Source organism: Myotis nattereri, assembly GCF_964212035.1.
Source record: "Myotis nattereri genome assembly, chromosome: 8".
Classification (NCBI taxonomy): Eukaryota; Metazoa; Chordata; class Mammalia; order Chiroptera; family Vespertilionidae; genus Myotis; species Myotis nattereri.
The window spans coordinates 70,800,381-70,941,356 of NC_138083.1; the positions used below are offsets into that span (position 1 = coordinate 70,800,381).

Below are 140,976 nucleotides of genomic sequence, written 5' to 3' on the forward strand. Positions count from 1 at the left end.
CTTGGAAACAGACATTGAACTATTTCCCAAAGGGTAGGGGTCAGAGAGTTTAGTAAAGAAGCTCTTCCAAACTTCCAAAGAACCTTTCTAGGCTCTGTAAGCCGAGCAGAAAACAGGCAAAGACAGAATGCGTTCCGATTCCTTTTCACATCTACCAGGGCCGTGACACATAAACCTGACAAGCAACCCAAACGGCTCTCAGTCTGGTTCCTCAGCAAGGTCCCCCGGTCCATTTGGAGAAGTGCTGCACAGCACAGCGCCGAAGGTTTTCAAAATACGGTCCTCAATCAAGGGGCCAGCAGGGGCCCAAACGGGCGGAGACCGGGCAGCCTGAAGAAGCAGCGGCCCATGGAGGGCAGCGTGGGGACGCCCAGGGTCAGACTCAGGTGCTCGGAGCGGCCAGGCTGTCCACACTGCCTGCTGCACAAGCAAGGACAGACAAGGAGCCAGAAAGGGAGTGGACAGCCCACCCGCGCCATGTGCACGCTGCGTGAGCTCGGTGAGCCCGGGATAGATGTTCCCAGGGCCGAGGGCACAGAGGCGACTGTACCTGCTGAATGCTGAGAGGCAGGCCGGCTCAGTTCAGTGTAAGAACCTAACAGTGGACCTCCTGCGAGGTAGGGGGCGCCCTGTCACAGGACATGCTCTAGGGCTGCTCTGGAGGGGCAGCAGCACTGGCCTTGATGTGAGAGGTCTCTCCAAGCTTGAAGGATTCAGACTCATGGTGACTCTCATCCTCCTATGGCTCCTCCCTAATGCTAACTGCTGGCTGGGCTGGCCAGGACAGTCATGTCCGGAAAGCATGTCTCTGAACACTGTGACCTTCTCCCGTCCATGCCTGCACCGCCACCTGTCGCAGCATCCCTCAGGATGATCGGTGTGGGAGGGGAGTGAGCGGAAGGGGGACCGGACCTCGCTTGCATTATTGGTCATGTATGTGCAGACAGGTTTGTCTGCATCCCTCTCTCCCTTGGTTGCCATGGCGAGCGACCTGTCAGGTCCCAGGCTCGAGCAGACCCGGGAGAAGGCTGCAGGCTTGAGGTCCATTCGAGATGCCCATTAGAAGCATTAACAAGCCGGGCCTTTCCCCTCTCCCTAATGGACTGCATGTGGGCCTGTCGCACTAATGGGTGCTCAGCCGCAAAGAAACAGACAACCGCTAATGCCCTGCTCCTTCCTATGTGGATTTTAAGGACAGATGAAGTGCTTTCATTATCTCCATTCGCAGACTTACAAATGCCTGGATTACTGAGCCTGGCCAGCCTTGGTCATGAGCATGAGAAAGGGTATGGGACTGGCATCCAAAAGCATCATCCCTGTCGTCAACAAGCAGCGTGCTGGGCTCTGGGGTATGTCAGAGCAGATGCTGCACCACCTGTTAACTCCCGGGGGGGCGAGGGTCACCGTGCCTCCAATACTGGACCACAGGCCTGGAGAAAAGAGGCTCTGTCACATAAATGGTGCGGAAGTTAGTTTACCAAGTATAGCAGGAGACAGCCCTGGGGTAGGGCTACAGAGAGCATGATTCCGTGTGCCTCTCATTCCTCACGGGAGACAGTGTGGTTGGAGACACTAGAGTTCCCACCAGTCCAGAGTGAGGTCCTGCCAGAGCCCAAGAAGTCCCCAGCGACCAAGCCATTATCCCCCACTCTAAGCTAAGCTCTCACTCGGGTCTCCTCCCTCAGGAGGGAGTGCATTGTACTGTGGGAGAAAGGGAAATGACGACTGGTGACTTGGGATGGTGACGTGGGACGTTCTTAGGACTCTCGACCAAGTTCTTATCCCCCTCCTTCGGCACACGTGACAGGACTGTACTTCTGGACCCTTGAAGTTAGATGTGGCCAAGAGACTTTCTTTGGACACTGAAATGTCAATGAAAGTTACATCTATTATTTCAGGGGAAATTAGACAATAAGGTAAGAAGGAATATTTGAAGAGACAATAGCTGAGTATTTTCCAAAACTAATGGAAGACACAAAGCCACAGGATTCAAGAGGTCTAACAAATAAACAAAAAGGAAGAATAAAAAGAAATCCTCTGTTCAACATCAGAGTGACACGGTAGGAAAACCAAAGGTGAAGAAAAATTATTTAAAACAGATGTATGAAAAGAAATAGCTTGGTTACCTTCAAAGGAAGTTAGGTATCAGTGGAATTTTGGATTCTCAGCCACAGAGTGGAAGTTAGAAGAAAGTGAACTTGGCTTCAATAAGAAAAAAGTACACAACTATATGAAGCACAAATATCTCTTACGAATGAGGGAGGAATAAAGACATTGTCAGACAAACAAAACCAAAATACAAGGTAAACTTCTAGCAGAAACAACATTCTCCTGCATGCCCCCTCGTGGGAGGTCTGAGACACAAGCAGAGGGGCGTAAACATGAGAACACGTAGAAACAAACTTTGCCGATGTACTATGACAAGAGGAAGAGTCTTGTCAAGTTTTTTAACTTAGGCTTAAAATACGGACTTACAGTTGTGAGGACGTGACAGAACTTATTCTTGTATTACTCCCTCTGTCCCATAATAATAGTAGCAAGTGAATATTTAAACAGGAATTATTGGCGAATACAGCTGTAAGTTATGTTGTAGCACAAAATTGCGAAGCCTTCAATCAAAATCAATGTTTCATGACATCTGTCATTTGTTTTGACACATCTTTCAATTTTTAGGTTAATCTAATTATTACGAATTATAACTATTTTTCTAATTTCATCCGCTGATCGAAATCAATTGTTTTATTTCAGTTGAATATCAACCCATTGTAAAAGTAAGATGAAAAAAAGAGAGTTTTCAAGCAAAGATCGAGTTGCGATTGTCCAGTTCTTGATGCATCAAAAGAAAAAGGAAAAGTTGCAGAAAGGTGCAATTACATTAGCTGCAAAACAATTTAAGTGCAACAGAATGGCCATATCAAGAATTTGGAAACGTATTTCCGAAAATAATTGTCAAGGAGAATCTTATGCTAATGTTGATTCTTTGAAAAAACAAAACTGTGGACGTAAATGCAAAGATTATGGAGGAAAACTTAGACATATTCCTCTTAGCAGAAGAGGCACCATATTAGCCTTTGATAATATTTCTCCCGAAATACTGGATAATACGTTTCTGTCACTTCAACAAGTTATGCTGGAAGCAATGAAGAACGATGGCTCCAATCATTTTAAGCTCACGCATGTAGGGAAAGCAAAGCTTCGCAGCCAAGGGATCCTACCTACAAGTTTAAAATGCAGTAATGAAATTATTGAGAAATCCAGAAACTATCTGAACACTCAAAATAAAAATTAGGAGTACTATTTTTAATTTGTTTACTTTAATCTAGTTCTTTGATAATAAATGTTGCGTTCTATATTTATTTTCTTTTGCTACTATTATTATGGGACAAATTACATTCATCAACTGCTACTATTATTATGGGACAGAGGGAGTATGATTTACCATATGAACTGTAAACCTACTTTTGCCAACCCCTGTACAAGGAACAGTAACGTCAGGAGGAGAGTTAATGAAGAAAAGGCTCTTTGTATCAATAATCATATAAATGTAAAAGGATTTAGCACCTATTTAAAAACATTCATTTACCTCAAATAAAATACATGTCCATTCTGATCAATACTAACCAATACTTTTAAGCCAGAGATAGTAGTGAATATGTGAAACACATCACTACGACCCATTCTGTGCTCATAACAGACATAACTAATCAATCACAGCACTCTTTCCTGAGCCAGTATCCTCAGAATCCTCCTCAACACAATGCTCCAGGCTGTCACTACATATGGGAAGCCCGCACAGTCTTGGCAGAGCCCCCTAGAGGCAGGTTCCCCACTTGGCCTACTGTCCCAAGGCCTGATTCGAGGTGTTTCAGGAAGAGTAAGGAAATGCAGGGGCTCAGGAGAAACTCCTGCCTGGAGATGGGGGCAGAGGGGAAAGGGGAGACCACAAGAGAGGAATGTCTGTTCCACATCCCTGAGCTGGATCTCAGCCACCTGTTCCCTCCTCAGTCCTCATTCCTAGCCTCTACTGGGCCTGACTCCAGAAAACATCTGCCGGTGGACACACTCTTACAGAGACCATCATAGAAACACTTGTTAACAGGGACAGTGACCACAGCAAGCGAGTGCTGGGCTGGGTGCCAGAGACTGAATGACAAAGGAGAGCTGGCAAGTGGACTGGGTGAAGGCAGCCCCACCAGCCGTGGGCGGCAGGCAAGCTTTCCAAGTTTACCCAGGGTTCCTGGCAGAGGGAGCCTAGCAGAAAAGCCGTGTCCTAGGACAGCGGGACTCTGGCATGGCAGAGGGAGGAGAGGGGAGCTACACTGGGGCCAGGTAACCTTGCAGATAATATTTTTAGATGTCCTGGCCACAACACGAAGGGGCAAGTTTTTATTGCCAATATTCAGATGTGAAGCAACCCTTGCTCTGAGAGGTGGCTGTTACAGTTGGATCGCCGATACACCAAAAGGCTGAGGGTTCGATTCCCAGTCAGAGCACATACCAAGGTTATGGGTTCAATCCTGGGTCAGGGAACACACAAGAATCAGCCAATGAAGGCACCAATAAGTAGAAACAACAAATCAATGTTTTTCATACCAATAAAAATTTAAAACACAAACAGGCAAAACCAATCTGTGGTGTTGGAAGTTGGGATCATGGCTAACCTGGACAGGGTGTAGAAGGGCCCTCTGGGGGGCTGGTCACATTCTATTTCTTGGTCTGGGTTCTGGTAACATGTGTCCACTTTGTGGGCATTCATCCAGCTGTTGTTCACTTGGGATGTTATACTTTCATGGAAAGCCGTTAGAAACTGACCCTACACCTGAAGCTTATTCTACGGCACTGCACTGCTTCCCTGGCTGGAAACTACCAAACAGATGATTCCAGTGCGGCCTTCAAGTCCAGGGCTGGGTTCAAGTCCTGACTTGGTCACTTAATAACTTCCACTCAGAGCTCCCAGCGGAAGCATTGACACTAATCCTTTGTAGGGTTTACTGTGTATAAGGAACGAGAAAGCTTTTGTGATAACATCCAAAGGGTCCTTATTTTCTGAGCCCCAAGTATGTTCTCACCAATCCCTTCAACAACTCTGAAAGGTTAATGATTCTCCCCATTTCACAGCCGAGGACTCCCAGGCTCACAGCAGGAGAGACACACTAGAGGTGACCAAGCAGGTTCACAGCTGTGTGATCCAAAGGCAGAGCTGTATCCACAGCTGCCAGGAGAGCCAGAGAGAGTTGCCAGGTGTCCTGGGGAACAATCCAGACAGAGGCATAGTCACAATGCCTCTGGATTCCAGAATCTTTCATCCCACTTATCCCAGCAATGGAGCTGGCTGCTGAGAAAGGGTCACTTCTCCCATCCCAGGAGGTATTCAAAGGTCAGACAACTGCTTAACGAGGATGCTGAAGAGGGAGCCTAAAATCAGATAAAAGCACCTTCCAAGGCCTTTAAGAAGTAGCTATGGCCCACTTTACCTACGGCTGCAAACACACCAACGACCACAAGGTGGTGAAAGAGTAGCACCATGATTGCAAGGGAAAAGGCAATTTTATTCTTTCAAGAACACACACCAACAGGGTGAGAAGAAACACACAAGCTATGCCTGGTCCTAAGCAGGGGTCTGAGATGAGGCCAGGCCTAACCAGAGCATGGGGCTCCCTGCGGCCCTGGGAAGAGGACTTCGTTCTGTTAGCACCAGATACTGCTGCAGGCATAGCTGCACGCAGACAGGACAGTGGCGGCCCTGCGTCTCCACCTGAGGGATCTGGGGCGGGGCTGGCAGCAGAAGGCTCCCTGCAGGTGGTCACCTGAGTGTGGTTCTCAAAGTCACAGACCAGCCTGACCCACAGCCCCCTGTAAACATGAGAGTGGGCTCGTGACTGCCAAGCCCCTCAGGACAAGATGAGGGTCCGAGACGTGTGGCTGGGCTTCAAGCGGCCCAGGAGCTGCCGGGCTTTCTCCTGCATGAAGAGCTGGTCCCTGGTCCCCCCGCAGGCCACCATCTTCCAGGCACTGGTCATCTGGGAGGAGGCAAGAAGGTTACCATCCAGGCAGGGGCAGCGCACTCCCAGGGAATCCTAGTGGAAGTGAGCCTGGTGGGAGGGGTAGGCAGGTGGGGAGGAGGGATTCACACGTGCAGATGTTTACACACGGGAGCAACCAGGGCAGCCTCTGTCCTCAAGGACAGCCAGGTGCTAAGCAACTAAATACAGACAAGTGAGACCCCTGCTGTGAAAAAGGGACTTGTGTATGTGTATGTGTGTGTGTAGGGGGCGGGGGGTTGCCAGCATGAGGGCTCTCTGAGGGAGTGGCATCGGGACTGAGAGTTGAACCCTAAGTTGATCAGGAATCCAGGCAGAAGCAACAGCCTGTGCAAAGGCCCTGTGGTGAGAGGGCAGCAGAGCAAGCCCCCCAGGGTGGTGCCACACTTGCGAACAGCACTCACAGGAGCAGGAGCAGGGGCAGAAGCAGGTGCTGGTGCTGGCAGGTGGCTTCTGGGCTTCTGGGCCGCCGCCAGCTTCTCAGGCTTAGCCTGCAGGAAGCCCTGGTTGAGCAGGCTGTTGTCTCCTCTGATGCCTGGCAGAATAAGGCTGGAGGAGCCTGATGGCACATGTGCCGGCTGAAATCAAAACCAAGTGAAAGACACTATTTTGCCACATGTTCAAAAAATACCCACGGTCACATCCCCCAGTGCCCCATCCTCCGGGCTGTGGCGACCTGAGGCGCGACGTCAGCCTCTGAGCCTGTTTTCTCTCCCAGGTGGGAGGCCACGTAAAGGTTAAGGCGCTATTTGGAAAGTGCCTGTTTTGGAGCCCAGCACCCAGGGCATGCTCAATAATGCTGGGTCCTTTTCCAGGAAGCTGGCTCCTCCCCGCCAGCATCAGGTGGAGAGGGGGGTGCTCTGGTCTCTCCCGGGTCCCTGGCCAGTCGGAGCGATGCCAAGTCTACCAGCACCCACGAGGAGCTGCACCAAGCACCCAGGTCTGTCCCATCTCCCCACTCAGCTTGGCCTTGACCCTCCTCAGTCTGATGGGCTCAGGGTTCTTGTCACAGGCAGGGCCTGAGGATCGGGGCCTTGAGAGATCTCAGAGAGCAAGTGCTGGGCCGGAACTCAACCCGGGTCCACCGCTCCAGGTCCTGTGCTCTTAACCACTTACCAAACGGCTTTTCTTCCTGGTAATTATTTTATGTGCCCTACACGATGCCAGTTGCAGGTCTGGCTAGAGGGGACCAAGTCCACACAGAGGTTTCTCTGCAAGGACTGTGGGTACCTGCAAGATCTGCTCTGGAGATCCGTTCCATCGTGATCCCCACGCCCCTCACTGCCTCCCACTGGTGTCTGGGTAAGGCAGCTCGCCCCATCCCCAGCTTCAAGAGATCAGCACTGGGGCATAGTTTCTGAGGACCTCGTCTGTGTGTAGGCAGCAGCCCCTTCCCGAGGTCAGCCTGGGAGCTGGAGAGCACCCAGCGCAGGCTGAGCACCCACCACCTGGCTGTGCCTCAGGCCTGTCCTTGACTCTCCGGGGTCACCCCCATGAGTAGGGTCCCAGGAAGGTGCTGGGGGCCCAGACCCATGGTTTTCACAAGGATCCTAGCAAACCCCTGTAAATAATAAAACTTTCTGCTGAGTGGCACACAGAAGTCACTTCCAAGAACCCCCAGACCACTCCACCTGCAGGGTCCGCCCACCGCTTCAGGGTCCCAGAGGCAGAGGCCTCCAGGGAGAGCCATCCTCCCGGCTCCCAAGTGAGGACAGCGTCTCTCGGCCCCTCACCAAGGACAGAGTCTTGGGCAGCGAGGACATCATCAGCTTCCCGTCCTCGTCCACGATGTCAAGAGCCAGGGACTTGCGGACTTTCTTGATGGGGCTCCGCCGCAGCTGGGGGGGAGGGGGGGAAGGAGGCAGTCAGGGCTGGGCTGGGTCTCCCGGGGGGGGGACACACAACAGTGGCCCCACTGAAGACTCCACGCCCAGGGCAGACTTTCCTGCCAGATGCTACAATGGGAGCCAGGACACAAACACCAACCGCCACCCAGACACCCACTCCTCACCCCTGAATGAACCCAGCACAGACTCCCCGTCTCTAACAGTCCCACCCCCACCCCAAACAGGCCCCAAAAAATAATCATCCAAGTTCCACTAAAACCACCATCCACGGGCAGTAGCAAGGAGACATAAACCCACTGTTGGCCCTCTCCAACACCTGTGACAGGGATGCCACAGCCCCACCCTTGTACCTCCCATCAAGTCGGGGGTCGGGGTTGGGGGGGCGGTGAGGCTCTAATACCAGAGAGAGGCCCTGGGACTAACAGCACCCCAACCCCGCAGTGTGCCCCAAGCAGGTGCAGTCCTGGCTCAGAACCACCATGCAACACGGAGGAGAGGCCCAGGAAGGCCTGGGGTGAAGTTCTCTCTACCTACAATACCCCGTGGCCCCAGCCAGGGGGTCCCCCCAGCCTGCCTGCCCACCTTCCCCCACTCGCTCCCATAACCTCCACCTGCCACCCTGACAGGTTCCCATCTTCCTGCCTCTCCTCAGAGGGGAGCCTCCAGGGGAAAGGACCACAATGACCCCCCGCTATCAGGAAACCACAGGAAGGGCAGCCGGGGAGAGGCTGGCCTGGGAGAACGCCTGCCCTGGCCTCTGCTTCCAGGAGTCCCTGACCAGGGTGGCTGCCAGCTCTCCGCCTCCCCTGAACTGACCCTGCTGTGGCCCAGGCGCTGCCGGCTCCATCTGAAGGGTTTCCCTTGGAAAACTCCCTCTATGTCCCTCTCTGCCGTGTGTACCAAGTCACCAGTGTGTCTGCCCACTGAACTCCAAGAGGGAGCAACCACGCCCGGGTCTGCACTGCTCTACCCACTGCACGCAGCCTGGACCCACTGCACGCAGCCTGGACCCACTGCACGCAGCCTGGACCCACTGCACAAGGGACACGGTGCTGAACAGCTAAGCGACAGCTCAAAGAGGAAGAGGAGGCCTCCCCTTGGCCAGTCTCAGAGATAACCGTTTGGGGAGCGAGGTCTGGGGCAGCTCCACTTCCCGACGTCTCACGTTCACCAATGGTCCCGCCGTGCTCCCAGCCACCTTCCATCTCCCTCGGCTGCGGCCACGCTGCCCGCCTCGCCGACTCACCCCAGCCGTCCTCTTCTGCTTCTCCGGCCGCACCTGGTCCTCGACGGTGAGCTCGATGCCGGCCTCGGAGCGCAGCACCTCCTTCAAGTCCTCCTCCAGGTGCGGGGTCTGGGGCTGGGCAGAGGGGCCACGTGAGGCTCCCAGGCTGTCGGGCCCGGGGCAGAGCCACGCTCCGGCTGTCCAGGGCAGGGCAGGGCAGAGGTCCAAGTGCTGGGGCACTGGCCTCACGCACACACCATTCACTGCCCTGCCCTGGACAAGCAGACACTGACCTCAACGTACTGAGGGCCACCGTGGGCCAGGAACGCCCCCAGCCGAGTCACCACAGCAGCCCTCACCCAGCTGTCATCTCCCACAGGGTAGAAATGGAGGCTCAGAGAGCGAGCCTGGCCCAGGGTCACACTGCTATGGAATCAGAACCTGGACACACTCAAAGCCCAAACTCCCTGACCCCTGTGTTCCACACGAATGCGGATGCTAGTTTCCACTCCCCTTTCTCAAGCCTGGGGGCTCCAGGCAACCTCTCCAGCCTCAGGCAGCAGAGACCAGAGAAAGGAGAGCCGCCAGGCAGAGGGAGGGGAGGGTGCACTGACACTTCAGAAGTCACCCGGAGCCCCTGCACTGTCCTCCTATTGCCCAGGTCAGATTGGCAGATTGGCCCTCCCAAGCCCGTCTGGAGAGCACACAGATACAGGAGCCAAATCCCCTGGGACAGAAGAGGGCAGAGCTCACTGTGCCTGGCCTGGGCCCGTTTAACTCCAATCAGCTGCACACAAGACGGGCCACCACAGGCCCCACGGCCAGGCCTTCACGAGGACCCTGCGCATGAGGGGAGAGGAAGCCAGGGGGCTGCTGCAGACTGTTCACAGGCCAGTGCTTCTCTCCAACCAGCCTCTCACCGTCCACTGAAACACTGCCTGCCTCAGAGCCCAAGGTGCCAGCTGTCTCGTCATTGGAAAAGCATGGCCATGTGATGACTGGGAGGGGCAGGAGGAGCTGGCAGTGGGTCCTCACTGGCCACCTCCAGCCCACCCAGGAGCAGCTTTCCCAGGTTTTGTAAAGAACCAGCAGTTAGGCAAAAGGCTTTGGTTAGACGAGGAATAATTTGCCTCTTCCGCAAATTAGTCCTAACATCTGAGCAAGCCCTCTGTCCCAGCACCTTCCCATTTCCTTCCAGCCCGTACAATGTGCTGGAAGTATTTAGTTATTTATGAATTCATGTGTTCAGTGTCCTCCCCACACCATCCCACACTCAGCCTCACCAGGAAAGGTCTGAGGAACTGATGAGTAACCCAGCCTCAGTTTCCCCGATTGTAAAATTAGGATAGCTGCAACTTCCCAGGGCTGCTGGAAGAACCCAATGAGACCTGAGAGGGCTCTGTGAACTGCAAATGGCTGGACGAACCCAGGAGACCACACGCCCAGACCTGCCCACGCCACATACCAGGGGCTTTAGTGGTCCGTACTTCTCCAGAGCGTTCTTGAACGGGGTCGGTGTGTGGGGAGCGTTGTCCATGGAGTACTTCTGATCTGGGGTTACAAACCTGCCAGGGCCAGGACGGAGGCTTAGTGACAGGTTGGGGACAGTCACCAGACGCTCTCCCAGCCCCCCTCCACCTGGACCTCTGGCCTTGGCAACAGGGAGGAAACCCGCACACAGGCTCTTGTCCTCTGGCACTGGCCCACCCCCTCCCAACCCGAGAGGGTCTTAATCAGGGACTGAGAGCAAGGAGCCATCCCCGGGGACAGGAAAGAGGCTAAGAGGGTCCCGGAGACCCAGGGGGTAAAAGACTGGCTGAGGATGCTGCCTGGTCATCCGTCTACAACGAGGACTTCCCATAAAACACAGAGGCCGTGGCCAGCAAGGGAGGGGCGGGGAAGGAGGGAACCGGGAGGCCGTGTGCCTCCCCCGCCTCTCGGAGATCCAGCGGCAACAGCACCGTTAGGGCAAGGCCGGGCAGACACCAGGCGTGAGATGGTGAGGCCAACGCACATGCTGAACTGACCGTCTTCCCCAGTCTCCTCAGAATGACCACAGTGGGGACAGACACGTGGAGGGAAAGCTTTAGCAGAGAGAAACCTAGGCAGGGTCGGTCCGCAGGCAGAAACACTAGGACGCTTCTAGCAATGTGTGATTTCTGCCTGCGATGGAGAAGCCTGCTGGGGAAGGGACAGAAGAGGTGCCCACGGCCAGGCCGCCGGTTGTGGGCAAACCTCGGCGGACAGCACGTGCCAGGCTCCACCTGCAGGAGGCCTGTGCGACCTCAGTCAACAGGAGGCATCACCACAGCCGACTCCCACAGCCTCCCTGGGGCAGGTCCAAGGATGTGAGAAACACCCCAGATTGTGGAGAACTCGGGGGCAGTGGCCAATCCGAGACACGGTGCCTAGGGCTGCCGCTCCAGCCACTTCCCTGGGCCTGCCAGCCATTCCACAGGGAGGTAAAAGCTAGAAGAATACAAACCATTCTTTTCTTCCTTCCTTGGGACTGCGAGATTGGACAGGGATCACCCAGTCAATCGGTTCCCATATCCTTGTTACATCCCACCCCAGAGACGCACAGAGCCCTCTGTAAGGATGCGCGGGCAGATCAGCGCTGGTCAAAAGGAAAGACCTCACGGTTCAGAGGCATGAATGAATCTGAGACATGGCCCAACATCTATGTGAGACACGGAACTTTTACAACAAACATGAGAATTCTAGAACCTCCTGAAGTCACCGTGTCAGCAAGAACTGACAGGAGAAGCTGTTAGAGCACGGAGGGAGGCTGACGGAAAAGGAAGCACATAAGATGGCTTAGAAACGGAAGAAACGCAATTCTGGAAGCCAGAAGACGCAGCCGGCGGGAAAGAGCAGAAAACGGGGGGGGGGGGGGGGGGGGGGGGCTGTCACCCAGAATTCTATACCCGGCAAAAACAGCTTCCAAAAACTAAGGCAACTTTTCAGCTACACACAAGCTGAAGAATTCATCACCAGCAGGCTCCCTCTACAGAACACTCAAGGACGGCCTCCAGACAGAAGGAAGCTACCACCAGGTGGAACTAAGGACCTAAGAGGAATGAAAAGCACAGGCGATCTTCGTGTTGAGGAAAGTAGCAAAGTTGGAGCAGCAGAAGGAACACAGATGAGAAGGAAAAGGAGAAAGACAAGTGTCACTTCCTTCTGAGGCTGCAGCGTACCTGCTGAAGGGCTCAGATTTAACAAGATTAAAATTAAATTTGGTTGATGATGGTTCTGAACAAGTACAGCTCTTTTATAGGAGTGTGACCATTGTGAACACTGGGACCCTGGAGTTTTATCAATGATAAGGAAAATCTCAGTGCCCTGCCAGTGTGGTTTAGTGGTTGAGCACCAGACCATGAACCAAGAGGTCACCAGATTGCAGGCTTGCTCTCCGGTTGGGGGCGTGCAGGTTGCCATCGATAATGTTCCTCTCTCATCCCTGTTTCTGTTCCTCTCTCATCCCTGTTTCTGTCCCTCTCTCCTTCCTCTCTCTAAAAATCAAAAACATTAAAAAAGAGAGAGAGAAAATCTTTGCAAAAGTTTGTATTTTATGTAGCAAAAAAGCGAATCTTGGGACTGAGTTGCTAATAGATATTGGTGGAAGCATTTACACCAGGCAGCTTGAAGAGTCTCCAATGGACCCTGCCAGCGAGAAATTTCCACTATGAAAAGTAGAGGAAAATGGTTTACCACAAGAATGGTGTGACACTATACCACCAAGACAGTGTTATTTAACATGGATTTCATGAAATGAATGAAGACAACAGCTTTCTGATCTAACACGAATGGACAGCAGGTTTGACTTTCCAAAAACTTTTTGTTAAGTTAAAGTAATTCCATTTTTGACATTTGCAATGAAAGACCAAATGTTACCAGAGATGAGTTTGAATTCACCGTGTCATATTGAATTTCCTTCTGTTTGATTTGTAGGAATATGACCTTGTGGAATGTTAACTGTAATACAATTTCTAACACTTAAAAAAAAAAGAATCATGAATACACAAGGAGGCCTACAACCTGTCCGGGCGTGGCAGGTGGATGCAGCCTTCGCTTCTGACTGAGCGAGACAGAACTGGGGGCACTTTCGTCCTCCGCGTAAGGCTACTCAACAGTGGATTTGTGCTTGAAACGCATAAAGATAGAGAGATTAAGTTTCTCATAGCAATTTGGACCCTCTCCGTTTTCGAGATTAGAAAACCACGAGATTAAAATATAAGAAGAATCAGAACAATGACAACGCACGACTATCCCGACAAAGACGAAGAGACGAAGAGACGAAGAGGCGTGGTGGCCAGGAGGCTGCCTTCCGATAACCGATTCTCAGGTGTTTCTCCAAGGATGCCCTTTCCTGACCAGTGATCCTGGCCCCGGCCCTGCTGGGGGAGGGACCGGTCCTACACTCGTGGGCCAGCGGGGGGGGGGGGGGGGGGTGGCGGGGGGCACAGCACTCACGCAGTGTGTTTCTGGTGCAGGGGCGTCTTGTCCCGGTGCAGGGGCGTGGTGACCACCACCTTCTGGCTGCACACGGGGGTGGATGTCAGCGAGGGGCTCTCCAGCTCCAGTGTGTCCTGCTTGTTCCAGAAGTTCAGAAACTGCCAGGGAAGACAAAGGAAACAAGACAAAGGGGTGACCTGCAGGTGGGGTGAGACCCTCTCTTCCTCCCACCACGTCTGCTCTGACAGAGGTCCCTCCTGATATGGGAGACTCCCCTCCTGCCAGGCACCAGAGAAAAAGGCCGAGACAGATCAGCAGGCGCCCACCCAGTGGGCTCATGTATCACTGGGCTGGTCATGGCCCGTCCCCTTTGGCCAGGCTGCTGACGGTGCACTTAGGACAAAGAACACGGACGGTGTGGGAACAGCTCTTACAGGACCTGTAATGGACAGGGGACGACCACGGCGGGCGGCAGTGGCTGATGGCGGCATTAAAGAGCACCTTCTCCCGCCAAAGCTACACACTTTACACCAAGAACGTCGTGTTCTCAGACCCTCTGGGGTGTAGGTACTGTTGTGAACGCCTTTTTAAATAAGAAAAATGAGGTTTGGAGGGAATTAGATTCTTGTGACTTCTCCAGGCAGGACTCAAATCCAGACCGGAGGCAAGTCTGAAGCATTCCCTTCTCCCTGTCTCTGCCCTTGGTAGTTAGGTCCATCTGCAGGCCTCAGGTCCACTGCCCTGTGTGGGGTCCCCGAAGCAAGGCGGCCACCTCATCCCGTCATCCTGGGCTGCGGCCTGGGCAGCTCAAGGCTCTGCTGTCTTCCTCCTCCAGCCTGTAGTTCTCACTTGGGGTCCAATATGGGCTAAATTGTGCTCTCCCCAAATTTATACGTTGAAGTCACATACTGTGACTGTATTTGGAGGCACAGCCTTTAAAGAGATAATTAAGGTAACGTGAGGCCATGTGGGTGGGCCCTAATCCAATAAGACTGGTGCCCTTGGACGATTATAAGAAGTAAGAGATTATGAGAAGATAGAGATTATGATCCACACCTACACAGAGGGAAGACCATGTGAAGACACAGGGAGAAGTCAGCTATCTGCAAGCCAAAGTGAGAGGCCTCAGAAGGAACCAACCCTGCCCATTCCTTCCAGAACTGAGAAAATAAGCTTCTGCTAAGCAACCGTGTGTGGTACTTTGTTACGGCAGCTCTAGCAGAGGAACACCAGCCTCTCTTGGGAAAACAAGCATCCCCAACAATGGGCCTGGCCTCCGCCCCTCTACTGCAGATGATGGTGCAGCCTCTGGAAACAGGCCACCTCTGGCCTTGCTCTCTCACATCCTCACGGGAGGGAGGGAGCCTCCATTCACCCTGCTCCTGTCCAGGACATGGGAGCTCTAAGACCTGCGCCTCTCCCCCACCCCTCCGGTGCACCCTCGCAAAGCCCTGCTGCCCCATCCCCGCAGTCCCCAGGGCAGTACATACCCTTAGTTACACCCAAGGCCCTCCAAGGCTCCTGCCCCCATGCTACCCCCCACCAATCCCTCCTGGCTCTGACTTCACTCACTCGCCCTCCCCATCTCTGCACCTTCGTTCAGGCACCATTCTCCAGAAAGCCTGCCCCCGTGCGTCCCTCAACCTCTAGGAAAGACAGGGCCCTCGGGAGCAGTACTCAGATCACAGTAAACTCTCAACTGCTATCGTCAGAGCTCTTCCCACACTACATTCTGCACCAGCTCATTCCTCACAAGCCTGTCCCCAATACTAGTGAGGGGCTGGCCTTCCCACCTGTGCTCCCCAGTGACAAAGAAGCCGATGTGAAATAGTTGCTCAATAAACTGATTCTTTTACCAAATACTGAGCCCCTTCCCTTCTCTGCGCAGTTATCACCCACTATCCTCAGCGCAGTTATCACCCACTATCCTCAGCTCAAGCAATTCCTCCTCATGGAAGCCTTCCTAGATGACCTCCCCCCCAGCCCCCAGACGAGATGCAGCAAAAGCCTTTTCCGTTATTCCATTTACCATGTTTACTTGGGCCTTTTTTATTATTATTAATTGGTCCTCCTGCCAGAATGTAAGCTTCATGAGGGAAAGCCAGGCCTGTGTCTGCTCACCCTTCATCGCCAGCCCTCCCACACGGCAGACAACCCATGAGTACATGTGCCTGCGTGCAAGGCCCTGCACTGGGAACTGGGAGTCTGTAAACAAAACCCAGTGAGCAGTTGGGGTGGGGTCCACACACCTGGGAGGGCGAGAAGGGCAAGGTCTTGACGGGAGTGCTCTTGGGGGTGAGGCTGTTACAGGAGTCCAGGAAGGACAGACTGGCGCTGTTTTCTGTGACAGGAGACAGGGCGACACGCCTCTTCTTCTGCCGCTTGAGCATGGAAGGCGGGGTGCCAATGCCCAAGCCCCCCACTTCAGTGCTGGGGGAAATGGGGATCAGCTCGCCCCGGCTGCCCCGGCTCAAGTCTGAGATGGTATGGCCGTCCAGGCGGTACTCGGTCACGCTGGGCCCCGGGGCAACAGACTGGCGAGGCGAAGGGGCCGGCCACTGCGACAGCTGTGGCTGCTCTGGGCTGCTGTGGACGCTGCCCTCTGGGGACGGCTCTTCGGGGAGGTCAAACTTACTCAGGTCACACCAACCGTCGGGGTCCTGCCCAGAGAGGAGAGGTTAGTAATCACTGCAATTTGCCTGCTTTTCTTCCAGCAGATACGAGGACTTACTCACTGAAGGAAAATACACGCGTGCCAAGTATGATCCCACAGCCCAGGAACAATCATCATTAACAATTTCTCCCATTTCCCCGAAGAAATATAAATCTTCTACACCTGCATATCTATGTTTGTGAATAATACTGAAGGTATGTTGTGCATAGGCTGCTGGCTGTTATTTAAAAAATGTTCCAGGCACTATTTAAAATATAAAAAACACAAAGAAAAATACAAAGAAACCCAAATATCCATCAATAAGCTAAAGAAATAAAACCTTATCACTGAGACCCCATGTTCACCTGCCCACTCAACATCCTCTGCCTTCAGGTGGGAAACCACTACTGGAATTTAGAATTTACTGTTATCATGCATTTCTAGTATTTTGCATGTTTTTAACGTTAGTATAAATCACTTCTATATCCTGCTTTTTGTTCCATTTAAAATGTCTGTAAAGCAGAAATAATCATGCCTGATTCTATTACCTATGAGTTAAATGTTTACTATGAATAAATGGTGAAAAATTTCCAACTTTTATAATGACTTTTATGACTGCAAAATACTCCATCATATGACTACATCAGTTATTTAACTGTTTTATGAACATCTTGTTATAAATCTCCCCCCGCATGTTTAGGTTTTCCGTCAATATAGATCACTACGTGGGTAAGTCATGGGCGCGAGGCTGTGGCCACATTCCTGGGGGGGAGGCAGCTCCTGTGCTCCTCACGGTGCTCCCTCGCCCCTTCACAGAGGCTGTTTCCAATCCCACACTGAGGAGCCCAGGCCAAAAAGGATGCACCTGCCCACCAGTGTCTAAGAGCAATCAATCCCGAGAGGCACACCCAGATCTTGTCCAGACTAACGACTTGGACAGAAGCTTCCACTTTGGTCCTGGAGGGTCTGCCTTGCGTGAAGCTGGACACCAGTGATGACTTCTGGTCCCCGAGACTCGCGGGAAGGTGGGCAGTTCATTCCTAGTGCTGGAGGCCAGCGCAGGGCAGTCTGACTCTGGCCCACCTTCAGCACAAGCCCCACAGCTGGGGAGGCCCTAGAGTTGATGGCATCTAATAGAAGCACATCCTGCAAGGACTTCCTGCAGGGGAGCAAGTGAGGGCCGTTTTCCTACAAATGTAGCTCCTTCCTCGGCTGCTGGGCCTGAACTCCGAGCCCTGGCACTCACCTGCTGTGTGATGCCAGACAAGCCTCCTGACCTCTGACTTGGGATTCCCTTGCTGGTGATGAGCCCACCACCCACTTCCAGGGCTGTTAGAGGACGAACAGAGAACAGGTATGCAGGTAGCCAGTAACAAGGCTGGCACATAGTAGGCATTCAAATATTGGATATGGTAATTACTAAGCATTGCTCCTCCCATACACTGGGTGCTCCCCTCCCTCCTTCTCTGTGCCCAGTAACTGGAGGAAGATGCAGAACAGGCTGAGGATGGAGATGGCAACACAACGAAGTGCCAACAGTGCCGGGCACAACTCTCATCTCAACAGTCCCCTTAGGGCCCAGAAGGACGGGGCCTCACGTGGCAGCCTCGGAGCTGTGTGCTGCAGATTGAAGAACACTCAGGCCTGCTTCTCAAGATACTGTGAGAATTCCTTGGAGTGGAAGGGACACAACAGACAGACCCTGTAGCCGGGTGCAGTCCCAGCCACTGGGGCTAAAAGATGAGACTCCGAGTCAGAGGGTTTTAGAGATGGCTCCCTAGGGACGTGCCACCCAACCACCATTAAGCAAGACACAGCACAATGGTCAAGATCACCCAGCTGACTTGCTGTGTGACCCTGGGTACACAACTTGACCTCTCTGAGCCGCAGCCTCATCTACAAAACAGAGAAAGGACACACCTCACCGAATACTGGGTGGACTTCACATCAAGCTCAGAGGCTGGCATTTAACAGATGTTCAACAAATGTCACTATTTTTACCAAGGAGGGGAAAGGCCAAGTAGGAAGGTAAATATACCAAACTCCACTGCCCCTGGAGTTCAGTATCAGTGTTAAATTCCTGAGTTAGCTGTAACTGTACTGTGGTGATATAAGTGAATGCCTGTGCTCTTAGGAAACACATACTGAAATATTAATGGATAAAGAGGCACAAGGTATGTAACTGGCCAGGCCTCTTGCCCATCACCTCCTGAAACCATTCCACAACACAGGCCTGGCTGATGCAGGTGGGAGCTGGGGATGTCACACCAAGAGGTGCATCTCCCACTGCAGAGCTCTCTCCCAAGGAGCACAGTCCACAGCCAGCTCGGCCTTACGGCTGCAACACCTGAGTAATCAGAACCCACTCACTGCTCCCGCCCCACCAGTTCCCAGGTCCCTCTCCAGGGACTCCCAACCACCTGTGGTGCTGCAAACACCATGCTCAACTGTACTCTGTTATCGGCCCAAGCACCCTCCCCGTCATCATCCCTCAGAACTCAGAGCGCAGCCTCCCCTGGGGAACCCTCCCACCCCACCCTGTGCTGTACATCATGAGTCAGGAGACTCCTGAGGGCAGGGACCATATGGCAGCTCAACGTCCAGGCCCTGGCTGCAGGCTGGGCATTTAGCATCTGCCCAGTAAATGCTGTTGGGATAATGAGTGAACACAAGGATGCCCGCCCACGAGAGGACTCCCTGCTGGAAATGCTGTGACCAACATTACCGACTCGATCAAGTCCAGGGCTTCCGAGAAGCTGGACCCCTCGGCTGGAATCAGGAGGTTGGCAGCCTCCACCACCCACTTATACGGCAGGCTGATTTCTGGCGAGGAGCCCTCCTGGTCTTCACGCTTGGGGGTGTCGTCTAAGGGCTCTGGTGTGCACACTCGGTCCAGCTCTGCAGGGACAGCTTCCTGCTCCTCAGTCGGGGCTGCTGCTGAGGTCTCCTCCTCACTGCTGTCCTCCTCCTTCATGGCAGGGAGCGCTGGGGACCAGCTGGTCCCAAGACTTCCCTGTTGGACACAGGACACACCGTTAGTGGAGCTTCTGTTATGAGATAAAGATCATGCCATATTCCAGCTAAAAATCGCACAATCTGAATCGAATAAGGAACCCAAATTGAGAGTCTCTAAAATAAAATATCAACATCATGAAAGACTGCAGTTAAAAGTGGGCAAAAAGAGATAGGACAACTAAATGCAATGTCTAATCCTGGATCAGGAACAGGAAAAAATGGAATATGGACTATAGATTAGATCGAAGTAAAAAAAAAAAAAAAAAAAAGTCCTGAATCAGTGTTAAATTTCCTGAATTAGACGTTAACTGTGCTATGGTTATATAAGTGAATGCTTGGGTTCTGAGGAAACACACACTGAAATCTTAATGGATAGAGAGGCACAATGTATGTAACTGACCTTCAAATGTCTCAGATAAAAAATAAAAATGTGTGTAAGAAAGAACTGGCCAGTGTTAAAAAACTAAAAATGAACCCAGTACAGGTCATGTGAGAGTTCTTTGTACTATTCTTGCAACTTTTCTGTACGCTTAATATTATTTCAAAATGAAAGTTTGAAAAATTCGTGTAGAGAGCATTTGAGATCTTGCTACTTGGAAGATGTCATCAATTTGACTGAAATAAACTCATTAAAAAATGAAAAATGAGTGTATACTAATTTTGTGACAGGGAAAATAAAAATACAGGAAGATCCTTCATGGGAATAGCTCTTCTGGCAGAACCTTAGAAAGCTTCACACGTGACCCTGGCAGACAGACCCCAGTGCAGGAGTCTATGGGTAAGAGGCCACATTGAGAGCAATGAGCAAGGTCCCATGTTAAGGGGGCACAATGGAGTCAAGGAGAGAACGCAAGCTCCAGAGTCACAGAACTGTGCCACTTCCTAGCTGCTCTTGAGCAAAGTGGAAAGAGAAACCTGTAAGACAGTGAGATATCACATAGCCTCATTTTTAACTTATTACCTTTAATAATAAGGGAGAAATTTGTAATTGCGAACACTGACTAGTGGGGAAAACAGGAGGTGCTCCCATCTACACATTAACAGGAAAAACTATTCTGGTAAGTAATCTAGCAAAATGTATTAAGAGGTTTTTTTAAGTGCTTGCTTTTGGAGCACATATGCTAAAATTGGAATGATACAGAGCATGACCCCTATGCAGGGAAGACATGGAAATTCATGAAGCATTCCATATCTTATAAAGAAAAAAAAAATGTTTTTTTAAGAATATGACTATCCAGTTCTAAGACTTTCTCAAGAAACAACTGAGCAAACAAGCAGTGATTTAGCTACAAGACTGACCCTTAAAAGTTTTGTTTCTAATATCAAAAACATTAGATTTCACACAAAAGAAAAAACACACAAAAAAGCAGAACAATTTTTTTAAGTAAAATTTTTAAAACTGGATTTAACCTTAAATAACACACAGCCATTAAAACCATTCAAGTTTTGTTTCTAATGACAATAAACTGAATATAACCTTAATTTAATGAAATAACCAGCACAATAGAACCATTAAAATGCTAGATGGCTGAACCAACTCATTGACTAAGGCCCTGGGCTCATCAGGAGTTTCAGAGTCTGAGGGGAGGTCTGTCTACTCTGCTCTATCCTGAAAGACAACTTTGTTGTTTGCTAGTTGACGATGACAGGAAGACCAGAAAGCAGTGAAGTGTGTTACCAACACCCAGGGCTGTCAAATCTTCACACTTTGACGTTTGCTTGAAATCTTCATTTTTTAAGATTCGTGAGATCTATTTTTAAAATATCAACTAGGGGCCCGGTGCACGAAATTCGTGCACTGGGTGTGGGGCGGGGGGGGGTGGGGGGGGGAGTGTCCCTCAGCCCAGCCTGCCCCATCTCACATACTAGGAGCCCTCAGGCGTTGACCCCCATCACCCTCCGATCGCCTGATCGGTCCCTTGCCCAGGCCTGATGCCTCGGCCAGAGGTGTCAGGCTTGGACAGGGGACGCCCATCTCCCCCCGATCACTGGCTCTGGCCCCCGCCCAGGCCTGAGGCCTCTGGCCCAGGAATCATGCCTGGGCAGGGGACTCCCATCTCCCTCTGATCGCTTGCTCCACCCCCCGCCCAAGCCTGACACCTCTGACCCAGGCTTCAGGCCTGGGCAAGGGGACCATCATATCCCCCCAATCCCCGGCTCTGCCCCCCGCCCAGGCCTGATGCCTCGGCCAGAGGAGTTGACCCTCATCACCCTCCAGTCACCAATCACCGGATCGGCCCCTTGACCAGGCCTGAGGCCTCCGGCAGAGGTGTCAGGCCTGGGCAGGGGACCCCCAGCTCCCCGCGGTTGCAGGCTCCGCCCCTGCCCAGGCCTAACGCCTCTGGCCTAGGCGTCCGGCCCAGGCAGCAGGGACCTGCAGTGGCAGCGGGGGGCGCCGCGATCGTGGGCTTCGCTTTAGGCCCAGGCAAGGGACCCCTAGCTCCTGGGACTGCCAGCTTCGACAGTGCCCAGCTCCCATCGCTGGCTCCACCCCTACTTCCTGCTATCACTGGCCAGGGCGGCAAAGGCGCCTGATTCTCCGATCATGGCTGGGGGGCAGGGCAAAGGCGGCCCCAGGGCCGCCTTTGCCCTGCCCCCCAGCTCTTAGCTCCCCCCTGGGTTTCCAATCACTGTCAGTGGCAGGGGGCTTCTTCCTGCTTTCCCTTTCGTCTCCCTGCATTGTGCCTACATATGCAAATTAGCCGCCATCTTGTTGGCAGTTAACTGCCAATCTTAGTTGGCAGTTAACTGCCAATCTTAGTTGGCAGTTAATTTGCATATAGCCCTGATTAGCCAATGAAAAAGGTATCGCCGTATGCCAATTACCATTTTCCTCTTTTATTAGTGTAGATAAGAAGTTCGCTCTGGGGTGTGGGGTTTCACTTTTACAATTGCAATGTAATACTAAACGACTCCATTTATATGCCTTTCTAGGAAACCATATAAAATTAAAATTACAGAGACAGAAACAGATGAAGGGTGCCAGGAGCTAAGGTTGGAGAAGGGCTGAAGGGGCCCCAAGGAGCCTAGGGGCGATGGAAAGGTGCTGTGCCCTGACTGTGGTGGTGGATGACTGTATGTTTTTGTCATGACTCAGAACTGTATCCCTCAACACAAAGAATGTTTGCTACATGTGAATTATACTTCAATAAACCGGAATTTTTAAAATTGCAAACATGCTTTTAGTATGAAAAAGCCAGAAAGAGAAACAGGCAGGAAGGGAGGTGTTGATAAGGACAGAGAACTCAATTTTATGTCAGCATGCTCTGTCATGCTTCATCTGTGGGCAGACAAGTGCCAGGTATGTGCAGACGTGTGTGTGACAAGGAGAGGCACGCAGCCACACCGAGACCCTCAGCAGGAACTAATGAACGGCCCTGGGCAAGATGAAGAGGGCAGAGCAGGTGTTAAGTGACACGGTGATGGGTAACCCTGCAATCAATCCTACCAACCAACCTGGAGCCAGGCCCGTGGCTGGGCAGCCCCAGGCAGCTGTCTCACCTGGCCTTCCGAGGGGTGGCCACTCTGGGGGCTCTCCTTGTCCTCAAGCTCCAGCAGCAGGTACACGGGGGGCTTGCAGTCTTTGGACTCGCTCAGGAAGCCTCCTATGTCCACCTTCCTTTTGATGGTGGAATTCCAGTGATTCTTCACAGCATTGTCTGTCCTGCGGGGGCAAACGAGGGACCTTTGAACCCTGGGGCCTGTGTGCCACCAATCACATCACTGACCTCCCTGAGCTGAGCTCCCACTTCTGTACATGAGGGTTCAACCTGAGGAACTCGAAGGTGTCTTTTAGCTCTTAGATGAAGTCTCACATGTTTCTAGCACTTAACGATTCCCAGAGCATCTCCACTCACTCTGCTAAATCCTAGTACCCAGGAGTAGAGAAGTGATCACACACAGTAGGCACTTCTTTCTGAGGCTCCAAGCAGAGTGCTTTGCCCTTGGATTGTGAACAGAGAACAACAGCTTGGCTGAGCAACCAGGCTAAGAGGAGGGTCTCTACCTCTGGTCACTCCCGCTGCAGACCATCAGGAAACACACACACACAGCATGTACCACGTCAAGGCCAGACTTTGAGTCCCCATCTTGCTGGGCCCCTGCCCTATTCTTCTCCACCCCTCCTCTCACAGGCAAGAGCCCTTCCCTCCATAAACCCCCTGGACCTTTAACCTCTGCATCTCAGGTTCCTTCTAGGAAACCTGACCCAAACACCTCCCGGCCCTCCTGCCCACAATGATCAGATCTGGGTGCTCCAAGCTACCATGCTCGTCATTCTTTTGCTCCCATATATTTGTGGAGTGCCCATTACGTGGCAAACACTGCTCTCCAGGCACTGGGGACACACTGGCAAGGAAGACGGGCGGCTACATTCAGAGTCCACTCTAGTAGGAGAGACGGGCATCATGGTCTCATTACAACTGGGGTACAAGCTGCTCAAAAGACAGGTGGGAGCACTGTGGCCAGGTCATCAGGGAAGGACCACAGGCTGGAAGGACAGAAAGCGTCTCTGAGGAAATGACACTCCCACTGAAAACTGAAGGATGAGAACACACTGGGCCTAAGGCAGGGGGCACAGGGGCAGCCCAGAGAAGAGCTCGCTGTGTATAACAGAGAGGGACCAAGGCAGGGCTGGTGGCGTGAGCCGGGCCAACAGGCCACAGAGGCAAAGAGGTCGAGTGTTCGACCCCAGTGCGAGGAGAAGCTCCGAAAGGACAGCACGCTCGGGTTTGAGTTTGAAAACAGACCCATTTATACTTCAAGGGAAATACACCAGCTGGCATTCTATCCCCTCTACCTTTCAGGACCCCAGTGTCATGAGAAAAGAAGAATTAAAAATAAAGCAAAATAAGGTAAAAATGCACAAGGACAAAGAGAACAGGGTAGAAGACAATAGTGAACATCAGTTTTATGTTTCCAGAAACCGGAGAACACGTAGGGGAGCAATACGCCACTTAGGAGACTGGGAATTGATCTGGAGGAAGATTCTGGCAAGAATGGAGCCGAGTCTTCCCGATGCTCCTGGCGAACCCAAGAGGCTCCGGCTTGGAGGGACCAGGCCCGGGGAGGAGCAGGAGGAAACAGAGCAGTGGTTTGGACGTCCAGATGCCGGCCTTGACCCCACAGGAGGAGGGAGTTTATTCTCTAGAAAAAGGCCCGTCTGAAGGACTCCTGCGTCTCTGGGCAAAGTGAACAACTCCAGAGAAGACTGGAGGGATATCCACCCACACGGCTCTCCCCGACCTGGGAGCCTCACCCCGCCTGTCTCCACCATCCCCAAACCCCGACGTCGCTCACCTTCCCGGCAGCATCTTGGCGATCTCGGCCCAGCGGTTGCCCAGCACCTTGTGGGCCTCACAGATGATGCGGTCCTCCTCCTCGGTCCAGCAGGACTTCTTCACCTCGGGGTTGAGGTGGTTGTGCCAGCGCTCACGACACTGCTTTCCCAACCGGCCCTTCAGGTGCTTGGCAATCAGCGTCCACTGCTTCGTGCCGTACTTCTTCACCAGCTCGATGACCTTGGAAATAAGCCTGGTGAGGGCAGCAAACCTGCCCCCACTTCACACCAGCACCTTCTCTCCACGTGGGCCTCACCGCAGCCATGAGAGGTGCGAAAACTGACCAGGGGAGGACACACACCCAGCCTGTAGCCAGACGCAAGGGCAGCCTCGCACGCAGTCTCTTGACTCCCCGGGGTAAGTGAAGGCCCACTGTGTACAAGACACTGTCCCACTAGTTACCGTCTCGTCTTCCTCTTTGGTCCACGGCCCCTTGACAAGATCTGGATTCAAGACCCTCAGCCACCGGTACTGGCATTGCTGGTCAGTGCGATTCTGGGAGGACAGGAATCATGAGAATTGGGGAGGCAGCCCTGCATCATGCTTGATCACTGGGCTCGGGGGACTATAGTCTGGCCAGGCGGCTCAGATGGGTTTTGTCTTGTTCCTGGAACCACCATACGCATGGCCACATGGCAGAATACCCATGGTTTCTCTTTGCTGCAAAGGACCGGGATGGAACTGGGCAAACTAAGTACCCTATGGGAAGCCAGCGTGCTTGCCTCTGGGGCAGCGTTATTTCCCTGATCATGCTGTTTTAATCAGAGGGAGACGAGGAATGGGGCAGAGGAGGTCTGGTGACTTGGTCCCTGAGTGACCCAAGAAATAAGCCAGGCAGCAGCTCCAGCCATACACCTCTCCAAAGCAGACACCTGCAGTCCTGGGAGGGGGGTCTGGAGGACACCCCTTAAGGGAGCTCTCCCCACAAAGCCTGCTGGAAGTACCATTTCCCCTCAGCTTCAGTCTCGCTATTGAGAAGCTGAGCACCAACACCGGAAGAAATGCAAATATGCCACTGATTACGTGCCACCGGTCAGGGCCTAAAGACTACAGGCATGCTGAGGCTGCTGCGTGGTGATGCTGAATCAGGGTGCCTGGAATTCCAGTTTGGGAAGCAAGGGCCTGGGGGTGGGGTGGGGTTTGGGGAGGAGCTCCCTTTTCTTCTGCTCGGCAGCACCAGCACGTCTGTCCCAGGAACGCTGTCTGGTCACTCAGAACCTGGCCCTGGGGCAGGAGACCACAGAAGGGCTGCACTCACAGGAAAGTGGCTGGCCAGGAACTTCCAGTCTTGCTGTCCAAACTGCCTCACCAGGGTCCTCAACTGCTCATCCTGCCAACACCAGAGAGAGAGCTCAGCTCACATGGGTGCAGGAACAGCCTCATTCAGCCATTCAGCACGACCTGCTCTGAGCCAGGTGCTACAACTCACCTTGAGGGACTTACGGCCCAGAGGGAGACAGATGCCAATCCGTCACCCACAGACAAAAGTAAAGCCACGATGCTGGGGGCATGGAGAGGTGTGTGGCAACTGCCTATTCAGGGAGGAAAAAGGAAAGGCCCATTCCAAGAAGTCTAGTGTAGCTGGAATGCAGGGAACACAAGAGAGAGCGATGCAAGGGGGACGGCCCTTGGAGGGGACGGCCGGGCCCAGACCACGGGATTGATTCGGGGCTCTGCGTTGTTACGCAAAGCCCCTGACGCATTTGAGCACTGGGTGGGCCCAGTCCAACATGCTTGTTGTGAGGGTCACTTGGGTAGCTGCAGGGAAAGGGACTGCGAGAGGACAGGAAGGACAAAAGGAGGCCATTCCAGGCACTCAGGCCAGAGATGATAGTGACACAGCTCTGAAGATGGGGAGACATGGGCAGAACACACAGCAGTCAGAAGGCAAAACAGTGTCTGTCACAAATATTCTCCTGAAAATGAACTACTGATTCACACAACACAGAATCTCAATATCATCATGACAACGAAGCAAGACATAGCCCTGGCTGGGGTGCCCAGTGGTTTGGAGCATCCTCCGGTACACCAAAAGGTTGTGGGTTTGGATTCCCAGTCAGGCCACATACCTGGGTTTCAGGTTCGATCCCCTGTCAGGGTGAGTATGGAAGGCAATCAATGAATGTTTCTCTCTCTCTCTCTCTCTCTCACTCATCAATGTTTCTGTTTCTCTCCCTCTCCCTTCCTCTCTCTCTAAAATCAGTAAGTGTAGATTCAAGTTAGGATTAAAAAAAGGGAAAAAAAATAAAGCCAGCCATAAGAATAAGCACTGTATGGCTCCATGCATATGAAATTCTAGAAACTATAAACTAAACCTCAGGAACAAAAAGGCAGTCAGTGGCTGTCCGAGGTCAGGGGTGGAGGGAGGCAGGATGGGCAGCCAAGGGCTTGAGCATGGAACTCTTGGGAGTAATGAAAATGTCCTATAAGGTGAAGGTGATGAAAGATGCACGTAATACTTCGGTAGAAACTCATCGAATTATTCTCTAAGTCACTGTAGTGGGTTGTACATAAAGTATTCCTCAAATTGATTTTTTTTAAAAATAATGTAGTAAGGCCTTTCCATTCTTTTTTTTAAAATATGTTTTTATTGATTTCAGAGAGAGGAAGGGAGAGGGAGAGAGAAACATCAATAATGAGAGAGAATCATCATCGGCTGCCTCCTGCACATCCCCCACTGGAGACGGAGCCCGCAACCAAGGCATGTGCCCTGACCAGGCATCCAATTGGTGACCTCTTGGTTCATGGGCCGACGTTCAACCACTGAGCCACACAGGCTGGGCTCAAATTGATTTTTAAGTTTAATATTTATATATAAAGTAAACGATTCAGTGGGTGGAGCCAGGGCTCCTTTCAACCCCAATCCCCTTTTCTGTGAATTCTTTTTTTTTTTTTATTGACTTTTGCACTACTTCTTTATTTTTTTATTTTACAGAAAGAGAGAGAGAGGGGGAGAGGGAGCACTCCATTTGTGGACCTATAAATTCTGAGTGGTAATTCCACTTTTAAGCCAGAGGAGTGTTTGCTAAGACATTTAGAGTCTAGAGTCGGTAACTTCCGAATGGAACATGCTGGCTCCGCACCCTCCTGCTCAGTGCTGCCGTGGCCGAGTGGGGCCACCGGGGGCAGGGAGATGAACACCCCTCGCTGGAATGCACACGGACCCATTTTAGCACGAACAAACAAGAAGTGTGAAGAGCTTGAGAAAGTTGGTGGTAGGTATTTAAAGCTGCTTCCAAAATGAGAGAAATCGACTTTACTTGAAGAAAACAAGCAAACAAAAACTACATATATAGTGCCATATCTAGACAGTGGAATATTATTCAGCGTTGAAACAAAAGGAAGTTCGGACATATGCTGCTGCATAGATGAGCCTCAAGGACATTACGCTAAGTGAAAGAAGCCAGTCACAAAAGGGCAAATACTAAGATGCCACGCATGAGGAATCAGTGTTTAAAAGGTATAGAGATTGTTTTGCAAGATGAGAAAGTTCTAGAGATTTGTTACACATGGGAATATACTCAACACTACTGAACTGTGCACTTAAAAGTGGTAAATTTAATGTTATGTGTTCCCTTCCCCTCCCCCGCTCTCTCCTGGACAGGAAAAAAGGCCACCACAGAAATCCTGACCCTCAGCTGCAGCTTGGCCAGTCTAGCAGTGCTGGACAAAGTCCCCATAAATCCTATAGCTGAGCCAGCTCACACCCAGCCATCCCCAGACACCCCGGCTTCCTCTGCCGTCCAGCCTGGCCAGGCCCACACCTGCCTTCCTCCCATGTCCATCTCCAGCACCACCGTCCTTGCAGTAGCTGACACAAACATTTTGCCTCCAACTCCTCCAGGACCCCAGGAACCTCCTCCACCTGTTAACTCCACCCTGGACTGCCCTAGTCTCTCCACAGCATCGTCTCTTCCCTGCCCCAGGCGGTGCCCTCCTCAGCTCCCGGCACTGCTGCTGGGACCCCCAAATCTCTTATCCACCCGACGCACAGGTTAGCGCCTCTGAAGCCCAGCTATGCTCATGTCACCCCTCTGCTCTAAAAGCCTCCAATGGCTCTGCACTGCCAGCTGAATCAGCCTGTATCCCGAGCCTGGCTGGCAAGGCCCTCCAGAACTTGGCCCTAATCCAGCGGTTCTCAACCTGTGGGTCACGACCCCGTTGCAGGTCGAATGACCCTTTCACAAGGGTCGCCTAAGACCATTGGAAAACACATACATAATTACATATTGTTTTTGTGATTAATCACTATGCTTTAATTATGTTCAATTTGTAACAATGAAAATACATCCTGCATATCGATATTTACATTACGATTCCTAACAGTAGCAACGAAAATAATTTTATGGTTGGGTCACAACATGAGGAACTGTTTTAAAGGGCCAGACACTGCCCTAATCCCTCTTTTCCAACCACTCTTCGTCCCCCCCCTTCAAGGATGCCTCCCTCCAGCCACACCGGGGCTCCTCTACTGGCTTTTGTCCACCTACCACACATTTCCTATTCCGACTTGCCCACGGTTTCACACAGGTCCCTGACTGCTGGATTTCCAAATCCTCCTCCATGACACTTCCCCTAACCTCTTAAGACAACAGTAGCCTCTCCTTCTAAAGGTATTTCAACAATTACCCCCCTGACTGCTGAATTTCCAAACCTTATCCATCCAACTTCCCCTTATCTCTTCAGACAACATTAACTCTCCCCCTAAAGTATTTCAACAATTACTAGTGCCTCCAACGTGCTAGGAGCCTTAGTGCAATCCTCCTGGCGCCATGGAAGACCAGAGTGCATCCAGGGGCCTGTGCAGTCTTTTCTCTCCATCCCAAGCAGAGAGCTGCTCTGGGGAAGGGACCCCATCTTGTTGATTCTTCAAAGTCCACAAAAGCTGAGTACTTCCCGGTCCACAATAGGATGGACAGAAAGGCTGGCTTAGCACTCCTCTGCAGAAGCATCTATCTACACTAATAAAAGAGAAAAATGGTAATTGGCGTATGACGATACCCTTTTCATTGGCTAATCAGGGCTATATGCAAATTAACTGCCAACTAAGATTGGCAGTTAACTGCCAACAAGATGGCGGCTAATTTGCATATGTAGGCACAATGCAGGGAGACGAAAGGGAAAGCAGGAAGAAGCCCCCTGCCACTGACAGTGATTGGAAACCCAGGGGGGAGCTAAGAGCTGGGGGGCAGGGCAAAGGCGGCCCTGGGGCCGCCTTTGCCCTGCCCCCCAGCCATGATCGGAGAATCAGGCGCCTTTGCCGCCCTGGCCAGTGATAGCAGGAAGTAGGGGTGGAGCCAGCGATGGGAGCTGGGCACTGTCGAAGCTGGCAGTCCCAGGAGCTAGGGGTCCCTTGCCTGGGCCTAAAGCGGAGCCCACGATCACGGGGCCGCTGCAGCTGCAGGTCCCCGCTGCCCGGGCCGGACGCCTAGGCCAGAGGCGTTAGGCCTGGGCAGGGGCGGAGCCTGCAATCACGGGGAGCTGGGGGTCCCCTGCCCAGGCCTGACACCTCTGCCAGAGGCCTCAGGCCTGGTCAAGGGGCCGATCCGGTGATTGCTGATCGGAGGGTGATGAGGGTCAACTCCTCTGGCCGAGGCATCTGGCCTGGGCGGGGGGCAGAGCCGGGGATTGGGGGGATATGATGGTCCCCTTGCCCAGGCCTGAAGCCTGGGTCAGAGGTGTCAGGCTTGGGCGGGGGGTGGAGCAAGTGATCAGCGGGAGATGGGGGTCCCCTGCCCAGGCATGATTCCTGGGCCAGAGGCCTCAGGCCTGGGCGGGGGCCAGAGCCAGTGATCAGGGGGAGATGGGGGTCCCCTGTCCAAGCCTGACACCTCTGGCGGAGGCGTCAGGCCTGGGCAAGGGGCCGATCCTGCGATTGGAGGGTGATGGGGGTCAACGCCTGAGGGCTCCCAGTATGTGAGAGGGGCAGGCTGGGCTGAGGGACACTCCCCCACACACACACACCCAGTGCACGAATTTCGTGCACCGGGCCCCTAGTATATATATAAAAGCCTAAGCGACCGGAACGACTGGTGGCTATGACACACACTGACCACCAGGGGACAGACACTCAACGCAGGAGCTGCCCCCTGGTGGTCAGTGCGCTCCCACAGCCAGCCTCCCTGAGCTGGCCGACCTCCCGCCCTCCCCCTACCCGTTCCCAGGCCAGCCAACCTCCCATGGTCCCTCCCCGTCCCCCCCCCCCCCCGCCCCCCCAGCCGGCCAACCTCCCATGGTCCCTCCTCATGGCCCCTTTCCCAGGGGGGCTGAGAGCCAGCTCCCTCCTAAGGGCCAGCAGCCAACCTCCCTTGCCTGATTCCTCCCTCCAGCCGGCAGGCCCCAAAAGTCCGACCTGCACAATGGCAGTGCGGCAGCAAGGGAAGGAGGAGAGGGGGAGGCAAGGAACCACATGGTGGTGAGGCGCCGGCGGCATCGGTGTCCAGCATCCGTTCCTTCCGTGCCCAGCCTGGCGACCGTCGCCTCCTCTCCGGCCCAGCCCTGATCAGCCTGGCCCCTATCGGCCCTGATTGCCAGCCAGGTCTAGGGACCCTATCTGTGCACAAATTTCATGCACTGGGCCTCTAATCTTTTATAATATATGAGGGATTTACAACTCCTACAGTAAAATAAATAAATAAATAAGGCCAGCAGGCATCTAAGATGGTACAACCAATCTAGAAAAAGGCCTGGCAGTTCCTATAAAACTAAACATACACCTGTCCCATGGCTGTACCTAAGTATCCTGCCCAGAGAGAAAACAATCCTCAAAAAGACTCATCAAGAATCCTCACAGCCGCTCTATCCACAATAGCCAACAACCAGAAAGAGCCTCAAAGCCCAACAACAAGCGAAACACGGGGCATACCCATCCAACGGAATACTATTCAGCAATAAAAACAAACAAATTCGTGACTCACACATTTTGCTGAACAAAAAAAGCCAAATAGAAAAGAGCACAACTGTACAATTTCACTGACAGGACATTCAAGAACAGGCAAAATAAATTAAGCCAAGAGACAGATTGGGGCGGCCTGGAAATGGGAAAGATGGAACACAAAGGGAATGTTTTGTTAAAACTGTTGAACTGTTCACTTTTAAAAGGTGTATTTGGTTGTATATAAATTATACTTCCATAAAGTTGACTAAAGAATAAAAAGAAAATCAATTCAGAACTTGAGGTCCAAAGTTACAACAATAATAAAGGGGGTTGCAAACGTGGCTAAACCTCGTAGCAATTAAAGGACAAGAAACATAATCATTGTTCATGATGATGCAGAATACACCAGCTTCTAAGAGACACAACAGTGATTGCTGGCCCTGAGGTCTGAGAGACACAAGTGCTCCTTCCCACAGGAGTCCTCAATATTGAGTCCCCAAGAATGCTATGCGAAGAGACAACTGGGAGAATCAAAGGCCCACCCACTTCTTTCATCAGCTTCTCCTCTTCATTGCACCTACCAGGGCATCACACACACACACACACACACACACACACACACACACACTCTGCCATCACTCCTGCTGTAATTGCCCCTCGGGGTCACTCACCTCCTCATGGGTCCACTTGACCTTGCACTTGCTGTCCCTCTGCTCTGGCACGTCCGAGTCGGTGTCCTGGTAGTGTAGCTCATCCAGCTCCTCACTGCAGGGAGAGCAAGATAAAGGTCAAGGACCTATGTCTGCACATCCTGCTACAATATGATGGATGGACAGCGCATGGGCAGCGGCCAGTGACTTCTAGGGAAAGGGAAAGTTTTGTGGGAAGCAGGTTTTTACTCTTTTTGCTTTCAAAAACATAGGTACTTCCATCCTCCTTTTAAAAATTTTTTTAACAAAATGGGGTTATGAGCTATTTTCATTTTCTTCTTTTATTTGTTTTCAGGTACACCCTAAGGATTGGAAAAGCTACAAGAAAAAAGAAGTTGCGATTTCACTAAGATTATCATATTCAATCAAAACTAGACAGCAATTTAATATTTTCTCTTCGATAACAACGGTTAAACTTGCATGGATGTTCTAAAGATTAAAGCTGATGGCCCTAGCCGGTTTGGCTCAGTGGATAGAGTGTTGGCCTGAGGACTGAAAGTTCCCCAGTTCAACTCTAGTCAAGGGCACATGCCAGGGTTGTGGGCTCGATCCCCAGTAGGGGGTGTGCAGGAGGCAGCAGATCAGTGATTCTCTATCATTGATGTTTCTCTCTCCCTCTCCCTTCCTCTCTGAAATCAATAAAACGTATGTTATAAAAATGATTAAAGCTGATGGTGTCACTCAATATGACGCAGCAAAACTTTAAGAAATATTGGTTATTTGATAAAAACATTTAAAATACATTATCTTAGTAAATATCTCCATTTTGCACATCCCTTCCCAATCCTTGCCTACACACAAGCATAGTTTATGTAGAGAAAACTCTAAGTATAAAAAGCTTTGAATTCTGATGTTTTGCTTTTCTAACTGGCAATTTTCCAAGTTGCTCCAAACTTTCATATTTGATCAGGATTAATTAAATCAGGTTAGGAAAATCGAGATCATGCTTTCCACCTCCCGGGATGTCAGGTGCTCCCAACTCCATGTGGTGGGGCCTGCATCAGGTCCCCTTCGTGGAGTGCATTCCTCATGGAAAGAGCCTCCTCATCTCCAAACAAGGCAAGTGCAGACCGTGTGTGAAAGGGACTTCCTTTCGTGTCCATCTTCCTTCTGCCTCCTCCAGAACTCAGCGTCTTTCCTAAAGACAACCTCTTCCTGTGCTCCTAGGACACCTTGGAAATTCTATTTCAGAATGCAGGCCCAGCAAGGGCTCCCCCATGTCCCCACCCCCCATCCTGGGAACAGCCTGCACCTTTCCCTTCCTCCTCTTCTTCCCTGACAGTAACTCTAAGGAACCCCCAGGAGACTTGTAATCAGGGGGGCCATGGACAGCAGCAGCTCATCCCAAGCTAAACCCCTGAATCTGTCTCCAAGGCCCCCTTTTTGACTTCTCAGTGAGCCAAAGCAGCCCTGCCTAGGCTCTCCCCAGTTGCTTCTTCACTCTCAAAATCATTAAAAAAAAAAAAAAGAATGTAGACCCTTAGGCTTCCTGTCTCCTTGCCCACATAGACAGAGGTCAGCTCCACCTCCACACCTGCGGGGTCGTAGGGGGTTGGCACCAAAAGGCCCTAAATGTTTACTCAAGAGAATGACCAGAGTCAGGAATGAATGCACATACAATGCTGCCGACTAGTAGATAAGAAATGCCAATTAATGTGAATTTTTTGGAAGGAGGAAAAGGACAGATTGTCTAAACCCAGCAATACATTAGTCACAGAAGGACCGGGAATTCAGCCATGCCCCATCATTCCTGACCCAATTCATGAGGTCCTCCCCCACCTCAAAGTAAAGGACAAACATTCTGTAAGCTACTCATAATGACAAAATGAAGCCGGCTTTATCATCAGCTGCCCCCCAGCCTGTTTCTGATGGAAACCACCTTTAGTTCTCCAACACCCCTTTTCTAAAAGAAGTTCAGCAAATGTTCCTTCCAAGATGAAAAGTGTCTGTATGAACACTGTAATCTTTTACTTGATGGAGACAGCAACTCAGCTGGGAGAATTCTGTGAGATGATAAATTTCAATCACCAACATAGCGCTGACCACCCCCTTCACATGCATTCTCACTGTCCCCATTTAATAGATGTGGAAACTGAGGCTCCCAGGGGTTATGCTACTTGCCAAGTCCAGAGCCAGGTGCGAAACCTACACCCTCAAGTGCTCTCCTCAGCTTAAGCAGCAGAGGCCACGTCAGTGGTGGCAGCCACATGTAGGTCCCACACACCCTTTCTATGCCCTTCCAGGTGCTGGGCTCCGCTCCAGGTGGAGTGAGTCAGAAGCTGAGTAGGAAGTGGGGCGCTGCAGAGGGGAAAGTTCCAGTGAGGGGCCAAGAATGGAGATGATGACTGTGGGGTGCCAGGGTGCAGAAACCATCCCTCACAGGGCACGCCTCCCCGAGTCCCCGGGGAGAAGCAGGAGAGGACCTGGGGTTGTTGTGATTCCCGGTATAACACTTCCTGAAGCAAAGATCAGGAGGGACCTGACAAGGGCCTGACCAGAAACCTCCCGAGCACTGGAGCTGACCTGGGAACTCGTGGCCTGAAGAAGGGAGACCCTGTGCCAGGCCCCCTTCCAGCGCCCAGGGATCGGGTGCTTCTCTGCCAGGAACTCTGGGGGAGCCGGCAGCCAGTGCTTTCCAAGTCCACAGCCTCTGCCGGGGAAGGCAGACACCACCCAGAGGAGGGTGCGAGGTTACGGGGCGGCGTACTGCAGGCAGGGAACGGGGGAGGACCCCTTTGTCCTCCCGGACACCCAGCCCGGCGTGAAGCCCAGAGCTCAGACCCCGGGCGCACAGGTACAAGAAAGGGACCCCGCGCACGGAGCCCGGGTTTCAGGCTCAACTCTGCCACTTATTCTCTAGGGGAAGAAGCAAAATGCAGACCGCAGTTCCGGCCCTGGCCCCAGGGGCTCCTGGAACAGAAGTCTCGACACACATGTAGGTCTTCCCCTCACCTTCCACCCCAGCTGCCCCAAAGGCGGATCTCCGGAACGCAACCCAGCTGGGACCCGCAACCCAGGTGGTGGGAGAGCCAAGAGGCCTTCCCCACCCCTCCACCCCGGCACCCTTCTCAGGCCAGAGAGAGGGCTGAGGGTGCTCTCCGCTTCCCGGAATTGGGGGATGGGGGGGTAGGGGTTGTGGGAGGGGGAATGCCACCGGCAAATCTGAGCGCCAACAGGCTCGAACGGCAAGCGTCCTCCCCAAATGTCCTCCCCGCTTCGGCCTCCCGCGCGCGCTCTGTGACTTGGAAAACCACTCCCTCTCCGGGGGTCGCCAGCCGCCCCAGAATGGCTCTTCCAGCGGACACCGCTGTCCCACCCCCACCTCGCAATTAGGCGGGAGACGAAGTGACATCATACAGGGCTTGGCCAACATCCAGGAGACCCCCCCCCCCGCCCCGGCGCCCCGACAGGCCCGGAGAGCCGCGCGAGAAGCCCCAAGAGACCCCCGGCTTCGTGCGCCCCCTGCCTCGGGCGGCCCTGGACGCAGGAGTGCCCCCGGGCTCCCCTCCCGCCGGCCCCGCTCCGAGGGGCTAAGGCGAGGGTGGGGTGGGGGGGATGGGTCCCCGGGAGGAGGAAGGGCCCTCTGCCGCCCGCCCGCCCGCCCGCTCACCCGCGCGTCCGCCGAGACATCCCCCCGGCCCGGGCCGCGCCGCGCTCGCTGCCCGCCGGCGGAGCCCGGAGCGGGAGCCGGGCCGGGGTCCGAGCGCGGGCTGCTCCGGCCGCTCCGGGCCCTGGGCCGCGCTGGGAGGCGTCGGCGCAGCCGCCGGTCCGCTCGCAGGAACTGCAGCCGCCGCCGGCGCGCAGAAGCACTTTCCTATCTCCCGCCAAGCGCGTCGGCACCGCCCGGCCTGGCGCGCAGGCGGACGGGCGGGCTCGGGGCGGGGCTTCGCGGGGCGGGGGCGGGGCGGCCGGCGGGCGGGCGGCGCACGGCTCCGAGCTCCGAAGCCCCAGGGCAGGGAGGACCGGGCAGGTGCGGCTCTGGGCCGGCTGCCACGGACTCGGAACGGGCTCGGCCAGGTGGGGATGGGGTGGCCCGGGAGTCGCCCACACAGCAAAGGCTGCGGGAGGGGCGGGAGCCGCCAGGATAGAGGGGAGACCAGGGCCCGCCCGAGCCGCCCCTCCGGCCTGCGCCCCGCAGCGCTCCCCATCCCGCCTGGACCAGGGCTGCGCCTTCCCACCTGCTTCCCCTTCACCTCCAATTCAGCGGCTCTGGCAGCCCGAGGGAGCCCCCTAAAATGTAAACCTGATCCAGCTTCTCCAGAACTTACAACTCTGCCCTCTCTCCCTCTGGGTAAAATACTCCATCATTAGGTTCACAGCCTTCTGCCCGATCACCACCCCCACCCAAAAGAAACTTGCCCGCCTTTGCGGGGGGCCAGGAACGCTTCCGGCCCCTCCCACCTAGTGGATCTTGGGGTTCACTGCCCTTAATAGGCTTGTTGACTTGAGCGTTTCTCCTTGGGCGGCGGCGGCGGTGGTGGTGATGATGAGGGGGAGTGGGGGTGGGAAGGGGCGATATTCTAAACCGGACAAGCGCAGGAGGCCTGCAGGGCGGCCTGACAAACTCAGAAACGGAAAGTAACCGCATAGGATGGTCTGAAATGGAAACTTTCCAACTACAAAAGTTCATAGGAGTAGTCATGTCCTAGGGCAGTGTTTGTTTCTCCCTAACAAAGGTCAGTCGGCAACTGAACTGGCGGTTGTCTTCTTGCATCTACAATAGCATACCTTCAGAATGTCAAGTTAATTCCCTTTTTTCCCCCTGAGCTTCCCCCCACAGTGCACAACCACCCACTAAAGCAGAGACCATAGATCCCCTCATTGTTATTTTATCATATTAATTGTTGACTGTTGACTATCCTATACCCACGAATGTAAAAGTGTCTATTCCTTTTACTTTTTATCCAATCAGTCCCAGAGATTTCCCTGCTTTGCTCTCTCCCTCCTCCTTAATCTATCACCAGTGAATTCCATCTAACTCCTGTATATCTTCCCCTTTGATTATGATGCATAAATAAGTGGTAAAACGGCCCTGGCCGGGTGGCTCAGTTGGTTGGAGCATCATCCTGTGCAAAGGTTTCACGTTTGATTCCCAGTTAGGTCCCTGGTCAGGGCATGTACAGGACGGCAACCTATGGATGTTTTTCTCTCCCTCTTTCTCTAAAAATCAGTAAATAATATGTCTTCGGGTGAGAAATAAATAAATGGCAAAACTGAAGAATCACAGTTTTGAGCATTTTCTCAATCCTTTGAGATTTTGCTTTTCTGCAATTGTTAGTTTGGTTCAAATAAAGTCATAAAAATTCTCTACAGGTTTGAATGTTTCTTACATTGACAAAACTCTGGGCATGCTGAGGTCCAAGTGGTCCTTAAATTCGGGCAGTATCTCCAAGGCCCAGAATTCAACAGTTGAGTCCAATTCTGTTTACCATGTGCTTAAATTCCTAGAGGCTTAGCAAGGATTTCCATTTTAAGTTGTAATTTCGATACTGTCCACACCCAGGTCCCTGGGAGGCATGCTGAAAGGAGAGTAAATTAGCAGGCGCTTGAGAAGACCTGGCGGAAGCTCAGCCTCCGGTCCCTGCTTATGCCTCAGACTCCTCTTCCAGAAACTGCAGACACTGGGGACAGTCCAGCCAGCATGAGCCTTATTTCCTACGGCAGAAGAAACAGACATCTTCTTCTATGCCCCAACTGGGAATAGAACCCACCACCTTCTGGTGTACTGGACGATAGACCACTGGGCCACACAGGCCAGGGGGAAACACTGACATCCTTTGTGCCAGACGCTTCCACACCCATTAATTCGGGCCTCGGGAACCCACTTCCCCCGTAAAGTAATTCATACGGACTTCCCCTCTTCATCACGAGGGCGTAGTATTATGAGTGCAGGCTCTGAAGCGGACTTCCTGAGGTCTGAGTCCCCGCTCCATCACTCAGCTGTGTGGTCTCAGGCAAATTACTTGACTCCTCTGTGCCTGTTTTCTCATCTGTAAAGGGATTTATCAAAAACTTAAGATAGCTTTTACTATATTATACGCCTACCGCTGCTCTGTATGCTTTACACATTTTAATTCATGTAATTCTCATAGCAACCTTAGGAGGTTGAATTAGAATTACCTTCTTTTGGCAGATGGGGAAACGGAGACCAGGTCAGACGGCTGGTAGCTGGGCTGCCTGGTTCTAGTGTCTGTACCCTTAACCACCGCACTGGCACCTACTTTGTAGGGTCGAACAGCATTAAATAAATATGTGTAAACGCAGTCCCTGGTACATAAGTGCTGTATTACTTTTAATTACGTTTGTGACTCTCCAGCTTATTCTTAGGGCAATTCCGCCGCCCTCGTGCCTGTCCTTGGAGGTCCAGGAATGCACAAGTGGATCTTCGGTCTCTCTCCGCCGCTCGGACCCGGGACCGTGACGCGGCCTGCCCCAGAGCGAGACCCTGGCGCGTCCGCCTGCGGGTCCCACGCCCCCGCTCACAAAGCGACCACTTCGGCCGCGCGCGCTCGGACCCGGGCGCCGCGCGAGGCATCGCGGGAGTCTCGCCGCCTGACGTCACCAGGGGGCGTCTGCGCTCGGTTCCGCTGGGAGCCTCCGGGTTCCGGCCATCTCCCCGCGGTCTGCTGCTTCCCGGGCGATCCCGCCTGCCCCGCACGCGCGGGGCCACCGTGGCTGGGCAGCCTCCCCTGCGCCCGCCGTTGGAGGTCGGGCGGAGGAAGAGAGGCCCGGGGCTGAGCGGGAGCGGGCGGGTGCACGCCGGCATCCGGCCTTGTGGCGTCGCGGGACTTCGCGGTCAGCCGTCGCCCCTGGCCTGGCCCAGAGCCGGGCGGACCCCGTGCTGCCCGGAGCCGAGCCGGGCGGACCCCGTGCTGCCCGGAGCCGAGCCGGGCGGACCCCGTGCTGCCCGGAGCCAAGCCGTCCCGGACGACTCCCGCGAGTCAGCTCCTGGGCAGGCTCCTACCCTCGCAGGTGTCCTCCGCGCTATTTGTCACCTTTTGCAATTCCTAGGGAGTTCATTTCCTTCCTGGATTAGGTTGTGGGCTGCAGGCAGCCTTGGATGAAACCTGAGTAGGCTTCCTGTTAAAGTTTGGTGTAAGCAAGAATTTTCTTACAAGTGTGTATTTATTATTGTCTCTTAAAGGCAGCGGAAGATGTTGATAACATGGGCTGGAGAAAGGGGGACGGGGATGAAATTCTTTCTCTTCATCCGTTAGTCCGTTTTCAGGTATGACCTAAATTTTTTATTTAAAAATTTTTTAAATTAAATTTCATGAAGGCATGCATACAGCCCTAGAACCTTTTACAGAACAGAGTCTAAAACTTATAATATTTGGTTTTGTAAGTAAGAAGTAACTTAGTAAGACCATAGTAAGGCTGTGAATCACAAGATACCACAAATGTTCCTCCTTGCTCATGGGGAGAGGAAAGGTTTTGTCACCGACACATATCCTTTGTGTTTCCTCCTCGTTTTGACACTAATGTTTCTCTGATCAGAGAGGTATTGGAGTTCAACAAGTAAAATCTCCAATAGTTATTGTTATGCTGTTATCTGCTAGGACTGGTGCTAACACTTTTTGTTGTTTTGGGTGGGTTTTTTTAAAGAATAAAATTGAAACACTTGTTCAAGTCAGTTAACTTTTTTATCTAAAAGTTCACACACATGCCCTAGCTGGTTTGGCTCAGTGGATAGAGCATGGGCCTGCAGACCGAAGGATCCTGCTTCAGTTCTGGTCAAAGGCACATGCTGGGGTTGCAGGCTCCATCCCCAGTAGGGGGCGTGCCGGAGGCAGCTGATCAATGATTTTCATTGCTGTTTCTATCCCTCTCCTTTCCTCTGTCTGAAATCAACAAAAACATTATTTTTAAAAATAAAGTATACTAAGGTGAAGTATTATATCTGAAATTTAATTTCAAGTATTCAGTAACAAAAATTTACACGCATAAAGCATACATAGTGGTATGTTAACTTCTAAAAATAGGTGGTGTGTACTGGTGTTTTTTGTACTATTCTTTCCACTTTTCTGGGTGTTTCAATTTTTTCATAAGAAGTTGGGGGAAAACTCCGTGCCACAAGTCACCCATAGATGAAAGAAAAACGCCAGCTGCCCCATGGCTGGACAGGCCTTGGCCCTCAAAGCATCTTCTCCAGTTAGGAGAGGTGGGTGGGAGAAGCTCCAGGTTAGTAGGCAGGCTGTAGTGCTTCTTTGCCCCTGGTCTCCCCAGGCCTCTGTCCCCTCTGGAAAGTGAAGTTTTGGATTAGATTCAAATAGATCCACAACGTTCCTTGGTACGTGTTTAGTTATCTCTTGCTGCATAACAGATTACTCCAAATGAAGAGCTTAAAACTGCCATGTTATGTCTATGGATTCTGTGGGTCAGGAATTCAGAAAGTCACAGCAGAGACAGCTTGTCTCCACTCCATGCCTGGGGCTTCAGGACAACTCCGAGACTGCGGAGACTCGATGCTGGGGCAGGGGCACTGGGAGGCCCACCGAGGTAGTCTGTCCCAAGTGGCCTCCTATTTCTTGCACGGAGGCCTGTGGCTCTAAAGAACCAGGCAGAAGCTGTACAGCCTAAGAAGATGATGTGTGTCACTTCCACCGGAGTGGAAGATTAAGAGGGAGGAAACAAGACCGCACCTCTTGATGGCAAAAGCGTCAAACCCACAGTGTTAGAGCATACGGGTTGGGAGATGATCGTTGAGTACTTTTTTTTTAATGTGTTGTAAATACTACCTTTCCACAACACTCCCCTGCTGTTCTAGAGCAGCTTGTCTCAGCTGGCTCCCAGATTGTGCCCTCTGAGCAAAGGGGCCCGCCTTCCCCAGCACTTTGTTCCTACTTGGCTACACTGAGACCTGCACTAGGGCTGGAGGGTGAGAATGGAAGTCTATGAACAGGGCTTGAACATGACTGAATTACTTGAAATTCTGGATGTGACCTGAACCTTTCTTCCCAAGGTTTTTAGATTTCCAAAAATGTTAATTCCTGGACAGACTATTCTCATAGCTTCAATTATCAACTCCATGTGAACTTGAGACTATATCTTTTCTAAGCCCCAGTTAGGAATTTCCAGCTATTTACTGGCTATATTCATTCATATTGTCATCTTAATTGGAATCTTATGTTCAAAACAGTTCACCCTTCAGAACTCCCATCTTCCAATACTTCCACCAAGCCGTAAGGATCAAAATCTTGCCAATCTGGCCCAGCCAGTGTGTCTCAGTGGTTGAGTATTGACCCATGCACCAAGGTTGCTGGTTCAATTCTCAGGGTGCATGCCCAGGTTGCTGACTTAATCCCCAGTGCATACAGGAGGCAGCCAATCAATGTTTCTCTCCCTCTCCCTTTCTCTAAAAAAAAAAAAAAAAATCAATAAAAACATTTTTTAAAAAAAGAAGAGCCAGCCGGCATGGCTCAGAGTGTCGACCTATGAACCAGGGGGTCACGGTTTGATTCCCAGTCAGGGCACATGCCCGGGTTGCAGGCTCTATCTCCAGTAGAGGGAGTGCAGGAGGCAGCCAATCAATGAATGATTCTCTCATCATTGATGTTTCTCACCCTCTCTGAAATCAATAAAAATATTTTTAAATAAAATAAAGATAAATCCAGGACTGGAGTTGAAAGAAAAGACTTCAATGCAAGACTCAATGTAAGACTATTTCATAAATTATAAAAGTACAGATTTAATCATTTGATTTAAAAAATGGAACATATCTTACCTAAGGGTTTTCTAAGTTAGAAATGTTATACCTATCTGGCACTACAGAAGATACACAACTCTTCCACAGTTCATAGAAGAGTAGATGGACAATTTTGATAAAGGACTGAGGAACAATTGAAAAACAGTTTACAAATAAGGAGGCAGAAAATGCTCCAAGAGGCACGGTCCTCAGAAATGGTCCTGGAATGCAGTTTCATTGGTATCAATGTCATGTTCCTGGATGAGGGAATAAGACATATATTTTAGTATTTCAGGGCAAAGTCTGAAATGTGATCTTTAGTGTTTTGGACTTTGATTAAAGATTCTGAAACATCTTAATTGGGACACATACCAGTAGGTTATCTCTGGCTTTAAACCCAAGAGTCAAGTTTTCACGACCAGGACAGGGCTTTTGACCACTGCCCATCGCCCACCATGATAAGTAGGGAGCAAATACCAGTGAAGGCGCTGATGCTAAGACCCATCAGAGTTGGCCTTGGGGCCGTCCCTGCCTTGCCACCAGGGTAAGTACTGTTGGGAATCTACCTGAGCTCCATCCCACATTTCAGTGCTGAGCAGCTATATCAGCAACTCACCTCTGGATGCCATTTATTTCAGAGCATTGTAAATGCCCACATATTCCATCTGCCCCACTACACAGGTCAGAGACGGCAAGGACTGCATTCATCCTGCTCTCTGCCAGCCCAACATCCAGCACTGTGCCTGGCACATATGAGGCGTGCAGTAGGAGTACCCAGCAGTGCCAGCCACTGCCACTAAAGGCTCAGACCCTGACGAGTCTTTCCACTCAGCATCTAAATTCCTAACTATATATATGGAGAAAAACAAACTCTATACTGCTTTATAGTCCTCCCCGACCCCATTTACTGGATCATGAATGTCTCCCTAAGTCCTAAAACGCTTCAAACATTTTAAATCTTATGGCTCACCCTAGGAACAACCTACTAATAATGATTTTTATTCTTGCCCACTGATTATTTTATTCTATTAAAACAGTGCTGCGCCCTGGCCAGTGTGGTTGAGCATCGTTCCATGCACCGAGAGGTTGCTGGTTCAATTCCAGTCAGGGCATATGTCTAGGTTTCGGGCTCCATTTCTGGCAGGGGGTGAGCAGGAGGCAGCCAATTAATGTTCTGCTCTCACATCGATGTTTCTCTTTCTCCCTCTCCCTTCCTCTCTCTCAAAATCAATAAAAATATATATATATTTAAATTAAGTGCTGCTGCGCTGAGAATCCAGATGTAAATCTATATATATTCAAGATTATTAAGACAAATTCTGAGGATCAGAATTGCTGGGTCAAAAGTATATACATTTTTAGGTCTTTTGAATGATACTATAAAAAATACCTCAAGAAGAGTGGGACTAATTTATTCTTCCAGCAATAGTGTCTGAATGCCCACTTAACAACAGTGGTTGGCAGTTAATGTTAGAAACCCTGTCGAGGTATAAAAATGAAGGCCAGCTATAATTTCAAAGTCTTGGTCCTTAGTCCAGAGACAGATGGTTTCCAACATAAAGTGCTGACCTCACGTCCTGCTCTATCCTTTGCTCAGTTCTCTCTAGCCACACTGGCACCACCACTGTTCCTCACACCTGCCAGGCAAAGCCCCGCCATAGGGAGTTTGCAGAGGTCTTCCCTCTGCCTGGGACTCTCACCCCCCGCTATCTGCATGGCTAAATCCTTCAACACTTTCACATCTTTGCTCCAGTATCAGCGTTGTGGTAAGACCTACCCCAGCCGCCCTATCTAATACTGCCACGTTCAGCCCACTGATCCCCTTACGCTGCTCTGCTTTTTTAATAGCCTAGCATTTATCCAGCATAATATGTGATGTACGGGGATTATGTTCACTTAGTAGTTACTTAATATTGCAGAATGAATGAATGGCATAAAACTCAGTTTATGGATGATACCGACACACGAAGGACTCCCACATTAGTGGGCCTTCTAGACTCGTACCTGGTTCAATTTCTTGAACTCCACCACTTGGAAGAAGATGTGTTCAAGGATATGTTTGGCATCTTGTTGGTCCTTTGGTAGTTTATTGGTTACTCCAAGAATGTCACCACATTTCCTGACATAGAATTCCAGGTCTTCTTCAGTACCTAAGCACAGTTGGGGCAGTTAGATTAACCCTCACCTTCTGCCCCTCCCCAAGTACAAACTTATTGTGATTTAGATACCCCTGTCAGGTTCCTACATCTCTCAAGATCACTCACCTCTTCCTTGGGTAATGTGACCACAGGACACACTGTAAAGGTCACTGATGCGCTGCTTTTATAAATTAGGACAAAAGTACGACACTCCTAACTAGAATAAAGCTGGACTGGCTCTGGCCCTCCTATCCCCAGCTCCAGCATTCCGACATTACAAAGAACAGCAACCAGCAGGAAATCAAATTACCATTCTCTGAATGAGCACGGACCATTATGAGAAGGGCACATAGGTATTTTAACTAGCATTTATTATAGCAATATTATCGAAAAGGAATTAAGTGGAAATTAAAGAGGAAAAAAAAATCACCCATAATTCCATCATCAGCATATGTCTGTGAAATCATCCCAGCAGCCTCATATTCAAGATGGAAAGCCATTACTGCCCTCCTTAGACTGTAATTTCTTTTTGTCCCCTGATACTTCTTTTTTTAAACGTTATGATTGAAATCTAATTTTTTAAATTAAAGTATTCAAACCATACAGCTCTTGTACTACCTCTATCCCCACCAATACTACCTAGGGTAATTACTGACACATTATGCCTATATATTTACATATGTGTAAAAATGGGATCAAACTATAAAGCTCTGTAAGTTGCCTTCATCACTTAACCATGTAATATGGAATTCCATGTCAAAGCTTACATCTTTCTTTTAAGAAATGTATAATATTCTATTTTTTTCGTATTTTTTTAACCGATCCCCCTACTGATGGCCCAGGAGACTATTGCCAATTTTTTGAATGCTACAATTAATATCTCTATAGCTATAGCTTTTTCGTTTTGCGATTCTACAAGGGTTTCTGTAGAATAAATTGCTAGAATTGGAAATGCTGGGTCACATCATTATTACTGGTCTATTATTACTACTGGACTAACCACTATGTCTTGCTAATTTTTGATTACCCAGTACCTACCCACAGTGCCTGGTGCAGAACAGAGATGCAGACTAATTTTCATTTTTGCATACTCCTTTCTAGTCTCTGGGGACATACAGTTGTTGTTCACATTGTTGGGATTCTACTGGACATGTGGTTTTCTATTTTGCTTTCTTAATTTAGGATACTCACTTAAATTCTATCAGTGTCACTCCCTGGCCTTTATAAATTTCTTTTATAATGATTGCATATTGTCCCATCAATTGAATGTGGCACAATTTACTACCATTCCCCTGCTAGTGAACACTACAATCATTCCCAACTGTATTTTATTTTTTAAGTATGTAATGTAGTAGTCATCTGTATACCTTCATTTATCTCCTGAGAGTCCCAGGAGTGGGGTCTCTGCCTCCAAATGGTTAAGTTGATACCTCTCGGCACATGTGTGCAGGCCCATTTCTGTCCTGGAGGCTGTGCACGTCAGGGGGAGCACTGGACTAAGAGTCAGGAGTACCACTCACCGTGCAGCTGTGTGGACTGGGGTCTCATTTCCTCACCCACATGTAAGGTGGGCATGCTCGATTCTCTCTAGGATCCCTTGGAAGGATCCAATTTGAAGTCTAATTCTTCTGGCCCTGACTGCATTTTCCTATTTAACTGCTCCTATGACTAGTATCCTAGATTTGCTATGTGGCAGCCTGGCTCAGAATTCACTCTATGGTCACTAGATAGGTCAAAACTAAGTTCCTACAGGGATTACAGTTGAGACTTTGGCTTCTGCTCAGCACCATGTTCTAATTCACTGAGCTAACGGGCCTGGAAAGAAATTTACATGAAATAAACAAAACTGTAACTTTACTCTCCTGTTCATATTTTGTTCTCCCTAAATAAATGTTAAGTGTTCTCTCACAACATCTCTTAGAAGTTCACAATTAAATAAAACTCACAAAAGAAGACAAACCAAACTTACACTTATTGGTAATCTGAGCAAGCCGTGCCTTCTCAGAGGAGAATGTCTCATCCAGGTCAAACAGCTCCAGTGGAGGAGGTGGCAATTCCCTGAAACTGGGAGGGAAAACCTAAAAGAAATAGGGTCTGTCATGAAAGAGCATATTCAAAGCCAACCTGGGAGTGATGAGGCGTAAGGGAAACGAGAGGCCAACTCAGCCTTCCCTGGGATGGAGCACCCATCACCCCTTCCCGCCCTCCCCCATCAGACCATATCAAGCAAGACGACTACCCACTGTAAACAGCCAAGCAGAGCCAGCTCTACACCACTAAACTGACCAAGCTGACGTACCAGCACCCACTGACTCCCGTAAGGACACAAAACTTAAGGCTTATTAGGCTTATATGTGGTGAACATTTTTTTCTTTTTCTTTTTTTTTTTGTGGTGAAAATTTGTACAACTTGTTTCTCATTTAATCATGAACTCTTTAGGGACAGAAACTGGGGAAGCAGATGTAAATTAGTGTAGGAAGTGCTGAACTTGGAGCCAAATTTTGTAGGTATGAACCAGTGGTGTGCTGATAAATGTTTATCAGCTCTCAAAACAAAAGGCCTGATCTACAGCATTTGTGATTTTCTGTGACGTAAATACTTCCACATGGCCATTTCAAGCTACCAAGATGAAGCCAAATGGTTCAGAATATTTCAGAATATGGTGGGACAAGTCAATTTTTGAGAACAAGCTGAGTAAATGCTGGACTGGAATGTTGGAAAATCACCGTTATGCACATGACTATGCCCTGGGCTGTCAGAACTATGCTATGAATCTGAGCGCCTGTTGCCTAGAAAGCTGCAGCACAACACTTTTCCTCCTTTTTACCTCAAAATCCTCACATATGCCCTCCAATCCAACAAGATGGAAAATGTTTAACAGCAAAAGATGTCTATGCCCTTGATTTCTCTGTTGGGAACTATACCTAATAAAAGTCTCTGCAGAATGCCAGTAGGTTTGGTTACTGTGCATGGTTAGAGCCAGAGAAATGATCCTCCATGAGGAGCGGCACAAATAGCATATGGAGGATGCACAGGAGGGCCCCGGCTGCCAAGGGAAGGGCAGACAGTGGGGTTCTGTAGTGGGATCCCCCAAGCACACCCACTTACCGCTGGCTGAAGGGCAGGCAGCGGCGTCTCAAACTGAGGTTGGATGAGCTGGAGAGGTTCATGTTTCACGTTGAGCTGTTCATAAGCCCTGTGTTAACAAGAAGAAAGAAAAGCAGGATCAAGATGAGAGACAGTGTGCGGAGAACATCTATGATCGTATGCTGCTCTTCTCCATCAGATAGGCGGTTCAGCACTTCTGCAGAAAAAGTGTGTGTTCTTACACGTGATGTAATAATCCTTTCGTGACTCTCCTCTACAGCATCATCGAGTACGACTTCATTGAGAAGTGAAAGGGAAAGTTTTATATCAGTCTTCTCCTAGTAGGCTTTTCATTGTTACCCAATGAACACTGATTCTTTTAACTCACTGTTTCCTTGTTTGTTTTTTGTTTGTATTTTTAATAAGGCACCTGCTTTTTTTTTTTCTTGATTTCACAGAGGAAGGGAGAGGGAGAGATAGAAACATCAATGATGAGTCATTAATCGGCTGCCTCCTGCACACCCCACACTGGGGATCAAGCCCGCAACCCGGACATGTGCCCTGAGCGGGAATCAAATCATGACCTCCTGGTTCACAGGTCAACACTCAACCACTGAGCCATGCTGGCCAGGCCTTATTTGTTTTGACCATCAGCAAACAGTACTCAAATCTGAAGTCTGCATCTAGTAACTGAACAGATCTGTATGACATCCACATCTGTGTGCTCATTCACTCAACAAATACTCAATGTGCAGGCAGTTTTAGTCACAGGAGTATAGCAACAGTGAAAATAGATATTAAGAGCCCTGGCCGGCTCACTTGGTTGAGTGTCGTCCCATGCACTAAGAAGTCGCCAGTTCAATTCCAGTTGGTTCGGTCTCCGGAAGGCAACTAATTAATGCTCTCTCACATCCATGTTTCTCTCCCTCTCACTCTCCTTCTCCCTCTCCCTTTCCCTCTCCCTCCTTCCCCCTCCTTCCCTCCATCTCTTCTTTTCCCTCTCTTTCTCAAATCAATAAATAAAAATAAATAAAACCAGGGAAGTCCGAGGAAAAACCAGAACAAGTTGATCACCCTAAAAGGCCGATACAGCACCTGAAACACAGTAAGGGCTAACAATGGCTAGCCGTTCCCTCTGGTCAGCACCCCTACCCCAATATCCCAGCCCTCTCTGTCAACCTCATCATAGACCTGAGAATGTGTTTTGCATACACATTTGTTGTGACCCTAACCTCCCTCCCCAGGCTCATGTTTTTAAACCAAACACTCAGAATGAAGTGCAGTGCAGCCCAGAGAGCCACAGGTACTGACTTGATGACCTTGGAGAGGGAGCTGACATCCAGCTGGTAAATGGACAGGTCAAAGAGGGTGGTGAAGTCCCGTGGGTTCTCATCACCCTCTTGGAGACACACTCGAAGCATCTCTGACAGGGTGGCTGTGTCAGGCAGCATCATGTAGTCGGAAATCTGAAAGCCACAAGAGGGTTCCTTTCAGCAGGGTAGAAAGATTTTAATCTGTCAAGTCTCCAATGTCTCAGGTCTAAATCTGTAATATTTATAATCTCTTGCCAAGAGATTTCACCATTCCTGATCACTGACAACACCCTTAAATAAGCCACTCTGAGTCACTTCACTCAACCCCAATGCTGGCTAAATCCACCTCTCCAATTACTCATGCTGGTATTCACGTCACTGGACACAGCTGGAGAAACCCACACCATGCTGACTGGTCTGCTTTTAATTTCATGATCACTGACCTTGAGTGCTCAGCAATCAATAATATTCCCCTAGTCCAGGGGTGGGGAACATCCAGCCCGCAGGCCATATAAAACCCGCAAAATCAGGCATTGGGGGTGAGTTCATTAAATGTTTGACCAAATACAGCAGGCTAATTTTTAAGTTGATAATTTTGTATGGCCCGTCAATGATGTCATAAATATCCAAATGGCCTTTGGCAGAAAAAAGTTTCCCTACCCCTGCCCTAGTCCATTCACTTCCCATATCCTACAGTTTCCTTTTGTCACTTCAACCATCTAAAGTGATTTTTCCTTTCTTAATTTTAGCCAATGACCTTATTTTCTATTTCAGTAAGAAAAATAGGCAATCACAAAAGAAAGTCCACAAGCTTCCACTATATCTACCCACCCACCAGCATCTGGGCCATACACTTTGCTTTTTCTCCTGTTACATGTATGAACCCCTACGATCTCAGATCAGACAAGCCCCCTACCACCCCCCTGCATGGACACTAGACCTCAGCCCTTCTCACACCTAACCAAGGACATGCCTAATGATGACACATCTGTGTGCTGGAAACAGTAAAAGACCAAGAAAACTTAAATGTCCATCAATGGGAGATTGGCACAATATACTACATACAAACAATGAAAACACAGTCTTAAAAAACAGGACAAAACTAACAAAAGCTCTTTATGTATAAATATGGGAACATCTCCAAGACAGGTTGGTAATTTGAAAAGTAATGTGCTATTAGTGTATATACACATTCGAGAAACTGCTAAGATTGCCATCACTGCGGATGGCAAAGAAGACTTTAAAGCAAAGAAGACTGTTTATTGCATATGCTTTTGAACTCCAAACTATGTGACTGTATTTATCTACTCAAAAATTAATTTAAATTTAAATAAATGCATGCTGACAACAAGAACTATTCCTTATGCCCTTTGAGCTGCATTTAGCCTTGATTCTAACAAGGCCAACTTGGTAACGGTTTGAAAATCGGTCCTCTGAAGTCACACAACATACTGTCCCACATTCTCCAGCGCCAGCACTTGAGGAGCCACGCCTAAGCACTACAGAAATAAGTCAGGACAAACAGGCTCACTTTTCCCCTATATTTCAAGGGTCCAAGTCTTCCCCAGTCCTCAAACTTTTTTGTAGACAAGGAACAAGGAAGGAGCATACAAATAACTGCTCTTCTCCATACCACGGGTCTATTTTAGAAGCTCCAACCCGCTAATGTGACAGTTGTTGAAGGTGAGAGGAGTAACAAGAGCTCAGCAATGAGCCCGGGAATCCCAAAGGTCCAAAGGCTGATTCTTGTCTCTGCACAGAGACCTGCTACAAACTCCTACTTCCGAAAAGCATCAAGGCCTTAAGTGTCCAGACAGAAACTTAAGAGTGCTTCTCAGATCACTAGTTTTCATGACTTCCTGGCAGCTTTTGAGGTTAAAACTTGTTATGTAAATGTCTTCAGCTATTTATCGAGCCACCATTTTATTTGATTCAATATTTGAAATTGAGCTATATTATCTGGGGTTGAAACCCATTTGGCTGTAACAAGATTTGACGAAAACCATAGGAAGTTCAGGTTCTCAGGATGTCTTACTTCGCAATGCTACTGGATCCAGCCTTTTACTTTCCGAAGCCTTCAAACTCGAAGGACAGTTTTCACCAGGCCTCACACCTGGAAGACACATTAACCTGCATGGTTTTAGAGGAAGGCTTCACGACACTGTATTCCTCTGGCTTCCTGTCGGCATGTCCCCTCAGAACCAGTCCAGTGTCACATGTGAGTAACAGAGAAGAGACACGGGCTCCGCAATCAAGCTGACGTGGGCATTAATGGCCTGGCCAGGTATGTACTAATCTCAGCGGGGAGCTTCAAGAATTTAGTTACTTCAGTTTCCTCCGCTGGAAAACAGGAGTGACAGAAACTGAGCAGGAGCGAGGTGGCCGCCCAGCACGGGGGTGGATGCAGCATCTCGGGGCTGCGTCCCTTGACCTACGACACTAACTAGCGTTGGCAGCTGCCAACGATCCACCCTGTGAGATCTGAAAAGTGAATTCCTGGGTGCACCCCAATTCTTTTATCTTGGGGGCTTACATCACTTTTCAGGAGGAATCTAAGCTAAATAGCCATGCACTTACTGTTTCCATGTAAGGGAGTATCAGACATGGGGCTCTCCTGCTTCCTAACCCGAGTCAGCTCCTGGGGGGCCATGTCCTCAGCTGAGGGTGGAGGCAATCGGGATGCATTTCTGACTGCCTTCTGCCCACCTCCACTCCACACCCAGGAATTCATTTTCCTGACATTTGAGGTTAAGGCACAGAGAAGCAACTGTAGAATGAGTGGACTGAATCAGGAGACCTGGGCTTGGATCCTGGCTCCACACGTGCTTGAAATCTGAGCACACTGTAATCTTACAGAATTTTAGTTTCTTCATCTATAAAATGAGTTTAACACCATCTACCTCACAGGGCTATTTTGAGGCTTAGATCAGATGGTTTATGTGGAAGTATATGATATACAGTAATTACAAAAGTTAAAAACAATGTCTTGCAGAGATCTATAGCACCTTTCACACTTTCTAGTTTAACAAGTCTATTTACATCTATGACCTTAGGCCTCACAATCACACTGTGAGGCAGACATCACAGGTATTACTGTCCCCTAAAAACCAGAATGAAAAAAAGGACAAAATAATCTGCTGAAGGCCCAAGGACTGGTGGAAAAGGCTATTGGTGCCCAGTCCAGTGCTGGTTTTACCACTGGTCCTAAGACTGGTATTATTATAATACCTTTAGGACTTTTATTGCCAAAGGCCACAAAATCATAGTTTAAAACTTCAATTCAGATGATTCTTGTTTCTTTCATGAAAAAAAGTATTCTTATATCCTTCATATTTCTGAAAGAAGTATTTCTCTACAGATACTGATTTTGAAAATTTGGACCAGGCACCATATTTTAAAATTCCAATTATTATATACATATAGAGGCTCCCATGCCAATAAATTCTATAATTATGTAATTAGATTTACTATTTTTTTTTACAACACAGCCTTCATCTCCCAACAAGCATCACTTCCTGCCATCTGTCTTACAGACAAGATAAGAGATCTATTCCCTTCGTACTGTTAGAAATGGTGCTGAGAAGGTAGACTCAATTTTCATTTAAAAGTCTTTTTAATGATTCACAACCTCCTACCTCTGGATCCTCAGCATCAATCTGGTTTAGATGAATGTCTTCTGTTGTAAGCCATTGGAAAACAACATCCTGGATTTTAAAAAAATAAGCCGGAATTAAACATTTGGTTATTTGAGAAAGCCAAAGACAGGAATAGAGAATTCAATCAATAAAGAAAAATTGATAATAGGAAAAAGACTGAACCAGTGATTCAAATGAGAGTACCACCTTCCTCTTTGTGAAATCATATAAAATCTTAAGTTTTCCTCACTGTAATACCATTTTTATTATCAGAAATTTATTGTTTATCTTAAGGCGTTCTATCCTCTAACCACAAGCCAGATTTGATTAAAACATGTTCCCAGTCCCAAAGCAATCCCTGTTTAATGTGCTGAAAGTCTGCACTTAAATCAGAGAATATACCTAGATCTCCCCAGACTGTCTAGTGACAATGGAACTTCATGTGGATTCCATAGAATCAAGCACTTAATTCATCTCCCAACACCTGGAGTCTTGAAGGCCTCAAGTCTCCAAGGCTGAAGGACTGCATTTCATTAGTGGAAAATGGGAATTTCTTCCTCTGGGAAGTGAGTCACTGGAATCACATCAATGGAGAGCTGGGGACGCAGTCTGTCACCCCTCACAGGTCTCCTTCACACTATTCTGAAGCAGCTACTACATACCTGTGCCTCATTCCCCACATCCATCAGTGACCCCTCCTAGCCGTGGATGATATGGTCAGTGGTTGGAGTGTTGGCCATGCACTGAAGGGTCACAGGTTGGGTTCCTGGTCAAGGGTACATACCTGGGTTGCAGGTTCAATCCCTGGCCCCAGGCAGGGTGTGTGCTGGAGGCAACCAATCAGTGTTTCTCTCTCTCCCCTTCTCCCTCCCTCCCTTCTACTCTCTCTAAACATCATGGAAAAAAATATCTTCACATGAGGATTAACAAAATAAATAAATAAATAAATACCCCCTCCTAAATACTGCTTGTTCCTGCTAGCCCCCTCACCTCATTCAGGACCTCCCTTCAGGTCCTATCTCCTCTTACCTGGCTGACTCCACCAGCCTCAGAACTGGACCCAGGCTGACTCCTCCTTTCCACTTTTCCATATGCCTTACCGAGGGGTCTTTCTAAAACTCAGATCTGACTATACTCAAGGCTGTTCAACACCTTGCAAGGGCACCTGAGGCTTTCTGCAAAGTTCAAGCTCCTGAACTTTGTACATGAGACCCTGTCTGGGCCTGTTCCCAACCACTTCCCCAGATCGGCTCCCACTCTACGCTGGCATGCTTAGAAACACTCGCCGCTTCCTTCTGGTTCCTTCTTGGTCTCACGCTCTCTCTCTCTCTCACTGCATTATGCAGTCTCAAAGTAGGGACTATGCCTGACTCAACCCTGTATTCTAAGTGCATGGCACATAATGGACTCTGAACAGCTGGTTTTAAAAGAAAAGGTGAATTGGTATTTTTTAAAATGACATGAAAATCATATTTATACACTATACATTAATGTGATGAAAGGGAAAAGCTTACCATGATTTTGCTATTTTCTTCTTTATCCAAATATTGGTCACTAAACATGTGACATGAGCCAAGCACCGCCAGCTTCCCACCTTGGTTCTGCAAATGACAAAGCAGCATCAGACATCAGGATCCCAAAATGCACGGCAGGCACCCTAGTTTCCAAACACCTATCACCAGAATTACGTAAGCAACTGTCTTGTATACAAATAAGTGCCAATTCTCATCAGGATTTCAACAGTCTAGAAATATCAACTCTGATAATAACCACATTCCAATCTGCTTCTCATTGTAGACACTTTTATTGGACTTTAACAAAAAACACCGTGAATTGGTTCTATAGCATTTCCCACTGTCATCTTATAAATGAAGATCATAACCTCAAAGGAAAAAAAAAAGATAAATCTAAAGAGAGTTCAAGACGTTTTCAAGTAACAAAAATAGTATTAGTTAACTAAGATCCAAACTAGAAAACTAAGCCATGAGCATGAAAAATTCACAACAGAAATGAAAAAATGTCAATATTAATAATTTTAAACAAATCAAAATAAAGTATTTTTGACTATTAGATTAATAAATATGTCAAAATGACTAAAAACAGTGTTGATCAGGTTTCAGTTCTTTCACACAATGTTGCTAAAATTGTCAATATATGCAACAAAGCAGTCTGAAATATAGAAAAACTTATGCACTATTTTACAGTTATAATCACACAAAAATTAGAAATAAACCCATTTGCCCTGGCCGGGTAGCTCAGTTGGTTAGAGTACTGTCCCAATACAACAAGGTTGTGGGTTCATAATCCCTGGCTGGGGCACATACAGGAGGCAACCAATCAATGTTTATCTCTCACATTGATGTTTCTCTCTTTCTCTCTCTCTTTCAAAAAAAATCAATAAGCATATCCTCAGGTGAGGCTAAAAAAAATTTTTTTTTTAATTAAAAAGAAGTTAAAATAGAGATAGCCTCATGCTATAGTGGAAAGCTTTGGATTTAGAATGATAAAAGCTTGCTCCATCAATTATCCCCATAAGTAAAGTGTAGATCATTGAAATGCCACTTTGCAGGACTGTTGAGCAGACCAATGAGAAAATACTGAATATGAAACCCCTCTAGAAACAGTAGCTTTCACTACTTCAATAATAAAAGAACATATCCACTCAGGTCTAGGAAAGGCTGTACCTTGGAGTGATAGAAAGCCAGAATGGGTCTGTTCAGTGGAAAACAGACAGAACCCGTGGACAGAACAGCAACTGCTGGTTTCATGACACTCAATGTGGCACCAAAAGGATATACAAAGGTGAGAGCCCTGTAAAACATTAAAGAAACATTCCAATTTTAAAAAATAATGAATAAAAACTTTGTGAAGATAATTTCAGCCTGGCCGGCGTGGCTCAGTGATTGATCATTACCTATGAACTAGGAGGCGGTCACAGCTCAATTCCTGGTCAGGGCACATGCCTGGGCTAGAGGTTCAATCCCCAATAGGGGCCATGCAGAAGGCAGCCAATCAATGATTCTCTCTCATCACTGATGTTTCTATCTCTCTCCCCCTCTCCCTTCCTCTTTGAAATTAATAAAAATAAAAATAAAAAATTTTTTAAAAAAGATAATTCCAGTGTTTCTTCAGTAATTCATTATCAAACACAAAATATCCTCTAAGCTTTGACTTCTTAACACAAAAATTAATATAATTCTAGCTACCAGGTTAATAAAGCACATTAAGAAATATGAATGTAAATTAACAATTTACAATCATATGTGCAAATGACTATAACTAGAAGAACTAAAGTAGCCCCTGTGGAGGGGGAGGAAGAGGGAGCCTCATCTAAGAACTGAACCAGAGTTCCACATGAGCCTGCTCTGTACAACAATGTTGCAGAGGTAAACATTTCCCTCTCCCTGATAGATCTGACTGGTGCTCTCTCTGAGAATGAATGTCCAGCATTAGAAGAGTGTGCTACCAATTGAGAGCTTACATGAACAGAGGCATGCATCTACCCCAGCCGTGGGCAAACTACGGCCCGCGGGCCGGATCCGGCCCATTTGAAATGAATAAAACTAAAAAAAAAAAAAAAAGACCGTACCCTTTTATGTAATGATGTTTACTTTGAATTTATATTAGTTCACACAAACACTCCATCCATGCTTTTGTTCCGGCCTTCCGGTCCAGTTTAAGAACCCATTGTGGCCCTCTAGTCAAAAAGTTTGCCCACCCCTGATCTACTCCCACTGAACACTTCTACACAGACTGTCCTAACAGAGACTTAGGGTATCTCAAGTGAATCAGTCTGACTTGGTCAACATACTCATGGAAAGGGAGTGGGGTGGGAGGGGAAGGAGGATACAGATCCTGGGGTAAGGCCAACCAATATAGAAGGGGCAGGGTTTTACTGAAAGAAAGCTGGAGCTCTGCAAAGGTAGTTGTTTGAAGGAAATGCTCTCAGAATGAAGAAAACAGCAATGTTAAAACCAAAGCATAAAGTTAGAAACTTGGGGGCTTGGTGGGCATGAGGAGTCTCCTATTAAGAGTTTAATTTGCCTTAACCGGTTTGGCTCAGTGGATAGAGCATCGGCCTGCGGACTCAAGGGTCCCAGGTTCGATTCTGGTCAAGGGCATGTACCTTGATTGCGGGCACATACCCAGTAGGGAGTGTGCAAGAGGCAGCTGATCGATGTTTCTCTCTCATCAATGTTTCTAACTCTCTATCCCTCTCCCTTCCTCTCTGTAAAAAATCAATAAAATATATATTTTTTTTAAAAAAGAGTTTAATTTATGCCCTGTTAGTTGGAATATCATCCCATACACCAAAAGGTTACAGGTTTGATTCTGGGTCAGGGTACATATCTAGTTTGTTGTGAGGATTAAATGAGATAATATATGCCTGTCACATAGCAATTGCTTCATAAATTAGATATTATTAAAGCAAAATATTATAAATTACCTATATGTTCTATAATAAGAGATTAGACAAGTTCAGATAAATCCAATTTTATCTAGTCATTAAAAATTTTTATGTATGAAAAAATATCTAGAAATCTAAATACCATACTGTTAAGACACATTATCTTTGGCATAGATTTACAGTAAAGGACTTCTATTTTGTTTCAGAAGAATTCTTTTTTTCTTTTTTACAAATTCCTTTAGTATTATACCGGCTTCTGCTTTTTATATATATATATTCCATATTATCTTATATTAGTTTCAGGTGAACAGCATAGTGTTTGGACAATCATATAATTTTTTTTTTTTTTTTTTTTTAAATATATTTTATTGATTTTTACAGAGAGGAAGGGAGAGAGATAGAGAGTTAGAAACATCGATGAGAGAGAAACATCGATCAGCTGCCTCCAGCACACCTCCTACTGGGGATGTGCCCGCAACCCAGGTACATGCCCTTGACCGGAATCGAACCTGGGACCTTTCAGTCCGCAGGCCGACGCTCTATCCACTGAGCCAAACCGGTTTTGGCAGGACAATCATATAATTTGAACGGTTCAAAAAGCGCTTCATTTTGAAAAAGAAAACTCTTTTAGAATGACAAAGGCGTCACCTTCAGGTGGCTCAGAACACACACTCACTGGGCATTGTTTCCACTGCTCTCCTCATCAATGATTCCAGGTACAGCCTTCCCTGCAGCTCGGCTAATCTCCCTTGAAGAAAAATATTAAAATCAAGTAAACCAAAACAATTCCGGAATTTCACCCTCCATTCAGTAGTAGCATAAACTAGATGTGAGGACTTTGCAGAGTTGTTCAAGACACAATTCTTAATAACTAAAGGTATACACCCATTACACACCTATACCTCTTTTGGGAAACTTGCAAAAGTTAACAAAGTATAAGGATCAGTTCCTGTTTCTTGAGACCCGAGGGAGGGGTCCATATACTAAACCCACATTCTAGACTAGCATTCTAGACTCTGTATCATCAGAGCCGGCAGAGCACCTGCCATGTAACAAGTTCAAGTGTGGAATCATTTTGCATATAGGGAAAAGCTCACAGAGGGCACCTGATGTTCCTCTCAGGCACTCATTTCCCACTTCCCTAAAGGCCCTAATTTATGTTTTCAGAGACAATGGATCAGAAAAAACTGACTTCATCCCAGGCTCCAGGGCTGAAGAACATGAGTTAGCTATGCCATCAGGACATTCTATGCCCTCTGCCACAGTGACCAGCCTGGATGTGCATGTGGCCTAGGCCAGCTCAAACAGGGCAAATGTCAGGACTCTTCTTGACGGGAATGCTGGATCTCAGGCACACGCTCTTTCCCCAGATGGTGTGGCAAGCGGAGCTGAATCTGAGAACTGTTAAAACTTCAGCCCACACACTCAGAAGAGCAGATCCAATACACTTGCAGAGAAATGGAATTGGAACCCTGAAGACATCATGTATTTTCCGTTAATCCATGTCCAAAATTTGCCTATTTCTGAGCTTTTCAATTGCATGAATCAATAGTCTCTTTAGTGTTTAATCCTACTTCAATAGGGTTTTCTGTTGCTTGCAACTGAATGTATTCTACTGACAAAAAGGGTGCTCTAGTCGGTGTTTCTCGGTGGTTAGTGTGTCGCCTCCTCTCACTGAAGGGTTGGGGATTCAATTCCAGGTCAAGGGTTCGCTCCCCGCCCCTGGTTGGGGCGAGTGCAGTAGGCAACCAGTCAATGTGTCTCTCTCACATCAGTGTTTCTCTCTCCCTCCTTCCCTCCCTTCCTCTTTCCCTTCTACTCTCTCTGAAAAGCATGGAAAAAGTATCCTCAGGTGAGGATTAATAAAAATAAATAAATGAATAAATAAATAAAATAAAAACTGACAAAGGGTGAATGTTTAGTAAAGTTTCAAAAGATGGGAGGAATATAAATTGATGGATGAGAAGTAATACAGTAAATAAATTATGATACAATAAAATGAAATAAAACAAAAGGGAAAGAGAAAAAAGGGCCAGTGAAATGAATGTGGGAGAAGAGATGAGGGAAGATTCATGAAGGAAAGATGAGAGTCATTTATAAAGACATTTTTGCTTTCAACATGCTTACCTATTCAAGACTCCATTGGAAACTAGAGCTTCTTTAGGATGGAAATACTTATAATATACATTTCTAACCACAGCATCTTTAAGGGGAAAAGACAGGAAGGCACATTTCAGATTAGAAGTAAGTTCGATATTACTAGTAAAGACACTTAACACTTTGACCTGAAAGGGATCCTGAAACGCTGTTCCACTCCCTCTCACTGTATAAACAGAGGAAGCCCAGGCCCCGAAGGTTCAGACTGCCAGCGAGGCCAGAATGCTGGACCATGGACCCTCACAGCCCAGGGTTTTTCCATTGTACTGTTAGGCCCAGAGGGCTACAACTAGAATAATAAATAGGAAATGACTGCCTCTATTAAATTAATAATAATAATTACCATTATTAACCATGATTCCATACTCTTCAAGGAGAAAGTTAATATTGGTGTCAAATCTGGATTCCCCACCCTCTCCTAGCATCACAAGGATATCTCCACCGCCGTCAAGGTATTTCTTCAGGACCTCAAACTACACAAAGGAAAAAAAACAATCTGTGAATACACCCAAAAACTTTGGTCCACAATTCTATGAATAAGATCTTAACTACCTGAAAAATAAACACTTCAAATCTATAAGGCACCTAAATATAAATGTATATAATATAAAATTTACTTTCCTCATAGGATTTCCAAGCTTGTCTTTAAGCATAAAGCTCAAAAATACTCAAACTAAAGTGACATGTTCCAAGTTGACAAGCAAACTAAAAGTGGGAAACTATTAGCTAAAGGAAGCTCACCAGTCTCTTTCACTCAGTGACAACCCTGGTTTCTACTTATTAGATGCCAACTGCACCTACCCGCTCCCGACAACCCAAAATGTCTCCAGATATTGCCAAACGTCCCCAGGCACTGGCGGCTGGCCCTCTCTGGATACTCTCACTTTCCTGAGGCTGCTTGCTCCTTGGCAAGGACCTGGTCACTGCTCTCTGTCTTCCCTAGGTGGAGAAGGGAGGTGGTGGGGGAGAAAATATACTGGAGTTAGGCCAAAGCCCAACAAATAAAGTTACTCTTGTGCAGGCCATTACCAGCTGCGTACCCATCTCCCCCAGGGTCTCACTGGGAAGGGTAGCTGGTCACCTCCATATTCCCAATGGTAATTCCTACTCCTCTCAATTCACCTGATGAAGCAGTCACCTCTTCATACCCTTCCTGGATGAGGTGGCCTTGCAATCAGGGTGAGAAAAAAAGGACAACAGAAACGCTCCCCTGTGGACTCCTCTCTGGCCCCACCCAATACAAGAACAGGAGACTTTGGTCTGCCTCAGACTAAGGACCACACTGGCCCCACCCTAGCTTCACCTCCCTGCTCCCCACAGCCCTCCCTGGGCACCAAGGCACTTTTCCAAGTCTCTGTAGGAAAGGCTCTTGCTGTGTTGTGGATTTTTGGTTTTTTTTAATTGTGGCAAAATACATATAAGATTTACCATCTTAACCATTTTATTTTATTTTTTAAAAATATGTTTTATTGATTTTTTACAGAGAGGAAGGGAGAGGGATAGAGAGTTAGAAACATTGATGAGAGAAAAACATCGATCAGCTGCTTCCTGCACACCTCCTACTGGGGATGTGCCCGAAACCAAGGTACATGCCCTTGACTGGAATCGAACCCGGGACCCTTGAGTCCTCAGGCCGACGCTCTATCCACTGAGCCAAACCGGTCAGGGCCATCTTAACCATTTTAAATGTACAGTTCAGTAGTATTAAATATATTCACACTGCTGTGCATCCAATCTACAGAAGTCTTCATCTCACAAAATTAAAACTCTACATCCATTAAACAGCAACTCCACACTTCCCTCCCCCATACTCCCACCCTGACAACTAGCATTGTACTTTTCTCTCTATGAATTTGACTACTCTAGATACATCACATAAATGGAATCATAAAGTATTTGTCTTTTTGTGTCTGGCTTATTTCACTTAGCATAACATTCTCCATATTCATTCATGTTGTAGCATGTATCAGAATTGCCTTCCTTCTTAAGGCTGAATAATACATCATTGTATGTGTAGACATTTTGTTTATTCATTCATCTGTTGATAGACACGTGGGTTGCTTCCACCTTTTGGCTAGTGTGCATTATATAAACATGGGTGTGCAAGTAACTAACTTGTGAGATCCTGCTTTCAATTCTTTTGGATATATGTATATCCAGAAGTATGACTGCTGGATCATAGGATAATTCTATTTTTAATTTTGAGGAACCACCATACTTTTTCCATACTGTTTGAGGCTGCACCGTTTTACATTTTCACCAACAGTGCACAAGGGTTCCAATTTTTCTACATCTTTGCCAACACTTGTTATTTGTGTTCTGGGTTTTACATTTACCATTCTTTGTCTATTCCATGAAATAAAATAATTTAAAATGGAATTTTCCTATTTTCAAAGCAAAAATATGGCAAAGAAGTGTGACTAATATTTAATGAGCCTACAGTACGTGTCTGCCACTTTTCATGCATTATCTCATTTCACCATCACAACTCGATCAAAAAAGAGATAAAATCAGCACCTGAAGGCAACACAGTAAGTGGTAAATAAGAGTTTAAATCCAGAATTTCAGAGCCCAGGCTCCTAACCATTTCATTATATTTCTTCTTTATAAATATATTTATTTTATTTATTTTTTTTTAAAGGGTATTTCTTACCTCAGCTGCAGTAAATTTTTCCCTTGGCCCAGCTGTAATCCACAGTTTCACACCAATTAACTTCTCAGATGTGATTTCATCTTTTAAGCTACAAATATGATTTTAAAAGCAAGTGTTAGATCCATAATTAAACCATTTATGTCATTTTAGCCTCTAGACTTTATGGACCCAGGGGCCACCGAGGCCTGGAAATAACGGGATTTAGAGATGCCACTCCAGCCTCCCCCAGTGAGAATCTCTGCTACGAGCTGGCACCAGAGCCATCGGGCTCTGCTCAGACGCTTCCTCTAAGCCACGTTAAACTGTGCCAGGGCAGAAAGAACCCTCCCACCGCTAATGCAATCACATCTACCATTAGCTTGTATGACTACATATCCTTACCCACTAAGAAAAACAACACACCCCAAAAAGAAAAATATTTTCATTTTTCCTTTCTCTAAATTGAAGTATAACCTAAGTTAAAATATGGAGAACACCTCTAACCTCTTAAAAAGTTGTATATGTATAATTAGAATAATTTGTTTGTGATTTGGGGGATAACTTAATAATATGCTAACTGCCAATTTTCAAGAGATGCTTTAATAATTTATTTACTTCTGAATGATCCTTAAATTGATCTCTTCACACCTAAACAATCTGGCCTATATAAGAAAATGAAAAATTTCAGTTTTAGCAGCAGGCTATTATTATTTGGAAGGGAAAACAATCCACAAGATCACCTCTGAATCTTCCAATTGCTTCGAAGTCTCTTCTGCATCGATTTATAGCCATTGTTGGTGGTAAATAGTTCCTTTTTGTATGCATTGAAAAGAATGGTGCTCCGAAGCTCCTTCTCCATGGTTACCTATGGAAAAAAGAAGGGATCAGAAAAAGAAAAACAATAACCAACAGTCCAAAAGAAAGACCCCAAAAGAAACAAAGGCGTCTACTTCTTCTAATTTAATGAGAAAGGGTAGGAAGCTGCAACATACCTATGAAATCTCTGCAATTCTCAAGGGTTGATAGTGAAACTCATAGCTGCAGAAACCTACGGCCAACCCTGGTGACCTCGTGTCTCTTGCCTTGGCCTTCCCACCAGCCGACTCACATGGCCCTGCCCTGCCCTCACCTTATCCCTGTGGGAGACCATGATTCCTTACTGCTCACTACTGTTAACTATAAGGTATAGTCTTATTTTTCCTTTCATTTTTTTTTTTTTTACATTAAGTTTATTGGGGTGACATTGGTCAACATGGAGGTATAGTCTTCTAGATTCTTTTTATACATTCATAACTTGTAGTTTTATTTATAAAATAGGATTTTATCATATGCACTATTTTACAACACTCTTTTTTCACTTAACTCTGTATTTTTTCACACCTTTCCATGTTGGTACTTAGGGATCTTTTAAAAAAAAAACCACACACACACACACATAACTGCACAGTATTCTATTTTATAGATATATACCATAATTAAACTAGTTATATACAAATTGACATTTTCCCCCAAAAATTTTGCTAGTAAAACAATATTACCAATCACCTTTGAACATGATGCTTTTGTGCACTTTCCATATTTGTAGAATAAATTCCTACCTATTGAATGGCTAAGTAAAGTGTCCTACAAAAATTTGTAACTTTTACTTCTACTAATACTAATACTATTTCTAATTCTTTTTATCTCTTCTAATAAGATAGGCACCCCATTTAGTTTTAATTAGCACTTTAAAATTAGTGAGATGGCCATCTTTAACTGTTTATACTGGCCACTTGTATTTCTTCTGATTTCCTTGTGCATATACTCTCCTTATTTTTCTGTTGGGTTTAATATTTTTCTAACTGATCATTAAACAAATACTTTCACAAATTTGTCTTTAAACGTAGCTTATAGGAAGGAGCTTTCTTTGTTTGATTTGGTGAAATTTTGCAGGCCATACAGAAGGTTTTAAATTTTAGAGTCAAAAGTATTAATCTTTTCCTTTCTTGCTTCTGAATTGTATGACCTAATTAGAAGAATATTTGCCATGCTAAGGTTATGAATACACCCGACAATGCTTTCTTCCCATACTTGCGTGTCATTTTTAAAAATGTAAATGCTGAGACCCTGGCTGGGTAGCTCAATCGGTTAGAACATCCCCCCCGATATGCCAAAATTGTGGTTAGATCTCCAGTCAGGGCACATACAAGCAACCAATGAATGCATAAATAAGTGGAACAACAAATCAATCTCTCTCCCTTCCTCTCTCTCTAAAATCAATCAATAAAAAAATAATGGTCCATTTGGAATTTATTTTGATGAAAATAAATTGTTACTTTTTACTAGAAAGCTGCCTGACACCTATCGAACTTCTCAATGCTGATTTTTAAATTTATTTTTATTGATTTCAGAGAGGAAGGGAGAGAGAGAAATAGAAACATCAATGATGAGAGAGAATCATTGATCAGCTGCCTCCCGCACACCCCCTACTGGGGATTGAGCCCACAACCCCGGCATGTGCCCTTGACCGGAATCGAACCTGGGACCTTTCAGTTCGCAGACTGATGCGCTATCCACTGAGCAAAACCAGCTAGGGCTTGATGTTGATTTAAAACATCACCTTGACTATACAATAAATCACTATAAATATCTGGATCTTATTCTGAATTCTATACATTCTACCTGCCTGTAGTTCCTGCTCAGTTCCATACTATTTTAATTACTACAGCTTTATAATCCTTCCTATATAATAAAAGCCTAATATGCAAATCAACCAAACTGTGGAACGACTGGTTGCTATGACACGCACTGACCACTAGGGGCAGAGGCTCAATGCAGGAGCTGCCCCCTGGTGGTCAGCGCACTCCCACAAGGGGAACAGAAGCCCTGAGCCAGGCTCATGGCTGGCAAGCGCAGTGGCTGTGGCGGGAGCCTCTCCCCCCTCCATGGCAGTGCTAAGGATGTCCAACTGCTGGCCTAGCGGGCAGGCCTAATCTGTCAGTTGGACATACCCCGCGGGCTCCCAGGCTGCGAGAGGGCACAGGACAGGCTGAGGGGAACCCCGCCCCCAACAGTGCATAAATCTGGTGCACTGGGCCTCTAGTTATATTATAATTTCTGGTGATACTGGAGAGCTAATCCCCCTTATTACTTTTTTTTAAATTTTCGGTTTTTACACACACCTTATTACTCTTAATTTTTAGATTTTCCTGGCTAGTCTCACATATTTACTTTTGCAGTTTAACTTTAAAATCATTTTGTCAGATTTTTTAAAATGCCCCCATGAACCCACCACAGCTATCTTTTCCTGTTTCATTCCATCCCTGTGCATGCTTGGTTTTTGTGTGTATATACAACATCGTACTCTGCTTTCTCCAGCTTCCCACAGGAAAAGTCTTCCTGATTAGGTCAATGGTTGCATGGCTATGAAATAATGAACGGAACCACCGCCCTCGTGGGCATCTTTTCAATTCCGTGCCAGCACAGATACCACTGGAATTTACATATTTCTACTTCTGCCATTACTTTTGCTGCAGGGCAGATTCCTAAACGGGATTCCTAGGAAAAGGGGGCGGGGCCAATACGTTACGAGTCCTTTCCCTACGCTCTTTCCCAGAAAACCCGCGCAGCCGGAGGCGACGGAGACTAAGCCCAGTCCCGGGTCGGGGATTCCGGCCTACATGGTGCCCGGTTTACGTTACCCCAGGGGGCCTCTATTTTCCATAAGACTGGCCCCGTGGCCCCGAGGACAGCGGCAGGCCGCCCAACGCCCCGGCTGGCCCGTCACGGTCGGAGCTCTTCTTACCTGAGGCCCGGTGACCACCATCTTCACCTGACGCCGCCCAGCATCCCGCCGCCAGGTATCCAAGGCCTCTTAGCAACGGCGGAGGCCGAGCGGCGCGCTGGGAAGGCGTGGACCGGGCGTGGGTGTACCCCGGACCACGTGATGACGACAGAACGGAAGACGCCGGTGGTGGTAGGGGCGGGACTTATATGGGACTGTACTATTATGTTGGATGGGGTTAAATCCAGACAGAACGTGGACTGATTTTAGGCCAAAGACAAACCGATTTAATTGTGTCTTTAGTATCAAGTCTTATTAAAGGCAGGTATAAATGGTAGGTCCCAAGGACCTGAACTTCGCTCGACTCCGAGGATGAAGAAGAGGGAAGACTTCCGGTCCCGGGTGAGCAACGCCCCGGATCGATACCCAGAGCGCAGGCGCCAAGGGGAAGGGGGCGGGGCTTAGCGGCTGAGACCTGGACACGGCGCCCGGTTGCCGGGAGCTCCGGGCCTTGGACTTGCAGCGCGATGCTCGTGGGTTTGGGCTCCCAAGGAGGTCAGGGACGACTTCCCGGAGGAGCGTTTAGTGGTGAAAGGGTGACATGAGATCGTTCTTTCTCTTTGATTTGTCCTGCCACGTTAAGCACCACAGTAACAGACCCAGGATATGGCGATGAACCCTCCGTCCCGGCGTCTCCCAGCGAGGAGTTAGACCTGGTCAGATCTCAGAAAAAAGTGAAAATATAAACTGTCTTGAGGGAGCTGCGAGGGGCCGGATCTGGGCCGAAAGGCGCCCCGATGAGCAGCGCTATGAAAGGAGAGGGATACTCATTAAGGCGAGGGCTGGGAAGAGCGTTCCGGGCCGGAGCTGCTCCTGCGAAACAGCCATCGGCCTGAGAGCGCGCAGGTGCCCGCAAACGGCCTCCCTGCGCCAGGGGAGCGCTCTGGACGTGCGGGCCGTGGTGCAGTGCCACCGCCTCGCGGGCCAACCCAGTGAGAGCAGACTGCGGACAGTTTCTATTTGAATTTATGTTTGTTAGAATCTTCAGCCTGTGCAGAGTGGCAGGAGTGTAGGGATCTTAAAACAAAACTCGTGGTGCCTTTTCACGACTACTGTCATTGCCAAGTTCGAAAGTGGAGGAGGGTGATTCGGAATTGTCTTCCCGGGGATGCTGTATTTTGGTGCAAAATTGGGTGACTACAGTCTTCGGTGAGGGATACAAATGGAATTGATGTGTTTCCTTTGCAGAGAGAGCAGGCGGTGCCACTTGAGTGCTGGTACCCTTCTGCTTGATGTAGAGTCAGTGTTGGCTAGAAGAACAAGAGGACCTGTCCAGAGCGCGTCTCCCACTGTTGGGAGTTGTGGAAAGAGCAAAGGTCTTAGAATCAGCTGCCACCAAGTTTCATTCCTGGCTGTGCCTTGTACCAGCTGGGTGACCCTGGGCAAGTTGCTTAATCTCTCTGAGCAAGTGTTCCTTATTTATAAAGGGAAGTTTAATTTCTAGGTGCTGGCTGACTGTGAGGAGTGTAGATAATGCAGGTAACACTCAGAATGTGCTCAATAAACATAGGCATAGCATGATCAATGTCATAGTTTTTCTTCATTTTTATTTTCTATCCTGAAATTTTTGTGATCTTATAGTCTTAGAACAGAGAGAGTCATTATGGGTTTCCTAGTCCATAGCAGATTGTGTACGTTTGGCAGTGCCAGCACGTTTCGGACAATTAGAATCTTGAATTTTGCTCTGGGGAGTTGGGGGAATTGGGGCCCCTCCCTCATGTTCCACATTTGTCAACTAACAGACACTGTTAAGATAGGAATCAAATCAGACTTTCAGAATTCTCAGTGCAGGCCAAAGGGTGACAACAGCTCTGCTGACCAGCTTTGGTCTCCAGCGTCAGTGTCATTGGTGTGTTTTCCATGGTCTTCCGCTTCATCCCCTATAGTTCCTGGGGCAGGGGGCTGCGCTGGAAAAATGGGAGAGAGGAACTTAAGAGGAAAAGGCAATAAAAATCACAGCACACAGTGATGTTAAGACAGCCCCTCTCTTTCCCACAAACCAAAAAAGAATACCACCCAGAAGGAGGTGATGAATCACAGGTTTGGGAAAGGAAACCCCTTTCCACTGAAATAAAGCAGTGTGATCTGTAGGGAGCGGCTATAAGGTTAAGCCTCAGACTGACCTGTTGGCAAAGCCACAAACAAGTCCCAGCTTAGAGGGCACAGCCCTCTTAGCATAATTAGGCTTGACCTTAAGACACACCCTAGATCACTGGTTCTCAACCTTCCTAATGCCGTGACCCTTTAATACAGTTCCTCATGTTGTGGTGACCCCCAACCATAAAATTATTTTCGTTGCTACTTCATAACTGTAATTTTGCTACTGTTATGAATCGTCATGTAAATATCTGATATGCAGGATGTATTTTCATTGTTACAAATTGAACATAATTAAAGCAGTGATTCATCACAAAAACAATATGTAATTATATATGTGTTTTCCGATGGTCTTAGGCGACCCCTGTGAAAGGGTCGTTCGACCCCCAAAGGGGTCAAGACCCACAGGTTGAGAACCGCTGCCCTGGATCTTATCTGGGAAGCTAACAGGCTGTGGGAGGTGCAGCAAGTGCTGCCAAAACAAGTGAAACGCATAAGAACACTGTAACTGTGGTGACCACTACCTTGTTTACTTCTGGCTATAAAATAAAGCATCAGCTTGCCCTCTAGATCTCTCTCTGTGACCTCAGCCAGTCACAGGAGATCCACCTAGACCCAGCTTATTCTCTTTGTCTTTTCTAAATCCTTCCCTGTCTCTCCCCCTCCCCCCAGGCTCACCAAACCCTTGGCTGTGCTGGCCCGGCACAATGATCCATCTACAAGTGCAGGGTGTTCTGACTTCATGAGGTTATGTGCTCAGGTTCTGTCCAGAATTACCTTGAGAAATGACTAATCTTGAATACATGGAGCTCCACAGGTGGCTGGGAAGCTCTGCACCAGCCTCCGGCCCTGTCCAAGGCCTGGGCTCCCCATGGCCTTAGAACTGCCAGACATACAGGGGCAGGGGAGGTGGAGCACAGCATGAACTTGGCAGCCAGGCTCAGACCATGAGCCTCCAGTTCAATGTCTCATCTTCACCCCATTTCTCACCACCTAGTTTTTTCTGATTAATTCCAGATTTGGTTTTCACTGGAGGTTTTGATGGCCATTCTGTTGGACCTAACGGCGAGAGGCAGACGCGCACCAAGGATACATGTGGGCGCCCTTGAGTCAGCTTATGTGGCTCTAAGTCCCAGCTCAGACCCTTACTAACTATGTGACCAGCTAGGGAACAACTCCGACCCTGTTTCTTCCTTGGTGAAAGGGGACAGTAATAGTTCCTACTTTGGGGTTGTTTGGATAAAAACTGATAATAGACTTGAAAGAATCTAGCACAGAAACTAGTTCAGCGTAGGCTGCTGTTCTGAAGCTGATTTGGGCCAATTCAGCCAAAAAAAGAGGGTGTTAAGAGGATCAGACATTCTCAAGATTATTCGAAAGCTAGAGGTCGAGACTCAAGGCTTCCCAGGAATGACGGGAATGACATCTCAGATTGATATGAAGAAACTGGCGCTGCTGCCACTGAGTCCCAACTGCTCCAATTTACAGTGTTGCCACTTCTACACCAGGAACTGAGCTTTGCAGGTGCTGTCACCACAGCTACCACATGAAAGCGAGCTCCCCACCCTTCTGTGAGTCAAAATCTGGCACAAGTATCCCTGGGCCACACGCCTGGCCCTAGCTGCAGGGGAGGCTGCAAAAGTCACTTTCTAGAATCTCAGCTACTGTAAATGGAGGTTATGGCCCCTCATCCAGACTCACAAAGTAGGAGGTACCCTGAATATGGGAAGGGGTTCAGAGGCCACGCAGACGAGCCTGATAACAAGTGTCTAATACCCACAACGAAGAGATGCCATCAACACAGGAAAATAAGAGGATGTTGGGTGATACCCTAAAGGCTTGTCACATCTCCGTCATTTTATACTTGGAAATCAAAATGTAAACACCAAGAGGCCTTCTGGTTACCTACGCAATGTTTCCCCTCCTCAGTGTCAAAAGCCTGTGTTATTAGGCGTGATAATGTGCCAGTGATAAGTCACATATCCCAGCCTCCATGACAGGTAGGCATGGGTGGCTAATGAGCAGAAGTCATTGGTTGGGGCTTCTGGGAAGTTCTGTAAAAGTGTCCTTCTGCTCTTCTCTCCCTCCCTCCTTTTTTTCCCTACTCGGAACGCAAAAGCAATAGCTAGAGCTCCAGTAACCACCTTATGATAATAGAGCAATTGATATTGAAGCCATTTGCCAAAGATGGCAGAGCAAAATACAGAAAGCCTCTAAGTATCTGATGACCTGTTGTCCCAGGCCTAGACCACCTAACACAGTTCTTTATGTGCTGGGGAAAATCATCTTATTTGAGCCATTGGTGCTTTGAGTCTCTGTTCCTAGCAGCTGAAGGTAAATCCTTACAGGTACCAGCTGTCTTCAGTGGCTTCACAGGTACTTGTCTCCTAGCAATCCAAGATGGCATCATCCTCGGGCACATAGGAAAATCCCAGGAATGCACTTGAGGCCCCGGAGCTGCTGGCCACAGTGTCGGGAGTGCAGCCAATGGACTTTGACACGGCTTCCTGGGTGAACTCTGGGTCAAAGTGTTTCAAGTCAGCAGGTCCTTCCTGTGAATAAATAAATGCCAACGATGAGAAGGGAACACAGGGGTCAGAGCTGCCAGAGGAACCCACAAACCCTGAAAGGGATGTTAGGCCTCCCCGCTGAGTGCCTTCTAGATACCCCTACTTAACTGTCACCTATGCATTTACATTAGTTATTTTTTCTATTTTTTTAAAATATGTTTTTATTGATTTCAGGGAGAGGGAGAGAGAGAGAGAGAAACATCAGATAGGCTGCCTCCTGCATACTCCTATTGGGGATCGAGCCCGCAACCCGGGCATGTGCCCTGACAGGAATCAAACCGTGACCTTCTGGTTCATGAATCGATGTTCAACCATTGATCCACACTGGCTGGGCTACATTAGTAATTTATTCCACGAGGTCCAATAACCACTTATCAATTCCTCTAACCGCCTAGCACCCTCCCAGCCCGCCACACAATAACCCCAAGACAAGTCTAGTCAACATGTTCTTACTGAATGCCTACCAGGCACTGTTCATGGCCCTGGGAATACAGGAGAACAAAATAGGGTGGGCCCCTGCTTTCACAGAGCTTATATTGTGCAGAGGGTAGGAGGATGAATAATTAGCATCTACACAAACGGGTAATTCTGGGTGTTGATAGCTCTTATAAAAAAATATAACTTAGGGTAATATAGTAGAGAGTGACTGGGCTGCTTTAGCTGTTTTGTGTGAGGGACATTGTAAAAATGGTCACAAATTCTCCATCCCCACCCAGACGTGGAGTCTCTTTCCCCATCCCTTTAATATGAGTTAGCCATGTGACTTGCTTAGGCCAATGGGACGTTACCAAATGGGACGCAATCAGAGGCTTGAAAAACACACACTGGGAGTTCTCTCTTGCTGCATGTGGAGCCCTAAAGGCCAGGTGATCAGCCCAGGCCACCGTGCTGGAGTCTGAGAGGCCTCGTGAAGGAGAACCCAGCTGCCCCAGCTGCCAGCCAACTGCCAGGCGTGTGAGTGAGGCAAGCCTGGATCATCAACTGCCAGCTGACCTGCTAGCTGGCTGCTAACATGAGAGAGCCCAGTAGAGTCAGCTGGCCTGGCCCAGGCCAACGAAACTAACCAACCAGCCCATAGAATCAGAATGAAATAAAAATTTGTTTTAAGCCACATAGTTAGTGGGTGGCTTGTTGCGCAGCAAGAGCTAACCAATACAACCTCTCTGTGGAGGAGGCAGTCTGTGGAGGAGACTGAGCCACCTGGGTTTTATGAAGTAAGCAAGTGAGCAAGTGGAAAGGTCCGTAGATCCACTCTAGAACCAAAGAGACTGTGGCTCCCAGCTTCTCAAAAGGCCACAGGACACAGTGGTACTAGCTCAGGACTTAGCATTCCAAGACCAGAATGTGAATCCTGGCCCCATTATGCTGTGTGGCCCTAGACAAGGCAGGTATTTTCTGTTTTCCTGTTTGTTTGTTCGTTTGTTTTTTAATGAACAAGGACATTGATGCTAAAGAAACTTATTCAAGCCCAGGCCCTCATGGTTCAGTGTTTAGAGCATTGGCCACACACCAAAGGGTCGTGGGTCCGATTCCCAGTCAAGGGCATGTACCTCTGTTGAAGGTTCAATCCCTGGCCTCGGTCAGGGCATGTACGGGAGGCAACCAATTCATGTGTCTCTCTCACATCGATATTTCTCTCTATATCTCTCTCCCTCTTACCCCCTTCTACTCTCTCTAAAAATGTCAATGGAGAAAATATCCTCAGGTGAGGATTAATTAAAAAACAAAAACTTACTCAAGGTCTCACAAGTGATAGGTGACAGAGCCAGGAATCCACCCCCACTGTGCCTCACTCTAAAGTTCACGCATTGTATGATATTACCTCCCTGCCTAGTAGTTTGCATGTTATTCTCTCTCCAGGGTGCATGTCCAATATTATCCTCAAATTCTTTTTAAATGTCCCCAGATAAAGAAACTTTTAAGGTGTCTGGACTGAGTGTACCCTAAATGACAACTGATGTCAAGAATCTGGTGCTCAAAGACACGTTCGCGAACAGGTAAATCGCAAAGGAAAGATGTCGGTAGGAACATTGGCAGTGTTGAAGTGTGCTGACTGCTCAGATGAAGGGGATTTGACATTGCTTGACCCTTACAGGTGGCCAAGAGAACTCCAGTGTCCACCTCAAATGGGGTTCCTTTTTTTCATACTAGCACTGCTAATTAACATTTAAAAACAAACCACCTTCACTGTAAATCAAAGAAATAGAAATTAAAACAATGCTAGATGCCATTTTATATTTAACATATTTGCAAAGTTAAAAGCAACGTCACATGCTGCAGAGAGTAAGATGAGAATTCTCCCACAGCCTCTACTGGTCGGAAATAGATTGCCCTTCCTAACACACGGCGAGGGCAGTATGAATCAAGAACCTAGAAACATTCACAGTCTTTGACCTGGTCATTCCCCATCTGGACTCCATCACAAGGAAATAATCAGAATTCTGGACGATAGACACTTAAAGATATTCATCAGTACGTTATGATAAAAAAAAAGTTGTAATAACCTAATGTTCACCGTTAGGAGCCTAGTTGAATAAATTATATCACCAGCATAGGGTTGAAATAGTATGAGCTACTTAAAATGGTCCTTACAAAGTTTTATATGACTTGGGGAAATAATGGCATAGTATTTAGCAAAGAAAAGGGGGTATGGAGGAGACATATGTGTATATATAAAATATGACCTATGTAAACACACACACACACACACACACACAGAAAAATGACTGGAAGGAAACATGCCAGCTATGGTTTCTCTTGGGTAGTGAGCTAATAAGCTTTTTCTTCCTGCTGCTTTAAACTTCTCTGTTTTGCATACTTTCTACAATGACTATATGCCATTTAACTTATCAGGGGAAAAGCGAACCATGGGGGGAAAATGTCTTTACAGGGCTTTTCCCCCTCTGGGTGTGCTACATGACACAGAGCACTGTAAAAACTGCAAAGCCCTGTGCAATGAGAGTTACCTATGCTATAAGTAAAGGCGCAGAAGCATGGCTCATCACACAGAGCTGAACTGGCGGTCAGGACTTTGGGTTCTAGACCAGTTTCTGCCTCTAACTTACTATGTGGCCTTGGACAAACCATGGAGCCGCCTGGACCCTTGGTTTTTCCATCCGTAGAGAGTTGGCCAGATGCCTTCCAAACTGCCCCCAGCCCTAGCAGCTAGAGTCTGGAACGCGGTGACCTCTTACCACGTTTGGGTTGAAGGGTGGGGTCAGCCTCTTGTGGTACAAGTCATCCCAGTTTATGGGGCTGAAGAATACGTGGTTCTTGATCTCAGTCTGCAGAAAGAAGGTGCTGATCAGAAGCAGCCCTCTCCATGGGTGCTCCCCTCCCCACCCCACATGGCCCTGAGCTCCAACTCTATTGGCAGCTGGCTGTCAAGCCCTAAAACCCTTGCTGAGAAAGTAACTTGCACCTCTGGCTGGTTTCCTGGAACAAAAGAGCGAGCATTCTTCAGCCTGACACTCCTTTTCTGGATCACCAGGAACCCAACCCCTTTCCCCCATGACATCTGTTTATTCCACATCTACTTAACACCTACTCTGTGCCGGCACCAGAAGGCTTTGAAGGTATGTCATTGAACAAGACAGCAGACTCTGCCCTCAGGGTTCCCAGGGAATCTCGGGGACCCCGCCCCACTCTGCCTTAGTGCATTTTGACTCTTTCAGAATGCAAACCAGAGAAATAGACAAATGAATTCACTATGAAAGGTTTAGAAAGGAAATCCCTAAGAAAAGCTGCAGGTTCCCAGAGACCCAGAATTTAAGACTCCACCTTGGGCTTGTTTCACCACTTCTTTCCTCCAAACCAATGTCAGTACCAACTTTCTCCTGTCCCAGCAGGACCCCCTCTCTATCTGTGTTTCTCAAAGAATGATTCTCCAGCCACTGTACCTCTGGGCTTGTTAAAAAGCCAGATCCAAAATATCCAAGATACCCAAACCACTGGTAGCACTGGTTGCCTCTAAATTAAGGAACTGGGTAACTGGAGGGACTTTTTCTGGATATTCTTTGAATTTTGATCGATGTGAATGTAGATATTTTTTTAAAATCATACATATTTTTTAAGATGAAAATTTCCACCTAGAAGGAGTGGACCAATCTTCATGAAAGTCACATTCTTTAAGCTGTCCAGGGATGGGTAGGCAAATGCCCTAAATGTTGTTACACTTCACAGTATCTGACATGTAGGGCTGTCTGTAAAAACACTTAAAAAGCACTGACTATGTGCTAAGTGTTAGCCTAAGTGCTCTGCATATCTTAATCCATTTGACTTTTGTAGCAGCTTCAAGCTAGGTGCTGTTGTTACAGATGGGGAAACTGAGGCTCACAGAAGTTGAGTGTAAGTGGTGGAGGAGGGATCTGAACCAGGTAGCCTGTCTCGTAGGCCATGCATCTCAACCACGATGCTGGAAGAGAAAACAAAGTTCCGGGAGAAGAGTAGTGTGGTCTTCCTTTTATAAATCCAAATGATCTTTGGCTGCGTAGAGAATGTAAGATTATTTTTTAAATGCTACTTTAGTGAAAAACATATAAACTTGTTAAGGGGATGGACTGCGACTTATTCATCTCTATATCCTGAGTGCCCAGCCTGGGCAGTGGCAGGGAGGAAGTGCTCAGATATCTGAAAAGCCGGTCCAGTACACTCTGCACAGAAGCCAGAGGAATTTATTAAAACTTAAATTGGGTCTTACCACACCCCTCCTCAAAACACCCTAAAGCATACCACTCACTCTCCTCCTCGTTCCCACCACAGGACTTTCGCACATGCTGCTCTGTGTCTGGGATGCCTCCTCCCAGCTCTGCATGAGTGGTTCCTTCTCTTCCTTCAAGTCTCAGCTTAATTGCCCCCTCCTCAGGGAGGCCCTCCCTGACTATAGCAGTGTGAATTCACCCCCTCTCATTATTTTCTGTCTTAACTCATTGTTCATTTATTTCCTGATACTTGCCATACTCTGTAATAATTGTATATAATGCTTGTTTGTTGTCTGCCCTCCCCCGTCTCCCCCCCCCCCCGCAAAAAAAAAAAAACCTAATAAGGGCAGAGACCCAGTCTATTGAATCCCTAGCATCTAGTTCAGTGATGGCGAACCTTTTGAGCTCAGCGTGTCAGCATTTTGAAAAACCCTAACTTAATTCTGGTGCCGTGTCACATACAGAAATTTTTTGATATTTGCAACCATAGTAAAACAAAGACTTATATTTTTGATATTTATTTTATATATTTAAATGCCATTTAACAAAGAAAAATCAACCAAAAAAATGAGTTCGCGTGTCACCTCTGACATGCGTGTCATAGGTTCACCATCACTGATCTAGTTCCATGTCTGGCACATAGTAGGTGCTCAGTAAATACTGGTTGAATAGAACTAGACTGAAGGGAGTAATCAAGCAGCAGCAGCTGTGAATATCCAAATGAACGAATTAGCAGTGCTTGGTTTCACAGACAGCTGGATGCCTGTCACTGTGCTGAGCTGCCTCTGCAGGAAGGGGCCAGGGCGCCTCTGGCAAGTCACCTACAAAGTCTGCCTTGGAGCCCAGCCGCTGCCTCTGGTCCTTGTGGAGAAGGGCTTGCAGGAGGTCACAGGCAGCCACCGTCCGGCCCACAGGGATCTGTAGTGGCTGGTGCAGAATGTTCTCATACATCTGGGAGATGTCTCGGCTGTAGAAGGGTGGCTAGTGAGAGAGGGGGAGAGCTGCAGGATCATCCATGTTCAAGTGGACACAGGTCTCAGAGAGACTTGGAGCAAAGCTGGGTCACTGGAAGGGTTCAGCCAGACCACGTCTTGTAAAATGGCTCACAGGGCAGACTGCAGAGGGACAGAGAGACCTGGGCTTCTAGCACAGTGGAGAGGGCTGCTGGGAAGGCTGAGGAGTCTCTCTTCATGGGTGTAAGGCTTGTGGGCCTCCTGGAGCATCCCCTATCCCACCTCTCCGAATCTGGCTTGTGCACCAACTTTGCACTTTGGAAAGTTTACGCTCTCCCGTTCATCATTTCATCCCAGCCTCACAACCATCCTTCGAGACAGGTAGTAATTGTTCAGATGAGAAGACAAGGCTCAAAGAGATTAAAGCCTGTGGCATAGCTAGGAAGAGAGCCAGGCCCCAACCATATCCAGAGCCCACCTTTCCTGATGCTCTTCCTCCCACCTCCTCGGCCAGCTCTTCCTTCTCCAGACTCCACGGAGCCTGCTCGTCATATCCACGAAGCTGCCCAGAGTGAGGCCTGCCTGGGGCGACTGCACTGCCTCCATCCAAGCAGGCAGCCTAGGATGGGGTCCCTTTCCACAACCTACCGGCACTGAGACCCTTCTGAGCCTCAGTTTCCCTTTCCACTGATTAAACGAAGAACAAGTCCATTTCCTGCAGCCACCCTCCAAAGGCTGTTTCGAGGCACAAGAGGAGTAACATAAGAGACAGTGTATTATAAAGTGCCGAACTAACAGTATGAAAATCACATATAATCCTTGTAATAGTCACTTTGGTGTCATTTTCTTTTTTATCCTCACCTGAGTACTTTTTCCATTAATTTTTTTTTTTTTTTAGAGAGAATGGAAGGGAGGGAAGGAGGGAGACAGGAAGGAAGGAAAACAGGGGAGAGGGGAGAGGGGAGAGGGGAGAGGGGAGAGGGGAGAGGGGAGAGGGGAGAGGGGAGAGGGGAGAGGGGAGAGGAGAGAGAGAGAGAGAGAGAGAGAGAGAGAGAGAGAGAGAGAGAAACATCAGTGTTCTTCAGGCCAATGCTCTAACCATTAAGACAAACCAAACCGGCCAGGGCTGGCATCATCTTTTTTAGCTTGGAGTGGCCTGTTCAGTTCCTTGAGGAGCCTGAGCAGGTGATGTAAGGAAGAGACCACCCCCATCTCTCCCCAGAGCCAGATGTCCCTTGCAGACAGCTGCACCCCACTCACCAGGCCATGCAGCATCTCGTAGAGGACGGCGCCCAGACACCACCAGTCCACCGCCCGATCATAAGGCTCTTTACGAAGCACTTCTGGAGCCAAGTACTGTTGAGGGGAAACACACTTATCTGAAAGACCCTCAGCCTCAGTCTCCCCATCTGTAAACAAGGCACTTGGAGAAAAAGATCGTGGAAGAGATGACATGTTGGGGCCACATGTCTCCTACACGAGCCATATCCCCTGCTCCCTGCCCCTGGCAATGTCCAGGGAAAGGATGGCTGGGCTGTCAGGCTTTGGGAGACCAGCTCTGTCCAGCAGACTCCTGCCACACACAAACACAGACAATGGCTCCTGCTCAGAGGGGTCATCTGTCCATCGGTTACCCTAAAACCAAACTGAGGAGGCCCAGCTGAGATCTGGAACCCGACCTTTCAGGCATAGGGAGAAAAATGGAGCAGCTAAAGTCCTGCCCCATGCCAGGTCCTACAGCCTCAGCCCCACAACCCCTCCCAGACATCTGTCCAAGCAACTAGTGACCCTTCTGTCCGGAGTTTAAGGGAAGGTTTGAACCCCAGGGCTGCATAGAGGCCTTGGCTGGACAGACAGACGTGTGAATTACTGCTGGGACACATACATTTTAACCCCCCAGGCTCTTTGTGGCTGAAAGAGGGCAGAAGTAAAGTGCTTCCTTCACACTTGCAAGCCCTGATCTTAATTGTCAGGCTAGGCCCTCCTGTTGCACATGTAGGACCACAGCCACTGTCCACACATGGCTATCAAACACTTAAAGTGTGGCTGAGATGGCCCATCAGTGTAGAATACACACCGATTTCAAAAATTTAGAAATAAAGAATAAAATATCTCAACAATTTTATATTGATGGTATGTTGAAATGACAATATTTTATATATACACTAGGGGCCCGGTGCACGAAATTCATGCACTGGGTGTGTGTGTGGGGGGGGAGTGTCCCTCAGCCCAGCCTGCCCCCTCTCACATACTGGGAGCCCTCAGGCGTTGACCCCCATCACCCTCCGATCGCCTGATCGGCCCCTTGCCCAGGCCTGACGCCTCTGCCAGAGGTGTCAGGCTTGGACAGGGGACCCCCATCTCCCCCCCCTATCACTGGCTCTGGCCCCCGCCCAGGCCTGAGGCCTCTGGCCCAGGAATCATGCCTGGGCAGGGGACCCCCATCTCCCTCTGATCGCTTGCTCCACCCCCCGCCCAAGCCTGATGCCTCTGACCCAGGCTTCAGGCCTGGGCAAGGGGACCATCATATCCCCCCAATCCCCGGCTCTGCCCCCCACCCAGGCCTGATGCCTCAGCCAGAGGAGTTGACCCTCATCACCCTCCAGTCACCAATCACCGGATCGGCCCCTTGACCAGGCCTGAGGCCTCCGGCAGAGGTGTCAGGCCTGGGCAGGGGACCCCCAGCTGCAGGCTCCGCCCCTGCCCAGGCCTAACGCTTCTGGCCTAGGCTTCCGGCCCGGGCAGCAGGGACCTGCAGTGGCAGCGGGGGACGCCGCGATCGTGGGCTTCGCTTTAGGCCCAGGCAAGGGACCCCTAGCTCCTGGGACTGCCAGCTTCGACCGTGCCCAGCTCCCATCGCTGGCTCCACCCCTACTTCCTGCTATCACTGGCCAGGGCGGCAAAGGCACCTGATTCTCCGATCATGGCTGGGGGGCAGGGCAAAGGCGGCCGCCTTTGCCCTGCCCCCCAGCTCTTAGCTCCCACCTGGGTTTCAGATCACTGTCAGTGGCAGGGGTCTTCTTCCTGCTTTCCCTTTCACCTCCCTGCATTGTGCCTACATATGCAAATTAGCCGCCATCTTGTTGGCAGTTAACTGCCAATCTTAGTTGGCAGTTAATTTGCATATAGCCCTGATTAGCCAATGAAAAGGGTATCGTCGTACGCCAATTACCATTTTTCTCTTTTATTAGTGTAGATATTGGGTTAATTTAAATATATTATTAAAATTAATTTCACTTGTTTTTTACTTTTTAAACATGGCTGCTGGAAAATTTTAATTGCCTATATGGTTTGCATTTCTGTTTCTATTTCTATTGGACATCACTGTGGCAGAGTCCTCAGCAGCTGGCGGGGGCCCAGCAGCCCCCAGAGCTGATGCCCCCATTATGGCGATGAGGAAACCAAGGCTGAGTGCACAAGCAGCTCAGGAGAAGTGCTTGGGTGGAAGGAGTGAGCCCCTTTAGCTGTCACCTGTCACCTCTAATCAGGAGCTGTGGCCTCAACCACCCGCCTGCCTTCTCTTCGGAGTTTTAGCTCACCTCAGGGGTGCCACAGAATGTGGACGTGGTCTCCTCCGGCTCTACACCTTCCTTGCAGAGGCCAAAATCTGTCAGGACCACGTGTCCCTGCAGAGGAGGGAAGTCAGGGACAGGAGCGTGGTCTAAGATAATGGTATGGCCAGGCCTAACCCCAATGCCCAATGCCCACCCCCCAGGGCAGCACCTCTGGGGTCTGATGCCCCTACACAGGCTGAGGTTTTACTCAGCAACCCAGGGCTTCTGGACTGGGAGCTGCACAGGGGGCAAGGTGGGGAGATGGCATTCCACTGTCTGCCCAGCTCATCACAGACTCAGACCCATGCCCTGTTACACTGGCAGCTCTAGAATGTCCTGGCTGCAGAGGCCTGGTGGCAGAAGTCCCTTGACAGAGGGCTGGGGCCCAGAAAGCAGCTACACCCTGTGCAGCTGGGCAGGTGGGTGGCTGGTGGAGGTCGTAGAGTGAGTGGATACTGCATGATTCTGCCCAAATCTCCCCTTTGGGAGCTGTCATGCCCATCCCCCCACCCGTGCTGGGACACTGCCCTCACCCAAAGTTATGCCCCTCCCTAGGGGCAATCCCACCAATGACTGACTGATGCAGGGGCACAAATGCCCAGCCTCCTTGCCTCAGTTTGGAACAGGTCCAAAGAGCCATTCCATCTGGGGTCGTCCCTGCGCTATAAGATCATCTGAGGCCTCACTTCCAACCACAAGGAGGAGGTGAGCTTCCTTCTCTGCCCAATCCTGCCTTTCACCCCCTTAACGGGAGATCTCTTGAGAGTGGCCCCTGATAACCTGCACCCAATGCTTCATCTCAGGGTCTGTTTCCAGGGAATCCAATCTAAGACATGGAGGGACTACAAAATCCACAAGCCTCCACCTGGCTCCACCTCTGCCCTCTATAGACCTCCTGAATACACATGTGCACACCCACGTACATATATACATGGTCTTGTGTGCACACGATGCACATATATACAGATGTACATATATATGGGTATGTGCACACATATATTTGAATGCATCTCTACACAATGCATGCACACCCATACACATACATGTGGGTACACAACATTCATTGCAACCATGCACATACACACATACGCACACACACACACAAACCTGGCAGTCCAAGAGAATGTTCTCTGGTTTCAGGTCCCTGCATAAAATGAGAAAAGACGCTGTGACGGCTCAGCCACTGGGTGAGGACAGTTGGGGACCTGCGGGCCTGGCGGGAGGACTATTCATGGAGGCTCACAGAGGTGTCCGGGGGGATGGGCACTTGATCCTAGAAAGGAGGAGGCTCTCACCCTACCCCCTGGGGGCATTTTCCTCAGACAAAGGGCCAGTTCACTGGCATTTCATCAGGATTCAGGCCCACACGACCCCTGAACCACAGGCAGGCCTCACCTGTAGATGATGTTGAGGGAGTGCAGGTAGCCAATGGCACTGGCCACCTCGGCAGCGTAGAACCGGGCGCGGGGCTCCAGGAACCTGCGCTCCCGCTGCAGGTGGAAGAAGAGCTGGAGAAGGAGGACACTGTGAGAGGGTTTCCTGGGGGGCTCCAGCTGCTGGAGGGCAGGGGGCAGCAGCCCAAGTCACCCCTCTCTGAACAGCAATGTACTCAGACAACAAAGGACATGTCTGCCCCACCCCATACGGCAGTTGTGGGTATCCACAGGGTCAGCAGGAGAGATTAATTCACATGGACTGAGCACCTACTTTGTTCCAAGCTCCAAGCCAGAACCTTTCACGTTTTATTTAATCCTAATGACCGCCTTCAAAGTATCACATATGACGCTAGTTTCACCTAAGAGGAGTCTGGGACGGGTCAGAGCTGTCAGGTGACTTGCCAAGGTCACATAGCTTGCGATTGGCAGAGCTGGGATTTGAAACTGGGTGGTTCAAAGACAGGTTTTTCCTCCAACCCAGGTGATAAGATTATCATGACCAAGTCAAACTCAGCCCAGGATAGATCGGCCTGTGGGCCAATTGCTTTGGCGGGTTTTGCTAGCATGGAAAACCTTCCAACTCCATCAGGGGACTTAGGGATGCAGGACAAAAACTTCCCTTAGCATCAGGCCAAAGTCATGAGGTCATAGAGCTTAAATCTGGGGTCACTGAGGAGGCCTCACTAAGAGCCAGAGTGAAGTCCAGGAAGGAACTCAGCTCATGCAGCTGTGCTGCTAGGTCACCAGGGGGCCTCAGGTCTCCATTTACCACAGTGATAGGCCACCCTCCTCCTCCCTCCCCCACCCCCCACCCCCACCCTTTGGCCTCTGTTGTAAACGGGGGCATTGCAAATCTTGACCACAGAGCTCTGGTAACATTGACCTTCCAGGTGAGTCGGGCAGCTTTGCAGGGGGAAGTCAATACAGATCCACATTCCAGTCCTGGCTCTGCCAGGTTTGGGCTGGTGGCCCGGAGCAAGTGATTAGCTCCTGAGCCTTGTTTCCTCCCCTACAAAATGGGTCTGTTGTATGGATGATGTGAGAGCATTCCAGAACCTGGCACACAGGGGGTATGTGGGATGGACAGCTCCCAGGGCAGCCCCTGCAGCCCCACCCACCTCTCCTCCATTGACGTAGTCGAGCACGAAGTAGAGTTTCTCGGGGGTCTGGAAGGAGTAGCGCAGGCCCACGAGGAAGGGGTGCCGCACGTTCTTCAGAAGCACGTTGCGCTCCGCCATGATGTGGTTCTGCTGTGAGGTCACAGACAGGGGCCGTGTCACCGCCCACCGCTCGCTGGTGGGGCTCCCCTGCCCTTCCTCAGATGCCCCCTGTGGCTCCTCATTGCCAGGCCCGGCCCCTTGCCTAGTATTCAGGGGTCTGCGTGGTCAGTCTCATCCCCAGTCAGTTCACACGGGTGCAGCTCCAGCCCCCAGATCAGGGGTGATAAACAAAGAATATACGATTTCTGCATCCACGAGGCCACATTCACGCCTTTGCTCATGCTGTGTCCCCTGCCTGGGCACCCTCTTCTCAGACCATAGAACCCTACCTTCAAGGCCACCTCCCTCAGGAAGACCTCCCCTCCCCACCCTCCTGATGTCCTTGTTAACGTTAATTCCCTCTCCTGGGTGCTTGCTCTCTCCAGCTGGGGTTGGAGTTACCAGTAAAGAGACTCGGATCAGTGAAAGCATCTGGAACTCCAGGATGGCTGTGGCTGGGAGGGCCTTTGAAGAGTAGGAGGTGTGACCACATTCTGCACAGATGGAGTGGCGGGCACCCAGGAAGGGCAAAGGACTGTCCACTGTGGGGCCCAGATTTCATCGGAGGGAGGCACAGGCTGGGACTGGCTCCTCGTGCAGCCTGTGGCTGACGTGGTTGGCCTGCTTTCCTCGAGAATGGTAAGCATACTGGCACCAGCTGGCCCCCTGCTCAGACCCCCTCTGCACCCAGCCCATGGACCCTTCACAGTTGGGACCCATCTGGGGAAGCCCCCCGAGCCTGGGAGTCAAGGAATAGGAGAGGAAATGCTTATGCCTGAGCTCTGGTACCTCTTTATTCTTTAAGATGAACTTTTTCTGCAGCACCTTCACTGCATAGAACATCCCGTCGGACTTGCGCTTGGCCAGGAGGACCTGAACGGAAGCAGAAATGCAAGGTCCCGCAGGTGACCACTCCTCTGATGGTCCCAGCGCCGGCCCTGCATCCTTGGACCTGCAGGTTGTGAGCTCCCTCTTTGCACATGCAGGTGATAGGCACGGGGTGGAGGAGGCTGGAGAAGGGGAGACCTAGGCTTCCCACCTTCACCATGTTACTCACCTTCCCATAGTTGCCTTTGCCAATGACTTTGAGGAAGTCGAAGTCGGTGGGCCGGGCACTGGGGGAAGAGGGAAGAACACGGGTCAGCATTTGCAAGATTGTGAAACTCCATCCTGAGATCAAGTCCAGACTTCTTTTTCACTTTGAAGGTGGGGAATACAGGGAGCTTTCCTACAGCCCAGCCTCCTCACCACTGAAGAATGGCATGTCCTCCCAGCCAACAGGGGCTTGTAAGACTGGCCCTGCACCTGGGGATCTCACGATCAGGTAAACAGCAGGTAAGGTGGGGAGAAACCCAGACACAATGCATAGAGGTGAGGGAGCCGGCTCAAAGCCTGAGAAGGGCCTGAAGGGCAGGGAGCTGCTAATAATGCAGACTTTGGGGTGCATCCCAGGCCCAGGACTCAGCATAGGCAGAGGCTGGGGAACTCGTGGGGGGTAAAGCTGGGAGGTGGTCCGGGGCCCAGGTCACAGAGGGTCTTGAAGGTAGACCAGAGAGCTTGGATTTTACTCCCAAGGCTAGGGGAGCCCGGCCTGAGGGGAGCCAGGGAGGAAAGTTGCCTTAGAGACCAGAACTCACTTTGGGTTGGCTGAAGGCCCCAGGTTGATGTTCCCATTGGCCCTTGAAGGCTAAAGACATTTACAGAAAGAAGAGATTAATATCAACAGGTTCCTAGTCCTTGGCTCCCTTTTCTCTGGGCCCCAGGCCCTGATCCATTCTACTAGGCTACCTCCTTCCTTCCTTCCTTCCTTCCTTCCTTTCTTCCTTCCTTCCTTCCTCCCTGCTTTCTACCCTCCTCCCCACCCCACTCCCCCATCCATCATCTCATCTGCTTCTCACAACCACCTTGGGAGGCTGCTGTCATGCCAGTTGTGCAGGTGAGAAAACTGATGCCCAGAGAGCGCTGTCCAAGGACTTACTACAGGCTGTTCCTCGGACCAATCCCATGATTTCCCACCCCATTTACTTCGTGAAGCCTTTGCCCAAGTCTCTTCTCTATTTATCCTGCAAATGGCTCACTTCTGTGAGCTCAGAGTGACCCCTATTGACCCCCCAGTCCTGTCTGGGATGACCCACCTTCCTGGCGGGTGCTGGCATAGATTTCCTGAGCCATGTAAGGAAGTGAGCCCCCTGCTGGTGGGCAGGGGAACCAAGACCCACTCACCTGTGGACTGGAAGTCCCCGCCATGCTGGCACTAGAGTCCATTCTGTAACAGTGATAGGGTGGGTGCTGGGGGCACAAGGAGGAGCTGGCATGAGAGAGCTGGTTGGGGAGTTAGCTCCACCTGTCTAGAGCTTCAAGCACCGCTGCCCTCACCACCCCTCCCCAACCCCGTCCGTGCACCTGCCACAGCCTGAGCTTTGGCAGCAACCCCTGCCTGGGACAGGAAAGGATACCCACTGGACCCAGCGTCTCCAATCAAACATCTCAGGAGGGAGGGAAGGAGAATGGTCAGGATGGCTCCTCCCAGGCTGAGTGTTTTCCAAGGACAAGGTAGCAAGATCCCTGTGAGCCAGGGCAGCTCCAGAAGTCCAGGATGGCTAGGCCTAGGGGGACTCTGGCAGAACATAAAAGTTTGCACCCCTCCCCCCATTTCACAGGTGGGAAGCCTGAGGCCTAGAAAGGGACTTGCTAGGATTGCACAGCTTGTGAGGGGCAGGCTGGGCTCCCCAGGCTCCCATACAAGCATGTTGTAACCCTGAATTCCTGTAGAGAGCCCCTGAAAGGGCACTGCCCTGGGGGCCTTGGACTAATGCCATGGAGAGTCCTCAGACTGGCCAGTGTCTAGTTGAGATTAAACAGATCAGCTGGTCTAGGCCCAGGGAAAGGAGGGAGCACCGTGTCTTCCCTGCCCCACCCTGCAGGCTGGAGGAGGCTAGCATATCTAGGCCCTGACTCAGGATGTCCAGGGCCCCACAGCCCCACCCCTGGTTGGAAGGCCAAGGCCAAGAGCTGACATCCCAGATGAGATATCAGCCTGCGGGAACTGCTGGGTACTGTGCATCCCAAGACCACAGCCTTGATTCTTTGTGGGGCCCGGGCTGCAGCCTGGCCTCTCTGGGCAGACACTGCCCATCCTTCAAGGGGGCACCTGGCACCCCCCCCCCCCCATGGCCTTCTTGGGAGCTGAGAAAGTGACCACGGGGGAAGGGAGGGAGTCCCCAGCTCTGTGGAGCCCTGAGAAAGCGAGCTGCAGAGCTGCCCATGGGGAGCACAGCCTGTGCCCCAGGCCTACGCTCCTGTGATGCTGCCACACCCTCTCCTGCGCTGACTCTGATGGCCCCTCTGCCAGGCCCTGGCCTCCCCGGCCCCACATACCTGCGCCGGCCTGAGGAGAGGCCTTTGAGAGAACCAGCAGTTGGAGCCGGAGGATGGGCAATGGACAACACAGCCTCTCTCTGTTCTCCCAACAAGGGCTGAAGTGTCTGTGCCTGGCGCCGGCCTGGCCCCAGCTCGGAACTCCCGGCAGCATCAGCACCGAGGGGACCGTTGATGTCATGCAGGACCCGGCAGAGCTAAAGATGGGATGGGAAACCTCTGTTCCCTGGGGACATCGGCTCCCCCTGGGGGTGGGCAACAGCTGCAGGAGAGCCCTGGAGACTCCGGGCTTGTTAGAACATGTGGGTGTGGGTCAGCATGTGTGTGTGCGTGTGCAGGTGTTTCACGTATAGATGTGCTTCGGCCTGTGTGTCTGTGTGGTGTGTCTGTGTGTCCCTGTATGGCAAAGTATTGTGTCAGTGTGTGAGTCCATGCAGATGGCTGCCTGTGCTCTGTTATGAGTGTGTGGCATGGTGACCTTGTCTGTGTAATTTTTCTGTGTGTCTGTGCAACTCTGACTGTAAGTTCTCAGTGTGCATGTGTGTGTGCCTCAGGGAGCCTCTGTGCAGTGTGTCAACGTGTCAGTGTGTATCTATGTGTTAATGTGCTTGTGTGTATGCATGTGGTCGCATGTGGGTGTCTACCTGTGTGAGTCTGCAGATGAGTATAGGTGTCTATTGATACATGTGCATGACAGTGTAACTGCATGTATATATATAGGTTATTGTATGTCTGCATTCACATTGGTGCAGGTTGGTAAATCTCGTGTGTGTGTGTAGGTGCCTGTCTGTAAGATATGCTCCCTGCGGTATACCCAGGCCTGATGTAAACCATCTGGGACTGAAGATGAGGTCCCAGGACCTCCACCATGGCAGCTGAGAGCCCTTCGCGCCTCCCCAAGAACCTGAGAGGAACCTGGAGCCCAGGTGTCTGGCTCACCCAGCTGGCCTTGGTCTTTGAATGCCAAGTCCTTGGCCACTGGGGCCTTTCCCTGCTGGCCCCTCCAGGACTCTGGCCTGCAGTCCCCAGGATAGGGCTGGTTGGCCCACCACTCTGCGACTATGTAAGAGTCAGGAAACATGGTCCCAGCCAGCACTTGGCTCATGAAGTTCTTGTTCCCTGGTGTGATATTTAGGTACTCATGGGTCTCTCCTCTCCCCCGGAGTCATGAGGGATGTTCTAGGGAACGCAGGACTTGACATGGCCTGACACAGCCCCTGTTCTTCTGGAACTTTCTGTGTGGCTGCCACATGCCACACCCAGACCTCTGCAATTCACCACAGTGGAGGGATTTATGGGGCTGGGCCAAGGGGCTTGGTCAGGGCGGGACCTGTGCCTAGTGGCCCCAGGGGTTCTCTGCGGGCTCTGAGAGCAGGGCACTGGAGGTGTCAGCCAAGGAAACCGAGTGAACAACATCAGAGCCTACCATCTTCCAACAAAATAGAAATGTTGAACCAATACACAGATGGGCAGGGTGTCATGTTGACAAAACACGTGGCAGAACAAGGACATTTCTTTTCAATAACAAGCCCCTGATTGGCCCTCCAGTCGGCAGCACTGTTTAGAACAGGAAAGCAATGGCAGTGATAATTATAACCTGAATGTTCCACCACAAGGCGCTTCGGAATATTGCCGCTGTAATAGCCCCCTTTGACCTCACAGCCCATCCAGGTGCTGTCCATTTCGCTGTTCCCCTTTTCAGTTCAACTCCTTGAAAGAACGGTGTGGACTCAGCCTCCATTCCTTTTTCTGTTCTCTCTTGAACCCATCACAAAGCTTTCACCCCAATACGGCACCGAAACGGTGGCTTCCGCGTGCCAGGGCCAGTGATGGATCCTCTGTCCTCCTCTCGAGAGCTCAGCTTCTCGGGAGGATCTGACACACCCACTCCTCCCACTTGGCTTCAGGAGCTACTGGATGCCCGCCCACCTCACTGACTGCTCTTCCCCCACCTCTTCGGCTGGATTCGCCTCCTCTTTTTAGCTTTAACACTGGCCTGTCCCAGGGCTCAGTCCTTGGACCTCTGTCTACACTTGTTCCTAGTTGAGCTCAAGCACTTTCATGGCTTTGAGTACCAAGTGTACGCAATAATTCCCAAACGTATCTCCCTGGTTCTGATTCTCTCCTGAATTCTGGATTGAAATAGCTAACGGCTTCCTCAACCCTTCACTGGTTAGATGTCCAGAGGCACCTCAGACTCAACACGTCTGAAACCAGTCTTGACTCACTTTTCTTCCACTCTTCCCTGGCACCACCACCGACTCAAAAGTTCAAGCCAGCAACTTGGAATTCATTCTAAAAAGCTGGCACCTTACCCCATCTCCTCTCCTCCAAGAAATCCCAAGAGGCTCGACCCTCCAAGTGCATCCAGTAACCCATTGCTGCAACCACTTTGCGTGGATCACTGCAACAGCTGCCCTACCGATTCTCTATTTCTTTTCTTTTTTTAAGTTCTTTTTTTTATTTTTTATTTTTGGTTGTTAATCCTCACCCGAGGATATTTTTCCATTGGTTTTTAGGGAAAGTGGAAGAGAGAGGGAAAGACAGAAAGAAACATCGATGTGAGAGAAACACATCGATTGGTTGCCTCTTGTACCAGCCCTGACCAGGGCCCAGGCTGGGGAGGAGCCTGCAACCAAGGTACGTGCCCTTGACCAGAATCGAACCCAGGACCCTTTGGTCTGCAGGCCGATGCTCTATCCATTGAGCCAAACTGGCTAGGGCTGATTCTCTATTTCTATCTTTACCCAGTACAAGCTCCCACCAAAAGCCAGAGTGACTCTTTAACAATGTAAATCAGATCATGTGACTTTGTTGCTCAAAACTTCAGTGGCTTCCCATCACTTGGAGGATCAAAATCCAAAGTCTTTACACTGGTCAACGAGATTCCCCCGCCCCGGCTTCTGCCTCCCTGCCCACCCATCTCCACTGCTCTCCTCTCACAACACGCCAGCCTCTCTGGCTTTCTGGCTGTTCCTCAGACACACAGTGTGTCCCCTGGCCTCCTGCCCCTCGCACTTCCTCTGCCTAGAATGCTCGTCTGCAGAGCTGCCTTCCGCTAACCTCACAGGGTCTCTGCTCACGTGTGGCCTCTCAGACTTCTTCTGATTCCTGGTGACCGCTTGTCCTGGCTTGTCTGGGACTTCCAGGTTCCCAGGATGTGGGACTGTCAGTGCTAAAACCAGTACAGTCCTGGGCAAACCAGGATGGTTGGTCGCTCTACAAAGCCAGTGTCGCTCACTCCCTCTCACTTTCCTGCGCTATCTTTTACTTCGGAACGCTTATCACTCTTTGACACCTTCACACGCAGTGTCTTGTTTGTTTTCTATCTCGAATGGGAACATTGGCTCCAGGAGGGCAAAGACTCTCTTGTTCACTGCGGACTGCAGCACCGGGAACGGGGCCTAGAAGGCAGTCGGTGCTCCCTACATATTTGACGAATGAATCAAGGAATGAATTGATAAGATAAATTACAGGACACATACAAAATGGAATATTACCCAACAGCAAACAAAACTGACATACAAGCCTATGTGCATGGAAGCAGAAACATACATGTGCTACAGTGTCAAGCGAAACAAACCAGATTTCAAAATGGTAGGTGTACCAGGGGTACTGTCTTTGTACAGAACAAAAGGACAGGTGGGCACACGGACATCTGTGTAGAGCCACAGCCACAGAGAAAGGTCTGAGGGCCATGACCCAAGGTGACAGTGGGTTAGCTTATTTCTTATCCTTGTACCACCGTGCAAAGTCTCTAGTCCCGGTGGGAACTTCGACATGCCCATTGCACACCCTCTCCTTCCCCCATCACCTTGACTGTGAACCCCACATCTGAGCAGCTCTCTGCTCCTAAGGCTTCGGGCTCCCTTCTCTGCAGCTGGACCTGACTTTGTTCCCACAACGCCATGGGTTGGGAACTATCATCGTCCCTGTTTGAAGGAGGAGGACGCTGAGGCTCGGGGAGGTGAAGTGACTTGATCAGGCCACATAGCTAGTAAGTGATGTAACTGAGACGTGAACCCAGGCAGTCTGACTCCAAGGCCTGGAATTTCAGGAAGGAGTTAGGAATTTAGAAAAGGGAAGCATGAAGTTAGTGGGAAGGAAGTGAGAATGTACATTGGTGGTTAGGAAGGAAGACAACTAGGTGGCTGAGAGGTAGAGAGAGTGGAGAGGGAAGGAGGCTATGGAAGGAGGGCTAGGGGGAAAGAAGTTAAGAAAAAAAATTAGGAAAGAAGGAAGCAAGGCAGGGTGGGGGAGGAGAGTTAGGAAGAAAAAAGGGAACTAGGAAGAAGGGTGTTAGGAAGGAAAGTAAGTAGGTAGTTAGGAAGGAAGTTGGCTAGGTAACTAGTTAGTCGGTTTGGCAGACCAGCAGGCTGGCAGGCAGGTGTTCTGCCCACAGCTGAGCCTCTCACCTGAAAATGCTGGGTCCCAGCTCAGGTCCTGGGGAGCAGCCCCAAGCACAGCTCTGCCCTCCCGTCTCTCTGCATGGTCCCCCAATCCTGAATCGCCGGAAGAACCTTCCCAGTCAGGGGTGACCTGTCATCCACTCACTCAAACTGCGAACCAGCTCAAGTTCAACCTCCCAGCTAGGCTAGCTGAGAGCTGGCCACAGGGCCCTGTTACTAATTAACCACGGGACCTGAATCACCATGCTGGCTGCACCCAGTGGCTCCTCAAAGGCCCTGCCCTGGGGAACCTCTGAACTTTTAAAAGCTACTGCACTTTTAAAAGCTATGTGACCTTGGGCAAGCGACTTCAGCTCCCTAAGCCTCACACGAATTGGTGATGATGGTGTATATCCTGCCTCAGGGAGAGTCTCTGAAGTCCCTTTCAACACTGTCCCAGTTCTGGTGTCTGAAATCTCCCCCTCCCCTTCCCTCCCCTCCCGAGTTCAGCGCATATGCTGACTCTCCCACGCAGCCTTCCCTGACTCCATCAGCTGAATCACGTTCCCTTCTAGAGCCTGGGGAGCTGACCACCCAAAAGGCTTGTTGCACACAATTCTCTCCTCCGCCAGTCCCTGATAGGACCACCAGCCTGTGTGATCAGCCCTGTTGTGGAAACCTCTGGGGGGAGGGGGCAGCTCATGCCCACCTGAGCCAGCCTCATGCCTGACACCTCTGGCACGCTCTTGTGTTGAGCCAAAGCCTGCTGTCCAGAGCTCTCCTGTGCTGGCGCTGTCCGGGCATCCACGTGGGAGAACGACAGCTGGCTGAGACCCAGGCCCCGCTCTGCCCTTCGGAGACCTAAGTCCCAGGAACCAGGGCCCAGCTCTCCCCAGCTCCCAGGGAGGGAAGGCTTTCCCTGGTTGATCTGAAGGTGCCCAGGCTGACGGTTCTAACTCAGGGCAAGGACAGGGCCCGGCCTGCTGGGCAGGTAAGAACAGCTCCACCCAGTGACCCCTCCTCAGCAGGCAACTCGGTCTGACTGCCAGGATGCTTTCTCCAATCGTGTGTCATTAGAATGTCAACAACTTCCAGCCCTGGTAGGGCTTTAAAAGCTGGCAGCTCTCACAGCGCCCCAGAGGAGCGCAGTGTGCCCCACTCCCCGCCTCCACCAACATACCCATCAGCATGTGACTGGCCTCCGTGGAAAGGGGCGGTGGCTGGCCCAAGTGCACCAAGCAAATCAGGGCAGAGCCCCAGTCCTGCCACTTTCTGGAGCTGTCCTGTTCCTGCTCCACCACGCCCCTCCTCCCTGCACTTCCAAAGCCAGTTTTTAAAACCCCACATAACAGTATTGGGTACAAATGTTATATCCGGTAAGGGTCTAATATCCAAGATTTACAGGGGACTCATACATCTCAACAAAAGGAAGATAAACAACCCAATAAAAAAAATGGGCAAAGGACTTAAGTAGACACTTTTAGAAAGTGGACATACAGAAAGCCAAGAGACATATGAAAACATGCTCAAAGTCACTAATCATCTGAGAGATGCAAATCAGAACTACAATAGGTACCATCTCACACCTGTCAGAATAGCTGTCATCAACAAATCGACAAACAACAAGTGCCGGTGAGGATGGAGAGAAAAGGGAACCCTCGTGCACTGCTGGTGGGAATGCAGACTGGTGCAGCCACTGTGGAAAACAGTATGGAGTTTCCTCAAAAAACTGAAAATGGAACTCCCATTTGATCCAGTGATCCCATTTCTAGGAATATATCCCAAGAAATCAGAAACACCAATCAGAAAGGATATATGCACCCCTATGTTCATAGCAGCACAAGTTACAATAGCTAAGATTTGGGAACAGCCTAAGTGCCTATCAGCAGATGAGTGGATTAAAAACCTGTGGTACATCTACACAATGGAATACTACGCTGCTGTAGAAAAGAAAGAATTCTTGCCCTAGCCAGTTTGGCTCAGTGAGTAGAGTGTCGGCCTGTGGACTAAAGACTCCCAGGTTCGATTCCGGCCAAGGACACATGCCCGGGTTGTGGGCTTGATCCCCCCTCCAGTAGGGGGCATGCAGGAGGCAATGATTCTCATCATTGATGTTTCTGTCTATCTCTCTCCCTTCATCTCTGAAATCGATTAAAAAATATATTTAAAAAATTGTAATAAAATAAGAAAAAAAGAAAGAACTCTCACCATTCACAATAGCATGGATGGACACGGAGAGCATTATGCTAAGGGAAATAAGCCAGTCAGAGAAAGATAAATATCACATCATCTCACTCATTTGTGGAATATAATGAACAACATAAACTGATGAACAAAAATAGATCCAGAGACAGAGAAGCATAGAACAGACCGTCAAACTTCAGAGGGCAGGCAGGGGAGGGGGTTTGGGGGTAAGAGATCAAAGCTCTTGTATGCATGCACATAAGCATAACCAATGGACACAGAGAGTAGGGGGGGTGAGGGCATATGCTGGGGAGTGGGGTGGCCAGGGAGAGGTCAATGGGGGGAAAAGAAGACATATGAAATACTATATGTAACACTTTAAACAAGAAAGAATTTAATAAAGAAAAACAGTATTGGGTACACTGTATCGAAGAATTCCAGCACACGGCAGAATGTGAAATATGAGTGGAAGCTTCCCCTCCAAACCATCTTCCATCCCATTCCCAGAGGGAACTGCCACTACTCAGCGGTGACTACCCCAGACTTTTGCTACGCCCTAATCTAGTTATCTCATACACTCTCCCCCAGAAAAATAGGCCATACTATACACATTGTTCCAGCCACACTCACTTTTTGTTTCTCACACATCTTTCCATGCCAACACATAGAGATTCAACTCTTTAAAAAACCTGCATCACATTGTATAATGTGGGATTAATTTCCCTATCCCTGTTCCCTTTAGGCTGGTGGGCATTTAGGCTGCTATCAATTTCACAATAACTCCAACAAGGCTGAAGAGGACATCTTTGTGTTAATATCCTGTGGCCTGCCCTGGCCGGGTAGCTCATTTGGTTAGAGCATCATCTTGATGCGCTAAGGTTGTGGGTTTGATCCCCAGTCGGGGCACATGCAGGAGTAAATGTATGGATGAGTGGAACAACAAATTGATGTTTCTCTCTCTCTCTTTCTCTCTCTCTAATATATATATTTATTTATTTATTTCCATCCTGGTACTCGTGTTTTTCTGTCTGCTAAACTGTAAGTAAAGGTGCTGGGTTAATGCTGGACTCTCTAGCAAATTACTGTGTACCAACTGGTGGTGTGGCCACCAGCAATGCTTACATTTGCCTTTTCTTCTCAATGATGCTGTAGAAAGTCAACAAGGCCATTCCTACTGTGAGGCCACTGAGGTACCCGTCACCTCCCCATCTTTTTCCTTCTTTCCCATTCTATCCTCCCTGTCTCTTTCTCTCTCAAATGGCCAATTCTGTTGTTTGGCTATGAAGGTCTAAGATATGTATGTCCTCAGGGGTGAGAAGGGAAACAAGAAACTGAACCAATGAGAACCCAAATGCATGCATAGTCTCTCTACCTGGAGATCCCTCAGCTCACTTTTCTGTGCGTTATCTGCCCCCGGCCCCTCCTCCCATTACTACCCCTACCTGCACACACGCGCTCACACCTGCAGATTCATCCACAGGCAGAGGGAATAACGGGCTTATGGTGAGTACCAAAATCTATTACCCATGTGGGCTGGGTGCAGAACCCTTGGGCCAACAGAGTTCACACATAGGCCAGAGATGGGACCCCCAGTTTTTTTAAACATTTTTTTTAAAGTGGTAAGTGTACAAAATTTTAAACATCAAATAAAACAATGATGTGGATGACGAAAAAGATCAGTGCCTCGTCCCATTCCTCACTTTTTCTTAGCTGCTTGCTTTGGCATTTACCTCCATGTATCTAAATAGCATGATTATACTGCTATTTCTCCACCTTTCAGTTTTAAAAATTATCAAGTGGCTTCTTCTTTCCTACTACGGAACATAAATATTTGGATCTCACCCATCCAAACACAACTTCTGCCTTTCCTAGAGTTAATTAACAACTGCCTCATTGGATGGTTTAAAACCCTAATATGCAAATAGACCAAATAACCAACCAGTCGCTATGACGTGTGCTGATCACCAGGGGGTGCACGCAGAACATGGCAGGTGTTGGCCGCAGCGGAATAGTGGAACAGGTAAGTGGGGGCACCAGACCAAGGAAGGGTGCTGGTCGCTGTCATTGGGGCAAGCCTTTGGTGGCTACTGAAAATTCTTTGCTCCCACAAACTGCAGTCCCACCCAGCACTTGCACCTGCTGCTGGCGCCAGACCTGTTCACACCCGCTGCAGGCACTGAAGCCACCGCTCGCACCTGCTACTGATGCCTGGCGCCAGCCCCAATCACTCAGCACTATCAGCAGGTGCAAGCGCAGTTGCTGGCCCTGATCGCCTATCAGGGCTTCTCCACCTCCTCCTGCTCCTGAGGGGCGATCGGGGCCAGCAGCTGCCTCTTGCACCCATTGCCAGTGACAGCCCCGCTCGCACCTGCTGCCAACGCTGGCCCCAATTGCTCCGCACTGTCAGTATATGGGAGTGGTGGCGGCTGGAACGGGGCTTTCAGCGGACAGGGGACTGGGGGCCATGGTGGAAGGGGCAGGGCAGGGATGCAAAGGATGGGCTGAGATCCACCCCTGTGCCCACTGCAGCCTCACAGCGCATAGTTCCTTTTAAGGTGCATGAATTCATGCACTGGGCCCCTAGTGTGTGTGTGTGTGTGTGTGTGTAAAAGCCTAAGTCCATGTTCGGCAAACTGTGGCTCGCGAGCCACATGCAGCTTTTTGGCCCTTGAGTGTGGCTCTTCCACAAAATACCATGTGCAGGCGTGCATACGGTGCAACTGAAACTTCGTGGCCCATGCGCAGAAGTCGGTTTTTGGCCTGGGCGAGTCTATTTTGAAGAAGTACTGTTGATATTTGGCTCTGTTGACTAATGAGTTTGCCGACCACTGGCCTAAGTGACTGAATGACCGAACGACCGGTCTCTATGATGCACACTGACCACCAGGGGGCAGATTATCAATGCAGGAGCTGCCCCCTGGTGGTCAGTGTGCTCCCACAGCGGGAGTGCCCCTCAGCTGACCAATGGACGCCAGATGCAGGGCTCACGGCTGGCCACCGTGGCCTGGAGACCACAGCGGAGCAGCAGCAAGCCTACCAGGCAGTGATGGCAGGCGCAGCGGGGCCAGGATGAGCAGGAGCAGCAGATGGAGTTGGAGTGCTGGTTTTGGCCCGATCCCTGCAGGCTATGCCAAGGAACCCCACCGGTGCACAAATCTATGCACCAGGCCTCTACTATACATATAATTCTCTCTTAAGCTCTCTGGTACAGCTGAAAATATCCTCTTAAAATAATATGAAGGTTTCAGTTTGTTTGAGTTTTTTTCACCCTTCGGTTCTCACCTGGAGAGTTGTTCAGTTGTCAACGTGGCCCTTCCTTCCCATCACTCTGGAAATTCCCTTTGTCTTTGTCCTTGATGCATGTTCTGTTTCTTGGATCCTACTTTCCTCTTTATTATTATTACTTTATTTTATTTATTTATATTTTAAAAATATGTTTTTATTTAAACATATTTTAGAGAGAGAAAGGGAGAGGGAAAGAGAAACTACAATTGGCTGCCTCCTGCACACCCCCTATTGGGGATCAAGCCTGAAACCCCAGGCATATGCTCTGACTGGGAATTGAACCCATGACCTTTCAGTGTACGAGACCACACTCCAACCAACTGAACCACACTGGCCAGGGCTAGGAGTTCTTTATATATTCTGGATATTAAACCCTTGTCAGATATACAATTTGCAACTGTTTCCTCTCATTCTGTAGGTTGTCTTTTGACCTTCTTGATAATGTCCTTGATGCACAAAATTTTGATGTTCAACTAATCTATTTTTTCTTTTGTTGTTTGTGTTTTTGGTGTCACATCAAGAATGCATTGTCAATTTCAAGGTCATAAAGACTTACCTCTGTGTTTTCTTCTAAGTGTTTTACGGTTTTAGCTTTTTTATTTAGGTAGTCAATCCATTTTGAGTTCATTTTGTATAAGGTGTAAGGAAGGCATTGAACCATTTTTTTCAACTTTTTTTTACATGGGGAGATCCAGTTGTTGCAGCACCATTTCTTGAAGAAACTGTCTTTCCCCACTGAATGGACTATACTCTTATCTAAAATCAATTGTCCATAGATATATAGGTTTATTTCTGGACTCTCAATTCTATTCAATTGGTCTTTATGTCTGTCCATATGCCAGTATCAGACTATTTGATTACTTTATCCTTGTAATAAGTTTTGAAATCAGGAAGATTGAGTCCTCCAACTTTGTTCTATTTCAAGATTGTTTTGGTTTTGGGAAATCCCTTGCAATTCCACATAAATTTGAGGATCAGCTTTTCTATTCCTGCAAAAAAAAGCCATTGGTATTTTGATAAGGTTTGCATTGACTCTGTAGATCACTTTGGGTAGTATTGACATCTTAACAATATTAAATCTTCCTACCCATGAACATGGGTGTCTCTCCATTTATTTAGGTCTTCTTTCACTTCTTTCAGCAATGTTTTATAGGTTTCAGTATATGTTTTTCATCTCCTTGTTTAAATTTATTCCAGTGTATTTTATTTTTTTAGATGCTATTATAAGTGGAATTGCTTTCTTAATCTCTTTTTTGGATTGTTTGTTGCAGGTATATAGAAACATAAGTAATTTTTTTGTGTTGATCTTATACCCTGCAACTGTACTTAATTTTTTTACTAGTTCTAGCAGCTTTCTTTTGGATTCTTTATTTATAAAATCATGTCATCTATGAATAGAGATAGTTGTTACTTCTTCCTTTCAAATGTGGGCACTTTTTATTTTTCTTATCTAATTGCTCTGGCTAGAACTTCCAGTCCAATACTGACTAACAGAGATGAAGGTGGGCTTCCTTGTCATGTTCCTGATCTTGGGTAGAAAGCTTTCAGTATTTTACCATTGAATATATTATTGTGAAGTGGTGTTGATTTTGTCAAATGACTTTTCTGCATCAATTGAGATGATCATGTGTTTTCCCCTTTCATTATAATAATGTGGTGCATAAAGTAGATTGATTTTCATATGTTGAACTATCCTTGTATTCCTGGGATATTCCTCTTTTTTTACTTAATCTCTCATTTTGATGGAGCACATCCTCCAATGTCTTTCTGAGGAAAGGTGCAGAAGAGGTAAAAGTTTGTAACCTGGCTATATACAGGGTGTCCCAAAAAGTGTATACACACTTTAATAACTGATAGCTCAATTTTGAAAATAAAATGTATTTTAATAAACACTGCCTTTATAATTATTCAAAGTGTGTGTATACATTGTGGGGGAACATCCTATATTCTGGGCAATCTTCTCAACTTTATCTTTCACCTTGTGTTCAATTATTTTATCTCTGCAAGAACATTTTAAATTTCCCAAAGTCCTTTCTTGTCTTTTAATGTTTCTTTTCCTTTTATAGCAGCCATGGCTGCTTGCGAATTTAGCTTTTTAATATATAGTTTATATATATATATATTGATTGATTGGAGAGGGAGAGAAAGAAACATTAATGATGAGAGATAATCATTGATCAGCTGCCTCCTGCACGCCCTCCACTGGGGATGGAGCCCACAACCTGGCATGTGCCCTGATCAGGAATTGAACCTGTGACCCCTGGTTCATAGGTCGATGTTCAACCACTGAACCACGCTGGCTAGGTGAGGATTTAGTTTTTGACAAGTGGAAAAATAAACTCTTCTACTGTGATAGTTAAGAAAGGAAGGATGGATGTAGGTGGAAGGAGACTGGCACATGAGGTGGCTGAAAGGTGGGGGTATTCCTTCTGATGACTTCTGTTTTCTCTGTGACACAGATGGGGAAGACATCTCTTGAGATAACAGGGAAGGCAATGGGGTAGGAGGTAAAAGAGAAGTCAAAGCTAACGACCTCAGAAACCCAGCTGCTTCCTGGGCAGCCCTGAGGGTTCACACCAGAGCCAGGGACTATCAGTCAAGCATGGCAACCAATCTGCTCAGTCAGCTAAGTTCCTGGTCAAGGTGTACAGAAGACAGCTCCATGGCTGACATTCTTCTAGCCAAGTGGTATGGAAGAACAGCAGGTCAAAGGAATTAAGGATATTGACAAGAAAGGGGGTGATGTGATTGAATGTGGCATTTCTGCTACTTTCTTATCTGCTCACACAGTCTCTGGGAACCTTAACAAATTCTAACTGTTCAGTTTGATATTTCCCCACCTGAACATTTCATGTTGTTTTTTAAAACTGAAGTCTTTATTGAATTTTCTGCCCTTACCATTCACAAGTTGTCAAGGATCAGGCCTTTTCACATTGTTCTCCGAGGGTCCCATTGTTTATATTTCTCCATGTAGACAGTATACCCATTTATCTTTATTCTTTGTTTCTTATCTTTAAAAGGGAATAAAAATCAGATTAGTTAGGACCCCTACCAGCAGAGACAATGCTTTATTCTCTGCAGTAATTACAGGGTATTATTGATATTCTCTTTCTGCTTTCTGGGTATTTCACCATGAAAATAGAACAAATTCTGAGTGCATATCCTTCAGTTGTTCAAGTTTATTTGTTTCAATAAATGGATGAAGCACACCACATTTTTTTTGTAACTTTTTCCTCCCTCATGAGTCAAGAGTCACTTTATCTTAAGCCAGAAGATTCTCTTAAAGAACACACACGTGTGCACACATGCACACGAACACGCGTGCGCACACACACACACACACACAGCAAATACAAAAACCTAACTCCACCAAAGTGCATGTGAATGAAAGTGCAAACAAGTTTCATTTTCAAACTCTGGGATCATTCTTTCTGTTTCAGAAGCCAAACAGAAAGGTCCTCCCTGGCCTAGGCCAGAGCTGGGCGAGGCTGCCGGGCCAAAGTGTAAGTGGTGCCTCTGCTGGAGAGCCGGGCAGAGGTCACATGGCACTGGGCACCGGTGCCAACTCCCTCCTCTCACTGCCCTCCCAGGTCAAGGTGCGATGATCTCATTTGGGGTCAGGATGGGTGGGAAAGGGAGGTAGTAGGGTGGACAGGAGGCAGATTTCTTTCTCCTTTTTTGTGATTTGGTTTCTTTCCAAAGAGTTGGACATTGGTGCAGAAAGTGCTGAGGCCTCAAAGTTCGGAGGCCTGGGGGCCCTTTTCCTTGAGGCCCTTGGTCCATCCTGCCTTTCTGGTAGGCAGGTATTAAGAGCGTGGTTAGTAAATCCACATGGCAAAGCCATCCCAGCCCCACTCAACTGTGCTTACTTGCTGCCTTCTCCTCACACCACAAAGCCAGTGAGCATCTCTCAGTCTCATAGGCGAAGGCCAAGGAACTGGTGAGTTTTGCCACCACTCAAGCAACCAAGATAGAGAGGCTCTTGGCCAATGGGGACACCAATGCGACCTCTGTAAACCCAACCCTCGGGCCTGCCTGCTTTCCCCCCTGGGAGTTCGTGCTCAGAGCTGCCTCTTAGGGCTGGAAGGGAAGGAGCATGCCAATCCTGTGGGAGCTCAGCTGGGGGGCTGAATGGCTGTCGGAGCAAAGCTGTCTGGTCCCTTGTGAGAGGGTCCCCTACTGGGCAGGGACAGGAAATCACCTGAACTTTGGGCTTCTCTCTTCTATGGGAAAGATAAAGCTTCATATTGTAACAGGAATAGCCCTTGACATTTTCCCAACACTGAGCCTCACATCACCCTGTCCAACACTTCTGAGAGTGCCTACACACACACACACACACACACACACACACACACACACACACACACACATCTCCCATGGCTGGCAGAGCAGTCTGGGGAAGCCCAGCTCAGCCCTGCTCCCCATCTCCCCGTGGGGCCTGCTCCCAGGCTTCAGGTTTGGCAGTGGCTCAGTGGAGGCTAGGCCCCCACTTGGACAGAAAGGCCAAAGTCCCAGAGTCCCAGCAGGCCCCCCACTGCAACACTGATGGAGAGGGGTAAGAAAGCCTTAAGGGACTCAGAGAGCTCAAAAATAGAATTCACTTTCCCAACTTCCAACTTCAAGTCCTCTTTGTAAAACACAAGAGCAGGGCATGTGAGGGACAGGTTGAAGCGATGTTACAGGGTGTGTGTGTGTACTAGAGAGAGTGCTACATGCCCATGACAGGAGGCCTGGCACATATGGTCCCCTGACTCCCGCCGTGGGCAACACCTTGGCTGAGACCCAAGGCTTCCAGCTTTGGGAGCCACAATACCTGGTGGAGCTGCCCCTCTGACCAAAGATTGTCTGACGTACTCTTGGGCTGGCCTTGGCCACCTAGCCATTCAGGCTGCCTCCTCCCATACCTGACACACTGAGAGTGTATTGGGAACACCCATGGAACCTTAACCCCTGCTGCAGAGGTGAAATGCTCTGACTACCCGCTCTGCTGGAAACAGGTCTAGGCGTGGAACACTAAGAATGCCAAGTGGTCCAGAGCTGGACACGTTCAAGACGGCATTTTGGCTCAGAATCCCTCACTTCTGGGTAAAATGGAGAACGGCAGCCCAGACTCCCATTGGATCCTATGAAAACATGTGTCTGAGGCACACCCACTTAAAGGGAGGAACCAGTGAGGGCTGGCTGTGCCAGGGTGGGGGCACTGACCAGAAAACTGAGCAGCAGAATGAGGGCGGCAAAACCAAAAGCCGGGGGGGGAGGTGCCTTTTGAGTAAATATGTTTGCGGCAGGGTCACTTCCTGGTAGGAGGAAAGGAGACAAGGAAAGAAAAGCACAGAGAGATGCCAAAAAGGGCCTCTCGCTCCACCAGACTGTCCTTAATTGCAAACAACAAGACCCTGTGGTGACAAAACAAGTGGGCTAGAGAAGTGGGCTGCCACAGGCAGGGTACCCCCAACCCACTCCATCAGTAATGCTCCCCCAGCAATGTCACACCCTCACTGGTATGCCTGGTGGCAGATGAGTTCCAGGACTTGGGGGCTAAGACTCCATCCTCCCCGGGGCTCCTCCGCTCCCATGTACCTTGTAGGAAGCAGCCCTGGAGAGAAGAGCAACCACCCCTGGCCAGATGCAGAGCATAGTGGGGGCACAGGTGGGATATGAGGAACTCAGGCCAGGAAGGAAGCAGCAGGTGCAGAGGGAGGCCCGGCTGGGGTTGGAGGAGGGCCCAGCCCTGAGCCAGTCACTTTAAGGTGTCATCGGCGTTTTTGAACATGAGAATGGCGTTATAGATCTTCAAGGCTGGACCCAGCTTGACACTCATGATCTTCACAATGTCCGCCTGTGTCAGCAAAAGGAAGGCCTCGCCATCAATCATCTGAGGGTTGGGGGAGGGAAGTGGAAATCGGAGAAGGTGGAGAGGGCCGTGGGGAAGGAGTGAAGGAAGGTGGGCATATGCATGGCGAGGGGGAAGGGGAGAAGGAAAAGTGGAGTAAAGGGTATATGGGGGGAAGGAGAGGAGGAGGGAGAGGGGAAGAAGAAGGAAAAGGAGAAAAGACAAGGGAGGGAGAAAGGAAAAAAGGAAGGTAGCAATGGGGACAGAGAAGGAAAGAAAGATATCCACTGGTGTCCCATGTTCACACGCGCGCGCGCACACTCTTTCTGCTGCCAGATCTGGACTTCAGTGTGTATTTGCACAATGTTTTCTGAGTCTTCACTGGCAGTGGCTTCAAAAACCTGCCTCAGTTGCAGGCTCCTCCCCAGCCCTGGCCCTGGCCTGGGCTCATGCAGGAGGCAACCAATCCATGTGTTTCTCTCACATCGATATTTCTCTCTGTCTTTTCTTCTCTCTTCCTCTCTCTCTAAAAATCAATGGAAAAATATCCTCAGGTAGAGATTAAACCAACAACAACAAGAACAACAAAGAAAGAAACAAACAAAAAACCTGCTATTGCTGTTCCCACATGAACCCTCCGGTCAATCTCAGGGCTGCTAACAGACATGCGGGCATTCCAATCCATGCATCACAGTATTACCTATGAGCTCCGAGAGAGCGAGCTTGAGATTTCATCTGAATCTAACCAAGCCTTTGTTTCTAACTTCCAGTTTACAGGAAACACACGGGATGTTGCAACAGGTTGAATGACACTGTAAGGAAGCAATGAGACCAACCCAGGGCACCTCCTGCAAGACTTTTCTAATGGTCCCTGTGCCTACCCTGGAGATTTCTTACTACTGTGACTGCTGAGGTTGAGTCTAGGTTCTTCAAAGCAAAGACTGGAGTTTGTTGACTAGTAGCTTGGGACTGTGTCAGGGGACAATGGGATTACTCAAGAACATACAAGATGTTGTATGTGTGCTGCTGTATATGGAGTTTTCAGCCATAATCTCGGAAATGGTCATATTTGACCTTGAAGGTAGAGAAATTCAACAGGAAAATGAATAAAATGAGCCAAATGCAATGATCCACCCTAAGCAATAGCCCGAGAACTGGGGATAGGACCAGGGAATTTCCCCAGGTTGGCATAACCTGGAAAGATCCTTAGAGAGCCACACGTGGATGTTTAACAGGCCAAGCTAAAATCTAATCAGCTGATAAGGAGACTTCTATGCTATCACAACAGAGAGGCATGGCCCACGGGAACCCAAGAAAAAGGGACACTCAGGGAGCAGGAAGTTGCCTGTGTTTAACCAGCTGCATGGTCAGCAGAGTCTGTTGACCCCTCTCTGTCCTGCCCCCTCCTCTGAGCACCCATTGCACCTGGCACACACCTCCCTGGGAGTCCTAACCACATGCCACCAGAAGCAGCAATTCACCATTCATCTTGACCAGTGTCCCTGAGTGTCCTGGCTGCATCCGTTCGGCCAGAGAGAACCCACTCCCTGGGGAGACTGATGCCGTGGACCAGACCTTGGAGAAGGCAATCCTCGGCCCCCACAAAGGTCTACACTGAGACTGTACTGGGTGCTGTCGGTCCACCAGCACACCTCCTTGCTCTGGCCGTTGCTCTTTGTATCACAGAACATGCTGAACCGAGACACGCAGCAGATGTTCCCAGGAGAGATAACCCTTCTTCCAACATGGGGACACTGCGAAGCCCAGCATGGGCTAGAGCAGCCGTGGGCAAACTACGGCCCGCGGGCCGGATCCGGCCCGTTTGAAATGAATAAAACTAAAAAAAAAAAAAAAGACCGTACCCTTTTATGTAATGATGTTTACTTTGAATTTATATTAGTTCACACAAACACTCCATCCATGCTTTTATTCCGGCCCTCCGGTCCAGTTTAAGAACCCATTGTGGCCCTCGAGTCAAAAAGTCTGCCCACCCCTGGGCTAGAGGATCAAATTCTCGGGTGGCTCAGCAGCTGGCTGAACAACTGTACTCAGAGAGTGTTCGTTTATGATCGGTTGTCACCTAATGGAAGATCTCTAATGGGCGCCACATGGTTCTGCTGTTTTATCAACACATGTGGTGAAGACGTGGCTTAAATTAACACAGAAGGCTTAGTTATCAAATGTACAAATTGTAGCCCAGTTAGGGTGACTCATTAATTGAGTGTCACCCCATGCACCGGGAGGTCGCCAGTTCAATCCCCAGTCAGGGGCGTACAGGAGGCAGCCGATTGATGATGTTTCTCTCTCATAGATGTTTCTATCTTGCTCCCTCTCTCTCTAAAATCAATAAACATATATTTAAAAAATGTACAAGTTGTATGAGGCTGGAAAGACTTATTAATATCAGAGGTGATAGAGTTAAGATTTAAAACAGTGAGATCATGAAACCAACATGATAACATTTAACAGGGAGAAATATAAAGTCTTTCATTAGATTAATTTTAAAAAGCCAGTGGTACAAGTAACACACTGGAAATTTTGGTTTGATTATAATGGAAAATTGATATAAAACACTTGGGGACTCTCATGAACTCAAAACTGCTGTGATGTGGCTATAATAAAGCTGGTGCAATCTTAAGTTTTACTCACAAAAATACAGGGTTCAAATCGAGGGGGAGGGAAAATGACCATTAACTGTGGGATAGTCACAAAATGGAGCACTGCGTGGCAATAAGAATGAACACACTGAGGGTCTACACAAGAACATGAATGAACCTCGAAAGCATCACACTGAGTGAAAAGAGACAGACAAAGAAGAGTGCGTGCTGTATGATTCCATGTACATGACGTTCAAGGGCAGGCAAAGCTAACCTGTGGTGCTGGATGTGAGAACAGTGGCTGCCATGAGGTTGGGGACTGATGAAAGGGACCAAGAAAGAACTCTCTGGTGTGACGGGAACGCTTCATATCTTGACTGAAGTATTGGGTTCAGCGTGTACACATTCCACAAAGCTGTGGGGGTGCCCTGTTACGATGGGTGCCTTTCTCTCCGTGTATATCTGATCTCCATGTACACACATCTAGATGTCAGCTCATCGACTGTAACAAAGGCCCCGCTCTGCTGAGTGATGTCCATGAAGCGGGAGGCTGTGCATGTGGGCAGGGGGCATATGGGTCATCTCTGTACTGTCCTCTCAGTTTTGTTGTGAACCTGAAACTGTTCTAAAGTAAGAAAGTCTTTTTTAAAACAGAAACCAAAGCCATCTGGAGGAGCAGCCCAGGTGTTGTGCTGTTCAGAGCGCGTCTGAAACACACGTGCAGCCCTGGACACACCCATTACGATAAGAAGATCACAATCCAGAAGGAAAGGACCCAGAATGGGGAGGAGCGAGGGAGCCCCCCAAACTAGGACCTGAGGAAGAAACTGGCTGGTCGGCTGGATAGAGATTCTCCTGGGGAAGGGGGCAGACTTCTTTCTCATGGGCATCGCCTGGAGGAGGCACCTAGCGGGGCAGAGACCACACTTCCTGGGTGAAGGGGGTGTGTGAATTCTTTGGAAGGAAGACCTAAACAGACTAGACTCAAGGGCCCCTTCCAGTTTCAAACTCTACAAATTGGAAAGACGTGATAAAGTTCTTCATTTAAGGATGACTGCACATTCAAAGTCAGAACAACTATTGATTGAAGCCCCACTGTATCAGTTATTCTTGTACAGTGATATGATTTATATACTACTCTCTAATATTATATATAATATTAATATATAGGACTCCTACAATAATATAATAGTATATATACTAGGGTATAACTATCCTAGACATTCTGATACAACAATCCATTCGTCATTGCCAATGCTCACAGTGTCCTGGAAAGGTAGACATCATTATATCTATTTTATCTCCATTTTACACATAAGAAGATGCAGGCTCAGGGACAGTAAAAAGCTCAAATTGGCAGAACTGGGATTCAAACCCAACTGTCTGCAAAGCTAGCATTCTTTTATCTACAACTCGCTGCTTCTTACCTTTGGGGAGCTTTGGGGTCTTGCTTTTAAGTGTATGGTAGGGTCCTTGCAGTAAATGGCAATACCTGTGCCATCAGGTATTAAAATGCACTTGAATTAACCGGCTGAAGGTAAGTTTGGAGAACAAAAGGGGGGGGGGGTGCAGAGGGCAGAGGGGTGGATAGAACCTCGTCTCCAGGATGCTTCTTCCTTCCTGGGATGGTCTGGATACAGAGGGTTCCCAAGCTGGGCCAGGGTCCGTACCAGATGTTTCCCAGAGGTGTGACTATGACTACTCCTCCGCAGGTGTGACAACAGGACCTTCCCTATCTGGGGGCAGCACTGGTGGGGACACCAGCTCCCTGCCTCTCAGTGGGTGATTTCTCTGTGCCCACTCTGCACTTGCACCTCACTTACCTCATCTTTGAAGAGTCGTGCTTGGTCCTCACAACCTGTCAGGGTCTGAACGAAGCCGAAGACCTTGGAAATCAAAGAAGACATGCTGCCTGTTGCCAAGGATACAGGGGCTTGGTAGACAGGGGGGAGGTGGCTTATATGGCCTTGGCAATTTCTGGGGTGTGACTGTGTTGCTTTTTCTTATCAACCTAAGAGGATCCTTGCACCTCTGTGCTACTGGGTATGTGAGGCTCAGCCTGCCCCTCCCGCTAGATTTCCAGCTGGGCTAGTAGCCGGCCCCTCCCCCCATCCACCAGGACGGGCCATGAAACAGTCTCTCCGTCAGTCCCCGCCGGGCAGCTAGGAGGGTCTGTGGACTTGAGGGATGGCCAGGAGACAGTGTCAGGGGCAGCTTCCAGCTCTGCCGGGAGGCCTCCTGAACGAGGGTGTCCTGGTGAGAGGGCAGAGCAGGGGAGGGGAAGAAGGGGCCGAGCTCCTCACCTCATCGATGGTCCACTTGGCCACTGTGGAGGCCGAGATGCCCGCCACTCCCGGCAGGAGCTTGCAGTGCTGCTCCCAGCACACTGAGAGGGACCGGTCAGGGTGGGCCGACAGGGATGACATGAAGAAGGACTGGTGGATGACATCGGTCGTTAGTGCTGGAAAGCAGAGGCAGAGGCTGGCAGGCCCGTGCTGGGGATGAACCTGGCCCCAGGAGCCGGCCTGTACCCATGCCACTCAAGAGGACCACGGCCCCTTCTGATAGCCTTGCAGGGCCAAGAGGGTGGTCCAGACCTGCCTCATCTGGGCTCGCTCCTTCCGGTAAAGTGGCTTCCTTGCTTCACAGACTCTCGGGTCAGCTGCTTGAAACGACCTCCTCCCCAACCCCCATCCCGCTGAGGCTGCACCCTGGGGCCCTGCAAGGAGGCTTTCTCAGAGCTGCTGCAGCATCCTGGTCCCCTTCTCGAGACACCTTGCATCCAAGGGGTGGACGCCCAGCAAGAAGCCCGTTGTGTCTGTCCTCCTTTCCCTAAGTCCTTTTGGGCCCTCATTAACCTGCTCTTGAACCCTGGGCAAGTCACATAACAGGGGCCTGTTTCCCAGCCTGTACACGAACAGGTTGGGCAAGGAAACCTCTGCGGTTCCCTCTTGTTCTCTCAAGCACTGACCCTCGGGGGGCTGGGCGGGCCCTACCAGCAGGGAGAGCACAGCTGAGTCCTGTCCTTGGCAGGCAGCCTCCACCTCGGAGCTGTTTGCCAGCGAACCCTGGAGCCCACACTGAAGAGGTCTCCCCATGGATGTGTGAGAAGTCTCCGGAACAAAATCCAGAGTGACTGTGTCCCCTCTGTGAGAGAGCCAGCTGGTAGGACAAGGGAGCCCTGCACAGAGGTCCGAGGCCTGCGCCCTGCCCTCTGTTCCATCCTGTCCCTGGAGGGCTATAGCCTCAGGCTCTGGGAAGACTGAACTTCCCTAGTCCTCAGGACACTTCTGGAATGAACACAGGCACTCGCCCTCTGGTGGTCAGAATGTGGCCCTGCAATGGAAGCCGACCAGGATTCCCACTGAAGGTGGAAGAGGCACGCTCTGCAGTCCCACCCCCAAAAGTCCTCACTCTGAGACCCTCCTCACTCAGGCCTGAGGCTGCAGAAATCGCCTTCTGTCTCCACCGAGAGGAAACAGTAGGGAACAGCACCAGGAGAGAATCAGGCAAGAGATCCGGACACGCGAGAATTCCAGTAGGTTATGTGACCATCTCGGGTAAGTCTCCCACCACCTTTTGAGATTGGCACTATTAGCATCAGCATTTTACAGGTGAGGCCATTGAGGTTCAGAGTGCCCCGGTTCACAGACTGTTCCTGAAGCACTCGAATAGGTTGGGTCCTGCCCAGACATTGTGTAATGAACCAGGTGATTGTTCATGGTCTCCTCCTGACTTAAAAGCATGTGCAACTCAAATGAGGCAAGATCCCCAGTGTCCCTGCTACTGGTCAGAGATGTGAGATGAATTCATTACACAATGGGAGGGTGCAGTTCCCTTGTGCCTCCCCTTGGAGCATGCTATGGGCTGAACTGTGTCTCCCCGAATTCAAATGTTAAAACTCTAGCCCCCAGTACCTCAGAGTGTGGCTGTAGTTGGAGAAAGGGCCGTTAAAGAGGTGGTTAGATTATAAACCTTTGAACAATAATAGATACAGAGGCAGAGCTGCCTCAGATTGTCAAACTGCAGCGGGAAGGCCAGGGAGGGTTGGGGGGCAGGAGGTAGGGGGGTACGAGATCAACTAAAGGACTTGTATGCATACATATAAGCATAACCAATGGACATAAGACACTGGGGGATAGGGGAGGCTAGGGGACTGTCTAGGGCGGGGGGATAAAATGGACACATATGTAATACCCTTTGTAATACTTTAAGCAATAAATAAAAAAAATAAAAAAAATAAAAAAAAGAGGTGGTTAGGCAGGGTGGACTCTAATCCGATCCAAGTAGTGCTCTTGTAAGAAAAAGAATTTTGGACACACAGAAAGATGCGGGGGTGGGGTGGGGGGGCATACAGGCATAGAGGAAAGACCATGTGAGGACACAGAGAAGGCAGACATCTTCAAGCCAAGGAGAGGCCTCCGAAGAAACCAAACCCCTCCACTCTTTGACCTTGGACTTTTAGCATCCAGAGGTGTGAGAACATAAATTTTTGTTGTTTAAGCCACCCACTCTGTGGTACTTGGTTATGACAGCCAAGCTAAAACAAAGGGGGGTGGGAAGGGAACTGACATTAGGTTAGGTGCTTTATGTCTATTACATCAGCAGCACGTAGCAGAACTCAGACCCGAGTTTGAATCCCAGCTCTGCTCCTGACAAGGCAAATGACCTCAGGCAAATGACTTCTCTCTCTCTCTCTCTCTCTCTCTGAGCCTCTCATTCTCTTCTCTCAGAAGAAGAGAATCCTATCCACAGTAATAGTAACCACTATTATTGCAGGTAGCTGACATGTGAAAGGCAGTTATTCATGTTTTCTTTTAATCATTTATTTATTTTTAGAGAGAGATATGGATTTGTTGTTCCTACCATGCATTCATTGGTTGCTTCTTGTATGTGGCCTGACTGAGGATCGAACCCCAAACCTTGGCGTATCAGGACGATGCTCTAACTAACTGAGATACCCTGCCAGGCAGTTATAGTCATGTTTTCAAATGAGGAAACTGAGGCTCAGAGATGTTCAGTGACTTGCTCAAGCTCACACAGCTAGACAGCGACAAGCCATGGCTTCCCTCCCAGGGAGCCTAGAATGAAGAACAGAGCTAGGGCATCATCTGACCTCCCAGTGGAGAACCAGAGGCCCAGAGAGGTTCTGTGCCTTTCCCACAGATTCCCAGCGAGGCCATGGGTGAAATAGGCCTGGAACCTGTGGTCATTCGAGCCCCATCCTGTACTCTTGCCACTGCTCTATGCTCCCCAAATGAAGAGATACAACCACCTTTCCAGCTTCTCCATCTCTCTCTCTTTTTTATAAAGGATTATTTAGTATCTTCTATTTTTTAAATATGTTTTTATTGATTTCAGAGAGAGGGAGAGGGAGAAGGAGAGAGAGAGAAACATCAATGATGAGAGAGAATCATTGATTGGCTGCCTCCTGCACGCCCCCTAGTCAGGATCAAGCCTGCAAGCCAGGCATGTGCCCTGACCTGGAATCAAACCATGATCTCCTGGTTCATGGGTCGATGCTCAAGCACTGAGCCACGCCGCCCGGACCAGCTCTCCTTCTCTGTAAACATCCCACCAATTGTACACACTTGTGGAGGACGTGGGGGTATATGACCCTGGACTTACTCGCGAACTCTTCTTGTGTAATCTTCTGATACTTTGGAGGGCGCCCAGTCCTGGAGAGAGAGGGACCAGGTCCATGGCAGGGAATCAGTGCCTGGCCTTGCCCAAGAGGACAAGAGGCCCTGCACCCTTGCCCTCCGCACCGGCCATGATGGCGAGGCTTCTTCCTTAGGGAGAAGCCCGAGAGGTTCCTCTTACGGGCCGAGGCCTCTGAGTCGGACAGCTCCACTTTCAGCCGGTTCTGGTTTCTCTCAGCCAGGGGGCACCCCGAGAGGCAATGGTGAGCTGTGAACTTGCCTGTGATGTGGCCGGACCCATCACAACCAGGCGTGGGGCACTTCCTGAGGAAGAAGAAGGCATACGTTGGGCTGACCCGCTTGTTCCCCTGAGCCCTTCCCAAGCCTGGCCCCATTCAGAGAGGGTCTTTAGTGAGCTCTGATTGTCACACACAGACCCTCTCTGAGCAGTGTCTGAGGGTCTCTGAGCAGGAGCCCTGCCCTCACCGCTGGTGGAAGCTGTACTTGGAGGTCCTCGTGTGCGGCAGGCCCCGGTAGCTGAGCGGGGAACAGCCCTCAGGGGAGGCAGAGCCGAGCTCTCTGGGATCTGGAGGGACAGGAACAAGAGTCAGCATAAGGTCCTGGGGTAGGGGTGGGGGTGGGATGAGTGGAGAGCAGGGAAGTCAGCCCTGGGAATTAGTTCCCCAGGTAGAAGGGCCCCGAGCTAGGCTGTGACACCACTTCCTGCTACTGGATATTTACCTCTCTGTAGGGAATGAGGGGTTTGGCTCTCACATACTTTGGTGAAACCTGCAGGCCATGCCCTCTGTCTCCACGGGGGGATTATCCAACGCAGAGCTGGTGTGGGCCCAGCTGTACCTTAAGAGCCATGTCAGGCAGATTGACATTATTCTGTTTCCCTGTTTCATCCCCTAGACTTTGGTAATTTTTTTTAGGCTCTGCCCATGCTTGGAGAGCAATCGAGAAGGATCAACACCCCATGATAGACAGATGTGGCAGCAGCAGGGAAACAGGGCTGGGGGGGGGGGGGGGGAGGGGATCCTGAGGGTGAGACCGGAGCAGTCCAATGATCTGACCTCTAACCCCTGCCTGTAAGGGCCCAGATTTTATTTCCTTAGCAAACGCCATGCACGCTCTGTGTGGCCCCTAAGCACATCTCCAAGTGAGTTTCCCCTTCACATCTCAATACCCCAACCCAACAACTGGGGAAGCCAGAGGAAGGGAGGGAGGGTGCGAGGTCTCAGAGCTCACTGAGGCCTCCACAGTCCTGTGTGCCAGACCTGGGCATGCTATCAAAGCGGGGGGTGGAGGGGTGGAGGAGCTCGGGGTGGGGCTGGACATCAGTAGGAAAGGATCAGAGTGCCCTAGGGGTACACACGGAGAGGAGGCTGCAGGGGATGCCCTGTCTTGGAGCACCAGCCGGCGGGGTGGATGTCCGGGTGGTCGGCATCAATCCAGAAGTCAAAGGCATGACTCCAGCCATCAAAGTGGAGCTGGGGGGGAAAGGCCCTTGGAAGTCAGGCATTCCTCACGGAGCCCCGCTCAGCCAGGAGGCCCTGCAGGCTCCGGAGGCTCTCCCCACCCCCGGAGCCTGTCAGAAGCAAGATCCTGGATTGGAAGAACCAAGGGCCAACCCCACAATAATCCCTCTTGGCCATCATGTGCCCCAAGGGCTTCATCATTAAATTATGGGCATCTCCCATCAATCGTCACATAGATCTAGGATTATCAGGCCATTTTATAGATGAGAGTGCTAAGGCTCAGAGGGGGAAATGACCTGCTCAAACACACAAAAGTAAGTCACAGATGAGGCTAGAATGAGACCCAAGATCTTCAGCCTCAAATTTAGAGCTCTCTTCTCCACAACGTGCAGCCTCCCTTATGTCTGGCTCCTGCCATGCTCTTGACCTCGAATGAATCTACAGAATTCCTGCCCAATCGGCCTGTTCACTTCCCCAGCCCAAGGGTCCCAGAGCCACCTTTATCCGATGGTCCTCCACATCCTCCACGCTGGCCACACGGATCAGGGATGGGTTCCTGCGGTCCACAGCCTCCAGCTTCATGTTAACAAGAAAGCCGTGCGGGGGTCGCTGCAGGGGGACAGCAGCCTTCAGGCCGGGGCCCAGAATAGCAGTGCTGAGACCCCCAAGAAGGGAGTCCAAGTGCTGTGCCTGGAAAATTGGGGCCTGCAAAAGTGAGGGGGGGGGCATGCAGGGGCACATCCTAGCTACCCAAGGGCTCCACGACTTCCTGAGCTCTGCTCTGGGGGCAGGAGAGCCAACTCACCACCTTGAAGGCCCAGGTGGGCACAGCAGAGGTCCCAGTTTCCTCCAGATATTTCTCCCAACAGAAGCTGTCAGGGTCTGGGTAGTCTGGAGAGAGGAGGACAGCAATGTCTAGGCACCCAGGCGTACTGGGAGAGCTCCCTGCCCCCGAGGAGAACCAGGAGCACGAAAGAGACAGAGGCTCATGGAGGACAATCTACCCCCGCATCACCACGGCCAGCTCCTTGCGGGGGCTCGGGAGGCAGAGGGGTGCTAGCAAGCACGTCACCACCTCCCCGTTTCCAGGGCTGTCTGGGAACCCTGGCTCCCATTCCTCTCCACTGCCCTGTGGCTCCGGCCCCAGCCCAGCCCCCTCTGAACCTCTGTTGTATGTGGGCCCAAGCGATATTCTGAAAGGGAAGGGAGCACTTCCTTCACTCTGGAATCCTGCACCCTTGTTGTTGGGGAGGGAGTGTCCCTTAACTTTCTTCCCTTAAACCAGCGGTTCTCAACCTGTGGGTCGCGACCCCTTCGGGGGTCGAATGACCCTTTCACAGGGGTCGCCTAAGACCATTGGAAAACACATATATAATTACATATTGTTTTTGTGATTAATCACTATGCTTTAATTATGTTCAATTTGTAATAATGAAATTGGGGGTCACCACAAGATGAGGAACCGTATTAACCCTTTGCGGTCCAATTTTAGTTTTGGAATTCAAACAGTCTGGTCCAAATTAATTGACGGGATTGAATGCTGAACCGGTTTGCGGTGTCTCAGCCTCGACGTTGGACCTGCTCCTAGCGCCTGGTCTGTCGAGTCAGCCTCCACGTTGGACCGAAAAGGGTTAAAGGGTCGCGGTATTAGGAAGGTTGAGATCCACTGCCTTAAACCTTCACACAGTCGGTATTGGACAGGACTCTCCTAAAATTAAAGGGTTCTCCACTCCCAGGCATAGAGGCTGAGGCTCCTGGGGGTACTGGTGTAGGACCTGGGGAGAGGGGTGTGGGGCCAGGCCCGGGCAAGGGTGTGCTCAGGCTGCACGGTCACCTTGTGGAGGTGTGAGGGGCTTTCCTTGCTTCTGGCACCAGCCAACCGGGTGGATGTAGGGGCTGCTGGGATCACACCTGAAAGCCAAGAATATACCTCACTGTCCCAAGTGAAACGTGGAGGCCCTGAGACTGCTGCCTACAACAGCATGGCGTCAGGGTGCACCCTACTTAGTGAGAAAGTCAGAAAACTGTAGCATTAACTGAAAGCTCTCCCACCACCATCTTATCTAAGAGCAAACCATGAATCACAGCGGTCTGCTCACCTTAACCTTGGTATTTCTAGATGATACCTCTCATATTGCACTGTGGCTATGGCCAGTGTGGCTACGTGATTATAGCATCATCCCATGCACCCAAGGGTCATGGGTCCAGTTCCCAGTCAGGGCACATATAGGAGGTAACTGATCATTGTTTCTCCCTCTCTCCCTCTCCCTTCCTCTCTCTCTAAAAAATCAATAAAAAACATATCTAAGAGGCATTCTAGCATTCTTAGAAGAGAGCAGCTTTATGAAACATGCACTTAATATTTTCTAAAGTCTTAACAACAAAAAAAGACCATATCCGCCGAAACCGGTTTGGCTCGGTGGATAGAGCGTCGGCCTGCGGACCGAAAGGTCCCGGGTTCGATTCCGGTCAAGGGCATGCACCTGGGTTGCGGGCACATCCCCAGTGGGAGATGTGCAGGAGGCAGCTGATCGATGTTTCTCTCTCATCGATGTTTCTGACTATCTATCTCTCTCCCTTCCTCTCTGTAAAAAAAAATCAATAAAATATATTTTTTAAAAAAAAGACCATATCCTTGAATGAGGATTAAAAATATATATATTGCATGTGTTTCTTACGATATACATAGATCAAACCCACAGGACAACCAATAATCCCCCTGAACAAATATGAATGCTAGGGCTGGGCAGGGGCTACATGGTGTCTAAGTTTTCAAAGTCTTGCCTCCCTCCCCTGCCATCCCCCCACCACCCCAGCCAAGTCTGGGCCCTCCCCCTACCAGTAGTCGTAAGTATCATCCCAGTTGTCAAAGTGCACCAGGAAGCGGCTGTCCACCACGTCGGTTACGCTGGCCACACAGACGAGGGACGGGTTCATACGGTCCACAGCCTCCAGCTTCATGCCCACCTGGAAGCCCAGGGGTGGGGGACTCTGGGGGCAAGAAGAGGGGCTGCCACAGCCAGCCAGGCAGGCCACTGGCAAGGGAAGGAGTGGGTTGCCTAAGAGTCATGCTGCGGTTAGGGGGTGGGATAGACAGGCAGAATCATAATCCCCAGCCCAGAGCCACTCTGAATAACCCCAAGGAGCATTCAGAGGACACCTCATAATGGCAGAAGCTGAGTGATTGGCAGGAAAGTGCACATTCACCCAAGTGTACCAGGTGGAGAACAGCCTGCCCTACCCAACGAGACAGCTGTCATCATCCCCATTTGAAAAGTCAGACAACCTGCCCAGGACCACAATGCTAATCAACGGTGGGGCCAGGATAGAAAAAGTTTGACTTACAAGTCTCATCCCCTCTCACAAGAGCGGGCAGAACCCCACCAGTCACTTGGGCACCTGCAGGATGGTCTCTGGGCTGGGCTGGAGATGGTGGGTAACTGCCCGAATGGCATGTCAGGGTCCCGGGCCCAGAGGAACCCTGAGCTTTTTTTTTGCTTAAGAACAGTGGAATTATTTGGAATGTTTTACAAATGGTTGCCACATCAGCAACAAAACAGGTAATTACAAAATATGTACATCACAACATGCTTTTAAAGACACTTTGCATTGTGCTCACATTCCCTTAAATGTTGGGGAACCCTGGACTTTTGATATAGTGATATTTTTAATGGGGGTCCCCTATATCTCTCAGACCATTTGCTTGGGATTAAGAGATACGTGAACTGCTGTGTAAAGCTGCCAGCTGCCTTGAACAGAGAAAAAGACAAGGGTGAGTTGTTGAGACTAAATAGGAGAGCCTTGATGTCGGGCAAATGCCGGAAGCCGGTCCATCCTTGCTGCTTGACACAGTCGCTGCAGGAAAGAAACATCTGCACAGCATATGTTTCAAGGGACCTGGCATATATAGCATACTGTTTTTAATATGTTTGCTCCCCTTAGCACTGTGTGTTTTAACCAAGGTCACCTCTCCGAGAAAGGTTGTTTCCCCAGGTAGGGATTTTTCCCTGAAGTCAGGGAGGGGATAAAACTCCTTAACTAAGTGCCAGGCGGGTAGTTAATCACTTTAACTACAAACAATCACGCTTAAGCTACATAATCTTTACTCCCTGGAATGGAGATAAGAAACGCCCTAACCTTTGCAATAGAAATTGACAGGATTAAAATCAACTGGCATAAATACGGATGTAATAAGACAATAAACACCAGAACTTCGCTGGAGATCTAGACCAGAACTTGGCTGGAGATCCTGGCTAGAGATCCTGGCTAGGCTGCTGATCAACTGAACGCTGTCTCCGTGTCATTCCTTCTTCGCTGACTCTGTCCACACCTTTGGGGACCCCTGGACCTGCTGGGGTTGGACCCCAGCAGGCAAAAGGCTGGGAAAGGCAGCTCCCAGGACAGAGGCTCGGACCTCACACCAAAAACTACAGAGCAAACCAAAGCAAGAAACAAGCACGGTGCCTGGCCTGTGTGGCTCAGTGGTTGAGCATCAACCCATGAACCAGGAGGTCACGGTTCGATTCCCTGTCTGGGCGCATGCCTGGGTTGTGGGCTCGATCCTCAGTGGGGGAATGTGTAGGAGGCAGCCGATCAATGATTCTCTCTCATCATTCATGTTTCTATCTTTCTCTCCCTTTCCCTTCCTCTCTGAAATCAATAAAAATATTTTTGAAATAGAGAGAGAGAGAAGTGAATAAAAAAGAGACAAGCACAGTGACATCTCAGAGCCCAGGCAGAGACAGTGAGCCAGGGCCTCCGAGGGGACGAAGAAGAGGCTTTCTGTGGAGGGAACAGGGGAGAACCTATGCCCAGCTTCTCCCTCTGGCCTTGGCCTGCCCGGCGGGCCCCTCCCGTTTGGTAGGAGAGACCAGAACAGAGCTGAGAGAACTGGAAGAGGAGCTCTCCTCGGGGCAGTCAGGTACCCGGGGCACGCTGCCGTGACGCTGTCCCCGGGGCAGGTGTCCACTCTGGCTCAGGGGCACTCACGTGGCTTTGGCTCACGAACAGGTGCTTGGGGGCAGCCTGAGCCCTTGTGCTGCGCAGGTACTGACTCCAGCTGAACTCCTCCTCCTTGTAACCTAGGCCCCGCACGGGGATGAACAGAGCGCCGTGCAGACAGAGGCTGGGCCGCGGCCAGGGCACCCCACCCTGAAGCAGCAGAATCGGGCCGGCCTGAGGACCCCACCGCCCTCAAGAACCTGCCCAGGGACCCACAGCCGAAGCAGGACACCTTCGGGTGGACACTCAAAGGGCAAGGGCACAGCAGAACCCTGGGGCCACGTCACAGCAGGAGGTGGTGGAGAGAGGCTGGCTGTGCGGTGGGGAAGGGAGCCCACGGGGAAGAAGGGATGGGCCTGAGGGCCCCTGCCTCACTGTGACCAGCCTAGCGAGGCCTTACCTTTGGGGGGCTGCAGCTTGTGCCCAGTCTTCTCAAACCAGCCAGCAGGGTGGATGTCAGGGGAGTTGGCATTGATCCAGAAGTCGTGGCACTCAGAATACCCATCAAAATGCAGTCGGAGACGATAGCCACACACCTGGCCCCATGAGGGGGAACTCACAGGGACTCTAATGCCAGCAGACACCCACTCCTTTGCCTTCACCTCTCCTGCCCGGCCTGCTCATCTCGGGGCTCTAATGCTAGCAGGCTCCCCACCTCCCTTCACTCCCAGGTTTCCGCCTATCCTGAACCTTCCATACTCTCCTGCAAAGAGGAAAGTTCATGTACTTGTGAGCTCTGAGGTCTGGGTACAAGACAGACTCATCCGGTGGCATCCTCCTGCCCTTTAAGACCTAGACAGAACCCCATGGGCACCTACCAGGGCTCAGGCGTGCTCAGGGCCCCCCTGACCTTTCTTTCTGCTTCTTCTCTCACTGCTCCCCAGTCGCACACTCTGCTCTGGCCCCACTGAGCTAACGGCAGCTCCGTGAACACGGCCTGTTTCACACCCCAGAGCCCTTGCTCCCTTTGCTCCTTTTGCCTGGGACACCCTAGCCATTTGCAACTCGTCTCTCAAGGCTTAGCAGAGGAGCCCCTGCCTCGGTGAAGCTTCTCCTGCCCCCTCACGGCCTCTCTGCTCTGCTCACGTCGGTCCCACGCCTGTGGGGTGTCACTAATATGTTTCCCTGGCTGATTTCCACACAACTGTGAGCTCCAAGATGACAGGCACCTTGTTGGACTCATGCCAACGCCCCTGCTCTCAGGATCTCCTCCAGTTCGCCCAGCACTGAAGTGCACACCCACGTAGCACCATCCCCAGCCTCACACTTCCTCTGGTTTCTGTTCATTTCTCGTCTTTCGATGCAACCACCTCAATCCCCCACTAGACTGTGTGTTTTCTGAGGGCAGGAGCGTGTCTCCCTCATCTGAGCCCGAGCCCCGGATGCCCCTGGCAGGCTCCATCAGGCTATCCTGAGAGACACCATCAGAACGGTGGTGCGAGCCTCGGCTCACCTCGGCCACGGTGAGGATGAAGTACATGGATGGGTGCTGAGGGTCGATGCCTTCCAACTTCATGCCCAGTCTGAAGCCGTTCTTGTTATGAGTGACCGCCTGGTACTGTCAACGCACAGATTGGAGAGGACCCAGCTTCCATCCAGCCTTATCCTGGCCTAGTGGGCTTGGGGTGAAGGAGCTGCCTTTAGACCCCACCCACCGGTACGACCAAAGGAATAACTTATTTGGGGGTCTTTAGTGCAGGGGTTCAGAGGGGGACAGGTCCCTTGAAAAATGTGCGTTGAGTCAGGGCTGGACTTAAGGGTTCTCTCTCATCCAAGTCATTTAAAGTTCCATATACAGAATTGAGTAGAAGGCACCAGAATTTAAAAGTCTGCAGGCCCAGTGATGGGGGAGCCTGGTTCCACCTCCTTATTTCTTCCCACCCTGGACATCCCTTATTGTGGGCTCTTTTCTACTCTGGTCCCCAACCAGGCTCTCCCCTTTCCATTCCATCCCTTTAAGAGATGTCAGACACAGAAAACACCAGAAGGCCTGAGCTGGGTGGTGAGTCCTCGACTGGGATACAAGCATTTCCTAGGCGGAAGCTGTCCCACTCACGTCCTGGAAGAGGCTGACCGGGGCAGTGATGGCCTTCTGCTCCTCAAGGTACGACTCCCAGGACCAGCCTTCCTTCTTCTCCCCTGACGCTGTGGACAGGAGACACAGGCTGACATGGGAGAGTGGGGACGGCGATGGAGAAGGCCTGAGGGCCAGAGCTGGCTACGAACGGACTTTGTTCCATTTTTCTTAGAACCAAAGGGTCAGAATGGGGGCCCAAACAGCAAGGTCAGACCAATGACAGGTTCAGACTTGCTCAGACCAAAGGGAGCAATGCCATGTGATACTCAAGTCTTTGGATCCTGAGCCTGGCAACGAGGCCTACGTACACGGGACAGAGGCTAAACAAACAGATGAGATAACCCCAACCAAGAACACACGTGTACTAATACACAAACCATAAACATTGCTTTTTTCTCATACTCTCTCACACACACTAACTGATGCTTATCTACATATGTACAACACACCATCACAACTGCCACCTACTCTCCCAGCCTCACGCCTCCAAATGTGCGTGCACGCAATACTTGAATACATATCCGTAGGCCGCTTACCAGGCTGGCTGCCGTTCCACTCCTCACTTTCTGGGATGCTAGCTGTGGGCTGTCCCTCTGGGTCCTTCCTTTCTTCTCGCTTCTCCTGTGGAAGGCAAGCCTGAGCCCAGCTTCCTGCCCTCATGCATTTGAGAGAAGCCCCAGTCGCTATTCCCGGCCCCTGCCTGGCTCTCTGGCCACATGGTGTTTTGCCCCAAACAGGTGGAATTTCTCCTAGGCCCCCAGAAGGACTACAGCTCCAGCAGACAACTTCTTACCACTTGGACACAGAACCACACGAACACCTCCCTCACCACCACTACCACCAGCTACACAGCCGGACTATAATTCACCTCATTCCCAGGGAGGGGGACAGACACGAACACCTGCCTGTGCTGGTCTGACTGCCCACTGGGACTCTCGTGCTGTCTCCTCCAGCTTCTCTGCAACTAGAGCCCCGTGCTCCCTGGCCTCTGGCCTAGTGACTGGGCTCCCGGGACGGAGCTCTCCATCTGTCCACTCAGCCCTCCTGGGTGCCGGTTCACGGGAGAGTGTGTTAGCCCTGACACTAGACCGAGATGGGAGCCCCAGAAAAGCAGCAGAGTGACTTATTCATTCCCCTCCAGCCAGGCACAGGACCTGGCTCAGGATGAGACCCTAGAATGTGATGAGTGAGTGAGTCATTCAGTGTCTTCTCTGGCCCAGTACCATGACCTGGATTGATGGAGAGGATAGTGGGATTGAGGGATAGCCTCTGGCCTCCCCCTTCCCTCCCTCGGTCCTCTTCCTACCGCGGCATCTGGCTCCGACTCCTCAGATGGGCTGTGGTACTCCCTGTACTTCCTCTTCTTCACGGGTTTGAGGAGCTCAGAAGTGCTGGTGTAGTATTTCTGGCCCGAGGAGTTCTCCACTATGACTGACCTGAGGGAGGGGCAGCCTGAAGGAGAGAACCTCTGGCCCACCAGGCACCACCCAGCCCCTCTCCGAAGCCATAAGCAGAAATGGGACTTTGGGGCTCGAGAGCGGAGCAAGTGGAGGGGTGAGCCCTGTGCCTTACCGCTCCTGAAACAGCGGGGGGCAGCCATCCCTGGAGGAGCCAGGATCTGGACGGGAGCCTGGCTGAGGCTCACACGCCTGGCACTGACAGGTGGCACCATTCTCGGGGGGGTCTTGCGGGGGGTCTCCTGGAGGGTCGTGGGGGAGGTCCGCTGTGGGGGCCAAAGGGGCCTCAGGCCCTCCACCCCATCCCAGCCACACCCAGGCTCCTCCCACTGCGGAGCCCACGTCCCCCAGGCCCTGGCCTCCCCCTTGGTCCTACCTCCTCGGGCTGCTCTACTGGCCACCGCCCCGCACCACCCCCCCCAAGCCTTCCCCACCTACAACCAACCCCTGGGCGCACCTGCAGGAACCCGGCCTCGCCCCCGACCGTGGCTCCACCCGCGCAGGGGCCCCGCTCAGGCCTGGGCTCCTACCCGGCTGTTGGGGACCCGCATCGCCGCCTCCCGCCGGCGCCTGGCCGGCTTCGTACTCCGCCACACCTTCCCGACGCAGCTCGGGGCTCGGGGGCTGCTCGGCTCCCACCATGTTCCGAGGCGCGTACTCCGGTAGCCGGCACTGGAGCGCGGTAGGGTCTCAGGACCGTGACACGGTGATTCCGTCCCGGCCCTGGACCCACCTCCAGTCTCACGGTCTCTCTCCCACCGTCTCACCCAAGCCACGCCCCCAGCATCGCGCTGGGCCCCGCCCACCCAAGCCACGCCCCAGTATCCCGCTGGGCCACGCCCAAGCCACGCCCCCAGAGCCCACTCCCCACTCCCCACGTCTCTAGAACTCGTCGTGACTCCAAGCCGAGCCCCCAGCCCCTCACTCCAAGCCCCACCCACGGAGCCTACATCCCCGCCAGCTGCCCCCACTTTCCACCTCTGGTCCCACGAGCCCCACCGCAGCTGAGGCTGGACCCCGCCAATCCCCAGAGACACTGACCCGTAGGCCGCCCCCAGGAGGCGGGGCCGGGGCCGGGGCCTCGGCCTCGGTCCACCCCAGAAGGCGCACTGTGCTGGCGCTGGAGCTGGCCGCCGGCCCTGCGCTCAACTGCGGCAGAACGGTGGCCATGACAGGTACGCTGCCGGGCACTCGCTGCGGGGCGCCCACATGGATCGGCTCCCGTGGAAAGCAGGGCACATCCAGGGAACTGCTGGGCAGGCCAAGGGTGGCAGAGCTGGCTGTGAACAGATACCCAGTCAGACACGACACAGGTGAGCCTGGTGGCTCGACCCCAAAACTGCCATGCATGTGTAGGCAGGTGAAAGTACCATCTCCTCCCCGGGATCCACACCTGCTTTGGCAGGCATGGGGATGCTCCTCCTCCCAAGACCCCTGGCTTGGCCCACCTGGAATGATGAAGGCAGCAGTGGGCAGGTGAGGGCCAGAACCTGGGCTGCCCCTGGCCACCAGGTGCACGCTGACCTCCCCTGTAGAGGGCCCCTGCAGGGTTCTCAGCATCTCCATTTCAGCATGCCCCTCCATCCTGGTAGGCCTACAACCAGAACACAGCCCCAGGGTGATCAGGGAGGGAGAGGGCTTCCTTAAGGAGGAGGCCCACCCTCAGAGAAAAGTGTGATCCCCGAGGGGAGTAGGGTGTTTTAGGAACATAACATTAAGTCTGACTCCTGGCTGTAACCAGGTCACCCGGTGAGGGCTCTGGCCAGGCCCTGCACTTCCCCTCACGTGGTAAGATGGGCATGTGTGAGGGTGCTTTGTAAACTGTGACATACAGAACTGGCTCTGGGGAGCATGTCTCAAGCCAAGGTTCTGTCTTCATGACAGAGCCCAGACCTAGTCCAAACTCCATCTTTCTCAACCCTCCACCTCCATCCTCCCTTCTCCATCTGGGGTCTTGGAGCCCGCAAGCACCGGGTTCTCCCTCATTTGTACAGGTCCATTTCCCCAGGAGGTGGTCTTGCCTGATCATGTTCTTTTATGCCACCTGTCCACCATGCCCTCTCCAAGCACAGTGGACACTCAGACATTTGTTGCATAGCCCTGGCCAGTAAGGCTCAGTTGGTTGGGTGTCATCCCATGTACCCAAAAAGGTTGCCTGTTGAGTTCCCATCAGGGTACATGCCCCAGTTGTGGGCTTGATCCCCAGTGGGGGACATGCAGGAGGCAGTCGATCGATGATTTTCTCTCATCATTGATGTTTCCATCTCTCTCTCCCTCTCCCTTCCTCTCTGGAATCAATAAAAATATATTTTAAAAACATAAAGAGGTGGTTGAACAGGTAAATATAGGGGGACAAAAGACTTAGTGACATAGATATACTTAATATTAATCATTATTTAACTCCTAAAATGTGTTAGCCACTGTCCTGGTTGTCTTACCAACACTGTTCAGTAGAACATTCGGTGATGATGGAAATGTCCAACACAGTAGTTACTAGTTACATGTGGTTACTGGGCGCTTGAAAAGTGTGACTTGAGAAATAAAATTTTTAATCTTATTTAATTTAAATAAGTGGCCATAGTTATTGTATTGAAAAGCACAACTTTATACATATTTTAATTGCCTGTTGGCTCAGTCTTCAAACCACACGTCAAAGTCTGACCATTTCTCTCCATGTCCATTGCCACCATGCTAGTCCCAACCACCATCAGCTCTCCTTGGTTTTAGAAACTGCCTCCTAACTCATTTCCTGTTCTTTCTCTCCTGTCCCCCTGTAGTCTATTCTCCAGTAAGAGAGAGCTTTTAAAGTGTAGATCACATTATTTATTATCCAAAATTCTTCAATGGCTCTTCATTGCCCTTAAAATAAAATCAAAATGCTTTACCCTATATAATCTAACCCATCTTCCTCTCCACCCTCATCCCCCACCGGCTTCCCCGTGTTCTCCACCCTGGACGGGCTCTGGTTTCCTTCTATTGCTTGACATACCACTTCGGAGCCTGTGCCCTGGCTGTTCCCTCCACCTGGAATGCTCTTCCCAAAGCTGTCTGCTTGGCTGCCTTCTTCCCATCCTCCAGGCCTCAGTTCAGTAGTCACCTCATCAGAGGAGGTCTTTCCTAACCTCTCAAAGTAGCAGCCCACCCCTCACCCTTTTTTACTGCTTATCTCATTACTGTGTTTATTTCCTTCATTATTATCAATAATGATCTTCATTTACATCTTTATGTTTGATCAGTCATCTCCATATAAATGTAAGTTCCATGAGGGCAAAGATGTTATCTGTCTTGTTCACTTCTATATCCCTGGCACTTAGAATGGTGCCTGGCACACATTAGGTACTCAACAAGTGTGTGTGTTGGATTTCGATAATTTCAACTTGTTAATAAACAGCACAATATGGAGCTTTAGCCGGTTGTGCAGTGGTTAGAGCATCAGCCTGAGGACTGAAGGATCGCAGATTCCATTCCATTCAAGGGCGCATACCTTGGTTTCAGGCTCCATCCCCAGCCCCAGTTGGGGCATGGAGGGAGGCAACCAATCGATGTATATCTCTCACATTGATGTTTCTCTCTGTCTCTATCTCTCCCTTCCACTCTCTTTAAAAAATCAATGGAAAAAATATCCTTGGGTGAGGATTAAAAACAAAAAACACTGTGTTGATACTTGGTTGCTTTAAGGTGTTAGCAGTGCTTGATAGTGGCTTCTGGCATACAAATTAAAGGAAAGAATGTGAGCCTCGTTTTTGTTTTTTTTTGTTTTTAATAATGTAGCGCTTATTTATTTTTTTTAAAATGGTACAGGTACTTTATTTTTATTTATTTATTTTTTAATCCTCACCCGAGGATATTTTTTATTGATTTTTAGAGAGTGGAAGGGAGAGGGAAAGACAGAGAGAAATATCCATGTGAGAGAGACACATCGATTGGTTGCTTCCTGCATGAGCCTGACCAGGGCCGGGGCCAGGAAGGAGCCTGCAGCTGAGGTACATGCCCTTGACTGAATCAAACCCAGGACCCTTCAGTCCACAGGCCGATGCTTTATCCACTGAGCCAAACCGGCTAGGGCTGGGCCTAGTCTTAAGACAGAGTTAAGACAGTTTGAATCTCAGTTCCACTACTTAATACCTATTACTCTGAGTAAGTAGCTTACCCTCTCTAAGCTCAGTTTCCTCATGTGTAAAATGAACCTGGTAATAGTATCTACCTAAAGGGCTTTAAGATTAAATGAAAAAAAAAATCTGTGAAATCTTGATAGCAGAAGGCCTTCAACAAATACCAATCCAGCGCTGGCCGGTTTGGCTCAGTGGAGAGAGCGTCAGCCTGTGGACTGAAGGGTCCCAGGTTCGATTCCGGCCAAGGGCACATGCCTGGGTTGTGGACTTGATCCCCAGTAGGGGGCATGCAGGAGGCCGCAGATCAATGATTCTCTCATCATTGATGTTTCTATCTCTTTCTCCCTCTCCCTTCCTCTCTAAAATCAATAAAGAAATATATATATTAAACACACACACACACACACACACACACACACACACACCAATCCACTCCCTTTTAACAGAAATTCCAGGGAACTTGGTAGCTTCTGGCTAATAACATGTAAGCTGCTTGCTTGCAAAATCAGCTTACAATGGTTGCTGTCTCTCCACCTCCCTCCTGATGTTCTTTTGAATTTGGTTATTTTCCAGCATTTCCTTCCTAAAATAGAGTCCACCCTCCATATTATAGAGTGTATACTCAGGTAGGCAAAGGCAAGATACGTAACCTGATTAATTAAGGCAACATTCAAACCAAGGTCTGTTTCCCCTTTTACACTTATAAAATACAATTCCCTGAATTCCAATTCCAATTATTTTGCTTCGCACAGCTGACATACTATCTGTACCATTTAAGTTCTTTTCAATAGAGTCAACCTGTTTATGCAAAACATTGTCAGTCATTCAGAGTGACTGCGGTTACTCTTGAAAGGATTCCATTCTGTTTCCAACCTATCACATGTTTCAGGTCTATCCAGGGGAGGCACTTGAGAGGACTGCCCTTCTGCTCAGGTTTGCTGCCTTTTCTCCAGCACACACTGCAGGGCCAGCTAGGTGTCAGCACCACTCTGTGCTCTGGGAATACAATCTCCAATAAGACTGAGTGCTCTCATGAAGCGTATATTCTAGAAATAAGGGATAAAGTTGAGGCTGGGGATAAAATTAGAAAATCATCATGAAGAGATGGCCTTGAAAACCTTAGGACTGAGAATAAAGAAAAAGGGGGAAGCCTTGCAGCATGCCAAGATTTATAGGATGGGGAGCGGATGCTCTAGCAAAAGAGACTTAGAAGGGATCTGCAATGTGGTGAGAAGGGATGCAGAAGAGTCTGGGCTTCTGGAGGACACGGGAGGCAATTTTTCAGGAAAGTGGGACTGCTCGGTGGTGTTGGATGCCACTGACAGATCAGTCAGATGCGGGCTAAGAACTGGCCATGTTAGCAATAAGGAGGTCATCAGAAACCGCAAGAGCCACTTCAGAAGAGCTGTGGACACGAAAACCTGGACGGAGTAGGTTTTAAAGAGAATTTTTTTTATGAAAAAGAAAATACAACAAAACAAAACAAGAAATCATTGATCAGTTCGATATTTATTGAACACCTACTATGTGCCAGACACTCTTCTAGGCAATGCAGATTTATCAGTGAACTAAACAGACACTTCTGCCACAGAGTCTACAGTCTAGTGGGGAAACTGACAATAAGGATTGGTCCTGTAGGAAAATAGAGACAATGGGTCTAAACTCTTTCAAGGGGTTGGAATGTGAAGGAGAGCATGGAAATGGTATTTGGAGAGTGATGTGGTCTCAAGGAAGAGTTTTTTGTTTGTTTGTTTTGCTTTTAAAAATAGGAAATGTTACAGCAGGTTTGTAGCTGATGAAAATGCACCTACAGAAGAAGAAATGAACAGTATAGGAGAAAAAGAATAATTCTAGAAGACAAGCCCTTGCATGTGCAGGAGGGAGAGGATCACCCTGTGCACCTTTGTGTTGGGACCCACTGGATGTGGTTGTGGGCGCTTGGCTAGCAGCACCTACTATTTCTATGGTCTTTCTCCCTAACTAGACCATTAGCTTTTCTGAAGTCTGGAACTGTCTTCTCTATTACTTGAATTCACCCCTCCTTTCCGCTACCACCCCTATATTTGAAGCTTACACAACATGTTCATAAGCAACGCCCCACTAGATCCACCCAGCAGCACAACTGGTCTGATGTGGCTCCCAGGCCTGAGCCAGGTGCAAGGAATCCATCCACTCCTACCCCTGTTGTTGGGTCACACGTTCAGAACCTCACTTCTGTGGCTTCTGCACCTGCTGTTCCTTCTGCTTGGTGCCTTTCCCATCTTTCTGGAAAATTCCTAATCATCCTTCAAGATGCAGCTCGAGTGACTCCCAGAATCCACCCCCAAAACAAAGTTAATCACCCTCTCTCCTGTGTCCCACTCCACCACAATCTACGCATTAACTTCTCCGTCTCCCCGAGACCCAGAACAAAGCACCTGGTGTGCAGAGAACTTGATCCAGAGATTGCACCCCACAAACAGTCACTGAGTGAATGAATCACAGAGGTGGGAGTAAAGGCTGGTCAATAATATAAGAAACAAATGGTACTGAACTACATAAATGGCTTAGCCATTCTTGCCTTAGGGACTAGAATACTATTTCCTCCTGTGCTGCTCAGAGGCCGGGGGAGGAGGGGATAAAGTGGGCGGTCCCAGCTACTGTGAAAGCCATCACTGATAGCCTTCAGCTGTCAGCTTCTCTGGGAATTGCCCTCAGCCAGGGGAGCTGCCCCGCCAAGCGCCCTCTCCTGGAAGCGGCTATCCAGTTGACCAGTTGATACCAGTTATAAAGGCCCGGCCCCCTTGACTCAATTTGGGACACCTTTGCAAAGCCATCTCAGCCCCAGAGCTTCCCTTGGGACAGGCTGAGGCTTCTGTTGAGACTACACAGGCAGTTCAGCTTCTTTGCCCAATCACCCTCCTGTAGGGGTGATATTTCCAAGGGCACCCCAATAAACCTACACTCAAGCCTCCCGCTCAGAGTCTGTTTCCAGGGAACCTGACCTAAAACAATCGTTGGATCCCCAGCGCACAGCTGTGCCTGGCACATAGCAGATGCTCAAGAAATACTTACTGAGTAAATGTGCTGTGTGTGTTTTTTCTTGGTCTCTCTGTCGGCCAAGTTTCCCCCACATTTTGCCTTGCAAGGCCTCCTCGTATACAACAGACGCTCAATAAATGCCCTCGGGCTAGGCGTTGGGGGTTGGGAGCTAGAGCCTAGACAGATACACACACACACACACACACACACACACACACACACGGCCGGACGCGAGGGGGGCGGGGGTTGTGGGCGGGGGGGGAGGGGGGGGGTAGGATGGGAGCGGGTTCCAGGGGAGGGAGCCGTCGCCCGCCTTCCATCCGAGTCCTCCCGGGATTAGTAGAGGCGGCGGCGGGCCGGGCGGTCACTGATCCGGGAGCCTCGCAGAACGATTACTTTTTAAAACGCCAAAATGGCGGAATTCTTTTTATTCTTTCCCTCTATGGCAGAAAACAATAATCACCCAATTTTCCGTTATAAAAATCGGAAATGAACGGAAGGGAAGAAAAAGTTTGCCAAATGACCCATTTCCTAAGAAAACCCAAGCCCCGCCCTCTACTACTGCCTTCCATTAATGAAAAAGTCTTAATTGGTTGTATTTCATAGAAACGAAGCTCCTCTCTCCCGACCCACAGGTCGCGGCCCGCAGCAGCCCGGCGGACACCCCAGCCCCGCACCGCAGGGCCCGCCGCTGTCCGCCCAGACCCCTTCAGCTCCCGCCCCCCGAGCCTCCTCCTCAGCCCGCGGAGCCGCGCAGCGGGGCAGGAGCCGCAGCGGGCCGCAGCCCCGGGCGGTCGCTGTGCGGGGCGGGGCCGGGTTGCGCGGCAGTCCCGCACCCCGGGTCCGAGCCCACTGGCCTGCGATCTCCCTACCTGCGAGGCCAGCCAGTGGCCTCCCAGCGCCGAACTCGGGTCGGAGCCCAGCCCGGCACGCGCCTGCGCGCACTGGGGGACAGCCCGCCTCCCTGCAGGACGCGGGGTGCAGACGGCGCGCGGCGCAGCTTTGGGGGGCGCGGGGTCCGCGCGTTCGGCAGCGCCCGCGCCCTCCGCTTGCCTTCCTGCGCGGCGAGGCCGCGTGGGCCTGAAGCCCCTTCCCCTCTGGCGCCGGACTGCTGCGCGGGCGGGCGGCTGGAGCTCCTTTCCGTCACCCACAGCCAGCAGCGCCCGGGGGGCGCGCGCACCGCCGAGCTGCAAGAGAGAGCCCCCGGGCCGAGAGGTGGGTGAGAGAAGCGAGGCTGCACTCCAGCAAGCGCCCCGGCCGGTCGCTCGCTGTCCAACGCCTTTCCAGCGCTCCTGCCCCCCACCCACCCCCACCCCCGGCAGAAGGGGAGCCCAGGAGCATCCGTGAAAGCCCTGGAGAGGCGAAGGACTGCGATCCGAGGGAAGGAGGCCGCGCGCGGCGTGGGCTCTGGCCGGCCCTGCCTGTTAAAGGCGGCATTAAGCCGCTCCTGCGTTTGGATGACTTAACTGCCTTTGGCTGAGTGTGGCTTGGGGCACAACACTTTATCCTCCATTTGTAAAAACTGTCTCCTACTTGCTAGCATACGGTGGTTCTCAGGAATCGTTCCTGTGGTTGTGTTGCCTGGAGCAGGTCACCCCTCCTCTGTGCTTCAATTTCCTTGGCAGCTCTCTCTCGCGTCCACAAGATAACTAGTCAGTTCTCCCTTTACCGGTTCCTGTGGCATTTACATGGATTTGTGTAATGTAAGAGGTTAAGAAACTGCGAGCTCCAAGAAGCAAGGAAAGAAACATTCGTTTTTTTATCCCTAACTCCCAGCACAGAGCGGGATGCTGAGTGAATGCTCAGTAAATATCTGTTGACTAAATGGTGTGCGCATGCGGGTGAAAACACAGCGCTTCTTGGTATGTTCTGGAACCCCAGCCCCCTTTCCTACACCAATGATTTAATCGAATCTATTAAGGTGGTGGCCACAGGTTGGACCTACAGGTTCCTGACTTCAAGTCCAGATGAGGAAATTGTTCCTTATCAATTGTAGGCAAAATTCCCCAAATTGTTGTGGCCATCAGGTTTAATGTATGCAGCATTAAACTATCCTGGTTGCTATGCCAATGCACTGCATGTGTTCTTCCTCGCTGCAATGTCCATTTTTAATCATATATTATTGGGAACAGGGTTGCATCAGTTGAGGATGCTGGTTGCCATAACAATAGGTTTCTTTTTACACATCAATACACACACAACCATCCGCTCATTTTTCTCTCATCTCTACACAGACTGGTGCTTGTTCTAGATTCCAAAGGGTTTATTTTAGGTTTTCAGATGATTAAAAAAAAAGTGGTGGAGCTACACAAACATATGGCTTCTCAACAACATGCATCCTTGAGGTAGTGACTCAGACCAGTATGAGCTGGGGGACCCTGGAATGAGCATGGATTTGAGCTGCTGAGATCCCATTTTTCTGTTCATTAACAGTACGTTGGTTTTCATACCTTTGGTGGGCTTGCTTGCTTGAACACCTTCGGGGATGGAGAGCCCTTCCCAAGTTAATGTGATTTGGGGAAGGTTCTGCCTCCTATAGCCAGAATTTGCTCTGCTGGTCCAGTGTGCCCTCAGGGAGCAAGTGAACAAGCCCAACCCTTTGGCCCCTAGTGTCTTCTTTAAGTTAACCCCCTAACCAAGAGTGGACCCCCAACATTTAAAATACTGATGATTAGAACCCTGGTTGGTTTAGTTCAGTGGTCAGAGCACCAGCCTGTGGACCGAAGGGTCACGGGTTTGATTCCCGGTCAAGGGCACATACCTCGGTTGCAGCCCCAGTTGGGGCATGAGCAGGAGGCAACTAATTGATGTTTCTTCCTCTCTCCACTTCCTCCCTCCCTTCCACTCTCACTAAAAATCAATGGAAATATACATATTGATGATTAGAAACACTGAGAAAACTTATTTGTAACACCTTTCTGTTCCTACAGATTTTAATTCATCATTGGGGCAATCCATGTGTTTTAGGAAAATCATCAGGATGTGCCTTTTATGTAAGTGTGAAGACACTTCTGGTTTCAGCAACATGGCAGACTTTGCTAATTGGGAACCCTTTCTAACACAAACACCCCCAAATCCTGGGTAAAATATTACAAGAAAGGAAGCAAGCCAGCAAGCCAATAAAGGAGGAAAGTAAATTCATTGCTGAATTTGTAAGAAGGAAAAATCAGCAGGAGCCAGAAACGGAGAGGCGAACAGAGCAAGGAGGCCTGATGTCCCCCTTGTCCTGGAGGTAGCTATTGGATAGAGGCAGGAACCAGCTGCTAGGGAGTGTTTCATCACACCTATGACAGATGGAACCTTGGGTCATGTGATAATGGGAGTTGGAACTGAATCCCCGGTATAAAGACTGGACACCCCCCACCCCCAGACTATATACTTGTGAGCCCATGGTGGGGAAGGCAGGGGAGGGCCACATTTCCATCAAACATGGTTAGCTTAAGGTACCGCTTACCCCTGGGCGTGGGTGTACGTTATCCAGCACGTCAGAGACTAACAAAATTTCTATCTGGCTTTGGGAATTGATACCTGTATTTGTAACCACGAGAAAAATTTGTCTCAGTGAGGCCAGAGCCCCAGCCATTTCCCTTACCCCAACTGTACTAAATATCTGAACCTTGTTCTCAATATATTTGTTAGAATTCATGTTTTACGATGATGCCGAGGCACCCAATGAAAAAGAATCAGTTGATCAAATTGCATTAGTTTTCCCTAGCCAGTTTTGCTCAGTGGATAGAGGGTCGGCCCGCAGACTGAAGGGTTGAAATATGATACTGGTCAAGTGCACATACCTGGTTGCAAGCTCAACTCCGGGGCATGTGTGGGAGGCAACCAACTGACCTGTCTCTCTCACATCAATGTTTCTCTCTCTGCCTCTCCTCCTCCCTTCCACTCTTAAAAAAAAAAATCAATGGAAAAATGTCTTTGGGTGAGTATTACAACAACAAAAGGTATTATTTTTTTATTGCTGCTGAATACACATCACCACAAGGTTACTGACTTAAAACAAATATCACTTTATTATCTTATAGTTTTGGAGGCCAGAAGTCCATAATGGGTTTCACTAGGTCTCAAGGTGTCAGCAGAAGTGCCTTCCTTTCTGGAGGCGGTATAATTTGTTTTCTTGTCTTTTTCCAATTTCTACCTTCCTTGGTTTATGACCCCTTCCTCTGTCATTAAAGCCAGAAATGGACAGTAACAGTTTTATCCATGTCACATCACTGTGACTGACTTTTGCCTTCTTTTTCCATCTTTTAAGGGCCCTGGTGATTACATCCGCCCACCCAAACAATCCAGGATATTCTCCCTATTTCAAGGTCAGCCGATCAGCAAATGTAATTCTATTTGCAACCTTAATTCCCCCCTTGCCACATAACAGCACATATTCACAGGTCCCAGGAATTACAATATGGACATCTTTGGGGGACCATCATTCTGCCTACCACAAAAACTAATAGTAAAATTGGTCAAATAACATCCTCTTCTAGAGAGCTGGTGGCAGAGATGCAAAAGACTGAGCCCACTTGTGCTTCTTAAGCCTTTAGTCCTGTTGTGTTTCCTGTAGCTAGCTGTAGTAACAAATTACTGCAAATATGGAGGCTTAAAAAAAATTTATCTGGAGATCAGAATCCAAAATGGGTTTCACTGGGACAAGATAAAGGTGTAGACAGTGCCGTGCTCGCTCGGAGAGAATTGTTTTCTTGCCCTGTGGCCCTTTCCAATTTCCAGTCTTCAAAGCCATCTTCCAATTTCTCTCTGTTTCCGAATTCACACTTTTTCTGATTTTTGATCACCCGGCCTCTCAATTTATAAGGACCCTTGTGATTACACTGGGCCCACCAGAATAATCACACTCCCAGACTTTAATCACATCTGCAATGTCCCTTTTACCATGTAAGATAACATTCACAGGTTTCAGGGATTAGATATTTCATCTACCAAATATGTCATGCCTACTAAAATTACATGGTCGAAATCAAGGGATGGGAAGTACTCTGCTTATGGAGGAGAAATGGTGATATGTAGAAAAAATATTAAAAAAATATATATATATATGAAATTTCTGGCAGTACGGAATGTGACTTTGGACCTTTGGACCCTGGTGATTTAAGGTGCTACACTCTTTGAGGGTTTCCTGAACAGACCTATGAGCATCAATCATCTTATTACAATCACAGCCACAGCTATCTGGGCTTCAGTTCCTGCTAGGTCTGCAAGGGCAAAGTCATCTTAGCAAAGGTGGATGAAAGCTATAATTTACGATGTTATTTGCTTATTCCAATTATAATGCTGTCATCACATTTAAATTTAGGCTCTGAATTTCCTTCTCTACTATTATCCAGAGCAAGATGGCACACTATCTGCTTTAAACCTTCTGTAGGTACAGAAGAGATTCTGCAGAAATATTAAAGAAATAGTATCCTCACCCTTTTGTCAGAACTGGCCCAGAATTCAAGTGAGGAAACATCTATTAGGGCAGGGAGGCCATCTACTATCGTTCTGCTCTGAGCAGGTTAGTGCAAACTGGGAGTGCTGTGTCTACTAGTGGGCCCCACTCAGTAAGAGGGATACTCACAAATCAGAGTACGGGACAACTGATTCAAAACTGCTGCACTGAGGCAGGGTGAAAAGGATGGTTAGCCTGAAGAGGACCTTTACAAGAGCAGTAAGTAACAAGATCTCTGCGGCCTGAAGAAGATTCAGGCAATGGTTTCCCTGGCTCTGTCCACTGAAAAGGCCTATGATCAAACGAGTAGCAATGAACACCCCAAGGACCCAGCTTGTGGTTGCTAAATGCCATTTCCAAATGAAAGTCAGCAGTGCTCCTTAGAGAAATAACTAATTCCAGGTATGGGACTAAAAAGATGAGCCTGGACTTCATTAATAAACTCACAACTTTCACTTTAAACTTTAAAAACAAACAAAAACAAACAAACAAAAACGATGAGCCTAGAAATCTTACCATAGAAGGAGTCAAGGAAGCTGCAAAGATTATTAGGGTTGTTTCAGAAGAACTCGGGAGGCAACTTGAGTTGACTCCCATGGATTGAAAAATGTTTAAAATTATGGCTTCACAGTTTAATGGATGTAGACAAAGATCAATGGCTGCCACTATGACAAAACCAGACACCTAAACAGAAACCCAATAAATTAAGGAGATTTAAGATGTCTTTTATAAGTACATAATGAACTATCTTCAGCTGTAATGTCTAGGATTTCTTTCAAAGTTATCTGGTGAAGTGGGCAGGCATATAGATAGTTAAAGCTGGTTGAGTATATGGGAGGTTCCTACTATGAGTCTAGCTGGTGTTTGAAATTTGTTAGTAGTAACAACAATGTATTAAATAGTACACTCAAGGCTATTCATGAATCACTCAAGTACAGTCAAACCTCATTTCTCGAACGTTTTCTATCTCAAACAATTCACTTTTCAACTGGACAAACCCTCATGCTGTTACCTGCATGGTCAGTCACGTATCTCTCAGGTTACAAAGGCGAGAATGTGCAAGTATGCGTCTGTTTACCGCTGTCACCATCTCAAGGTATTGTGTGTGAATATTTTTTTTTGCTTTTGTTGCTGCTTATTAAATTTCATTTTTTACTGGGTATTTCATTTCTTTTTTGTTAAATTTTCATTTACATGTCCTTTTTGTTGTAGTTTATTTATAGACTAAACAATAGATTAGATATGTACTGTATATAAGAAAGGTTAAAACAGGGCATCATTTAGGGGTCTAGAATGGGTTAAGTCAATTTACATTCTAATAAAAAAAAATACTTGTTTTCAAAAAGCCTTCCGGAATGAATTATGTTGGAGAAGTGAGGTTCCACTGTAGTAGATATTAAGACCTAGGCAGCATACTCATCAATTGCTTTGCTTTTTTCTCAATGGACCAGAATATTAGCGTTTGACCATTCTGTCTGTATTTTAATAAAGGCAGCTACTAATTAACCAGTGGCTGTGCCAAGCCCTTTGATAATAGCACTTCACAATATTAGAAGGTGCTGTTTTACAGACTGAGGACACAGCCTAAGTAAAAGCTGCCTCCAGCTCCCTTTTGGCCCTGTGCTAGGGAAATCACTCTCCTGCTTTCCGCAGTAATGGAGCACAATCTGCCCTCAAAGCTCCCCCTTAGGCAGCTTTCTCAAACTCCAGAATGGCTGGTTCCTTCTCCTCCTATAAACACCCCCCCCCCCGCCCCGCCCTTTGACCATATCTTTAAAACAGTCTATCCCCTACAGAAAGCACTTTCTTACAGAATGTAACTTAGAAAATAAAAAAATGTTAATTGTGGGTGAGTTTGGTAAGGACCTGAGTATTTAATTTACTATAGTTATTACCTATCAAATGACTGATTAAAAAAGGAAACAATGATTTTGTAAGTGATCCAGGTTATTACAATGTGCCACTATATGTGACACACCGAGGACAGTCTCATTCTTGGTATTCCTGACAAAAATGCAATCATGAGATATCAGGAAAAAAACAAATTGAGGGAAATTCTACAAAATAACTGACCTTTACTCTTCAAAAATGACATGGTCATGAAAAAGGTTGACAATTTGTTCAGATTAAAGACTAAAGTAGGGGTCCTCAAACTTTTTAAACAGGGGGCCAGTTCACTGTCCCTCAGACTGTTGGAGGGCCGGACTATAGTTAAAAAAAAAAACTATGAACAAATTCCTACGCACACTGCACATATCTTATTTTGAAGTAAAAAAACCAAAATGGGAACAAATACAATATTTGTACTTGCATGTGGCCCGCGGGCCATAGTTTGAGGACCCCTGGACTAAAGGGCCATGAAAACAATTTCAGCAAATGATCCAGGAACACTGGAAAAATATAAAGAACATTATAGGTATGGACTATAGGTTATACAACAGTATATCATCAATGCTAATTTCCTGGTTTCAATGAATAGTTGTAAGAGAATGTCCCTGTTCCTAGGACAGGGGTGGGGAACATCTGGCCCACAGGCCATAGAAAGCCCTCAAAATAATTTGTTCTGGCCCTGCTGAGGCATTAGGGGTGAGTTGTTTAACCAAATATAACAGGCTAATTTTGTAGGCCCCCTAATGATGTTATAAATATCCAAATGGCCCTTGGCAGAAAAAAGGTTCCCCAATCCTGTCCTAGGAAATAAATTTTGAGATAAAAAAGCAAGATGTCTTTAAGATGGCTCAGGAAAAATGACCACCACAGATAAAAACACACACACCACAACCATGTGTAAATGAAACAATACATAATTGAATGGGAAAAACATAGTTTTTTTTAATACTCTAAGATTTTTAAAGTTTAAAGAGTCTGTTTATACTTTCTGAGCCTCTTTATCCTGATTTCTTTCTTTTTTTTTTTTTTAAATATATTTTATTGATTTTTTACAGAGAGGAAGGGAGAGAGATAGAGAGTTAGAAACATCGATGAGAGAGAAACATCGATCAGCTACCTCTTGCACATCTCCTACTGGGGATGTGCCCGCAACCCAAGTACATGCCCTTGACCGGAATCGAACCCGGGACCCTTCAGTCCGCAAGCCGATGCTCTGTCCACTGAGCCAAACCGGTTTCGGCTTTATCCTGATTTCTTAAGTGCTTTTTTCACTTGAGGAATTGAGTTTTGAAATAGGCAGTTTTGATGCTTTAATAATTTATAGTAAGTCCTCTGCTTATAAATCTTCATCTAATACTTCCTTAGAAATGCCTTTTAAAGTGTGTGTAAAAAGCAAAAAAAAAAGTGCGTGTAAATGTGAATGTTAAGTGAATAATATAAATTTAATTATAAAATTGCATCCTATTATAAGCTACTAGAGCCCCCATGCAAGAGTAGGCCTTCCTTCCCCCGGCTGCCCACAGGCACCCGGGACCCAGGCTGGCTTCCCTCAGGCCCCAGCTTGGTCAGGAAGGACATCTGGAATGATGTCCGGTCTAATTAGCATATTACCCTTTTATTATAGATTATAGATAATAGTACCACTTCTTTTATAAAATTCAAACAAGCCATAATGGATCTGGAATGTAAATCTTTTTAGATTTTCATCACCAAAAGAATGCATAAACCATTAGTCCTGGTTTTCTCTGAGTCAGAGGTAGATTTTACTGTTCTTTGGTATTTCCTGATTTTTGAACCACGATTCCTTTTTATTCAAGTGCAAAGTTAATCACTTCAAGTACTATACTGGAGTCCTTTTGGTGAGGTTGCTATAAAATAGCCAGGCAATTTGGCCTGGCGAGCTTGGCTCAGTGGGTAGAACATTGGCTGAGGACTAAAGGGTCTTGGGTTCAATTCCAGTTAAGGGCACGTACCTCAGTTGCAGGTTCGATCCCTATGCAACCAATCTCTATCTCCCCCCTCCCTCCCACTCTGTAAAAACCAATGTTTCTAGAACACTCACTACTCATGGTATGAACAGCTTTATTGAAGGACATAGGCATTATAACCAGAGAAGTCTGGGCAGATTCTGATACTATCAGCAACAACTACCTTAGTGAGTGTAAGTGGGTCCTAAAGGAGACAGACTTTATAGTCCAGGTACTTACTTTTTTTTAAAATATTTTATTGATTTTTTACAGAGAGGAAGGGAGGGAGAGTTAGAAACATCGATGAGAGAGAAACATCAATCAGCTGCCTCCTGCACACTCCCTACTGGGGATGTGCCCCCAACCAAGGTACATGCCCTTGACCGGAATCAAACCTGGGACCCTTGAGTCCGCAGGCCGACGCTCTATCCACTGAGCCAAACTGGTTAGGGCTACTTATTACCTTTGTAATTAATTAAATCAGCACTTAAGACACTCCACTGCCACAGGACTAAAATTGGATGAAGCCAAAAAACTGCTTTCTGAAAGGTGAACAAAAATGTGATGGGGCCAAAACTGGTTTGGCTCAGTGGATAGAGCGTCGGCCTGCAGACTGAAGGGTCCCAGGTTCGATTCCGGTCAAGGGCATGTATCTGGGTTGCGGGCACATCCCCAGTAGATGTGCAGGAGGCAGCTGATCGACGTTTCTCTCTCATCGATGTTTCTAACTCTCTCTCTCTCCCTTCCTCTCTGTAAAAAATGTATTTTTTTAAATAAATAAATAAATAAATGTGATGGGCTTACTAAGCATAAATTGCCAAAAGTTTAAACCACTCAGTCTAAATTAAGGACTTGAGAAAAGAGGATCAATGCTTCCTAGTTTATATAAGAAACTCAAGGCCTGGTGCATGGATTTGTGCACCAGTGGAGTCCCTGGGCCTGGCCTGACGATCAGGCTGAAACTGGCTCTCTGATGCCCCCCAAGGGTCCTGGATTGCAGGAGGGTGGTTCTCAGGTGACACACCCTGGAATCAGGCTCCCTCCTCCAGTTCTGAACTGCAGCTTGGCAGCTCCTGTGTTGAGCGTCTGCCCCCTAGTTTTATAGCTATTGGCTGATCAATTAGGCTTTTATACATATAGATATAGATAACTGTCACGGAAAACGTTCAAACTGCTACAAGATAAAAATGGGTAAAATTGTAAAAATAAGCCAGGGCTAATACAAAAAAGATTTAGTACTTTTAATCCTTCCTAATAGCTAGCAAATGGTTTATCCTTACTTCATGGATGACACTTAAGCACAAAATGGGCCAATGATTCAGCTGATCCTCAAACCATTTCTGGGGAACTGAAAACTAGATCCTTTTTTTCATAGTCAAGTCAGAAATAGCAACTCTAATTCTAGAGTTGACACTAAGAATTTGGCACTAAGTGGGAATACACAATAAATCCAAAACAAGCCTTTCCCTCGGTAAGCATTTTATTGAGATTAAGCATAAAATAGGTTAACAAAGTGGGAGAAAGATACCAAAGATGAAAGATGGTAACACAGGAGCAGGTAGGACTCAAACTGGCCATAAAGGCACTATGGTGTGTTAATAAACAGTCAGGTAAAATAAAGGGGAATCAAGATGTTGCCCACTTCTCTTTCGCTATCAGCTTAATACACCATCTAGTCACAGATCACTACGTGGCATGTCGTAGACTGCTGGACTCAACTCACAAGTTGGCAAGAAACTAATTTCATCAGTCAACTCTGTTCTCAAGGAGGCCAACGCTATAATGGTTCAGCTATCTAATGATGGAGGTCCACAGGTATGGAATAAGACTAGATTTTTAATAAGCTGGTCTTTGCCGTTACTATAAAAATTTACGAACGTAGGAATTCACCTATATCCACTATGGGGCAGCTAACAACGTGGACAAAGCTGCCTATTATATCATGTGATATAACATTAACATGAGGATGTTGTATACTTTCAGAGTCAAATTTCACCTTGTAGCATCCCCCACCCTCTCCTAAAAACTTTTTTTTCCCTAAAAACAAGAGAACTTTGGTCAAAGCCAAGTCTTTAACTTGTCCTTACACACCAAATTCTGAAAAGCAGTGGAGGCTTGCCTCTTCATTAAGTCATGAACTTTTGTTCTTCCAAATCAGCAAAATAATGAACTATAATTACAGGCACCAGTTTCTTCTCTGAAATTCTGCAGTTTATATTGGAAAAAACAAACAATCCAACCATTCCTTATAAACATCTAAATTAAAAAGTATCAAAGAAAATAAGGTTTTATTTAAAACTCATTAATTTAGGCAAAACTGCATAACAGGTTGACTATAAAATATTTTATTTTTAACCTAACTTGTTAAATGGGCAGATGCAATAACTTTGGCAAATTTGATTAACAGAACAAAAAATTTTTTTATCGAAATTGAATAATTTATTGCTGGTCTGAGGCTTGCCTTGTTTTACATTTGAGTAGAATTTACATTGTTTCCACAAACAGTAGGTTATTAATATTAAAAGTAATAGCGACCTATTCAATAAGGCAATCATCTTGGTAGCAAACTTTTATTGAAATCTTACATAACTCAGGCTTTATAAAAAGCCAACATAATTGAAAAATGGGTTCTCCCTCTAAAGCCTTAAGTATCCAAAGCTTGAAACTGTTTAAATTTAAGTCTGCAAACAAAACAACAAAACCCCTGCAGCAGATCCTGCTGAAATACTTAAAAAAAAAAAAAAAAATCTAAATGAGCTTAATCTTTACAAAAGTTATTTTAGCTCAAAAGCTATAAAATCAAAGTTATCTTAATTCTACAAAGAAGGGAGGAGGTCTTCATGCCACCATTTCTTTAGAACCCCATCTTTTTCATCAAATTTGGCCACAAATCAAATTTCTGTGTGCCCTTGTTTTCAGGAGATTCCTCTTACAAAAGAGGCCAAGTACAAACATGGAAGAGTAACTGCCTAAGCAAGTAGGAAAGTGTTCCATAATAGTGTGCAAAGAACATAGAGTTCTGGGTTAATCTCTGGAACTTGATCTGGACCGTGACCTTGACTTTGAGTGAGATCTAGAACGAGATCTTGAAGCTCTTTTTGGTGGAGGGGACACAGAATGAGCCTTTGAGGGAGGAGCAGGTAGGGGAGATTTGGAACGAGACTGGCTCCTCGATCTAGACTTAGACTTTATATCACCTTTTCCATTTTCTTTGGGGGAACGAGATCGAGATCGAGACCTGCTTCGAGATTTCTCATACTCATCCTTAGACCTGCTTCGAGAGCGTGAACGGGAGCCTCGATCAGACTTGGGCTTTGATTTGCTCTTTGATCTAGATTTCCTGCCTTTGGACCGAGAACGTGATCGACCTTTGCTCCGAGACCTGGATCTGAACAAGAAAAGCCAGATTTTTCTTTCAGTACCTTGCCAGAACACACAAATACGCCATAAACAAATACAGCATCATCAAGACCCAACATTATTTACCGGGAGCGGCTTTTTGAGACACTTCGAGATCTACTGCGGCTGCTCCTGCGACTCCTACTTCGTGACCTCCTTCTAGACCGTGACCTATAAGAACCGTAACAAAAATTTAATCCTAACACATCTCAACAGGTTTGTGCCACTTACAAACAACAATAAACAGACCAACACAAAATGTAATTGCTTACTACAATTTAAATCCACTGTCAAAACATCTGGAAAAGAACCCAATGATGCAGCCCAAAACTGACCTAATTTCAATTAAGTATCAATTAAGATACTCTCATTTGAATTTTTCTTTGTTCTTGGCAAGCATTATATCCTTCCCTCTCCACTATTCAAGTTACCTTGATCTGCTTCCAGAGTAAGACCGCCTATGGCTCGTTCGTGCTTTATCTTCAATGAGCCTAATATTTCTGCCATTGATTTCTGTACCATCTAGTTTATCCAGCGCACGTTTCATGTCAGAGTAGGAGCGAAACTCAATAACTCCTTCATTTGTGCGTTCTTTGTGAGCATCCGCATAGGTTACTTCACCTGCTTGTCTCATGAAATCCTGTAAAAAGCAACAAAACATGTCAGACCCAGAAATCTAAAGATCTATACATGCTATATCTGACTTTCAAGAATAAAGTGAAACAAGAGCCTACCTATCTTTTAAACATTCCTATCACTTTTATTTCTAATTAGAGCACATACCTTTAAATCTTGCCAACTGCAGCGACTAGAAAGATTTTCTACAATAAGTCTGAATTCTGTACGAACAGGTGGTCCATATTTGTCTCTGCCAGAAGTTCTCCGACTGCTGTATCCACCTCCACCACCTTTATCACACGAAGAAAACGATTAGATGCTTTGTAATGATAGGGACACAAGTTTCTGAAAGTTAGTACAAACATATCAACTTTTATTTACTGGAGTAGGACTTTGCTATTATATTGCTACACCTCTGATACAGTTGTGATTTGCCACAAATTAAATTAAGGGCAAGCCAAATAGACTAAATCCAACTAAACTTCTCCTACAATCTGTTAGAGAGTGACTGCTCCTTTATTCAATTTACCTCGCTAAGTTTTATTTTACAGAACATTGTAAAATATAAAACTTAACTGATTACATGCATTTCTACATTTTACAAAAATGTTTACTAGTTACACTAAGTACTTACATCACAGTGTGAGCTTTTTGGTGGTGGTTTGGCCACAAAACACGCAAGGTAACAGTCACCTAGTTCAGATTAACCAGTTTTGTCTAACCCTTGGAATCCTCACCATCACCCTGCGTCTAATGGCAAAAGGCTGCTGTCGTCATGGCTTCCGGTAAGGTCAGCCAAAGGGTCATAGGGCAAGGGTCACACAATGTATGGAAAAGCCAAGGCCAATCAGGAAAGGCAGTCATCTTAGCCTCAGTGGACACAGCCTCAGCCCCATTGGTCACTTTTAAATTGAAACATCAAGGACTTGTTAAAAAGTTTGAATTCAACATGCAACAATTTCAACATCAAACATTTAACATAACCACCCCCCCACCTCCTCCCAATAACATGCCCCCACTAGTTCAAATGCAGCACTGCCATAAAGCGTATTTAGCGCTCCTCGTGGCATATGCCACATTAGTTCGATATAGCGTTTTCTTTGGCCCCCGCCAATTTTAACAACTCTAAGACCTAAACTCAGAACCCCTCCCCGTTCCCCGACCCCACCCCACCCCCGCCCCAACCTGCTCCAAACTCCTAGGCTAAGACACCCCCATTTCTAGCTAACGCACTGGCAGGTAAGCAGGGGGGATACAACAAATACAGCCACCCCTCACTTCCTCGGCGGGCGGAGCCCACGGCAGTGCTGACAGGGGCCCCGAACAACCCACCCGCCCCCAACTTAGCAAAGAAACCCCAAGCACCCCGACTCTGCCTAGGCAAGCCCCACGACCCGATCTCCGCGCTCCGGCGTCCCGGGGTGCCCCAGGCTGGCGCGAAGGCAGCGGGCCCCTGGGCCGCCCGAGTCAAACGACCCCGCCTGCCGCGCCCGCCCGGGTCGGGAGGCCCCACCCCGCCCCCTCTAGGCCTGCGCCCGCCCCCCGGTCCCAAGGGCGCGGAGCGCGCGGGGGTGGGACTCACTGC

The 140,976-nt window shown here is 49.0% G+C and overlaps 5 protein-coding genes across 14 annotated transcripts in view; all 5 read right to left on the reverse strand.

The window, feature by feature from the left end:
- Positions 1-5,529: 5,529 nt before the first annotated feature.
- Positions 5,530-35,882, reverse strand: MYBL2 (MYB proto-oncogene like 2). The gene is made up of 14 exons (XM_081097743.1): positions 35,776-35,882; positions 32,127-32,220; positions 25,837-25,908; positions 24,981-25,073; positions 24,538-24,758; positions 22,741-22,903; positions 18,950-19,237; positions 15,821-16,231; positions 13,590-13,729; positions 10,579-10,678; positions 9,135-9,248; positions 7,775-7,879; positions 6,446-6,619; positions 5,530-6,020 (listed from the first exon to the last, which is right to left on the reverse strand). Exons 1-14 carry the CDS (start codon positions 35,793-35,795, stop codon positions 5,892-5,894), a joined length of 2,124 nt encoding a protein of 707 aa, XP_080953869.1. The 5' UTR covers positions 35,796-35,882; the 3' UTR covers positions 5,530-5,891.
- Positions 35,883-41,784: 5,902 nt separating this feature from the next.
- On the reverse strand, positions 41,785-65,109 carry IFT52 (intraflagellar transport 52). Of its 3 annotated transcripts, XM_081097304.1 has the most exons (14): positions 65,005-65,109; positions 61,961-62,085; positions 61,242-61,329; positions 58,932-59,061; positions 58,559-58,634; positions 57,108-57,179; positions 54,708-54,834; positions 53,538-53,624; positions 52,024-52,092; positions 48,387-48,541; positions 47,097-47,184; positions 45,958-46,066; positions 43,855-44,000; positions 41,785-42,107 (listed from the first exon to the last, which is right to left on the reverse strand). In XM_081097304.1, exons 1-14 carry the CDS (start codon positions 65,023-65,025, stop codon positions 42,060-42,062), a joined length of 1,341 nt encoding a protein of 446 aa, XP_080953430.1. In that variant the 5' UTR covers positions 65,026-65,109; the 3' UTR covers positions 41,785-42,059. The 3 variants fall into 3 exon arrangements, with proteins under 3 accessions (XP_080953430.1, XP_080953431.1, XP_080953432.1); XM_081097305.1 differs by lacking the exons at positions 61,242-61,329; positions 61,961-62,085; positions 65,005-65,109 and adding an exon at positions 59,390-59,521; XM_081097306.1 differs by lacking the exons at positions 54,708-54,834; positions 65,005-65,109 and having other exon boundaries at positions 41,816-42,107; positions 61,961-62,043.
- Positions 65,110-65,993: 884 nt separating this feature from the next.
- Positions 65,994-89,553, reverse strand: SGK2 (serum/glucocorticoid regulated kinase 2). Of its 5 annotated transcripts, XM_081097308.1 has the most exons (17): positions 89,406-89,553; positions 84,991-85,187; positions 84,073-84,229; positions 83,836-83,901; positions 83,250-83,299; positions 82,670-82,727; positions 82,402-82,485; positions 82,015-82,077; positions 81,472-81,603; positions 80,313-80,425; positions 80,025-80,061; positions 78,903-78,989; positions 76,624-76,719; positions 75,236-75,391; positions 72,905-72,994; positions 69,487-69,692; positions 66,563-66,950 (listed from the first exon to the last, which is right to left on the reverse strand). In XM_081097308.1, exons 4-16 carry the CDS (start codon positions 83,875-83,877, stop codon positions 69,528-69,530), a joined length of 1,173 nt encoding a protein of 390 aa, XP_080953434.1. In that variant the 5' UTR covers positions 83,878-83,901; positions 84,073-84,229; positions 84,991-85,187; positions 89,406-89,553; the 3' UTR covers positions 66,563-66,950; positions 69,487-69,527. The 5 variants fall into 5 exon arrangements, with proteins under 5 accessions (XP_080953435.1, XP_080953434.1, XP_080953437.1 ...); XM_081097311.1 differs by lacking the exon at positions 82,015-82,077 and having other exon boundaries at positions 89,406-89,551; XM_081097307.1 differs by lacking the exon at positions 84,073-84,229 and having other exon boundaries at positions 89,406-89,540.
- Positions 89,554-97,710: 8,157 nt separating this feature from the next.
- On the reverse strand, positions 97,711-120,087 carry L3MBTL1 (L3MBTL histone methyl-lysine binding protein 1). Of its 4 annotated transcripts, none has more exons than XR_013996335.1 (20): positions 119,469-119,698; positions 119,054-119,204; positions 118,788-118,917; positions 118,018-118,102; positions 117,461-117,549; positions 116,858-116,962; positions 115,805-115,940; positions 115,393-115,484; positions 113,243-113,394; positions 112,238-112,314; positions 111,209-111,294; positions 110,902-111,012; positions 110,301-110,415; positions 109,409-109,508; positions 109,104-109,246; positions 108,909-108,958; positions 105,584-105,741; positions 105,104-105,166; positions 100,431-100,689; positions 97,712-97,858 (listed from the first exon to the last, which is right to left on the reverse strand). XR_013996335.1 is itself a non-coding variant. In XM_081097303.1 (20 exons), exons 2-20 carry the CDS (start codon positions 119,578-119,580, stop codon positions 100,591-100,593), a joined length of 2,145 nt encoding a protein of 714 aa, XP_080953429.1. In that variant the 5' UTR covers positions 119,581-119,610; positions 119,980-120,087; the 3' UTR covers positions 98,009-100,590. The 4 variants fall into 4 exon arrangements, 2 of the variants coding, with proteins under 2 accessions (XP_080953429.1, XP_080953428.1); XM_081097303.1 differs by lacking the exon at positions 97,712-97,858 and adding an exon at positions 119,980-120,087 and having other exon boundaries at positions 98,009-100,725; positions 109,049-109,246; positions 119,469-119,610; XM_081097302.1 differs by lacking the exon at positions 97,712-97,858 and adding an exon at positions 119,980-120,087 and having other exon boundaries at positions 98,009-100,725; positions 108,909-109,246; positions 119,469-119,610.
- Positions 120,088-137,643: 17,556 nt separating this feature from the next.
- SRSF6 (serine and arginine rich splicing factor 6) overlaps positions 137,644-140,976 on the reverse strand; it is a 4,206-nt gene continuing 873 nt past the window's right edge. Inside the window, exons 2-6 of the mRNA XM_081097903.1 lie at positions 140,974-140,976; positions 139,557-139,681; positions 139,205-139,413; positions 138,861-138,944; positions 137,644-138,762 (exon numbers count right to left, since the gene is read on the reverse strand). The exon at positions 140,974-140,976 is cut by the window's right edge and continues 146 nt beyond it. Coding sequence (XP_080954029.1) covers positions 138,399-138,762; positions 138,861-138,944; positions 139,205-139,413; positions 139,557-139,681; positions 140,974-140,976 — 785 coding nt within the window. The 3' untranslated portion in view covers positions 137,644-138,398. The remainder of the gene's footprint in view (positions 138,763-138,860; positions 138,945-139,204; positions 139,414-139,556; positions 139,682-140,973) is intronic.

Excerpts from the sequence above, each read along its gene's own strand:
- MYBL2 (XM_081097743.1), bottom strand. The coding sequence starts at position 35,795 with ATGTCTCGGCGGACGCGCGG. Across the intron at positions 24,759-24,980 it reads CCAAAGAGGAAGACGAGACG|GTCATCGAGCTGGTGAAGAA; the intron begins GTAACTAGTGGG and ends CTTATTTCCAAG. Across the intron at positions 10,679-13,589 it reads CTGCACCAGAAACACACTGC|GTTTGTAACCCCAGATCAGA; the intron begins GTGAGTGCTGTG and ends TGGCCCTGGCAG.
- IFT52 (XM_081097304.1), bottom strand. The coding sequence starts at position 65,025 with ATGGTGGTCACCGGGCCTCAG. Across the intron at positions 61,330-61,960 it reads AGCAATTGGAAGATTCAGAG|CTTAAAAGATGAAATCACAT; the intron begins GTGATCTTGTGG and ends TCATATTTGTAG. Across the intron at positions 58,635-58,931 it reads TGGAATCATGGTTAATAATG|ATGCTGTGGTTAGAAATGTA; the intron begins GTAATTATTATT and ends TTCCCCTTAAAG.
- SGK2 (XM_081097308.1), bottom strand. The coding sequence starts at position 83,877 with ATGGACTCTAGTGCCAGCATGGCGGGGACTTCCAGTCCACAG. Across the intron at positions 82,486-82,669 it reads GCAAAGGCAACTATGGGAAG|GTCCTCCTGGCCAAGCGCAA; the intron begins GTGAGTAACATG and ends GCTTCCGTTCAG. Across the intron at positions 80,062-80,312 it reads TCCCTCAACATCATCTACAG|GGACCTGAAACCAGAGAACA; the intron begins GTGAGGCCTGCC and ends CATTTTATGCAG.
- L3MBTL1 (XM_081097302.1), bottom strand. The coding sequence starts at position 119,580 with ATGGTGGGAGCCGAGCAGCCCCCGAGCCCCGAGCTGCGTCGGGAAGGT. Across the intron at positions 119,205-119,468 it reads TGCGGGTCCCCAACAGCCGG|CGGACCTCCCCCACGACCCT; the intron begins GTAGGAGCCCAG and ends TGGCCCCCACAG. Across the intron at positions 116,963-117,460 it reads CGGTCAGCCTCTTCCAGGAC|TACCAGGCGGTCACTCATAA; the intron begins GTGAGTGGGACA and ends GTGCGTTGACAG.